Source organism: Erithacus rubecula (assembly GCF_903797595.1).
Source record: "Erithacus rubecula genome assembly, chromosome: 16".
NCBI lineage: Eukaryota > Metazoa > Chordata > Aves > Passeriformes > Muscicapidae > Erithacus > Erithacus rubecula.
Genome location: NC_136668.1, coordinates 8,246,973 through 8,368,868, shown reverse-complemented (window position 1 = coordinate 8,368,868; position 121,896 = coordinate 8,246,973). Strand labels below are relative to the sequence as shown.

The window sequence follows — 121,896 nt, the reverse complement described above, 5'->3', positions numbered from 1 at the left end:
ATACTGGAGCTGGCTCATCTTGATATTTGGAAATATTCAGCTGGGGTTGTCAGTGTTTTCTGTATCTTTAAAAATAACTGAGAAATGGAAATTAATCCCATGTCACATTGGGAGTTCTTGATATTCCCCCTCTTACAAGGCAATCTTTAGGTTTTGTGCTGTAAGTCATTGCAGCCTGACTGGTGTTTGAAGCATTATAAGCAAGTTTCCTATTTAATGAATATTCAAAATTAAAAACTGACATGGAAAACACTTAAAACCAACTTTACCTTGGATAAAATATTTCTGGAGCTGGATCAAAGGAAAAAAAAAAAAAAGCCTGGCTTACTTGTCAGATCATATCTGCACTGAACTTCAAGGTTTGATTTGTATTATTTACATAGAAAAGGTCCCAAGAAACCAATTTGGCACTAAATATCTTCATTACGTTTTTTCGCTTGTATGGGTGATTAAATCAATCTAGGGTTCCTGTTTTAATTTTTTTAGAAAGGTGCAGCCATCTGTGAATTGAGGAACTTTTCTGATTTCATCTTTCTGCTTCAGACATACTTTTGCCCCCTCCTTTTATTATTTTTTAATAAGGAAACTTCAAAATGAGCATGTTTGCTTTACTATTGGAGTTTCTAGCTGTCCTTCCAGTAACTGCTTAGAAAGAAAGGTATATTGTAACTTTTTAGAACATTTTAACTGTAACACCTGCAGGAACAGTAAACCAGATTAAAATGTAACCCAGTCTGTCTGTTAGTCTGCCTGTTCCTCATCCTGCATTTATCACCGTGTTCCCTGAATGCTGTGTGTGAAACTCAGCACATGCATTTTGTGCCATGCTATGCACAGCAACACTGTGTGGTTTTACACGTTGGAGTAAGCAAAGCCTCTCCTTTAAAGTCAATGTAAATGTTGCTGCTGACATCTCCTAGACTAGGGTTCCATCTTCTGTGCTTTAAAAGGGCCTTCTTTTTTTATTATTTAATTTAGGGGATTTTTTGTTTTGTTTTGATTCTGTTCATTTGAATTGATCAGTTTGCAGTAGCTCCATTTTGCTGTTTGGACACATTTTGTCCTCACCCACAAGTTCATTTAGTGTGGATAAGGGACACATCTACTCCTTTCATGTTAAACATCCTTCAGCAATATTTAATTGTATTTGCAGCAAACATGTTTCCCTGATATGCATGTACAAATCCAAAAATACTTTGATTTTAAACCCAGATTTATTTCAGCTATTTTTTAATTTTTTTGTTTTTGGCTATTAATCAGTTCTCCACTAACAGAAGAGCCTTCTAAATATTTACCATTCTTTTTGAGAAAAACATTTGCACTGCCATCCCTTAAGGATGGCTTGATTGATAGATTGGCAGTGCCAACATTTCAGATGAGAAGGATGGAAACTCCTGTGTGCGACTCCAGCTGGGAGCAGGAGCTCCTGGAGGACAGGCTGCTACCAGCTGAACTAATCCTGGCAAGTGACCAGCCTAAATCAGGCCACTGAAAGCTCTATTTTGCCCAAAGGGGTTTACACTGGTGTAATTACCTCAGCATAGTCATAGCAGGAACATTTCCTTAGTCTAGACAAGCTCTAATACATAAAATAGATCTATCGTTTGCAACTGAAACATCCCGACCCAGCTGGGCCAGGGACAAGCCTCGTGCTGCCCTTTCCTTACTGTGTGTGCCCAGTACAGCAGGATTTGGGGCTGCCTTGGAGCATCCTCCAGCTTGGTTGATCTGTGACAGAAAAAAGGGTCAAGCAGCAGCTCAGCCATTTCCTGACTGGATTCACTCTTAATCTTGAGGGATTTTTAGTGTTTATTTGACTTCTTGCATTGATCTAAATGCACTTAAAGGATTCCCTGACAGCTGCCAGAAGTTTGCTTTTAAACTACCAAGAGAAAATTCACTCCCTGACACTGACTGCAATATTTAGGTCACTTTTGAATATCTACAAGCTTTTCTGGAAATGCTTCCAGGTGTTAGGACCAAAAACTTCATTTTTCCCCTTTGGGAGTCAAGTAGCAAAGGTAGTGCAGACTGCTGACTGGGGCCAGCACCCTGCTTTCTCTAGGAAAAGAGGATAATCTCTCTCAAAAACTATCTCAGATGTCAAAAGCCATAGTGTGAAATCCATTTGGGAGCCTGTGATCTTTGGATCACTCCATGTGTGTTCAGCCCAACATGGCACTAGCCATCATCAACTCTCCCAATTTTTGTTTTTTTACCCTCTGTTCAGATTTTGTCGGATTGTAAAACCATCTCTTCTGGCAATTTTCACTTAACAAGACTTTTCTTTGTTCCTGATACTTGTAACACTTCAGATTATTAAAGTATTTTAAAAGTCTAATCTATTTTTCACCCTGTGTGTTTTGTTCACCTCTTGCTGTTGGAACTGGACCAAGCAACTGGCATTGCATTTAATATTTCTTATTACTCTCACTGTCAGGTTCTCAGGCTCTTGCCCAATGCTGAAAGATCTGAGTTTCAAACAGGAAGGAACATGTTTATTTGTTTACAAAAACACTTTTCCAGGGCTGCATCCTGTGGTCACACAATCATCCAAGGAGTCCCTACTTCAATGACTCATGCCTCTAAATTAAAAGGATCCATGAAGATGGATTTGCAGAATCACACTCATTTCTTCCACAACAATTTTTATGTAAACTACAGGGAAAAGTATGTTGATTTTCGGGTCTATAAAACTTGATTTTTTACCAAACCAAGGTACAGGGCTGCTTTTTTTCTCTTAAAGTGTCCTTTACATTTTAAGCAAATCCTTACAAGCCATTGGAAGTAGCCTCTTGCTGTGCATTTGCTACAATTCACACAAAGTACACTTTGTCCTGGGATTCCTGTTTGAACACTGGATGGGACAAAGTACAGGAGGAATCCAAATATTGTTCTTTTAGCTCAGGCTCTGCTCAGACATGCTGTCCAGCTGCAACTGAGCCTGGTTAAGAGGTGATGATCCAGACCATCTTCTAACTGCTTCCTCCTTTGTGTATCTCCCACCAAAGGTGTTCCATCAGACAGGGCAGTGTATTTTCCTACATAGGCACTTCCCAGCTTGCTCTTGGCTGATTGAGCTCATTTCTAAAGGGCAGCTCTGGTGTTAAAGGAGTTAGTGGATGGAAGTGGTGGAGTCACCATTCCTGGCATTTCCTGTTCAAAAACCAAGTTAATGTGACAGTTTGGAGTATGATTTAGTGTGCATGGAACTATCCAGTTGAAAGTTGTTCTTGATGATCTTGATGAAGTATTTTCCAACCTTAATGATCCCATGTTTCTATGATTCACTTTGAAATTTTAGGAATTATTTGGAAAAATCTGTGTTAGGTAGATCAGAATGAGAATCATTGCTGACAATGGGGCTGGATGGCAGCAATGAACTGCTGAAGTGAGTGGCAGACAGTGAAACTGGTTTTCGTTGTGGTGACCTGGGACATCTGAATGGAAAACTGCTCTCTCTGGATGCTTGAGAGGGCAGTGAAAGGAGCAAGATCCAAAACAGAGATTTGCTTCACCAAGAGGTATCTGCAGGGACTGGTGCTTCTGAGGAAAGGGGAAAGCTGGCTGCACTGTGATCCCCACATCAGCACATCAAACTTCTGCAGGATGGAGCTGGAGGCTTTGGCAGCTCCTGCCTGACACAAACACCCAACACCAGTTTGAGTCCCAGGGCTGGAAGCCCCCCCAGTCTTTGCAGTCTGACCAACTCCTCCCCAGTGCCAGAGCCATGCAGAAAGAAAGGGAGGGATGAAATGGAAGCAGCTGTTAGGAAATGAGAATAAAAGGAAATTGTCTGGATAATGGTGGTGGGATAGAGTGTCCAGATTAGAAATCAAAGGAAAATTATTCCAATGTCTAAAATCAACCCATGTGACATGGGGTGTATTGACCTCTTCTGATACATCCAGCATCACTCCAGACCCACACCAAAAGATGAGGGTTTTTTCTGCACTGTTTGTTTTGGTTTTGTTAATGATTGTTAGTGATTGTGACAAAGAATAAAATAATTGAACAGATGAAGGAGAAAATGAAGCAGGAGAAAGAATATGGAATTAGGGGGATGCTGAAATTATAAATGTTCACACCAAAATTATTGAAAGAAAAAGGAGGAAAGAACTGAAATCTGAAGTCATCAAAGCAGAGCTTTCTGTTAATGAATGCAGAACACTTAATTTCTGATTTGGAATATATTTTTATTTATTTTGCAGACATTATTTCTTTCAGATCTTTACTGATGACTTTCTCAAGACACACTGAAAATGAACCAGGGTGAACTTGTCAGCACTGTTGTTTTTTGTACTTGAGACTGAAAAATGAAAGGAAAATGAGGATGTGATAGAGGAAGAGAGGATTATATTCCTGTATCATTTATGACACCCCCTCTATCCTTGATATTTCCCTCTTGCCAACAGGTTCATCACTTCCTCCAGCTCAAGTGGATATGGAGGACCTTGAGCAAAGCACAGCAGGGCCTCTCCTACCAACTTCTCAGCACTTCCAAACAGTAAAGAAACCAGATTAAAGCAGCACTAAAAGCTGTGCTACAAATCCTACCATATTAAGCAAGACAATTCTAATAGCTGTTTTGGGCTAACTGAACAGAAGGGGTACCTTGGAGTTGAACTGCATGTTTCAACAGTATGTTGTTCTGAAAAGTGTTGTATATGTGCCGACATCCGCTGCTGGCATGTGTACAGACTGAGGCTTGCCAGCTCCTCCTAATCTGGAAAGGGGAGACATGCAGTGTTAAATACATGTGTCATCACTAGTCATTCCCTCCCTCCCCCCAAATTTTATCATTTGGTTGTGAAACACATTTGAACCAAGTCAGCCCATTTAGTTTGGATGAACTTATGCCAAGTAACTGTACTGGAGCTGACTTCAGAGACTTGAGAGGAACTGCTAGTGTAGCTCTACCATAAGTAAATGCAAACACTGTGTTATGTTCCTTATTCTACTCCTTAAACAAGGGCCTTTTGGTGGGGTTGCTGTTGGAAGGAGGGAGAGCCCCCTGAGAAAACAAACAAACTGCATCTCATTGCATCATACGACTTTTGACTCCCATCGTGTTAAACTTATATATAGGCAAAACAGGGTCAGGGCTAAGCAGTGCTTCCAAAGGGGACTCCAAGGAAACCCATGCTGCAAGGGGTGGTTTTGGTGACTCAGTAGGTGACATGGGCTCTTCTGAGTCAGGATTGAAGCAGTGTTCTCACATGACATTAGCACACCTGAGCTTGGGATACTTAGCCTGCTGCTCATGCCAGTAGGGGTCCTGGGAGACTTTTGCACTCATACTGAGGGTGATTTTAGTCTCCTGGTTGAAGTCCAGCTGTATGAATTATGTTTTCCCTCTGTATCTACTTTGTATGGTGTTAGTCATTGCCCCCTTTAGGGCTGGGATCATGGTCCCTCCAGGCCCTGAAATACATCTGAGCTGCATTTTTAGCTCATCAGGTGGAAGTGAACACCTGGCACCCACAGAATGAGCTGCACAGTATTTAGAAAGGGGTCTCAGGGCTGTCTCCCTTCCCTCTGGTGATGGCTATAGCACCAGGGGTGAGTGAATTCAGTGGTTTAAATTAGTTTGGGTGTTGTCCCCAGAGGCTGGACACACTCCCTGGGGCTCTTGAGGTGACTGGAGCTGTCTTGCATGGCCCTGAACTGCACCACCAGCACTTCACAGTCAATGGGGTGTGCTCAGGAGATACCCACAGGTCTCCTCTGTGTTTTTAAAATGGCTTTGGTGTTCTTTATATTGTCCAATACAGGAATACAGGGTGAATCTTGGTGGACTCTGGTCCAGACTTCAGCTCTTGAGACCTTCAATTTTAGACTGTATGTGAGTTTATTTCATTAATTCTGTGGTGAATCTGTTCTGATGCAGAATGATGCAGCAGCATCAGATGGTGCCTCTCTGAAGGCTATGGAGATGTGGAAGGTGTGCAGTTGCCATAGGCACTTTGCTAACAAAGAGAAGCTGTGAAAAGTTTTGGTGATTAGAGAAGAAAGCACAGAAGCAGAGACTTTAGAAAGACAAAAAGGAAAAGTATGTAAAAATGTGATCCCCCATTTTAATGGCTAAACATGAATTATGTAATGAGATGCTTTCATCTTAGTATAAGTTAGCATTCCCCAGCTTTTTATATTTGTATATAAATATTTTTCATGAAATAAAGTCAGCCTAATTGGAAGCAAGAGCCATTCTATGTAGTTTATTTTAATACTGTAATATATTTCCCCTAGTTAATCATTGCTATTTCTAAATATAAATTTCCTTTCCTTTTCTTTCAAGTCACTTAAAATGAAAGGGCCTGCATTACTCTTTGACCTTCTCTAACAAGCAGACCCTTGAAATGCAAAATTTCCAGAAAACAAGCTGTAGGAACAACAGATGGATTTAGTAAATTACAGCCTGCAGATGAATTGTATGAGGAGTCAGTTTGGGATGGAGGCTTAAAATACACAGAAATTTTCTGTGCTGCAGCTTGTTTCTTGCTGTCAAGCACTGCCTGGTAAATGTGTAACTTGTGTGATGTTGGCTTTCTGTGCTGATTGATTTGTAAAAGCTATTCCATCCCAAATTACCAGCTCTTTGGGTCTCAACCTACAACCCTACTCAGTCAGGAGACTCTGTCCTCTAGGTATGTTTCGGTATTTTGCATTTCTTTTATTTGCTAAAGCTATTCTGACAGACTTCTTACCCTGATCAGCAGATTCTAAAACCTGTTTGTGGTTTCACAGGGATTAAATAGACAAATTATTAGTGCATGTGTATTTGCAGGACAAGTGACTCCTAAATGATAAAAATGTAGTTTATAATCAAAGTACTTGTAACAATAATCTTGAGCTAGGCATTTGCTTATCTTCTAATGTGCTAATCCTTTTCAGGATTAACAACTCATTTTTCAACAGCGTGGTCTTGGTTCTGCAGGCCCTGTTGACATAACTAAATCTTTGTGAGTTCATGAGATGTAATTGTGTGCAAGGACTGCACAAATGGACAGTCACCCCAACAGCTTTCCTCAATGTGATTCAGCTCGTGCTCTGGGGTGTACAGCTCCATAATGTATGTGATGCAGAACAGAAGCAGTAAGTTGTCATTGTGATCAAACACAAAGCTTTTGTGGGGAAGAATAAATTATTTGCATGGGTGTGATGAATGCTTGAAGGGAATTTGATAAGCGGTGTTGAGCACTGGGAAAATTTCTGAATATCATCCACATTGCTCTTTGCACTGTCAGAAACTTAACATAGGCTGTCATCCCCAGCTCTGGTTATTGCACAGTTTTATTAAAGGCCTTACAAAATGAATCTAAGATAGAATGGCCATCAATATAAGATCAGATAGGCTTAGGGATTTTTGCATAAATAGGGATGTGTTTCTATCTACTCCTGTATTTGTAGGATGGTCAATAATTTTGCTTTTACAACAATTTCCTGTGATACGTTTGAGAGTGCAGTCCTTGAAATCACTTGCATTTAAATCAGTGTGTGACAGACTTCAGTGAGTCTCTGCATTGAGGTTTTTGCATGTAGATGATATTTTTCAGTATGGGACTCTCAGGAATCCTGTTTGCTTGAGCTAAGTGATGATTCCCTTTTGTAAGGAAAAGATGCATAAAATAATAACAAACTCATCAACCCTTGGGAAGCTCATGCAAAATACCCTCAGTGCTGCTTTCTGCTTGCCCTCTGAAAGCAGATAGTGGTACCAGTGGCTGCAGTTCAGCACTGCCCTGGCTCCACAACAAACCCACTGGGCACACCTCGGGGTGCAGCCCAGCTGCCATCCCCAGGCACGCCCTGACACCCTGGCAAAGGAAATCAGTGTGTGTGGGGTGGCTGTCCATACACATCCACATCCCTCCTGGAGTGGAGACAGGGCCAGACTGTGTACCCAGGGACACAGGAGGAAGGGAGCATCTGCCCAGCCATGTAGATCTGCCTCTAGGGAATCCTCCCTATAAGTGTGTCTGGAATTGTAAATGTTCTGCTTGCAGAGCAGGTCTCAGTGCTGCAGCACTTTAATGTGCTGCTAGCACAGCCAGGCTGCAAGTGCTGTGTTCACAGTTGGTAGTCGTGTTACAGGACTGCAAAATTTTCCCACAACTCACAGATCCAAGCAGGACTGCTTCCATGAGAAATAGTGACACCATGCAAACTAGAACAGTTCCAGTAGAGCAGCAACCCTCGCCTGTCTCTATGAGCTTCTTCCAAAGCAAGACACTGAGAGTGAAGATACAATATTTATTCTTTTCAGAGGTCTGTCCCACAAAAGTTATATGCACTGTAGGTTTCATGGTATTTGAGTGTCAAAGGGCTGCAGTGATGCACAGTAACCCAAATAACTTCTCTGTGGCATGACTGGCTACCACTCTAAGGTCTGCATCTCCATGATATAAGTTGTTGACACAGAATATTGTTGAGTTGCACAGTCCTTTTCTTGAGCCACTCACAGCAAGGCTATGTAATGGTTCAAGGGCTGAAATGTCCAGCTGGAACTCTACAGAGAACTGCTCAGGGAGACAGAATGCAATTATCTATGTTGGAGTCTGGCCAGGTTTCCAAGGTTAGCACCTTTCATTTGACATCAAATCTTTAATGAACATGAATTGTGGTAATGACATTTCTTCAACATCTCCTTTGGGAATGTGGCATTGTCACTGAGCTGCTGTTGTCTTGTATTGGTTCAGTATTGGCTTAAAGGAAAATTGCTCTCGAAATCCTTCATGGATAACCACACATTTCCTCTGGAAATTCCCATTTGAGTATAACCAGGACCTACTGGTCTGATTTTTCCTTCCTCTAAACTATCTAGTCCTCTGTCCTCCTTACAGGCTAATAGAGAGCACTGTAATTACCCTTATTTTCAGGCTGCCAAATAAAGTAATTAGAGAAATAGGCATTATGATTTTGGAAAGATATGTTAGAGAATGAAGGGGAGTGATGAGAGCATGTTCCCACAGAGCCAATTAAAACACTTCTGAGGAGATTCAGTGCTTCTTTCTGGCAATCCAAGCAGACAAAAGAGATTCACAGGGACTTACTCAAACAGAAGGATGGCAGAAAAACTCCTTTCTATGTCTAACCATATGACATATGGAAATCCAGCCAGGGAAATAACTTATGGAGTGATATTTTTGAGCAGTACCCACCATTTAGAAATGGTGGAATAATATGAAGCATCTTTCTTAAAGGTATTTATTGTGATATCTCAGATGGCCTAGCTGAAGCAAAGAATCTTGAGTTGCATTTTCTTATTAATTAGTCTTTTTTAGACTCTGTAAAAGACTTCTCTTTATGATCATTAAACACATTAAACTTTTAATGCTATCAATCTCTGTTTAACTGTAACTTTTGCTTAGAAAGAATTAAAAATATCTAGGTTAGGAGGGTTTGAGATGCATTGAACAGAAGTAAAAAAAGAATATGTGCATGGGGGTCAAGGGCACCTGGGACACCTCATATGAACCCAAACTCTATGCATGTTGTAATTTTTAATGGCTTTGGAGAAATGCTTCTTCCTCAGCAGGATTTTAATTGCTGAATAAACAACCAGATCCCATTTTTTACCCCTCTTATAAAAGAACTACATGATCTCCACATGCCAAGGTGGTTCATAAGGATTCAGTCTAAGTCTTGGGTTTTTTTCCCTTGATTGCAAATCCATGAAGCTCTTCATATCCACTGCTCTTAAGGTACTTTGCAGTGGAGTGTTTTCATTTCACATATTAGAAAAATTAAGCTTAGATGTTGCTTGTACAAAGCTAGAGAGAAACTAAACGTTTCTTAGCCTCTCTTTCAATTCTGATATTGGATCACACCACTGTAAAGCAAGGGAAAGTTGAGTTTATCCACTAATGCCACAGGATCTCCTGAGGTCAGTGTGAACCTTCCTGGGTTCTGTACAAGGTGTCCTGTCCCATTCCCCTGCATGTCTTGCCCTGCTGACCCACCCTTGCCCCTCTTCCCCTTAAGAACTGAGTGTTTGGGCATAAAATATCTGCTCTTTTCAGGCAACCTTTGTCTTAGTGGCTGAGAAGACTCCTGCCTGGGTTGGTTAAATGCCCAGAATCAAAGTGTTTCTCTCTGGTTTTGGTGCTGTGGGGCTGGCAGGACTGTGGGCCCTGGCTGAGGAGCCAGCTGTCCCTGCAGTGCTGCAGAGGAGGAGGCTCAGGGGCAGCCATTCCCCTCCGTCCTGCTGCAGGAGGAGGCTCAGGGGCAGCCATTCCCCTCCATCCTGCTGCAGGAGGAGGCTCAGGGGCAGCCATGCCCCTCCATCCTGCTGCAGGAGGAGCTGGGCCAGCCATTCCCCTCCATCCTGCTGCAGGAGGAGGCTCAGGGCCAGCCATTCCCCTCCATCCTGCTGCAGGAGGAGGCTCAGGGGCAGCCATGCCCCTCCATCCTGCTGCAGGAGGAGGCTCAGGGCCAGCCATTCCCCTCCATCCTGCTGCAGGAGGAGGCTCAGGGCCAGCCATGCCCCTCCATCCTGCTGCAGGAGCTGGGCCAGCCATTCCCCTCCATCCTGCTGCAGGAGGAGGCTCAGGGCCAGCCATTCCCCTCCATCCTCCTGCCCCTGCTGTGCTCATGTTGGCCTCTTTCTACATCCAGCCATTGAATCTCTGTGTGGCCATGCCCTGGCAGGTGCTGAGCCTTGCTCCCAGCAGCGTCTGCCCAGGCCTGCACTGCTCCAGCTTCCTAAATTTTATCCCTATCCATGTGAGAAGCTATTAAGTCCTAATTCCTCCAGTCCCAAGACTTGGCTTGCTCTTTATCTCATTAGAAAAAAATCATAGTAAAAATTCTGGTTTTCATTACTACAAAGAAAAGCTTGGAAAAAATATCCCTGTTGTCTGAACCAGTTAGGAAAAGAATGCCTGAACAGCTTTATCCATTTTGGGGCTCTTTTACCATCTCATGATTTTTTAAAATCAAATCTCTCTATTATTTCATTTTACGAGCAGTCTGACTAATGGCTTTCGTAAACTTGTGTTGGCAGGACTAACAACTGCCTAAATAAAATGAGTAATTGTTTTCATTCATCAGTTGCAACAGCAATAATAGTTTCAGTGTTCTGCCCCCAAATGGGGGCTGAATCCTCCAGTCATGGATTATTTATATTACCTGTTTCCCTATTTATGTTCTCCAGCCTACTGATGGCTCTGTTCAGCATCCAGACCCCTTGTAAAATCTGGTTGCTTCAGATTTGGGTAATCCAGGTAACTGCTTCTCCTTTTGATTTCAAGCATGAAATAAGTTACAATCAATATTTGTAGCTTGATTTGTTAATTTGGTGGTAAGTGGCTACTAAAATATTGAGCTGTTAAATGTTAAGAGGCCTTCACATAATTTTTGTCATGTAAGGTTCAAGGGAAAATTTTGTTGAATCACAGAATGGTTTGGGTCGGACTGGACTATCAAAGATCATTTTGTTCCAACTCCCAGCTATGGGCAGTGACACCACAGCAAACCTCAGGTTACCCTGAGCAGGCACAGCCAGTGAATGAACCAGAAATAGTTCAGTTTGAAAGGGTTAATGAAAAGGCTAATCTGTCACATGCCTACTGGACTGAGCTGGGAATGGAGCTGGTGATCCCTGGTACCCTGGGCAGGGCTGAGGGGTGAGTCTCATTGTCTGGGATTCTGTCACAGCTGTGTGGTTGGAAATCACACCAGAATGGAACAGCTAGCAGGGATTCAAGCCCTCTCTCCTCCAAAGGTCCACTTGTGGTCATGTACACAGCCTGGGGCACAGGGAGTGTTCAACCCACTGAGCAGTGGGAGAGATGTGTAGGAATGGAGTCATATTGCTGTAGGCACCTCCGGCCCTCAATCTTTATTGCTTTCTGTGTCACTTCACTGCAACAGGGAAAAGGCACAGAAATTATCTACTTAGGCTCTATCTTAGAGCTGAAATTGAGCCAAAAGCCCAAGAAAAGACAGCTTTACTGGATTCTGCAGTATTCTGGGCATGGATTGAAAGTTTGTAATGTTCCCTTGTCTTTCTAGTAGGAAAGAATTTAAAATCATTGAAGTCCGAATAGTGATTTTCTCATCTAATCCAAATTTCATAACATTCTTCTATATTTCTACTGCTGCAAACTCCATTTCTGTGGATGACACTTTGAAAGACACAGTGTTCATTCCTAACTCCCTGATCTGCTTCTTGTCCACAAAGCAGCTGGATTTGATGGCAAGTAATTCATGGAGAGAGGGGGGAAAAAGAAATCAAAGTGAAAGTGGTAATTTTAACATCTCCTTTGTACTTAGCAGATCTCAAAACACTTCCAGAAGTGAAGGTGCCTAATTTTGAATCCTTCACCCACCCAACATGCTTGTTAAGAGGAGGGAGAGGAAGCATTTGTTTGTGATAGAGCCATTAAATGTAGGATTTGTATCTTATGAAGTGGCAGTGTTGCTTTTGCAGGCTGATTAGAAATGGTGAATAGAGTTGGGTCCCATGGCCCTCAAAACGAATGCAGAACTCACTCCACTCCAACAGGAGATGCATAGGGAAAATTTTCCCTATTCCAGTGTTTTCCCCTGTGAGTGTCATAGTAATGTCTTGAATTGCACAAACATTGTAGGCATGTTTTGAATGTTCTGGAAACAATCTTTAATGCTAATGGGTAGCAAAGCGATACCAGAGGTATGAATCTCCAAGAATTTAATTTTAAACTGTGTATCTGAAAGCAATGCAATTCTATTACAACATCACACCTGCTTTGCATATATATATATATATATATATATATTTCTCTTTTTCAAGGCTCTCAATATGATTTATGAGCAGCAATTAACTCAACCTTTTAACAGCCTGGGACAGGTGTTGCTGGGCCCATTTGTGAACTAGGCAAGCTGAGGCACAGAGGTGTCAAGCGTAGTTTGGCAGCAATGGTATTGCAAAATGAAGACCAGAACCCAAGAATCCTGAATCACAACCCCTATTCTATGAGCTCTCCATTTATTGCTAGGAGAGAAGATCATTAAAATCCACTGGGCTTGTCTGGCAGACTTTATAAATGTATGCATGCTTTTAAATGCAGTGGGGGTTATAGTTATTAAATGATGAATGTAGGAGGATTTTTACATAATGCTGAAGAAACACATTAAATCATGATGGAATGAGAATCAATATAGGTCATTTAAAATAATCATTCTGCTGAAACGGATTTTGCCTGTCATTCAGCAATGTTTATGTACTGTGCTTGATTTATGCTGCTCTACCTATGTAACAGAAAGTTTTTTTTAAAAAATGTAAATGACAGGTGGCTTTTAGAATATTGTACCTTAGTGCTCACAGACCTTGGGTTTCCTTCCCCTGCTTTGCAGGACTGAGACTCTGTATCACAGCTGCAGCACGGGGAGAGGTGTGGACTCTGTATTTTATGCTTACAAGATAGTCTGGGGTTTCAAATCCCTCTTGGAATAGTGACCTTGGTGCTCTCATTGGCAACCTCATGGGATGGTATAGTAGCTCCTGACCAGGGGAAAGTGATGGCAAAAATGTGCTCCAGTTAAGACAAAATTTGTCCCTCCTTAGCTGAGACCACAGCAGTGCACAGTCCTTTGGGGATAGTATTCATTTTCAAATGCATCACCACTGAGGCAGAGCTGGAATTAGAGATGAATATCTGCTTCCAGCTGTGATCCTCAGAGGATCTGCAGAGTTCTAGATCAATAGAAGGGGGGCACTTCAGCTGAAATCTGGTTATAGCACATCTTGGAATAGAAAAAGGAGCCTCTACTTTTCAGCTCTATTAAGAAGAAGAAATTTATAATGTATTTTGTAGTTTCTACCTGCAAGTGCATTCATATTACTAATACGGTAAGAATTCCAGAAGTTCTACCTTGCTAACTGGGGAGGGATAGAAACATGTGAAAACTTGATAAATGCAGCTTGAGGATTTGCCATGTGTTTAACTATTGGAAAGGGAAATGCTTTATTCACACCTGAAACTAATAGCTAAGTAGTATTGGAAATAGGACTTTTTTTGTGTGGTACGGAGTTTTTTGCTGTATGGCAGATGATTTAGTAAGGGGATTTTTTAAATGGAAAAAAAAAAGGTAGAATACAGATGTGGATAATTGAATACAGAAGATCCTGTTTCTTGTCTTAGTGTAAATGCATTTATTATTTGTAAACCTGACTCATTGGTAAAGTCATACACCAAAAAATGGACACATATTCAGAATCGTCCAAGCCCTTTATGAGTGTGAGCAGTACTTCATAAGCTGGTGTCAAAATGTTCCCCAGTAATGGTCTGGGCCACCAATACATTTATTGCTGACTCTGAATAAATCTTCTATATGTTTATTTTAATAGGGAATGGCATTAAACTCTGGGCAGTATTTCACTCTTTGCAGGTAAGTACTAACAGACAACCAGGTAAGCAGTCAATATTGTCAGAAATAACCTCAAAAATATAAAACCTATTTTCAAAATCCAAGCTAAGGGCAGAACAAGTGGCCTTTTAAGATCCTGTAACCCAACACAAACTTCTCAGCCCATGGGACTGGCTGATCTGATGATCTTCATGTTGCTCTGGACACTTAATTCAGTTCCAAATCCTGCTAAATGATATGGCAATCCCTGCCTATTGTTTGTTTGGTGTGCTGGTTGTTTTTTTTTTTCCCTTTAGCTGAAGGTGCAAAGCAAAATAGTACTGTGGTCCTGCTCCCATTACAGACTGTGAGAGTTTGCTTACACTGAAGTCACTGACAAAACTCTCAATAGCTTTAATGGGGGCAAGAACAGGCTCACCGTGATTTAATCTAAAGTGTTCAGCTCAAGGCAAAAAGACAGGGGCTCTTTGAAAATGACAACTTGTGGGTTTTGGAGAGGTCATTAACATATTTGTCATGGGGGAAAGAGGGTAAATAAGGAACTTGAAAAGAAAGACAGATATTAATTACGCTTCAGACAACATTGTTGTGTGCTGATGACATGCTGCAGCTCTCCAGACGACTATAATTTGCAAGGGAACCCAACGAGTAGGAGACTTTACAACAAGCCAAGCAATTAGTTCTTCCTGAGTTGCAAGAGTGACATCATGTGTGCAAAACATGCCTTTGCCTTCAGCTAAAAACACATACTCATTTATTCTTCCTGTAGGGTCACTGTTGGCTGTGAAGGCCATTAAAATCTTTCCTCTGATGGATGCGTTAACTTTTAGAGCTGAGTGAATGAGAGTCCCTGAAGTGCAGATAAAGGAACACGTGTCCAAAGCACAAACTATCAACAAAAGCAACCCCAATACCTAATTTTATGTGCTTGTATTCTTTTAAATACCTTAAGTTATTCCCTACGGTCTTGAAAATTTGTCCCTGTTGTAGGGTCTGAGCTGATAAGTGAGGGGGTTTTCTTTGGTTTGTTTTGTTTGTTTGATTGGTTGGGGTTTTGTTGTTTGGGGTTTTTTGGTTTTTTGGTGGGGTTGTTTTCTTTCTGTGTGTGTGTCTGAAATTTGTCAAGACACTGTTGGGCAAGCTGAGGCTTGCTTTTATGAGCTCTGTATATAAAGTTCTGGGAAAGAACCAAGGATTTTATTTGACTAGGAAATTTAATAGAAATTAAATACTTAAACAGCAATGTTAATATACATCCTGGTATAGATTTCCAGTAGTGTGTGCTTGGTTTCCTAAGTTGGATCACTTAGTGCTTTGCACTGCATAAGTTTATTGAAGAGACTATAAAGATCTATCTGATACTCAATGAGGAGTAAATTATGGCATTGATCTGGAGAGACAATTACACTTATTCTTTAATCAGATACATAGTCCCACTGGAGCCACATGCTACTTACCCAGAGTAAATTAAGCTCCTGCTTAAGTGCTTTGTAGAATCAAAATGCAAAAACCTCTAACTTGTGAAGGTATTTCAGATCTTCTGTGTTAGAAGTGTGATGCAAATTGTCATGTAGGGCTTTTTCCTCTGGTATAATGAAAAAGAAGAATTGAGATGTGAACAAGCTGAACTTTGGAGATCCACTTCAGTGTGTGAAAAGCTGTTTTATCTTTTGAAGAAAGCTGTTACTACAATTGCAAAATGAACATTTTGCCACCATATTTTTTTTCTAAATGCAGCAGTGGGCACAAAACTTTGGCCAAGCAGATGCAGAACAGGGCCACAACCAGCTTGGCACAGAGAGCTGAGGAGCTTTGCATCAAATGAGAGCATGTTTCTCTCACTGTGATGAAGTTCTAGACAGGGCTGTGCACATCCTCATTGCCTTTCTCCAGTCTGATATCATTTGCCCAGTGCTGATGGCTTTCAGTACATCTTTACCTGTTCCAGATTTGCCTTTTCCCAATGAAGCAGAAGGGAAAGCTCCTCTTTTCAGCAGTAGTCCAGCCAGACCCAAAAAACCCTGTACTGCACTCTCCAATGGAAGCCCAGGGCAGTGATTTCAGTACAGCTGGATATTTGGATCTGATCACCCAACCCAAGCTTCCAGCAAACAATCTATATGGTTCTTTTGTTTGTTTCCAGCTCACATGTTTACATAGTCCCCATAAGCTTCTAAAATTAGAACCTGAGGAAAACAGAAACCTGTTCTCCAAAGCCAGCAGGATGTTTTAATAGGAACTATTATTGCTATTATTAAGAATAATAACAATCTTATGTTAATCAAAGGCAGGGATGAATCTTGCTGGACTGTGCCTGGATGTGTGCCATGTCTTTATATCCTTGGAAAGATGGGGCAAAAAACCATCCCAGAAAATGGTAAAGCTGATGATAGCTGTTCTGTAACAAGTAATCCAAAAGGGAACTGTGCAGCCTGAGATGCTGAAGTTTTCTTCTATTTGGGACAGTTCATCCAAACAGAGAGAGGCAGGTTGTGTACAGCACTCAATCTAGTTTTCTGCAATAAAGTCCCTGTTTTGGTCACAGCACTGTAGGCAGGCAGACCTCTGAGAAGGTGACAGTAGAAGTGCCAAGCAGAGCTGAAAGGGAGGAATAGAATTCTGACTTCTGTGAAAAGAGTCTGAACCCTGCTCCTCAGCCACAACGACAGGGACTTTCCTCCCAGCTGAGCCCTGAGGATCCCTTCATATGAGCCTGTTCAGTTACCTCCTTTATCTGCAGCTGCCACATGGCCACAGATGGGATAGGGGAAGCCACTGTTTTTGGTGGTGTGGTCAAAAGAAGAGTCAGGCATGTGTGCATGAACTTTTTTGGCTACAAGCTCTGCACAGCCTGAAGAACTGAACCTCCCACAGAGCCAGAGCCTGCCTGCTTTGTGGCCATTCTGATTGAATTATTCCTCTGGCAATGCACCCCCTGAGCTAAACTTAAATAATATGAAGCTGGTGACAGGCTGGTTTAGGTTTTAAGCGCATGTTTTTGATTAATTTGCTGTATTTCAAGAGAAAAAAATGCGTAAACTTGGTCTTTATTAAATACTACACTGCTTTTCACATGTTGTGGGTCTACAAAAATTATATGCCTTTTTTGCCTACCTAATGTACTTTTTCACATATGGGAGAGGCAGAGTTGGGACACTCCATATTTAAAAAATACTTAGCAAAAAGGTGATGTAGGGGAAACTGAGGTTCTGTAAGGATTAGGGTGAAGCTTTCAATGTAAAAAGAAAAAGAAGCACAAAATGCTGCTATTAAAACCTATACATTCTTGTGCACTATTCGCTTGGCCATACTGACACATGAGGTGAAATTCTCTCTTCAATACCCACATATTAATATATTCCTGTGTGCCTGTGCTGATATGCACCAAGCTCCCACATAACATTTAAGAGAGAACCTATTTAGTGGTTTTAATAAAACTACAGTTTCATAGCTCTAATAATCCACAGCTGGGAGAATACATGCTTTCTTCCTTCATCTTTAGACTTACTTGAGAGATTTTTGTTTTGTGGTTTTACTGGGTGACTTCTCCAATGAACTGATTTAAAATCATTTAATTTCTTCGAAGACCATAGTGGTTACCATAGAAATGCGTTAGCTGCAAAACAAGGAATAATTAGTTTATGTGTTCCTTTGTGTCCCCTAATTTCTTCCATTCAGGATTTTTAAGCATATAATTATAGGGATTATTCAGCTTCGTGATTTCCCCCCCTCCCCACTATAAATTCATTTAAAGACAAAACTCTGATGTCTGTAGAGCATAAATAATAATGATTATATGTGGTAATTAGTCCAACCTGTTTGTCCACATAGCAGAAACAATGTGCTTGCTGTCAGAGGCTGCAATGCTGAGTAGTGGCCACTCTGGGCTTCCAGCAGGAAAGCTCGAGTGGCCACTAGTGGAACTGGCACCTCCAGTTATCTGTCTCATCCCTTAGGGCTACTCAACCAGTGACCCTTAAAAGTTAGAAATGAGACTCTTGAGAGTGCTACAGGACACATCCTTGTGCTGTTCAAGATCTAGGACAGGCTAAATTTGACAAGGAAACCATCAGCAGGCTCCAGAAGTGTCTAAGGTTGGCTGACAATTGAGCAAGGACAGGAGTATTGCGACACTGGGGCTGTTATTTTACACCTCTGCCCTGGCTGGATTTGATGAGTAGGCAAAGTTCTGCCTCTGTGGAAGGGATGAAACTTGTAGGACTTCTCCACTCGTGACAGATCAGGCTTTCTGTAAAATGGCAGTATCCCCTGAACACTGGGAAGGGTGCTGGAGCCCATCAGAGTAGTTCAGAGATTAAATCCCTTTTCAACTATTGTCCCTTGGTAGAGATGTTCCTTCTCTAAAGCTCCAAGATGAAAAAACAGGAATAAGAGTCTTATGCTATACTTCTTCCCTTTCTCCAGTCTAATCTGTCTGGAAACACTCCATACAAGGGAAAAGCACCAGGAGCAGGATTTATGCACAGCCTTTTGCTGCTCATAGCTGCTGCTTGGGAGCCAGGATGATGCTTATGGAGGGGATAGCTGTGGCCCTATGCTCCTGGAATCCCAAACCATGTCCTAACTCTAAATTCCTTGGGAGAGAGAGGAATACTGCCTGTTTTAGTAAGTATATTCCAATGATTCTCCTGGATCAAGACTTTAAGTTAAATAATAATCAGTGCCATGTGGCTTTCATGGGCTCTGGTCCCAGCTAGGATAAAATAGTGGAGTAACTTGCATTGGATGGACCTTAAAGCCCATCTCATCCAGCCCCTTGCCATGGGCAGGGACACCTTCCAGGTGGCCAGGCTGGTCCAAGCCCTGTCCAGCCTGTGCTCGAGCGCCTTCAGTGATGGGGCGGCCGCAGTTTCTCTGGACAAGGCGGTGTTCCCGATGGTTCCATTGCTCCTGGTGGTTTGGTTCCATCTCTCCCGTTGGTTCTGTCTCATCTCTCCCGCCGGTTCTGTCCCATCTCTCCCAGCGGTTCTGTCCCATCTCTCCCGGCGGTTCTGTCCCATCTCTCCCGCCGGTTCTGTCCCATCTCTCCCAGCGGTTCTGTCCCATCTCTCCCGCCGGTTCTGTCCCATCTCTCCCGGCGGTTCTGTCCCATCTCTCCCGGCGGTTCTGTCCCATCTCTCCCGCCGGTTCTGTCCCATCTCTCCCAGCGGTTCTGTCCCATCTCTCCCGGCGGTTCTGTCCCATCTCTCCCGCCGGTTCTGTCCCATCTCTCCCAGCGGTTCTGTCCCATCTCTCCCGGCGGTTCTGTCCCATCTCTCCCGGCGGTTCGGTTCCGTCTCTCCCGGCGGTTCGGTTCCGTCCGTCCCTCCCAGCACCGCCCCCTGCCGGCCGCTCCGGGCGCTCCCGCCGCTCGGTCCGCTCGGGCAGTGCCGCTCCCGCCGCTCCCGCCGTTCCCGCGGGTCTCTCCCGCCGCTCCCGCCGCTCCCGCGGGTCTCTCCCGCCGCTCCCGCCGTTCCCGCGGGTCTCTCCCGCCGCTCCCGTCTCTCCCGCCGTTCCCGCGGGTCTCTCCCGCCGCTCCCGCCGCTCCCGCCGTTCCCGCGGGGCGCTCCCGCCGCTCCCGCCGCTCCCGCCGCTCCCGCGGGGCGCTCCCGCCGCCCGTCCCCGCACACTGTGCTTAGGGCAGAAGTGTCGCATTGCTGGGGGTGCTCGGGGCTCCAGCGGGTGCTCAGAGTGACCACTGGTCTAGGATAAGACTCTTATTCCTGTTTATTCATCTTGGACCGTTGAAGAAAGAACTCTCCCAAGAGACAATAATTGCAAAGTGATTTAACCTCTGAGCTAGGGAGCCATCCCTGCTCGAGGGACAATGCTCAAATCCTGGTTCTGTTGCTGGTTCTGTCCTTGTACAAACCTAATTCACACTTTGACGTAATCTCTGATATTCAGAACATAACTTCCAGGGTTTTTTAAAATAATATTTTTCATAGATAAACTGTCAGCTTTAGTTTATTAAAATATAAAATTAATTTCCTAATGCAAGGATGACTTTTGGTGATGAAATAGTATCCAGGAATGGATACTCAGGATAGAGCATTCCACTTAACGCAATTCTTGCACAATTAGGAGTTGCTTACCTTAAGAATTATTCTGAGGAGTAATAATAAAAAAAAAAAAGTAAGAAAATTCTAGTTAATAACCTGGGGAAAACAATTATCCTTCTAAGAGTCTTACTGAATCATGTATGCAAAGCAGAGGAGTTGTTCATAACAGATGTATTTAATTTTAATGCAATAATGGTTTTAACCCCAGAGTGTCTCACAATTCAGTCAGAGCTTAGACTAGTTCTAATGTGCTTGAATAGAGCCTCTGGGGTCACAAACAACACTCTACTATTGTGGAAGCCCCTCAAAGTCTTGTTATTTTCCAGCACTAACCATAGTAATGAATGCCTGGAAGATCATTTATATAATGGGCCAATGGTTAGTTTTCATAACTGCCTTCAACAGGCCTTTGGAAGCTATCCCAGTGTTTATTGAAATAAATGCTGGTGGAGACCATGGTGTTTGTGTTGTAGATGTAAACTCTGGATCAAGGAGAACAACCTCATGGCATGCCCTGCTCTGGAGTTTCACCCTTCCAGGGTGAGGGCAGCTCTCCCTGCTCTCTGCCATTCAGACTGACACTGCTCATACCTGGCTGCTGCTGGCCCTGGTGTCATAGAGCACAACAGCTCAGGTTCGTGGAGCTGCATCAAAATCAGCTCATGTGGAAACAGATATCAAGAAAAGGCTCTCCTGGAAGTGAGGGTGTTGAACTTTACCTCATTGCATCCCATGATGTGTTCAGGTTTAAATAGAGCACTGCATCTTACAGCTGGCAAAGAATTAGTGGGTCACCATGACAACTCCTGTCCTTCACAAAGGATTATTCTCCTTGCTGAATATTTGTTATAGTGCTTTACTGCACCAACTTTTGAATTCTCCAGCAAAGAAGTTTCTACAAATTACCAAAGTACTTAATATTCTAATTTCTTGTTTGATTTTCTTTCCTTATGTTGAGTCTAAATTTCTCTTTATTAAGTTTACTGTAATTGCTCCCAAATATCCATCCTATCCCACCTCACCTGTTCCCCCTACCATGTGAAGCAGGTAGCTGTCAAATGTTTCTGCACCATTTCCTTTGGTCAAAGACACACATATGTAATTCCTCTCATCTTCCCTCTACCACCTGTTTCCTCAGGCTCTTCATTATTTTCCTATCCCTGATCTGAACAGCTTCCCATTTATAAATATTATTTTATGATGGGCTCTAAATGGCTCATTCTGCCATCACTCTCTCCCATTCCCAAATCCACACAATGCATGCAGCTTGTGCTTTGGGTACACACCTGTCTGGTCCCACTCTTAGCTTAGGGAATTTTCACAACCAGAGAGTTCCTTGTCCCACCATGTAACCATATACTCTGCAAGGAGGAGTATGGCCCATCAGATGGGCCACACCTTCCTTTGGGGTACATCATCAGCAGAAGGTGTGGATTTGACAGGATTTGTGATTACAATGCCCAGCTTCTGCTTGAAGTGCAGGATGTTCTGTTGGATGTTTACCTTTGCCTTGGCCCATTCTGAGAAGAATAAGGGAAGGATGGGGGTGTAAGGCAGGAGCTCCTGGACAGCAGTTGTTTTCTTTAAGGAATGTCCAATTCTGCTGCTTGGTTGGCAATTGTTGCTACTGATTTTTCTACCACTTAATTTCTTCCTGTCTCCTAGTGCTTGGAAATGCTGATCTCAGAAATGACCTCTACAAGGGACAAACCCTTAATGTCCCTGTCAATGCTCAAATATTATATTGGTTGAGCAGCTCAGAAGGTGGTGGGAGAGGGTAAGGGACAGCCAGAAGGTTGGTGGGAATGGGAACAGGATGATGAAAGATCTGAGAGCTCTGCCAGTGCCTTTGCTCTTGTTGTTAGACAAAGACTGCAAAAGAAAATATGAGCCCAAGTGTGCCATGCAGGTCATCCTGTGGAGAAGTGCTCTATCCTTCTCACACAAGCCAAGCCTGTTCCTAGAGAACCCTTGAACTGGAAGTGAAAAACAATCAACGTGAATTCTTCCCTGTTCCCACCACAGATCTCTCTCAGCAGAGTGAAATTGAATCATCTCTGTGGACTTTCTGGGCAAGGTTGGCCACTAACTGTTGTTGAGGGTTTAAAAAATTTAGAAAATGGTATCATTACAACATCCATGGGTCTGAAGTGCTTTGTGCTTGGTTTAGTGTTCACTTTGATCTGGCTGGAGAATCTAACCATAGTTAGCTGTTTAATAAACAGGGAAAGGACTTCTCATGTCTTTTGGCCGATTCCCTGAACCACCACAGGAAAAGCTGCCTTCATCATTCAGGTGAAAAACTCTTTAATCTGCTCTAAATGACTTCCCATGTGGGAGCTTTGCAGCCTCTCCAGTCAGCTGATTCCATTGCTTTCTTCTCACTCAGAGGGTTTTCTTGATATCTAATGTGAATCTTTCTTGCCAGAATCTGAGTCCATCCTCCTCACTGAATTTTCTGTGGACATGCCCAATAAAATATTTTCTTGCTTGGAAGTCTTTCAGAGACTGTGGTCATGTCATTCCCTTGCCCATTCATTGAGCTCAGCAACCTGAATTTTCTTAGTCTTTTCTAATAGGCCATATATTTGGGTTGTCTGATAATTCTTCTCTTTAGTTTTGTATTCTTGCACTCTCTCCAAGTGTTCCAAATCTTTCTTAAAGTTGAATCCCCAAAATGGCTTGATGGTGGCACAGCTGAGGCCACAATGACACAGAACACAGCTGTTGCATTTTGTTGTGTATCCTATAGGAAATACTGCATATTCCTTTTTTTTTTTTTTTTTTTTTTTTTTTCTGAAACAAGCCACAATTAGTGACTCTTTCACGGGGTATATCTGCAGGGGTGTATTTGTGCATATTCATTTCATTTCTACCTGTCCATATTGGACTTCATCCATTTTTACTTATGTTGTAAAGATCATGTTGCTCTTCCTCTTGTTCTTTGTTGTGTTTGCAAAAGCTTCCACATCCACATTATCTGGAAATTGAATTTACTGAAGACCTTTGATGAACCAATATGATAATGAGGTGTTGATTCTCTAGCTATGTATGGATAGCCAGGTCCTGGGAATTGGGTGTAGCCACTTTGACACCCAGAAAATCACTTAGATTTTATAGGGCTAAAAGTGGCCAAGTACCCTCAACAGCTTTGTCTAAATATGACCAAATCTGAGGCTTTTTTTTTTTTTTTATGTTTTATTTTTTATTTTTTTTATGGACCGTTCAGATCAGGAGCTCCTGAACCCCTTGAGGGCTAAAACATGACCTTCTTTGGGAACTGGGAGCAGCCTGAGAGCCACTGCCACACAAGATTTCCAGCTTGCACCAAGTAGTTTCTGTGTGGGTAGGAAGCACTGCAGTAAAGGGACATGAAGATAAGAAGGGGCAGAAAACTTTCAAATAGAAAGTGTGAACCAAAGCTTGGTGAGGCCAATGGAAACTCTGGTAGCTTGTGGCCATGTGGAGGGCTGTTAAAGAGGGGCACAGAAAGAAAAACTATAGTGTTGAAGCAAAAAGTTTGTGAAGATAAGAGAGGAAAATACATTTTTGTAGTAACTCCAAGGGCTCTGGAAAGAGAGTCTTCCACACATTGATTGGAGATGCTTAGGGAAAGCCCTTTTGAGTTGAATAATAATGATAACACAGGACTTGAAAGAGAGAAAGAAGAGGTGGAACAGAATAAAACTAAAACAGAAATACAACAAATTTAGAAAAACTAAACCAAACTTCTGGCTTCCTGAAACCCCAGGTGGTGTGTGCTGCCCTGTACCCTTTTAGGGTTTCTGTTTTGAAAATTGAGTTTCTCCTGACTGTGTACAGAGTACATCATGGTTTCCTCACAGAAAACTGCCCGTTGTTTTCAGTGCAGGAGCAGCAGCTCTGTGGGCAGTGCAGATGGTGGAACCAGGAGCTCTGGGTGCCTTTGGGAGCCAGTGCCATGCAGATCCTTTCCCATTGTCCTCTTTCCTTGCACATTTTGCTGCCATTCAATTAAAGGTGCTGTGTGATGTGGATGGTTGAATGCAGCATTTTCCCCAGACAGATAATTACTCTGCCTTTTGCCTTGTCCTTCTAATCACTATTAAAAACGGTGCTGTTGGTGCCTTTTGTGAGCCTGCAAGTGTTGGTGTGTTTACATAAAGTCTGAGGGCAGAATTTGTCTGTGCAGTAACGTTTTATCAGCAGCAGGTAGCAATTGCAGGAGAACAAGTCCCTGTCTCCTGCTTGGTTTCCAGAGCTTGTAGACTGCTCGTTACAATAATGAGAAATGCAAGTAAGCAGCGTCACATCAGCACTTGCAGTCCCACTTTCTATTGCTGTCATCAAAGGGTTCAGGAAAGTTTGCATTCAGAGTAGTTTTTTTACTAATGCACATATACATGTGCACATTACTGTCTGGGAAATCTTGTGCTGTACACAGCATCTTATGGGTAAGGCATGATCTGGGTTTGGGCACTTGTTTCAGTGGCCAGGTGAGAACTGGGATTGAGAGCAGAAAGTCAATGTAACTCCAGGTTTCCCCAAAAAGAAATCTGTCTGGGAGAGGGATCATGACCAGAAAGCTAAAAAAGTGAAGTTGTACCACCCTGGAGCATGAAGGTGATGTGGATTTTAAGGAAAAAGCTGGAATCATCCTGACACTTACAAAGCACTTGGAGGAGGATTGTAGTATCCCACTTTGCAGATGACTCTTGTTAATTTATGTATTTTCTTTTGTTTTGTTTGGGGAAGTGGGAGCTTTGTCCTGGCACTTACAGGCTTGGAGTGTATTGAAGGGACAGAATTGCTACTCTTAGCCTGGATTTCCATCTGCTAAAGAGTCAGCGTGGAAATCTGGCAATAAATCCCATGGTGATTTCCCAGTGTTGAATTTCATGCAGTGATTTCAAGATTACCAGCCACACATAGACTGGATAAAATTGATGCTGGTAAAATTAGCAAAAATGTGTTACTATAGAGGATCCTGAAATGGCATCAAAAGGAGCCTCAGGAACACACCAAGGTGTTACATGCAGCCTCTGTTGTGGCCAAAAATAAAACATTTATACAACCCAGACCATGAAAGTGAAAAAAAAAAAATCACAGAAACATTTACTAGGAGTGATAAATTAATCAACTGAAAAATGGTATTTTTAACCTGAGAGTAACCTTTTTCTTTTAAAAGCAAAGGTTTTTTAAATTAATCATGGGGTTATTTTTCTGTTTCTTGCTTTATATTGTCCCTCCAGCTTGGAATAAAATAAAGTGAGGGGTTGCCACAAAATCTGTGCAGCTTTTACAGCTCCTGTGAAGTTTGAAGAAAGACATAAAATAGAAGATACCAAGCTGGCCTCATCTGAGTGCCAACTTCCATTCCTAGTGAACACTCAAAATTTGGATTTTGCACATGAAACACAACTATGTGTTATATTGAAGGATCTGACCTTTTTACTTATGTACCTGCCCATGTGTTAGATTTTCTTCTCAGAGGCTACTTTAGAAACACTGATGCTCCAGTGTGCTGCTTTAAACCCCCAAGAAGAGTCAAGGAAGGATAAAAATTTTTTTAACTTATGCTATATTTAATGATTTTACAGTATTTTAATTCACATGCCCTTTTTTGGTATTCTCCAAGTGTGCAATTTTTTTTTTTTCATTTCCAAACCTGCTGTTACAGAGTTCTTCCTGTTTTTGGGCACTGGGGAAAGTCTTACTGGAGAATGGAATGACAAATTCAGGAAAGCCTTCAGCCTATTACTTGATTTCTGGTTCACATTCTGGTTTTACAGACACATTTTACTATCAAAGTAAAAAATAGAAATACTTTTAAATTCTTTTTTGTTAAGACCAAGGAAGAAACTATCAGTTTACAACTGAACTCTATTAACCATGAGGAGAGCAGAAGGTTCTTGAAGCCACTGGATTTCTGTAAGAAAGCAAAGTAAGTCAGTTGTCATCTGGATTTTACTGGATTTGGATATTTCACTTAATTAATTTTTGAAGTTTGATTGCAAAGAAATGTATATCCTCTTTGGAATTGCTTAAGTATTGGGATGAATATTTAACATAGGATCCCCAGGGATGGGGTTTTGAAACACAATGTCATAGCTATTACAAAATAATACAGGGTCTCCTAAATATTTTTTTAAATACCATTTGCTTCCTTGCCAGTAAAAGGGAAAAGAAAGCTTAATAAAAAATAAGCAAATTATTTTTCTATTTGCTAGCAGCAGTTGATTTCTGTGGACACGTGAAAGGCTCTTCCAGCAGTGCTGGGGAACGAGCACATGGGTCTCATCAACTTCTGGATGAGTTCCTGTGGTCTGAACTGCATCTGTGTGAGTTGTTGTAGTTCTGCTGAACCCCCAGGGCCTTACTCATTCCCACTAGCTGATGATGGAGTCTCTTTTCCCCCCAAACATTTGTCCAGTTTTTTATATAAAAGCTGTGGATAAAGCATGAGGTGGGTCAGAGGAGCTCCCTGCAGGTTCAGCTGGGGCTCTGGGCTTTGGTACAGACCCCACCTGTCCCCTGGGCAGGCAAAGCCTTGGGGACAAGCAGTGACATGTGAAGTGTGAGTGGATTCTGCTCAGGATCTTCCACGTTGCAAATGCTTCACTCAGGGGTTCAGAAATTGTTTTTCTGCTAGAACGCCAAAGAAATATTTGAATTAAAGACAATTATTTCACTTTTTGATGTTTGGTTATGATTTGGTGCAGGTCAAAGCCAGGCTCAGAGCCCACAGCTGCTCTCCCAGCAATGCTGGATGCTTTGGGATTGGCTGTAATTCACATTAAAAAGCACAATCACAAAATTATTACTGAAGAGGTAAGAGAGAAGCACCGAGCTAAGCCCACTCAAACTACGAATTTTAAAAGTTTCCATTGTTTACTTATCTCATTAAGAATCTATCTCCATGCAGGCACACAAGTGGCAGGTACAAATATATCTTGATGTCTATCTTTGTTCCACTGTACATTTGCCTGCAGCTCTCTATAGATAGAAACATAAACTGTGTATATCCTGCTGCCTTTTGAAACGTGCAGAACATTACCAACAGTTTCTTTTCTCTAGTTTGCTCAAATGCTTGTGGTTAGATATTCTGAAAGTATAGAATTAAAAAAAAAAAAAAAAAAGACAAAAAGATTTTGGCACTTTGAAAATAAGTTGCTTTGTCAAAAATATGTTTTCAAACTTTTAGTTTATTTTTAATAAGCCAACAAAGTATTTCATTTCTCAGTGTCTACATGCTATATTTGATAACATAAAATCAGATAATATTGTTGATGAATGAATATTAATTCAGAGCTGGAGGCACATGCAGTGTGTGGCAGTTGAGAGCTGGAATTAGAGTGATATAGTGGGATTCTCAGAGCAGGACTGTATTGTGTGTTTGTTACCAGGGAAGTCTGGATATAAGAAATAAACCTTCTGCTCAGAGTATACAGAGTTCTTTTTGTACCTTATTAGCTCTCTCAGAATCCAAAATAAAAGGAGAAGTTGAAAAGAAGAAAGTTAAGTGAGATGAAGAGGACTTTTGTAGTTATTTTACTCATATAAGAAAACATTTGGTAACAGCATTTAAACATGAAGAGTTAAAAAAGGAAAATTCCTTGTTGAAATGGTACTGAAAGAATGTAATGAACAGAAATTATGGTTAACAGTTGAATTAAGATTATATCTTGTGTAAATTTGATTTTCTTCCTGATTTACTATTAATATTCAAAATATACAAAGATTATGAGCACACCTGGCCTGATTATTTGCTAAAACAAGACTGAGTAGATGGAAATAGCACTTTGTATGTAATAATTCACATCAGTCCTTGGAAAGTCAAAGGAACAAAGATCTTGTGTTATTTCAAAGATAATGTGTTATTTCAAAGTGTTTTACTTCAAAAGTTATTTAAAAATTGCCATAGATTAGTATTTAAGACAAACTCTTCACTCTTGTAAATTTATAATGCTAAAGTTCAGTAGATAAACTATCAAGGTTCCCATTTTTAAATATTTTTCATTGCCATCATGTAATGCTGAATTAATTCAATGTTGCTTCAAGTCGTGATTCTACAGATTTTTCCTATTCTTGATAGAGCAAGGTTTCATCTTATGTACTTTTAATTATATAAGTCCATTTAGAATGACACTGGTATGAATTACTTAAAAAAATTTAATGGCTAAATCCTGATATCATCAAATAAGTAGTAAATGGTCAATGATTTTGTTGCCAGGAGGATTTATAGTTGTGGTTCATGAAGCTCTTAACACAGGTATTGTTAACCAGGGTAATTTCAGTATGAGACCATTGGGAACATACTGCTAATATTGCATTTGTGTCCTCTGTGCCAGAACCAGCACTTAACACCCATCTGGCAAAATCCATCCAGGATCGTGGGAAAAAACTCCTACTACTCCACTAAGTTTACAAAATTAGCGTAGAAAATAATCAGTTTATATTTATCAGTTTATCAGGCTTCTAGCTCAGTATTTTAAATGGAAAATGATTTACTGAGTTTCTGATCCTCCAGTTGTGTACTCTGAGGGCTTGAGCTGTGCACCAGGTTTGTAAGAAACTTGTAGCTTTTTTCTGCTTCAAGCTTATTAGAAGTTACTACAGGTAGCTCAAGAAAGGCTTTTGCAAGCTAAATGGATTTATGGCTAGCCCAGATAAATCTTGTAATTGAGCCACAACTGGCTGGAGTTGTTCTGCAAAATTGTTCTGTTCCTTAGTTCAATGGTTTTAATTTTCAATCTACTGCCATGTGTATTGCAGCCTGCAAACTGAAAACCTGTTTTCCGAGGGCATTGACTGTAGTAGAAGCATCTCACACATGTGAGCTGGCAAAGTTGAAATAAAAATGAATCACAGAATCCCTGAATAGTTTAGGTTGAAAAGGACGTGGTGGTTTCCTGGTAATGGATCAAGGTGTTTGTGTTCTCCAAGGAGGATGCTCCTCCTGGAGAACCATGTTCCCTTCCTCAGAAGTGTTTGCAGAGTTGCCTCTAGTTTTGTTGGAAACTCCTTGTGTGGGTTCAGTTTGGGCTGCAAGAGCTCTGATGCCATCAATTTGTGATTCACAGTTTTGAGGGGAGCTGAAGCAGCTCTAAAATACTCATCAAGCTGACATGGAGCTGTGAATGAGCTGTGTTCCCTGATGTGACCTGGGCTTAGCAGGGCTCTTATAAATGGTACAATTCTCACCAGCCCCTCTCAGAGTTGGACTGGGTGCTGTCCAGTCCTGTCCTGTTGGCTCACCAAGGGCTCTGCCTGCTGCATCCCCATCCAGGTCTATTCACCTTCCTTTCTGCTGGAGAATATTCTGTACCACTCATACAGAATCTCCCCTGTCTGTCCTTGCTGCAGGTTTCCCCTTCAGAAACCACTTTGAGTAGTTCTGTTAGTGAAAATCATAACCAAGGAAAGTTTTTAATTTGAACAGTCAGACAGGCACACAACACACACACACAAAAAACCAAAGAATGATCTGGAAAAAAATCCCCCAAACTCCATTCGCCTGCCACACAGTGACAAATGGAAAGAAGGGCGGCCACTGCCTGTACTCGACAACACTGTGATGTGATATTTTTGGAGGTATCTCGGTAGCATCTACCACATTTACAGCATGTGAGGCATCTCATCTGGAGCCGTTTTGATCTCCTTTAACCTACTCACAAACGCACATGTTTCATAACAGGCCCTGTGCCCTGATAAGGATCTCTGAGTTTCTTCTGCGCGGTATCTGCAAACAATTCAAAGCTGTTCCACACAAACAAATGTGAGAACCCCCTGACCACAGACTGCCTTTAGAGCAGACCAAGATTTGATGTTACTCATATCTTCCAGTACCTGTCAGAGTTCAAACAGGAAACCTGGTTTTTCCTCTCATGTCAACAACTTTTTTTCTTCTTCTTTTTTTTTGTATCTGAAGAGGCACTCGGCAGCAGGCTCATGCTCGAGCGGTGGAAGTCCTGTATTTCTACAGGACAAACAAGTATGTGCTGTGGTACGTCATGGCTGACATTAACAAGAAATGAATATGTGGTTTTCGGTGATCCTGTGGGTGCTTCTGTAGAAACGGACACATTGGCTTTGAACAACCACACAAGAAAGGGATTCATTCATACAGGATATAGGTAATGCGCAGCCGAGGGCTCACTGCAAGCAGTGTTTGCTGGGGAAATGTCAGAAAGAACTGGCTGCTTTTTCTCCTGGTACCGCTGTATTTTGTGCTTACACAGTAACACTTTTTATCACTTCAGCCTGTTTGGCATTTATACAATATCCTGCTTGCCAGGGCTCTAGCTATGTCATGTGAAAAGCTTCAACCAAATAATTATTCATATTCAGTGATTAGGAAGTTTCATCTAACACCTGAACTAATTAATTATCTAATTAACACCTGGATAATTATTTATCATGTCTCCAGAAAATATGAAAAAAACCTCATGCCTAGATCAGTGATTTGGGTCACTCATGAATGTTTTGGCACGTTTAGGAATAGAAATCAGAAATTACAGATGACGTTCATTCCCCCTTACACAGCCTAATCTTTCATAATACAGATCAATAAATGTAGCAACTTTCACCAACTTTCAGAACTTTCCAGTCCAGTCTTGGAAATGCTTTAGTAACATTTAATTTATCTCTCCACGAATGTGGGAAGTGGAAGTTTAGAGTGGAGAACAATTCTTGACAAGACTAATATTTGTGACAGAAAACACCGATTCTGTCAAGGAATGGATGACTTCTCAGAATTGTTTTCTTTCCCCCCTTTGATTTATGCTTGACAGTTGCAAAGAACCAACTCAAATACAGCTGTGTTGAGAAAAGAACACACAGGCATTTCCATGACTTTCATCTTGCTTTGTATTTATGTCATGATGAAACATGCTTTTGTGGCTTGCATCATCAAGGGGTGGAACATCTGGAAAAGTCTTGTTACAGAAAAGTGTCCATATGTCCATACAGATAAATATAATTGTTCTCTCTTTTTTTGGTTTTTCTTTTAATAAAATTCTCAAAGCAAATAGCTGGATAACAGTATGACTAGTAGTAATACTCACTGTGAGTGACACACGCTGGAATGATGGTTATGGGCTCCCAAAGGAAGAGGCAAAGAGCTGTCATGGAATTTCTTGGTGGTGAGCCATGGTAGATGCAATTGTGGGTACCCCTGAGCTGCCCTGAGGAATACCAGGTTAAAAGGTAAAGCACCTTTTGGGAACCACCTGCCACCCTTGAAATTACACAGACCATTTTAGTAATTTGTATTATTTTCTCTTTCTCTCTTTGTTTCTATATTTCCAATAGGATTTCTGCCCAGATGACTGAGTTTGATTCCATGTATTTTTCCAGTAGTTGTTTCAGGAGCCAAAGCACTTCATATAAAATCTACAATCAAAAAGTGGCACTGTCTTGATATTTGTACAGCTCTGCATTGGTGCTCTGTGTGTTCCCACTGAGCAGCTGCAGGCCTGGAAACACTGTCACCTCCTGCTCTGTCCATCCATCTCTGCCTCAAATGCTTGTAAACCAGTGGCTAGAAGAAGGGAATAATTTGTGTTCAGTAAAGGAAACATTTGCTGTCTAACTTTCTTTCTAACTTTTAATATCTCAGTGAAAAAAATATTCTAGCTATGGGCTGCTGGTCTGATTCAGAGAGGAAATATGGATGTAGGCTACATGGCTAAGGTCATGGTGTAACCAACATCCTGCTGAATAATGGGCATCCACAGTTCAAATCAGCCGCTCTTATCAGAAATTAGTATTAACTTTTTACAAGCTTTTAATTATTTGCCTTCTGCTTTGAAAAATATCCTGACGTGTCCACTTGGCTGATGCCCCACATTATCCATGAGATCTGCACTCACTGCCTGCAGTTCCCTGGGGCTGATCCTGGCTCAGAGGATGCTGGTGATGAATTTGTTCTGCAGACATGCCTGGCTGGGTTTCCTTGCCTCAGGGTGGCAAAGAGGGGCTGACCCTGAGAGCCATCCAGTGTCATCAGAGTTACTGATGGAGTGGGTCAGTTCTTGGTGCTCACATTTCCCAAAGGCAGCTCGAAGCTCCATGTGCACCACCATGTTCATGAAAGTGCTGCTGATCCCTGCATAGAGGGGGTACAACGAGCTGAAATTGGGTAAATATAGGTAATTATAACCAATCAGTGTTCTAGGGCAAACTGGGCTTTACCCAGTAATTGTAGGTATGGCTGTTACCAGTCTGTGTACAGTGGGGTGTATTTTTATTTTATTAGCAATTGAATGACAGATCGTTGCTAATAGCCTGTGTATGTAGGAGAAAACAGATAAATACAGTTCTTTTTGAAGGGTTCTGTTACAAACAGGAGACCTGATCACTCTGTAACCTTTAGAAAACAAATGGTTCACATTGGTAGAGATGAGCACATGCATTAGGAGCTCATGTAACCCAGCATCCACTGCAGTTCTGGTGAACACGTTCATTGGTATTTATGTAGGGTTTTAAACTGATTGAATGGGCCTGTGGAGAATGTAACATCATGCCCCAAAGAGCAGTGCAGCTCCTGACTCCCTGCAATGTGCCAGTAGATTGGGCTTCTACCAACACTGCCAAGTTCTGGGATTTCAGCCATTGTAAAATCTGTTTGTTGTTATAGTTCATGTTTGTACCAGGGCCATTGCATGCTGCAGTTGCCTGCCTGGGTGGTGCTCTCCCAGGTGAGTCCTGTGGGGTCTGACATGAGTGTTACCTTTGCTCCCTTCCTCTAGTCTGGCCAGAATTACAGCAGGGCTAACCTTGCCTGATTATTTGTTTATCAGCTGTTAGATGGAAATTCTTTTGCACTCAGGGTTGGATTTTATCTGTTTGAAACTGGAAACTCTCTATCAATATCCTTTCATGTTTTTTTCCTATCATATTTTATAGTACAGAAGACAGAGGGAACAATGGGTTGAATTAAATGAAGTCTTTTAAAGTGTTTTCCCTGTAAAACAGATCTTTTGCTTGATTTCTTAGGCTATATAAGGTAACAATATTGATTTACTGGGGACACCTAAGCCTCCAACAGAGCTCAGGAGGGATCAGGACTTGCCTGTGATGCTCTGGTACCTGCCAGCTTTACACTGGGCAGCAGGGCAGGGAGAGACACGTGAGAAACTACAGCCTGTCCTGTGGTGGGTCAGCTGCCTTAGGATGCCCTTTTTAAGCCATGACTTGGGACATTTGGGAAGGTGCTTCATGTCTTCAAGGCCACAAATAACCTTTTTCTTCTCCCCATACCCTTTCCTCTGTGCAGCTCCAGCCACACCTGGCCAGGCTGTCTGCAATGTGTGAGGATTTCACCAGGGAAAAACAAGAATCCCTGGCTGCTTGTGCAGAATCCTGTTCTGGTTAATACCAGCACAGGAGTCACAAGCTCATCACTCAGGCCAGTGGCAATCTGCTGAAAACAAAGGGTTCCTTAATAGCCAAGATAAGCAGATAAGGCACTGCTGTGCTATTTAAAGCACAGTATTTATGCCTGAATAAAGTTACTCCAATTTTGGAGCAGAGTGTTTGCTGGGAAAGCTGTACTTACATTCCACCCCAGGGACTCAAGCGCCTTTGCACACTTTCATGTATCTCCTTTCTTCAAAGTCAGATGTTTCACCTACAGCTTAATTCCTGCCTACAATTACAGTAGGCAGCTCCCTTCAGTCCTTTTGTAGCTTTTTTTTTGATAAACAGTGGTGGTAGGCACAGAGGTGGCTACGAGCTATGTCTGCACCTCATTACCTCACTCAAAAGAAATGCTGTGTGCTTTGGGACAGCCCTGTGAGTTAGGAAAATGGTGTTTTACAGCTGGGGAAGCAGACAAAGAGCAGGTGAGCACCTTTTCCAGGATCCCACGGGACGCTGGCAGCACAGAGTTGTATTTCTGTCTAGTGCCCTAACCACTGATCCATCCTGTCTCCTGCTTTGGGGCGAGAGAGTCTGAAAATGCCATTGATTTGCACTTTCTAGTTCTGGGGAAGAAAGGTAGGGCTGACTAGACTATACAGGGAGACATGCAAAAATAAACAGAAGACAATAAACTGCATGATGTAAATTAGCTCTGTAGAACTCTAATAATATTAAGATGTTATTTAGAACACACAGGCAAGATGTCTGTTAAAAAAAAAAAAAGAAAGATATGATTTTAACCAGATAAAATCCCTTTAATTAGTCTGAAATTCTTGCCTATGTTTTATAGCAACACACTTCCATATGCATGCCAGAAAGTCGGGGAAACATGGAAATCATTGTCAATTTGCAGCATTCACTACTGGGATACAGCAGATTATTTCAATGAAGGCTAGATAAACTTTGTGTCTGTAGAAAACACTTGTTTGGTGGTCTCTTTGCTTTGTCATCTTCCACTGCACATCTGGTTTGGGAAGGAATGAAAGGGCTTATGCTCAAAAAGCAGGTTGCTTATATGATGCAATATTTAAATTATTTCTGTTTTCAGAAGTCTGGAAAAGTAATTGTCATCTTGGTCATACTGGTTACAACACTGAGCCTCACTTGTTGTTATGGATGACCTTGGACCAGGATGGAAAGCAGTATTCTCCAAACTGGAGATGTTTGCCCTCACTGATATGGGGACGAGGCTTCTCCTGCATCTGCTCAGCATCAAGGTGGTCCTGGAGGGAATTCTGGAGTGTACAATGACGTAGATGATGTGGATCAATGGTTGGAATAAAAGTCATGGAATCTCCTTGTTCATGGAGATGCACACAAAGGGACGATGGGGAGTGCTGGGACCCAAAGGTATGAAGCACAGGAGAAGCTCTGCACCAGCTGTGGAGCAGGCTCAGGGCAAGTGTGCACTGGGGAAAAGAAGTTTCTTGCATATTTTCCATTGCCCTAACCACAGGCAGTTTGTTTTCGAGCAGCTCCGCTGCTGCACCGTGGCAGGAATGGCAGCGTGTCCCTGCCATGGCTCTGCCTGTCCCCACCTGGCACCTGGGGCTGAGAGCACAGTGCTGGAAACCAGGACAGGGCTGCACATGCTGGCAGCACCTGCTTGCTCTTGCTGACACCCTGCCTTTAATCTTACAACACTGAAGGCATGTTCCCCAAATCTCTTGTTGCCTCCCTGAGGTGTTTGTTTGGCCCCAAACTTGGCTGCCAAAGGGGGGACACCAGTTCTTTCCCACCCCAGCTTCCCCAAGAAGGGTGGTGCAGCTTGACCTCATGCACCAACTAACCACCACTAATTAGTACTAATGCTGTTTTCCCACCAGGTTTTAAAGCCACTCTGATGTTTGCTGTATCAGTGGACAAGCTTGGGTGTCACCTCCAGCAATCAGATTTGTCAAGGTCATCTTTCTGCTGTGCAGAAGCAGCACAGTGAGAAAAAGGGGAATTCAGAGAAGCCCATGGTCTGGGATGCAATCTGGCTCTCAGCTCACAGCTCATGGTGCACAGTTGGCACACAGTGGGGAACACAAAGATCTATCATAGCAGGAAAACCCCTGCTGTCCCTGCCAATGTTCCATGTTTGGAACACAGGGAAAGCAGTTTCCTTTTCTATCTCAAGCTCTTTGTTGCCTTTGTTTCCAGATAGCTCCATATAGGAGTGGTCTTTTGGTCTCCAGTTTTCACGAAAATGCCTGTACAGGTAAGGAAAAAAATCAGAACACAGCTTTTCCAGGAGATATTTTTTATTTACACCTTCTAGCAGAATACTTTTTCATAGCCATACTCTCCACAGCTGAGTCTGTGTTTCCACCAGAGGAAGAGTTGGCAGCTGAGGACGCCTCCATCCTGGGGGACTCCCTACATCCCTGTGCAAGGACACAGCCATCTCAGGGGCCCCTTGGTGGCTGTTCCCTCGGGAGAGTTCAGGGCATCCCACCTCATTCCAGAGAGGGAACCCAGTGCTAAACTGGGGCATTGGCAATGTCTCCTGTCAGGGGTTATATGGCCTTGGAAAAGGAAAACCCCTGATTTTCCAGTCACTACCAGCCCGGGTAAGAGAAGAGCTGTGCAAGTAAATGCAGTGTTTAATAAAAGTGAAAATTGGGTATTTTGCACTCACTGTAAAATTGAAACCTGATTTTTTTTTTTTGTTAAAAAATTCACTGGCTTCTTTCTTTCTTTTTTTTTTCCATTTAGAAATGAGTGATTTTTGAATAAAGAGAGGAGACTGTTTAGAAATGAATAAAATTTGTGCTCTCATTAAGCAAAGAGGATTTGCAGTGGGAATATCTTGGTTTGTGTTGACGTGTGCATGCTCCCATGTGAGAGCTCAGCTTGACAGAACACACATTTAGGGCTAAGCACTAACTAATGTGTTTGAGCATCATTCATGAAGAGAAGATAAAAATCCTCTGCAGATGCACTTGAGAGCTGTTTGCCAAGTCAGAGAAGATATCTGTGCCTTTCTACATGCTCTTGAATTGTGGTTTTGTAAATGTTTTTTTAGTTGGGCAGTAGGGTCCCTCACTACAGGAAAGATGTTGTTGAATAGGAATTGTTAAGTTTGAAAAAGATCACATTTAAGATCACCAAATTCAACAATGAGGGGCTGGAGCAATGGGGCTGGGGAAGGGTCTGGAGCACAAGCCTGATGATGGAGCTGGAGGAGCTCAGCCTGGAGAAAAGGGGAACCTTCTCACTCTGCAGCTCCCTGATGGGAGGCTGGAGCCAGGCAGGGTCAATCACTAAGCAATAAGCAATAAGACGGGGAAATAACCTCAGATTGATCTAGGGGAAGGTTTAGATGGGATATCAAAGGAAATTTATTCACTGAAAGGGTGGCCAAGCAATGGCAGGGGCCACCCAGGGCAGTGGAGTCACCACCTGTGGAGGGGTTATAAAAGGTGTAATTGTGGCACTTGGGGACATGTTTAGTGGTGGGCTTGGCAGTGTTGGGTTTCTGATTGGATTTGATGATGTTAGAAAGCCTTTCCAACCTAAACAATTCTGTGATTCTAAGAATGTTCCATCTCTGCAGGAAGCTTTGCCATGGTTCCTTTGCATCCCACTCCCACACACCCCACGCATGCCATGAGCACAGAGTGTGGTTCATGGCACTGGTCTGAATGATGGGATTTGCTCTGGTTTGCACTGATCTGAGGCTCAGCACAGCTCACCTACATTCCCTCTTGTCTTCCTGAGTGCAGAGCCCTGGCCTGCAGGGCTCACATGGTCTGACTGATGGGGCTGCACTTGGGGAGAGAGGAAAACATTTTGCTGGATTAAGCAGGGGTTAAACCAAGCCCCAAGTCAGATATTAATTATGTATCAGTAACTCTCCTCTTTTTCAGAACTACCCACCGTTTGTTTTTGTCTTTCCATCTCTGAAAGAACATTATTTTTCTTGTACTTTTGGAAATATTATCATTGTTTCTCTAAGTTCTCTGTCCTTTCCAGACAGTTCCCTCTTCTCATCATGCCATGGATATATTAACAGAAGAAAACACAGAGGATTTGTTGTGTGCTCTGTGGTAATGATGGGATCACTTTAGCTTTGCTAAATGCTGCTCTGAAGCAAGTCAAGAGGAAGCACAAGTCTAATAAAGAGCAGGCCATGACATGCACATAGATTTTTTAAGAATCTGGGTATTGTAGGGTTTTTTCAAGTTGGGCTCCTTCTCAAGTTTTTGACGAGAGCTCTACAGTAACAAGACAACCAGATGCAAATGAGCTCTTGATTTCATTTTGAGATGAAAAAGATAATTAAATGCCAGGAAAAAGTTTCTCCTCTACTGCCATTTATTGAAAAATTTACATTTTCTTGAATGCATCCTTCAGGTGATTAATAAAAAATGAAAGACAAATCCAGTATCTGATGAGTATCTGATGATGTGTCACACTTTTAGGTGAAATAGGTAAGTGAATTCGTTCATTCTCCTACAACTCTGATTTCAGGAAAGTGGTAGAGAAGCCTTTTGCAGGATAAAACCCCCTCTTACAAGTATTTGCACAGAAAACAAAGCAAGGTAACCAGGTACAATCCAATTCCTGTTTAGCAGTGCCTATAGATTTTATGGATTATCTGTAACCACCCGTTTTTACTGAATTCAAGATTATTTAATGGACTGCCATAAAGCTGCTGAGGTGTTATTTGGAATGTGCTGTAAACCAAGAGCTTGGCTCCTGCTGTGCTGGCACAAGGGACAGAGAAACCAAAGTCACTCCATGGAAGATGATCAGCTCCATTTGGGAATGTCAGGGGCATCCCACAGCCTAGATTATACGTGCATGGGAGAGGGCATGGGGAAATGAAGATAAACAGAGTTTATGTACTTCTATTGATGATGCAGAAACAGCTCATTTCACACCCACACCAAGCAGGTGAAATAATTCACTTTTCTATTCATCAGTAGTGCTGCTCCTGCCCACAGCACCAACTACATTAGTTCTCATTCCTTACAAACAAGAAGCACTAACCATTTCTTTCCCGTGTTCAGTATTTTATGTTCCCAGTGCCCTGGAACAGGAGATGGGGAGCTCTCCTGGGAAGTTTGATTTCTGTGGGCACTGTCACCACCTAGTGGCATCTCCCTCTCGCTTTGCGGGGCAAAAGCAGTTGCATTAACCCCTGCGGGCTCTGCCCCGGGGTCATTCATTCATTTCTCCCCTTATCGCCGTGGCTTTGCCAATTGCCAGGCTAAAAGCTGGTTGAACCAGACTGAGCTGCTTCCAAGCAGGAGCAGAGGGAAAATCTGCTGGATAAAGATGCCACCCCACCTGAAAGCTTTTAACTGGAGGGTTGTGTTTAAAGGTATTGTGTTTAAAGGAAAAGAAACCCTTTTGTGGGAGACTTTTGTGCTCTTGAACACTCAGGCTGTTGCAGAGTGGAGATGTTGTGAGTTGTGACCATATAATACATCAATACAGCAATAATACATCAGGGGTGTGTGTGTATGTTAATCATACAACCATGATTATATTAGTTAGTGTTTTGATTCAGTTTACAAAGGAAACTGTGAAGACATGTCCTGCTCACTGCTCAGCTCTCTGTGCCACCCCCCAACGTGTGAAACATTTGCATGTCAGGATCAAAGCTGAGCTCTTGCTTTTCTGCCTAATGTCAAAAAAAATGGAGATGAGCAATATTGTGTGTTTATCTTGGATTTCCCTCCTTGCTGTGTCCTTGAAGCCCTCAGTGGGTTCTGTGATGTCCCAGCAGGGGCTGATGTGTTCAGAGCTGCTCCCAAGCAAGAGCTGGAGGGGGACACCACTTGTGTGATGATGCCTTGATTCTAGAGGGGTTGTTTCCAGGCAGAAAAACAAGCCTATTAATAAACAAGGACCCATTAATCAGAGCAGAAATTTCCCATTACTGAGGCTGAGAAGGCACAATAAGCAGGAAGAGGGTTGTGGCACTCTGCCTGGCATTGTGGGTTTCTTGGAAATAATTTTCAGCACTATAGACCCACTCACTATACATAATAATGTAACTTTAAAGCTTGTTTTTAACCCCATGTGCAGCTTTGGTTTGGGTTTTCCTTGGTTGTGAGTCACTGGTGGGCCACAGTGTGTGCATCACCAAGGAATCCATCCATGAGTTCCACTGTGAAAGCAAAGCCTGAGCTGGTGGATCCGTGTGTCTCTGCCATTCCCACAGGCACCACGCAAAGCCCTGGGGAGCTGAGCTGCTTGCAAGGCACTCTCATGCTTAAGAGAGGAAGGAGTCATAAAAACAGTGAGGAAAAAGGCTAGATTGGACTCTTTGGTGCAGTCTGGGCTATCTGGCAGCCTCAGAGAGGCTCCTGAAGGCTCCCCCTGCTCTGCAGCAGCCCTGAATGTACCTCTTGGGTGTGCAGCTCAGTGCAGGAGACACCTTCACAAAATGGAAAGGCACTTGGGTTTCACACTCTAATTTTTCCTACCACCAGCACTGGTGCAGCTGCAGGACTGGAAGGTCTTGGCTTTATGCAAGCAAAGCTGGAGTGAGTGGATCACCCTGGGGAGAGTCTCATCTCCCCATGAAATGCCATCAAAAGGCCTGTGTGCTGCCCTGGTTTTGCTTAGAACAGCCCTGAAACCTCAAATAATGCCACTGCTTGTGTCTCATCCATAGCACTGAACAAAACTTCATGTGGTTTTTCAGTTTCCTATCTTTTCATTTAAAAGATGCTTTTCCCTATCCCTTTCCCTCTCCAGTTCACAACTGCTCTGTGAGCAAGGGAGAGAGCAAATAAGGAGCTGGCCTAAGAAAAATGAAGGTAACCACATCTGAAAACACAGGAGCATAAACCTCACAGAGAACAGAAAATGAAAATGACTGCTTTTCAACCAATTAAGCTAACTGTTGGGTTTTTTTGTTGTTTTGCTCTTGGCTGGAGCTTGGAGATAATGAAGCACAGTGAAACAGCAGATAGCTTCCTTGGAGATAACCTACTGCTCCTTCTAAGATCATTTGATGCAAACTGCTGCAAGAATTGTGTGAGTTCTGGTCGAAGTTTGAATTAAGGTATAAGAGCTGGAATTTTATGAATTTATGTCTATATTGCGTATATGACATAAAGGGCAGATATTGCATAGTGTTACTGGTGTCTTCCTGGAGCCAGGGTTGGATATGCCATTGGAAGCTTATTCTAAGAGTGGCCCAAACCAGTAAATGCCAGTTCTTGTCTCCATAATATACATTAATTTCTCTTCAGCTGCAGTGGAATGTGTGCAAATATAGGAAGAGTTTAGGTGTTAACTAACTTTATATTGTGCTGTTAATGCTGAGGTTTTGCAGCATGTTAGGTGGAGCTACAACCTGGTGGAAATCTGTGGTAAAGCTGTTGGCTTCCCTGGGGCACCTCCTGTCTCCTGTCCTGCCCTGGGAAAGGCTCTGTGCATTTGTCTTGGGAAGGGATGAGACCTGTGCTTGGGGAAGGTCTCAAAAATGGCCTTTTTTATTATGTTGCCATGGTATTTGAGAGGAATGCTTAACAGCATTGATAGCACATTCATATTTATTCTCCTTGGAATCTCAGCTTCAAAGAACAACTTGCTGTTCATTTTCCCTTTATTGACACACTTTAGAAAAAGAAAGTGATTGTATTCAGGAAACCTACTTCTGGGGTATTGCCAATCAAAATATTTAGTGACCCCAGTTCTGATTAAAAGTCAGCAAATGGAGGCCAGTTTGTCTCCAGGAGTGATCCTGAGTGCTGTGCAGAAAAGAGCTTTTGCTCACTCAACAATCGAGGCACCTACACCCTCCATGGCAGCTCTGCTCCTGGAAAGGCCAAATCTACCCACAGGTTGCCTTAAGCACTGAATTTGCTGATAATCATCTAATGAATTCTGATCCCTGCCCTTGCACCATTCCTCACTGAAAGCCAAGTGCAGTGAGCTCTGGTGGGGCTCTCTGGACCCAACACCAGAGATTCCCTTGTTTGGCTCACATTGCAGTAGGTTAAAGCTTAAAGTCAAAATCTAACTAGCTATTGGTGTTTGACCAGGATCCTGTGGTCAACTCTTGTGAGAGGTCATGAGGTCTCCAGTGACCACAGGAACATAGTTTTGCATCCCATGACAGGTATGATAAACCCTGGGTTAATGTCTCTAAACGATGTTTGGGCTTTGATCTCTCCCTGCAGCCATCCTTTACACACTGTAATAAACCATGTGCACAGGGAAAGATCCACTGACTCCTTATGCTGACTTTGTCCAAAAGAGCCATTAGACACCTACTCTGATACTTGCTTCTAAGTTTGTGAGTCTTCCAACTGGTGCATTTTGAATTCATCTACAGAGAAACAAAGACTTAAATTTTGCCTTCACGCCCCATGAGAAAAGCAAAGCAGAAGGGGTATAATGTTTTACACAGGTGTTCTATAGAATCTGCTTTTGCATCTTTTGTGAAAGGAAGTTTGGGGCTTTGGCTTAGGTTCAGCTGAGCTGTTATTACCACAGAGCCAGGGTACATCTCAGGGAGAGCTGGAGCATGAAGGGCTCAGTCAGGACTTGCACAAATGGGTAATGGACCTCAACCATTACATGCAAGTTCTGACAGTGTGGGTCAAACTCATATGTGTCAGTCCTTGGATTATTCCTTTCTCATTCTCCTAATTGGGCTCATTTTCTGTTTAAAAATAATTGGCAGAACTTTATGATGTGAAAACAAAAATAAGGCAACTCCTGCTGAGATTTGTGAAGTCAAAATGTTTTCATGTGCTTTGGAGTTCACATAACAAACCTTTCTGTCAAAAGATGTGTTAAGAGATGCATTTTGCTGTGACATGCTTTCAGCTGGGTGTTTTAAGGGGCTGCTTTCTGGGACTGGCAAAAATAGGACTTTCAAGTTTGGATCACTGAAAACAGTGTGTGTAATGGTGCTTCGTATATCAGTCAGGACTGAGGAAAAAAGACCAAAACCTGATTAAAAAACTCCAAACCCAAAGAGGAAAACCACAATTAATTCTCCCCATTGGTCTCTAAATACTCAAAAATAAGGAAAATCAGGCAAAACTTTTTTCTTGCCATACTCTGGAGGATGAAATGCTGGACATGAATTTGCCTTTTAACCTGGAAAGCCTGTACCCTGGGTTGCATCCAAAGTTTGACCAGCAGGTTGAGGGAGGTGATTCTACCTCCCCACTCTGCCTGAGACCCAACCTGCAGTGCTGCTCCCATCTTTGGCACCCCCAGCACCAGAAGGATGTGTGGACCTGCTGGAATGAGACCAGAGAGGACACAAGGGTGCTCCAAAGGCTTGAGCATCTGTGCTCTGGATACAGGTTGGAAAAGCTGGGATTTCTCAGTCTGGAGAAGAGAAGGCTCCAGGGACATCTTAGAGCCCCATCAGTGCCTAAGAGGGATCCAAGAGAGCAGGAGAGGGACTTTGGACAAGGGCTTAGAGTGAGAGGAGAAACTGGAATGGCTTCAGGCTGACAGAGGGCAGAGTTAGATTGGGAAGAAATTCTTCCTCTTGAGGGTGGTGAGGCCCTGGCACAGGTTGTCCAAGGAAGCTGTGGATCTACAAGGTGAGGCTGGATGGGCCTTGGAGCAACCTGGAAGGTGTCCCTGCCTATGGAAGGGGGCTGAATGAGGTAATCTTCAAAGGTACCTTCCAAAACTATTCCATGATTTTAGAAACCTTTCTTGCCACAGTACTTGTGAAATGAAGGAGGAAAAAAAAAATTATCTCCCAATACTTGGTGATACTGACCAAATCCTGGTTTACCAATTAAATGGATAGGATTTCATACTGACCAAATCCTGGCTTACCAATTAAACAGCAGTCCAGCTTTTTTTGCCAATCGTTTGCTTAAAAATAACCTGCATGGAATGGATGTATTTTAGACTTCCCAGCAATTCACTGGGAAATTAAAACAGAGGAAGGAAGAAAGGCTGAACCCAGGTGGCTGCAAGGCTGGGCACAGACCTGTGGTGCTTGAGCCTTGTGCTGAGGCAGGGCTTGGGCATGTCTGTGCTCACACTGACAGCTGGCTGGAAATGGGCAGCTGCCTCCTGTCCCTGCTCCAGGGAGGGAGCAGCCTGTGCCACAGCTGTGGGTGGTCCAGCACGCCCTGTGTCAGGTGCCATGGCCAGGACATGTGTGCCCTGGCTGGCAGAGCCTCGTGTGCTCTCCTCTCCATCTCTACAAGAAGGCTCCTGCTGTGCTTAACTAAGGTCCTGGCAGTTATTTGCAGGGTATTCCATATTCCATACTGTTCCCTGAATCAGTTCTGTGGATGATTTATTTCTGAGCAATTCCTGTTGTTCCTCACTGGATGTATGTGTTGCACAATATGCTTCTGCTCCCTCTTTAGGAGCAGGTATTTCTAGGTTTCAGTGTCTGGTATAAAGTTTAACTTTATCAACTGGGGAAGGTGCATTTTGCTTTGATCCTGAAATGTAAAATTACAATTTGCTGTCTTGGTGACTATTCCCAGTGGTGGCTTTACACATTTAGGCTTGGCATTTAATTGGGTCTTAATATAGGAAACTCCCCATAATGAAAATATTCCTCTTACACATCTCTTCTAGAATGAGTACAAGGGATAAGGCTGAGTGGTTCCTTAAGGGTCCTCTAAAAACTCCAACAAAAATATATGGTCAAAACCAACATAAGTGGCTGTGTAACTGATGGAAATACATTAGATTAGCAATGGAAATATCAATTCACACTTTGGGAGATGATGGGAAAATATTTATCACTTGTTTCAGGGGCTAGTCTAGGTGCTATATTGTACATGCCTTAGCTGATGGTTTTACTTCTGTCAGAGTGAAATTTGCTTCTTTGCCAAAGTCACAGGAAATACCCTTTTCACAGTTTAAGGATAATTTAATTGAAATGCAGCCCTTGTGTTGACTGTCTGATGATGAGTTTCACTCCAAGTTAGCTCTTAGAGCTAAGGATTTATATCATGTGAATAAAAGCATCCAGAGATTTTAGCTACTCCTAACATATTCTGCAACCCCTGAGAGTCCCTCTGACATCCAAGTACTGGAGGGAATTGTGGAAAGTTACTAGGAGTATAAAGATTCTGCTGCCTTTATAACCATTGCAATAAGACTCATACAGAATTCTACAGGATGCATCAAGAGAGAATATAAACAAGACTCCATGGTTTTGCAACCCTTTATATATAACCTTGTATATGTTTTTATAGGTCTGAATTTCTTTCATCCCCATAGCATGAGAGTTTCCTACAACCAGTGCTTTGGCATGGGAGAGCTGAATAGCTGATGAGTTTATGGAGGTATTACCCCTCTGCCTGCATCCTGTTGGAATTGCCCATGAATTTGCACTCTCTTCTCAGATTTTGGATGCTGAAGGCACTGCTGTAGCTGCTACAATGAAATTTTAGCTGAGAAACGGGAGAAAAGGTTGTGGAATATTTTGTGAAGTCTAGATCCAGCCTCAAACTGCAAAAGCCTTGATGTTATCTTGGCACTGCTATTGCTCTCCACAGATATGTCAGCTGCCAGATTTGTTTTTATCATATGAGGAAACAAACTCTTTAATGAATAAAAACAGATGCATAAGATTGTGTTGAAAGTCACTTTGTGCAAGCACAAGCCAAAAACCTTGGAAAAGGCACCTAAAAATATTCATGGAATTTATTCTTGGCAATGAAAAGTAAATACACATTATGCAGATATTCTCTTTTAACAGCACTGTGCTCCTTCTTTGCATTTGCAGGACTTCATGTAGGACTCCAGCATGGTTCCTCATCACCCTGTGCAGCTCATCATGGTACACTGGCCATGGGAGTGGGTTAGAGGGTTCCCTGGATATTTTGTTCACAGAACAGAAAGATCCAGAAACACAATTAGTTGAGAACATCTGGTCCTCTGACAGGAAGTAGAGCAAATGCAAGTTAAATCTTGAAAAGAGCCAGGCCCATATAAAAGCTGGCACAAACAGCTGGTTTCAGTCTGGACAATTCCCACTGACCTGAGTGGTTTCTCCAACAGGACCTACATAAATTAGTCAGTTCAGACTGCCTGTCACCCAGAAGGTACCCAGAATATGTTGCAACCTGTTACTCCATGAAATAAGCTAGCTGAAGCTCTCTGAGAGCTACTGGCATGATCCTAAACCAAAAATAAAATGCCTTGTTAAAACTGGATTGATCCAAAAGATACCTTAGATCTTTACAGTCCAAATACTTTAAACTTATTTGATGCTCATTTTATTAATACAAAATCAGATGAGAACCCACTGTAACTTGGGTGAGAGACTCGTTTGGGGTTTTAAATCTCTGAAATTAATGATTAACTTTTCCCCAAGAGACTTATTTTCACCCTAATACAGTCAGGAACTGCTATTAGAATATGTTTCATTGACAGCCTTGACTGTTGGTCAAGGTGGTGGCACTAGCCCAGGTTTGCAAATGGACAGCAATGACATCTGGGATGGAATAGGGATGGGTGAACACAGCTGATGCTATTCCCAGGGGGGACCCAACACAATAATATGGGAGAGCCAGTTTTCCAGGTGAATCTGAATGAAATTAAACCATTTGTGTTTGTTTAATATAGGGATGTCTGATATTATCTGTCTGCAGCATTAGTCTGTGCTGCTGCCTTTGAAGCTAATAATTGGCATTAGGGTGGTGTGTTAGTTTCCATGTTAGGCATGAATTTGGAATGAATCTCAGTTATCCCAACAAATGGGCATTTTCATGGTATTACCCACTACCACATGATGTTACATATTCCTCATCAGTGGCTGTGCTCAGGTTTGGGCATCACTGGGGTTTGGAGCTTTTCCTTAGCTAATTAAGCACTGTGAGAAGGGCAGAAATATTTGGGGGTTGGAGAAGAAAGGTTAAACCAGCAAAATATGGCAAACTTAGCCAAGAGATGCTTAAGGTGGTCATGGCTTGTGGTGCTGGTGGGCCCTGGGGATGTCACCATTTATTAGTGCAGTGTGTGGAGAGGCAGTTAAGGGTGGAAAGAAGCAAAATACAGATGAAACATCAGGATGTACCCTTAAAACAAGATCTTTAAAGCCCAGGTTAATTTGTTGAGAACTCCATTACTATAAATCCCAGGGAGTTTTGGTAGAGAGCAATCCCAGTGGGAGAAAGGCAGACTGGAGGAGACCAGGAGCTATTCACAGGCTTTGGGACTTTGGTTTTGGGTGTAGCTGTTGACTGTTGCAATGGGCTTACATTAGGGATGAGTTGGATCTGTTTTGTGCAATGGTCTGAGTTTTTTGGATTGTGAGTTCTTAGATGATGCCCACAATGGAATTTTAATTAGGACAGTAAGAAAGGTTCTGCTGGGAGACGGGTAAACCACAATAATTATTGGCAGTGAGAAAGTCAGCAAAGAGCAGGTAATCAGGGGATTTATACAGGTCTTATTGAGGACTACCTAAATTCCAGTTTTAAGGATATCTTAAAAAATAATTTTTTCATAAGCAAAATGACTTAAAATGTTAGCAATTCCACTGCTCTGCTTTATCCACTGTTCAGCTGTACCTACAAGCTTTAATGAGTATATGGATGGGGATCAAACTTGCTGTGTGACCACTGAATGTGTGATCACCACAATGTCAGAATCCCTGGAAGAGCTTCCCAAGGGATGCTGATTCTATGCTAATGGCCATGGAAACTCCTATGCTATGGCAAGGTGATCAAGATGCACAAGGAAGTTTATCTGTTTTGCTGGGTAACAGAATCAGAATTCTATAATGAAACAGCAAATTGAGATGTATAAAGAGAATTCTGAAGAGTGTGTATGTCCAAGTGCATAACCTATTTTCAAAAAAAGACTATTGAAACATCAAAATAAAATGTCACTTTACATTTTTCTTTAAAAAACAGTTTGTAGTTTTTCTCTCCTGTCCAAGATTCTGAATACTGAGTAACCTGACAAGGAGTTCATGGCCAAACCAACATCCTTTGTACTGTGCTTGGAGTTCAAACTAACATGACCAATTTCACATGAGAATGTTCTTGGCATAGCAAAGTGCTTGCTTGGCTAAATCCAACCTCCTGCTTCCGTCTGCAGAAACAGCTGCAGAAACTCCCCTCTGTGTATGAGAGGAGGGTCCAAAAGTGCCACTCTGTGCTCCTGGAAAACTTTACCTTTTCTTCCTAGATGGTGAGTTGCTGGGATAGGCAGGACTGCCATGCACACAGCTGCAGGCTGCTATGGATGTGGGATACCTTTACTGGACAGGCAGTGACACCCACTGCTTGACCTAGAAGACATGTCTGGGCTGGGCAGTATCCACACCTACAATCTTCTCATGGGAATTGTTCTCCCATCGTGCTTAAGGCTCCCCATGGCTTTTGTGGTATCTGCTCTTTCAATCTTGTGGAAGTAGCTTGGGAGAAGCACCTAAAAAGATCATGCCCTTCTTGTTCTAAATCCCTTCTCTGTCCATGGCTGAGCTTTGAGTCACATTGTTTGAGCAGTGGAAATGGGTTGGACTTCTCAGGTGTGCTCAGATCAAATCTCATTTTCTTAGTCTCTGTGACCCTGCTCTGCCACCTGCTAAGGTCACCTCTCTGTGTATCAGCAAATGGGGCTGCTGCTGAGGTCACAGGAGGTGTGTATCTGCAATAAGAAACCCAGAATTTGCAGCAAATATCTTTCTGAAAGGATTCTGGCTCTGACCCTGGGACTGCACTGCCCCACGCAAACTGCCTGGGGACAGACTGCCAAGGTGTTCAGGTGTAGGCTGGACCTTCACCTCTTGATCTTGTACTCATAATGAAACAGGAAGGATAGCAGGAACTTGCTCTTTCTAATGTGGATTTTGCTAATTAGCTCAAATGCTTCTGTAGCACTTGGTGGCTCTTTAAGGCCATGCATGCCACTGGTGCAATCTGTTTCTTGTAATGGGGTGAGCAGCACTGGGAGGCCACGGTGTGAAACCAGCAGGCTCCTGCCTGGGAGTCTGACAGAAGCTGCTGCTTGTGCAGCATGTGGGAAGCAGGTTTTGCCATGGTGCAGCTGTGTGCTTGCTGATTGCAGTGGTTGGCAGAAGCAACATCCCATGCTGCTGCTTCTGCAGGGGTATCCATCCATTACCTGGAGCTGCAAAGCTCCTCCCTGGCTTGCTGGGTGTTTTTGGCATAGAGGGGAGAAGGGACAGCCCAGGAGCTGGTGGCAAATAGTGCCTGGTGCCACCCAGGTCCAAGGGAGAGACATGATGAAACATGTGTCCAGCTCTGCTTAAATATTTCTTGATCAAATCAAATTGAGACTGCTCGTTAGCTCCTGCAGCTTGCAGAGACCATTTAAGTTTCAATTAAGATCTCCAGTCTGACTAGTGCAGTATAAAAGGGCCTTAACAACCCATGAGCCACTCTAAAAGGAAAGGAGGATTTGCTTTATAAATAAGATGTGGCAGATGTCACAGGCTGAACACGACTGATCTATGAAGCTTTTCTCTGTATCATTAGAGTATGTATTACCGCTAAGCCCAGAAAAACAAATAACTCCTTTAAGTAGTTAATTTCAATATACAGAACCAAAAGGAAGAATAGGAGGAAGATGTAGGTCAAATGCTTCAGGAAGAAGCCAAGCAAATATTCAAAGAACCACAAGGTTGGTTTTTACCAGTGTCAGAAGTAGTTGCATGTAGTTTGGCTGTTGGTATGGAATTAATTTTGCTCCTATTAGAAGAAAAAAAAATTTAAATTTTTTTTTTAAAAGTAACATACGTGGTGCTGCTGGAAAATGTGGGGGCACTTTGCAGCCTGTTGGTGTCCCTGCTTTGGAAAGCCCCCTCATGGTGCTCATAGCCAGGTGTGCTGCTGTCAGTGTCCTCCTCTGGAACCCTCTCCATCCCTGCCCAGCTCAACCACTCACTGCTCCTGCTCGTAGGAGCATTAGTAGCTGAGGACAGCAAAGAGCTGTGGGTGGAAATTGCTGTCCTTTCTTTTTCAATACTGTGGAGGAGTAGGATTTTATGATTGATTTCCCTGATTTTAGAGGTTGTAGAGGATGTTTGGGAGTCAGTAGGAGATTGGGGAAATCAAGGAGACTGGGCAAAATCTGCCAATAAGTAATTTTTTACGAGATGCTAAACTAGAGGGCCTTTAAACCTTGTAGGACCATCAGACTAACCCAGAAAAAAATCCCAACTCTAACAGGAAGAGTACTGTCCAGCAGTGCTCCAGCTCCACTGTTTGAGCTCCCCTGGCCCTGCTGGCACAAATCTGCCTGCCTTGTCCCAGAGCAGGGGTTGGATCCAGGTCAGTCTCACCATGCCAGCCAGCTCATGTGGCTAGGGCTGGCAGGCTTAGCCCGAGGAAAACTTCAACAATGCAATAACATTATTTGGGGGCTGGAGAGACCTGACATTCATAAGTGATCTCTGCACAGAAACTGCTGCCTTTGATCAGGAAACCCACTAAACAGCCATTATTAAAACTAATTATTCCTTCTTAGTCTGATTTTAAAAAAGCAAACAAAAACCAGGCCTCCAAACACCCCAGCTCCTTTCCCTAAAGGATTTTAGCCTCTTTGTTTTCATGACTGTTTCTGAAAAATATTGTGAATGTGTTTTTGTACAGAAGGCTGCAAGAGCTGAGCGTTCCTTGCCACATAAAGAACATGTGATTCTTCTTTCATGAAGGGGAAAACTTTGTGTTATGTCTCCTGTGACCTACATGGGTGTGAGATCCTCTGTGCAGAGCAGTGCTCTGCACCTTGGCTTTTATGCTCTGCTGGTTGTATGGCTTGCAGGGGTTTTGGGGAATTTTTGTGTGGCTCTTGCCAGCCCTTCAGCTGCTCAGTCTCAGCCTCATGGAATAGGCTCTGATTAAACACTGCTGTGTGCTGGCTGAGTGTGAGCAGAGGAGTGAAGAGTGGAGATGTGGCAGAGCTCAAAAGCTTCCCCTGTACCTTGGATCTTTGAGCTGGACAGAAAGGGGAGTTGGGTGGGAGGAATAGGGCAACCTCTGAGTTGCTATGCTGCTCCAGACCAGCTTGTTTTATGACAAATGAACTAAAAGAAAGAGCAAAATACACCTAAGTTAGGTCAAACTTGGATTCAAAGGACCAAGTGTGTGATCTGTGCTGGATTCACAACCTGTTTCTATTTTGGGGTTCCAGGAACAAAGCACTGCATGTGATTATGGCCATGCTGCTGCCACAGAGCCTGTGAACAGGGTACATTCCAGGAAGGCTGGGACATGAGGGCTGATGTTGGTATCCATCTCCAAAACCATCATCAGAAAGTAAGATAGTAATAACAGAGTAAATGAAGGTTTTTCTTTTTTTCTGCCTTCTTCCCCTGCACACTGCAGGCTCAAAGAAGGAAGAGTTTGCAACCTGGGAAACACCATCCATGGTTTTGGAAGTAATGAATGGAAGTTTTACTCTTTGAGGAATTTCTAAATCGTAATCTCTCAATTGTGAGATTAAATTTAGAGAGCTATAGGGATATCCATCAAATGTGTGCTGCTGGCAGTACAAATCTTACTGGTCCTAAAATGAGAATGATTTAATTTCTTTAACTCTCATCTCTCTCTACTAGGAACTACTAAGAAGGAGAGTTATGCAACCAATCTCCCCAAGGAAGGCAGGAAAGCTAAAGCTGAGTGATGTCTTCTCCCTAGAGCATAAGAAGCTGGTAATTGGCAAGATACATGGTGCTGGCCATAACATCTGAGATCTTTGTTCATTTTTATGGCTGCTCTTAATCCCATTTCTGCACTTCAAAGTTCAAGATCTTGTTGCTGAAGTCCTGAAATTTATTTAAAAGGGGACAAGACCTGATGAAATCAGCTGGTAATCAAAGGTTTTTTTTTTTAAAGCCATTCCATTAATCCCTTTTACCCTCCAGCAAATATGTGATTTTGCCATATCCTTGTGACATATCCTAGGCTAGAGCATGTGGGGTGGTGGAAACATGGGAGAGGACAGATCTTAAGTCAAGCAGGGGAAAAAAAAGACCAGGCTCTGCTGAAACGAAATCTTTACAGAGATGTGGTCTGCAGCTTAAGGCACTCAAGTAATGCTGCTCTTGGTGGGTGTTTGTGGACATGGAGCCAGGCTGCAATGCATTTGGTGCTTTTCAAGCCTTGCAGTTAACTCAGAGTGATGTTGAACATCCCTGCAGCATAGCTGCTGGAGGAACACAAGCCACTGCTGGAGACCAGCAGCACCCTTTCATGGGAGTATGCAAAATGATCTCTGATTCTGCAGGTTGCCAAACCTCCGTGATCTTCTCCAGGAGATGAGATTTTTGAAAGTGAAGAAGAGAGGCTGGAGTCCATGTGAAGGAATATTCCTTGTTGCTGCACTGAAGGGACAACAGTAACAGGTGGAATAACCCATGATGGAAAGAGGAAAGGTGTGATCCCAGCTTGGGTGAAGGAACACAGCCTGGGCCAAGAGGATGCAGACAGGGAAAGACATCATTGCAGCAGAGATGAAGGAACTATCAAAATATGAATGCAAATGGGGTATTATTTATGGCTTTTAGGTTGGCATTTGATGAGCACCTTAATGTCTCGCCAGAAACAATGCTCTTAAGGTTAAAAGAAAAGCTGCAGGCCATGAAAAGTGATCAAGAAAAACTAGGGGCTTTCAGGGATAAACTCAAAGAAATATGGGAGTAGGTGTATAGGGAAATGAGAGATAAAATCAGTAGTTATTTCAGGGAAAGGACTTGGGGGTTGAAAGTGAGCTGAACCATTCATCCTACTAATGAAGAAGCAGGGGATCAAACAGCTTGGGAAGGATCTTGGGGTGTCTTTCATATTGCAGATCTGCACAATGCAGGACTTGAAACAGCAGAGGGAAAAGTCAGGTCACATGCCTGAGATTCAATATCCCTGAAAGGCCTTGGAGAGGCTGAAAAGAGTGTGAGAGAGCAGATTTCCAATGGGGGACTGCCTGCAGTGAAGGCAAACACCAATCCCTTCCTCTCCCTGCATCTCATGCTTTGAAAAGGCATTTCTTGGACTAGGAGGTGGCTACAACCATCCTGTGTGAGATATAATTACCTTGAAAAAGGTTGAAAATATTCTGCAATCAAGCAGGGTAAATAGCAGCATGAAAGACAGGGATGTTATTGGTAAATATGGAAAAGTTGGGCATGGAACACTCATGTCACAGCTTTACTGAGTGTTTGGGATCAGCAGAGCCTGGGCTGCCAGTGCCTGTGCCCTCAGTGTGTCACTGCTCTGACAGCCCCAGCCCAGCCATGCAGTCCCCAGGAGGCAGCTGCATTTGCAGCTTTGATCTCTCTCCATCCTGCCCTGCTCACCTCATTTTCCTTGCTGGAGCTGCTCTGGAGCTGCTCACCCCCAAGAGCTCTCCAGGAGGTTCTTCACCAGCACCAGCAGGACAGCCAAGGTTCTCCAGCCCTCACCAGGGTGACAAGAAATGTCACACTGTCAATGTCAAGCCCAGTGGCAGGAGGGGGGCTCTTGGCTGTGGAGCATCTCTGGGCCCATCTCCTCAGATGGGAAACTCCACACAACTTGTTCTTCATCCCAGTGACAAATGCAGCAGTAAGCATACTGGAAAAAGGCATCTCCATTTCTAATTGAATGGTTATTCCCACATCCTCCTTCAGTCAGTGCCCTTCAAACCCACTTCCAGTAATTAAAATGGTAAATGTCTGCCCTTCATTTGCTGCCTCTGGAACTTTGTCCTTGTAAATCCTACACAATGCCAGGGCTTTGATCTGCCCATTGCTCTGATCATGATCCCAGCACATCTTCAATTAACATGTTTTTTAAAATCTTGGTTTTTCCTCAGATTTAAGCACTGGTGCCTTCTACTGGTGCTATTCAGTTCCAAGTTATTAGTTAATCTGGTTATAGAGTAATTATTATTTCATTCTTGGCTATTTAGTTGCACTACTGTTACCAAGTATATTTTTTGTACACGTACACAAAAGAACATGTGGATTTGGACACAAGCCTTGCTACTGTATTTGGGAAATTTGGTTATTTTTGGCTCTAGGTTCATATCAATCCTAAGCCTGTGCATGGAGAGGCTGCACTGGCAGCCAGGGGCTGTCTGTACAGCTCTGCTGGTGGCCATCCTCCTGGCAGTGCACCCTCCAGTCCTGCTGAATGTCTTTGGTCCTGCCTGGAGAACTCCCAATAGATGAAACAGCAGCATCACTAGATGGCACATGTGAGCTGCTCTTGTCTGACTAGCAGAGGCTAAACCTAGCAGTGAGGTTTCTTCCCTCAATGTTTTATTTTTTTTATATTTCTGTGGCTGCTTCAGACAGCAGGATGCATCTAATGTATCCAAACCTGCCCTATATAACCCCACTAAATATCACTCTGTTATCCAGTGTGGTTCTGCCACCTCCCTTCTCCTGCCCTTACCATCCCAGGGATGCACTAGGATAGAGCCTTTGCTTTGCCACCTTTCATGAGAATGAAATATAAACCCAAGAAATATCATACAATAAATGAAACAAAATCATTATAAAGAGGTCTTAGCATATTTAATGAGGTCTGTCTTTCTATAAAGGATTGCTTTAAATAATATTTTATGAATTCTGTCCTTGTATACATAACTACTTGCAAAAATATTGACAATCAAAGCCTAAAACTGCAGAGTAACTGTGGTCTAATGGTTTTTGCTGGCAGGGAACAGGGTGGTGGCTGTCCCACTGTGTGGCCCTTCCCCTGAGATGTCTGTCCCCTTGCTGTCAGGGGTGACATGCATCTAATTTATAACCTGAAGCTGCTAAAACCAAGTGTCAAACATGCTCCTAAAGTGCCCTGGGCTTCTGTTAACATCTGCTGCCAAACAGGACCTTTGCCATAGGAATTATTGGAATGCCAAGTACTGATCTCATGGAGGAATTTCCTTCACTAAGGCTTTCAATCAAAGTATGGGACCAAAGATCAACAGGAGACTTTTGGACAGACAGAAATGAAACACTTTGATCAAAAGAGACCAGAAAATGGCACCACTAATTACAGTCAGTGGGATAGAGGCTGAGGTGTGTATGTGCACGTGTGTGTAGGGAGCTGAGGTTTATTGTCAACTTCTGCCTTGTTTTTCATAATCAAGGGTATTTCTGCATGGTGATTTGTGTATCTCAGGACTAAGAGAAAAATCACTTTTTCCTTCTCTAAGGTGGAACAGATCAAAGGGCAGAGCTTCTTCCAGAAGAGGAAATCCACATCCTTACATCACGCTCAGCAAGCTGCTGTTGCTGTCCTGCCCTCTGGACTTTATCCAGGCTGGATGCAGCAAGGAAAGCAAATATCTGCTGATCTCTCAAGGTCTGCATCCCCAGGAGGTGGGCTGCTCCCAGCTCAGCAGAAGTGCCAGACACTGGGTAATGCTTTGGCTATGTTTGGGAAACAGTCTTAGCTGCTCCAAACTCTGCTGGGATCCGTGGAAAGGCTGTGCTGAGCTCAGCTGAGTGCAGTGAGGCATCTAAACTATTGCTGACCTGTGTTTGACCAAGTAGGTGGAGAGTTTGTCCTGATCTTCCCTCTGAGCTGGAAGGGAAGCCCTCACCTCTCCCACATAGAATTAATTTGTAAGATCCTTTGCACCAATTTTACCCTGCACCTGCCCTTATTTTTGTATAAACACCAAACCAGAAGTTTTAAGGATTCTTAAGTCACCCTCTTCTCCTACCTGCAAGGCTCAGTAGGGTGACCTTAAGGCAACCAAAGCAATGCTTATCACCAGGTCTAGAAGATATTTCTTTAGGAATAAATCTCTTTTCAGGCATTTCTGTAAGCATAAAGCAGGTTGAAGGAGAGCTCCCAGGCAACACTTTCCACGAGATCCTTGGCTGGATAGTGTGAATTGTAAAGGTCATAAAGAGCCCCTTTCCAAGGAATCTGGTGACAGATGTTTGACAGATGTTCTCAGGGTTATGGGCCAGACTGGTCCCCCCAGCAGGACCTGTGCCCTCTGAGGAATACTCCTTCACAGATGAGCCATCTCCTTTTGCCTTCCAGTAAAAACAACCTCTCTTTCTAGAGCAGCCCCCAGCTTCTATCACAACCAGCAATTTGTCATGTGCTAATGCAGCTCTCCCATTCCTGCCAGGGATGGGATTACAAGTGCACTTGATACCCAACTTTAATCTGATGCCAGGACTTGCTTGAGGAGCTGTGAAAACCTTTTCTATTGCAGGCTCTCGACCGGGTTGTCCTTCCTCTCAAATTTCTGATGTTGTGTCTCTACTCTTCTTATCAGTCAGTCTTTGGCCAGTTCTGATATTCTGATTTTTTTTTTTTTTTAAGAGGAAAATCCAGGTATTTTAGAATGGAGATGAGAACTCTGGTTATTCCTGTATAATGTGAAGCAGGGTCTAAACCCTCAGTGAGATGGGAAGAAACCACTGGCCCCCTTTGTCCCTCTCCATGGGGGCTTTGCTTCTCTGGAGTAGTGAGGGGGAATGCAGCTCATTGGCAAGGGCTGTTCTTCCCTGAATCAGAGATTCCCCTTGCTCCATGGGAAGAAGAAGCTCTCAGAGAAAAGTTGTAGGGCTGTGTCTGTCCTATTGAGGATATCTATATATAGATATATATATATCTATATCTCAATAGGATATGTCTATCCTATTGAGGATATCCAAAGGTTTAATGGACCCTATTTATTATACCACATAAGTAGGAAAAATTATTCTGTTTTCCAAGTCCAGTGGTGATTTCCACTGTCTTCTTCAGTGCTAATTCCAGCTGTATCCATTCAGCAACAGCAGAAACAAGTTGTCACAATGCTTACAGCAATTCTCTGTACACTCAGTTAAACCTGGAGGAATTTAAAGAACTGTAGTCTAAACCCACATGCTCTGTTTCATTGGGACATGCTGCTACAGCTGCATTTCAGGCTGGGATGCTCACACATAACCCAACCACATTTAGATTTGATCTCATGCCTTCAGTTTAACTGCACAGAATAAGCACTGCAGCTGAAGAACAGATGTTCTTAGTTTTATTTTGAAAAAAACATCAGTGGTACACATCTGTATTTGCAGGATTATTTGATCAGGCAACCTACATATGACCTGATTAAATAATCATTTAAATAGAGCTGAACCATTCCTTTTTTTTTTTTTTTTTTTTTTTTTTTTTGGTGAATATCAGTCCAACAATCCAATGTGACTATTTTGCTCTCAAGTCTCTGTTTGTTTCTAGAAGTGTTCCAGTACTTAAACTCCACTTGTGAAGATGACAGAAACAAGCAAGTGCTCAGCTGCAGCAGCTCTTGTTTGCCAGGGTGAGTTTTCCTTGACCATTTTACATGGCCATGGATCTTCCTGCCACACTTATACTGTCAGTCAGCAATGAGCCCTGGCAACTTCTTGCTTTACTGAGTCCTCTTACCTATCAATGCATCTTTCACTGCTTGACCCTCACTCAAGGTTTTTTTTCCAGTGACTCAATGACTTTTTTTCCAATTCTATTCAGCAGTATGGTCCTGGACAAGTAAAAACTGTGTTAGACTATATAACAGCTAATTGTATCTGCAGCTCTGTAACCACAATGTAGAAACTTATCTGCCAGATTAATACCAATGCTTCCTGAATTTAAATAACCTATAAATAATGTCTTGCTTGGCATGCATTTATCACCTATTTATCTGACATACTGTATCTTCACTGCTTCACTAGTGTTGCTTGCAAGACAAGATAATTATGATATTTAATACTGTGGCCTGTGATAATTCTGGGTTTGTTTGATTTTTTTTCTCAGAAGTGAAGAGGGATGACACATTCTTCAATATACACAGAAGAATGTATGCTAGGAGGTCATGACTTCAGCTTCTTTCTTCTCTTTCTTCTTTTTCTCTCTGAAGAAGAATTCATGGAAGTGCTGGGTTAAGTGCAGTTGGACTTGATGATCTTAAGGGTCTTTTCCAACCTAAATGATTTTATGATTCTAAGATCTCTTCAATACCTGCAGGCACAGATCCTTGCAGTGATGCCTGTGTCACTCACCACTTCTCTGTGGTTACAGATGTCATAAAATTGTAGAATGGTTTGGATTGGAAGGACTCTTAAAGGCTTCACACTCCTGCAAAGGGCAGGGGCATCCTCCACTATCCCAGTTTGCTCCAAGCCCCATCCAGCCTGGCCTTGGACAAGCCCAGGGATGGGGCACACACAGCTCCTCTGGGCACCCAGTGCCAGGGTCTCACCACCCTCACAGGGAAGAATTACTTCCTAACATTTAACCTAACACTCTCCTCTTCTAGTTTAAAACTCTTCTCCCTCCCCATCACTATCTGCCTGTGCACATATTGCCCATGCTCTGGTTTCAAGGAGGCTTCTACTCCAGCCTTACCTGACATACCAAATTTCCACCTCCCCCCAAACAATTCAAGTGGTAAAAACCCTGACATCTGTTTTGTCAGGTCACACCCCACGAGGAGGGTGTGTACCATTTCCCTCTCCCCTGCCTGGGTGGGGCTTTTTTGCCCTTGCAGTGTGAAGATGAGGTTACTGAGACCATGGGAGTCGCTGCTCCTGCAAGCTGCTCTGTTTGAAGCAAACCACTGGACCAGGACAGGCGTGAGAGAAAGTGGTGCAGCCTTTGCAACTTTTGTCTGGAGTGAAAAGGAAAATATACAGAGATGGAGGGGCTCTTGGCTTTGATCATTACTGGTTCAGGGAAATAAAAACATAACCCAGAGGGAGAGAGCGAGGGCTGTAATAATGTCAGGTCAATCTGTTATTTTCCAAGATCAAAAGGAGCTGTAGGAGTTTAGCTTTTATTGCCTTCCCCTTTTCTTCTCTACTTTTCTGCTTTCTTCCTCAAAAATCAATACAGCCCTGTCTGTACCTCTCACACCCGTGTTCTCCCCATTCCCCCAGTCCCAAGCCCACTGCAGGCTGTGTGGCACAGTCCTGGTGTGGCACAGTCCTGGTGTGGCACAGTCCTGGCGTGGCGCAGTCCTGGCGTGGCACAGCCCTGGCAGGGCACAGTCCTGGCATGGCACAGTCCTGGCGTGGCACAGTCCTGGCATGGCACAGTCCTGGTGTGGCACAGCCCTGGCGTGGCACAGTCCTGGCAGGGCACAGTCCTGGCATGGCACAGTCCTGGTGTGGCACAGCCCTGGCAGGGCACAGTCCTGGTATGGCACAATCCTGGCAGGACACAGTCCTGGTGTGGCACAGTCCTGGCGTGGCACAGCCCTGGCAGGGCACAGTCCTGGTATGGCACAATCCTGGCGTGGCACACTCCTGGCATGGCACAGTCCTGGCATGGTACAGTCCTGGTGTGGCACAGTCCTGGTGGCACAGCCCTGGCGTGGCACAGTCCTGGTGTGGCACAGTCCTGGTGGCACAGTCCTGATTTGGCACAGTCCTGTTGTGGCACAGTCCTGGTGTGGCACAGTCCTGATTTGGCACAGTCCTGTTGTGGCACAGTCCTGGCATGGCACAGTCCTGGTGGCACAGTCCTGGCATGGCACAGTCCTGGCGTGGCACAGTCCTGGTGTGCACACTGGTCAGGGGTGCCCACCCCTGCTCAGCCTGCTGGGTGCTGCTTTAGAAGATGTATGGTGATAATCCTTTCTTCAGTGTTTTGAACCAGGCTTGCTCTCTGGGCAGAGCTCACTCCACTTGATGAAGGATGTCTGGGTGCAGCCAGGACAAAAGCCTGAGCAGGGCTCTCTCACCCAGGAATGTGCTGATCAGCATCCATGGACAGAATCCCATTTATAACCTCTTTTCCCTGCAGCACCATCTCCAGTGTTTTTTTCAGCATCATGAAGAACTGAGCCTGCTGTGCTGGGGAAAACCAGGCTCTGGACTAGTTTATCTGGCTAGTGCAGAACACAACCTTCTGTGGGGCCATAATATCTTGGTTAAGTAGCTGAACAATGCCTGGAAACTCTAGGCAGGTGGCAGAGTGGACAAATGGAAATAAGAATAACTAACAACCTTTCTGAGCAGAGTCCACATTCTGAACCAGCTCGTCCCTCCCCCTGTGTGAAGCTGTGGTACCTCAGCCTGCCCTGGCTACAGCTGGGCTAGATGTTGTGGGCCCAGATGTTATGGATCCTCAAGGATAACTTGCATGATTTAGTCAGTCCACTGTGTTTTGTGAAAATAATCAGTTAAAACTACCCAGTTATTTGAAAGAGTTTTTATTAAAGTTTTAATTAAATTTTTTATTTTATTTATTGTTGTCCCATTGAGAGAACGGGAAAGGAGGGAGCAGTGACATGGGTGGGTGTGAGAGGGCTGTGCTGCTGGTGGTAAATAGCTGCTAATGCTCATTTGTAGAGACCAGCAGCTGCCCACTTACACTGGCCCAGGTAAAAATTGTTTATTCTGACACAGAGATGCTCTCTGGAACATCTGTGTAAGCATCCCCAGTGTAGGGTTTTCTGCAGTGGAAACAAGCTGCCTCTGACATGGGCACAGCAGGCAGAGAGGGCTTGGCTCTGAGCAACACAGCCTGGGTTGAATTTATAAGTGTAAGAGGCACAAAGACATGTTTACATAGTGTCATACCCAGCAGCGAGGCATCCTTGCTTATTTTATGATTCCATCAGCATGTTCTTGACTGATTATGAATGGATTCCTTGCAAGTTAACAAGCTGAAAACAATTTTGTTATTAAAGAGAGCCAAATCAAACTTTATTGAACAAACATATTGGATCTTTGGTTAATGAGTTTTTCCACTGTTCAAACATGTGATATGAATGAAACTGCAGTTGAATTAGACTTAGCTGTTCATGTAGAATTCACAAGTTGCAATTTTCTTCTCACAGCTTTATTTTAGGCAGGTAAGTTATTTTTGAAGGAAATGACAGTTTTACACAATTTGGCTATGTAAAATTAATTAATAAAAATAGTATTTACCGGTCCCATTTTATGAAGAAATGGAATCAGAAGCATACTTTGAAATGCAGAAGGGCTGATCCCTCCATGCCTCACTTTGTGGTTTGCTTTGTAAGCTGCAAGCCCAGCTCCAGGACTGTCACCTGAGCTGAGTGAAACCCACATTTTGGTACCTGCAGTGACTCTACTGACTTTGATTTATTCCCAGCTAATTTGGTATGAATAGTATCAGATCCAGGGTCATGGCTATATCCATTAGCAATGCAGAACAGAGCTTAAAAATAATCCTCTGACTGACATGCAGATTTATATAATGAAAGATGGGGCAATTCCAGATTTCCCCAGCAAACTGGTGTTAAGCAAACTGCTCGAGATCTAAAGCCTGTGATGGAAAAGGAACATTTAGACAGAGCCTGTATGTAAACTATTTGTGGAATTACTGTTAGTCAAATCTATTATGATGCATTCCCTTATGTTCCATTTTCAGCTGTTAAAACAAATTAAGCTGTAGCATTACTAAAAACCAAGAACTGCCAAAATAAAAGTGGGCACTGACATTTAGAACATTTTGGAGATTTCTTATACTGTAAAAGAAATTTGTAAAATTTAAAACTGAAGTCACAAGCACAGATTTTCTCTGTTGAGAACATCCAGTGTAATCCTCCTATTCTTCTGGCACTCCCCAGAATAATCTAACGTGTAGGAAAAACAGAACCCAAGAGAGCAGATGACACTGGTACCCAACTCCATATGAGGAGATTTGCTGCCATCTTTTGGTAGATGCATGTTCCAGAAATTAATGAAAAATTACCTCTCACAGATACCAAACATTTTGTCCTTCTGCTCATTCTTAGCCCACCTGCAGCATCTGCCCCTTGGAGGGATTTTAAATTGTGTAAATGAGGCATTTGGGCACATGGTTAATGGTGGACTTGGCAGTGCTGGGTTAACAGTTGGACTTGATCTTCAAGGTCTTTTCCAATCTAAACAATTCTGTGCACTCAGCCTCTACTGCAGGGGCAGCCTGTGGAAATTAATCTCAGCCAACAATAAGGAGCTCCCAATAACCCTGTGGGTGCCTGTGGGGCTGGAAGGGATTAATGTGGGGCAGGGGCTGGGTGGGTTTCTTCATGGTCTGGCTGCTCAGAGAACATCTGTAGGGAACAGGCTGCAATCTCTGTGTGTCTGCAAGGAATAAAACACTTCTTTATGCCCAAGGTAATAAAATAATACATTTGATAATCTGGGGCAGCAGCAGGGTGATGCAAGGGGAGGGAGAAGGACTGAGAGACAGAGCTCCACAAATCACACTCGCTCCTGTCAGATTTACCTTTGCAGAGGGCAAAGAGCTGAGGCTGCACTTTGGGAGGGGCGGGTTGAGAAGCTGCTGCTCAGGGTGAAAGTGCACCCTTGTAAGTGAGCCAAATGGACGATGGGGAATGTCCTGTGCCCCTGCTCCACTCTGGGGTCCTGCTGCCTCTGCAGCAGCAGCCCCTCACCTCCCTTGCTCCTCTGACTCCTGGAGGAGCAGGTTCAATGCAGCCCGGCAGAAAGCTGCCCACTGGTGTTTGGCTGGGCTATGTTTTTTCATGGGACAGTGAGCAAAATCCAGGGTAGGCTTTGTCAAGCCCTAGGATGCAGGAAAAGAAGGAGCAGCTGCTGCCAGAGGGAGAACCGAGAGGGAGTTGAGAGCTGACACTTCCCATTGAAACTCTGTTACAACACCCACAGTCATAGCGGTGCCTGGATCAACAAAATTACTGTGGTTTGAAAAACTCTCCAAATTTGAAAGGGACCTCTTGTTTCCATGGGTTCCTACCAGGTGGAAGGCTGCACACTTTATTTTAACGTGGATTTGGTATCCAGCACAATTCCTTCAGCCTTTTGCTGCTTCAGCCGCCTTTCTAAGGGCGATATCTGGCTACGCGCAATCCTTTCCCCTCTACCACCTTGTCATGCCAAGAAATTCCTCAGATCCCACTGAATTCCACAAGCCACTTCATTTATACACTTGGGTTCAACATTAAGTTCCTTGCAGGGTTTATTTAGTTTGAACCCTGACCAAGGTTCCCAAGTGCTGTGTGTGTGCTCAGCTGGATGACTCCAGCCTTGCTCCCGGGCTGTGCTGGGGCAGGCAGCACTCACCTGCTTGGGCTGCAGCCCTGCCTCCCGTGGGAGTGGTGCCCTTCAGAGAAATGCTGTGGGCAAAGCAAAGGCAAGAGTCAGGTATGGGCACAAGCAAGGAACCTACCTCCTCTCACCATCCCTTCCCACTGTGCAAGGGAGAAGGAGCAGGAAAGGACTAATTAAAACAAAACAAAACAAACTAAATCAACGTTCCCGTGGGTGAGATGTAAACTCTCAGCAATTATTCTTTTTTTAACACAGACATTCCTTGTGTGGTGGGGGCAGAGGGGTGACCAGCCAGACCATCAGCAGTTTCCTGGCTGAGATGATTCCCCTCATGATCTTGTGGGTGATGTTCTGAGCGTCCCATGGACCTCCAGCAGTGTAGGACTGGGTTTATATGCCATCCTGAAAGTGGCCCAGCTCCACCTCGGTTCCCCTCCCATAGCAGAGCCCTCCCTGCATGACCTTTCGTCACCAGGAGAGTGTTGCCCTGGCCCCAGTCCAGTTTCCCTGTGAGCTGTGAGGGCTGATTCGTGTGTCTGAGGGAGAGTTAGGAAAGACCTTATCTCCCTAATTCATGAGAGCCTCTCCACGGCGCTCAGTCAGTCCCCGCGGGGGACTCTTGCTGACCCCGACGCTCTGACAGCTCCTTTGGACACTCACCAGGTATCACACAGCCTCACCTGCTCACAGATCCTCTTTCAAATTCTCCCTTCTTCCTTTCCCACCACTCTTGCCTCAACCAGGATATGGTTTAACAAAACAGGGAATTAGAATTAAATCCTAACAGAATTCTAGGCAATTCTAATTTAGCTAATTCAGACTAAATGGAGACTTTCATCGAATCAGTATAGTTTGGGTTGGAAGGACCCTTTAAAAGCCACTTCGTCTCGTTTCTCGCAGAGCTGGGGATTGTGGTACCCAGGTGGCTGCAGGTGTCCCGGGCCGTACCGGGGCTGGCACTGGTGCATCTGGCGGATGCCGCAGCCCTGTGCCGGTGCGGTGCCTTGTGCCGATGCGCTCCCGTGTGCCGGTGCAGTTCCCCCGTGCCGGTGCAGTTCCCGTGTGCCGGTGCGCTCCCGTGTGCCGTGCGCTCCCTTGTGCCGGTGCGCTCCCCCGTGCCGGCGCCGCTGTGGCTCGGGGGTGCCCGCGGAGCCCCCGGCGCCGTGCCCGGGGAGCGGCCCCGCAGCCCCGCCTGCCGCCCCGCCCCGCCCCGCGGTCCCCGCCCGCCGTCACGCAGCCGCCGCCGTCGCAGAGCCCGAGGAGGCACCGGGCAGGGGCAGCCGCCGCCGGAGGAGGCCGAGGCGGAGCGGAGCGCGCAGCTGCCGCCGCGGCGGGGGCAGGTAGGGCTGTCCCGGCGGGGGATCCCGGGCCGCCCCCTCCGAGCCGCGGCGCGGGGCGATGCGGGCGGCGGGACTCGCTCGCGGGTCACGCGTGGGAGCCCGCAGCGCCCGGGGCGGGTTTGCCCACCCGCGGCCCGTCGCAACGGAGATAAAACCGTGTCCTTACGTAATGCCGGGCATTGCGACACACGGGCCTGCTGGGGAGGCGCGGGTGGCCGGGGCATCGCGGGCTCCCGGCGCCGCATCCCGGGATGCCGGCGGCCGCGGCGGAGGCCGAGCTCGCTGCACCGGGCGCTGGCCCCGTGACGGGAGCGGAAAGGTCACTGGGCCACGGCGGGCGTGCGGCTCCCGACGAGCGCTTCGGCGAGCGGCATCGCTCTGCTGCTTTCCGGGAAGCAAAGGTCGAAGGTGGCTGTACCTGGCCGGGCTTAGCACCCTCTTGGCTCTGACATCCGCTTCACCCCGCTCCTCCGCACCCCCGGGATCCTTCTCGCGGGTTGCCAAATTCATTGTGATCTGCACCAAAACTCCCGAGCCTCAAGCCAAGCAGACAAACTGTTTTCTTCTTCCATTTTATTCTGTTTATTCTCAGAATGTAGCTTTTTTACTTGTGGGGGATAATGTCACTTTAAAAATCCCCATGTCTCTGCTCTCCCCTCGCATACCAAGCATTGTGGGGCCACAGCAGCAGCTGCCTCGATTCTGCCTTGTCACAGTCCTTGCTGCGAACAACTCTTGCTGGAGGGGGAAAAAGTCTTTGAGTCATTCAGTCTTTAGGTATTTACAAAAAAAAAAAAAAAAAAAAAAAAAAAGGTAACAGAATTTTCAGAAAATGGAGTGGAGCTGACTCATCATCAGTGACCAATGCAGGGTTGTGTCTCTGGGGAGTATTTATAGTGATACCAGTAGAAACAGATCCCAGCTTGTTTCTTAGATGGGTTAGTGAGAATAGAGATGTGTTGCAGTTTGTTTCGTTGGGTGCAGTGGGTGGTTGAATAATCACCTTTTTCATGGCATTTCACCTATTAATTTTTGTCAGAAATGGGCTTTTGCAGTATAGCAGTGACATTCCAGAATAGTGCCTCCCCCCAGCACTCTCCATCAAAGGTTTCACTGATCTGCCTTTTCTTCCTGCCCACATTTTGGGGTGTGTGTATGGGGGTGTGAAGGTGTGGGGGACACCACTGTTGGCCACTATAGCAGCAGGAGGATGTCCCCACCCCTGGCACAGTTGGGATGGAGGCAGGATGCACAGCCCAGGCCCTTGTGTGCTTGGCATCTGCTGCAGGTAGGGAAAAGCACATCCGCCAGCGTAGCAGATGCTCCTTTTCCGTGTGAGCTGTCACATCGTGCTGGAAGACAAAATGCCATTTTAATTACTCATCCCCATTGATCTGGTGCTGGGTGTTCCTGCAGTGGGGCTGGGATCAAGGGACATGTCCCTTCCTGAGTGCACTGCTGGGACATGTGCTGGCCTGGGCTGTGCCATGCTGGTGGCATGGGGTGGGACAGCAGCACTGCATTTCTCCTCCTCTGCAGGTATTTAACAGAAACAGTTTGATTTAACTTGTAGAGACTGTGGTTCTGTGTTTTTCCCTTGCAATTTAGTAACTACAGTAGCTACAACAAGCTGCGATATCCCCCAAGTTCATTTAATTGATACTTACGTTTGATAGTTTAATAAGGGCTTGCCATACAGCACTGCAGTTCTTAATGGATACCCATAGAATTAAGAGCAGGCTGTCTCTTTCTTTAATTCCATAATAAGTATAGCCTAAATAATAATATTTACATTTGCTTTTAAGGGGTTTATTTCCTTTATGCTCCTCTGTTTATTGGGCTGCATAAACCCTTCTTTAAATCTGCTCCATCATGCATGCAGTTCCAGAGCAAAGCTCCAGCAAGAGGGCTGGGGTCCTGCAAGTGTCACAGGGACACTGCATGGCTTTATAATGCCTGCAACAAAAGAAATTGTGGACTCCTAGTCTTCAATTCTGAGTCATAATGATGCATGGATTATATGATGTTGGCAAGTTGGGACAAAAAGTATTGTTAAATATTGTGTTTAATAATACTGAGTATTTACAAACCACGTGCTTTTACTGGCTTCTCAAAAGCCTTGTGAGTGTGCCCAGCTTGATGTTTGACCTCTGTGTGACTGTGCATATATTTACAGGTGTGTTCTTAAGTCTCTGCACAGTGAGGCTGCTGAACTTGATCTGAAGCAGACTGTGGGCATGACTTGAAGGGATTTGGGATCTGGACCATTAAACCCAAAGCCTGGAGCCAGCACCGAGTTCCCCTGAGACCCTGGGATGTTGGAGAGGGACACTGGTGCCTCCAGCCAGCCCTGGGATGGGGAGGGAGCTGGGCTGTGCTCTGTGTGAGAGCAAAGCCCCATCCTGTGTGGTGTATTGACACAACAGACACTGGCTGGGAAATGGCACTGCCCAGGCTGGGGGTCCAGAAACGTACCTAAAATCTGCTTCATTCCAAGGAAATATTTTTTCCTTTGATGAAGGAGATAAATGACAAATAAATTAGTATTCTTTGTAATCTTGAGGCAAAAGGCCCTCATGTGGGTTTTTCCCCATGCAGACAGACTGTACCTGGTCGCATAACCCAATGCTGTGTGTCCCTCCCAGCTATTCCCAGCAGCTGTAGTATGTCCACCATGCAATATGTCCACCAACATCTTTTCATGCTTGTGGAGACAGGGAGGTGGGATGTTCAGAACTACTATATTCAGAACTACTACTACTATCAAGAAATGGTACATGAGTTCAGATTTATTGGGAAAAAATGTGGCTACCTACCTAAGGATACATTTTTACTTTCTTAGCCTTTAATCTTCCTTTGATTGCAGACAATCCTTGTATTTGCCAGGGCACCCTGTGGGTTTGCTGCTTTTTGGACTGAATTTGATTTAATTGTCCAGAACTGCATCATGGAGTGAAAACTTTGCCATATGTGACACTGGAAAATATTCAAATTTGGCCTGCTGTAATGAAATCTTCACTGGGGCTTCCTCTTGGGACCTGCAGCTCCAAAGGGAGCTCCTGATTTTCTCCCTGTGGCACTTATAAATCAGGCATTCCTGGAGGTATGCTCACAGCAGCACTTGGAGTTTAATTCCTCCCCAATTCAGGTTTTCTTCAGTCATCACTTGTGCTATGGTGTTTCTTACTAAGAAAACCTGCATATTTTCCTGCTTAGAACACATTAGAGATACTCAGCTTGGCCTGCTGTGTGCAGGCGTTGAGGTCTGCAGTCACACTGAGCTATTTGCTCACTTGGACAAGGATAAAAGCAATGAATTCATTTCCGTCCCTACATAAGCTGAGTTAATGTGCAGGGATCCCACTGGTGAAAAGCAAGGGCACTTGGCCATGGCCATTCCTTGATCCTTTAAGAGTTTGAATCCCTGCTAAGCATGCTTGTCTTACAACCTGTACTCACACAGGATGTAATCAGTTTTGTTTTCCATCTGTTATTAGCCAGTGCAAACAGAAATAATTATTTTTGTTTTGTTCTTGCTGACAACAGCAAGGTTAACCACCAAGTACACAGCTCCTAGCATTTTCCACACTTAGCAATTTTAAACACCTTGCTCTGTGTGTGTTACATGATTTGCCTTAAAACCAGCAGGGATTTGGCTTTCAGTGCTGTCCCCTAATTACAGTAATTGTCTAAGTGGAGCTCTCATGTCTCCCACTGTTCTGGGCCCCGACTGCAGCAGTGGAGCAGCCTGGCACAGCTCAGGCACCTGATGAGCCTGGCCATAGCCACACGTGATACACAGGCATCAGGGAGCAAAACCTGGCTTCATGGGGTTTGGAGAAGGGAAAAACATGACTGAGAAAATCCACCCCAAAAGCATACTGCATTCATTTATGAAGAAAATATGTTGATTTTATGAAGTGACTCAAAGGTACGGTTGATAAAATAGATCTAACAGATTCCAAGATGCAGCTGGCAGACTGGTGCATTATCTTTCAAAGCAATACTTACTTGATTTTTCAAGTGTGGAGATTTGTAATATTTTAAATTTTTGATTATGCTAAATGGCAATATCCATCAGAGGTTTCTCATGGGGCTGGGCTGCTCTTGCAAGGTAGAAGCATTTCCTGTACTCAGGCAGCTCTTATGACTCCTGCCATCCCTCTCCTGAGTGTCACCTGACTTTGGGTGGTCATTTCCAAGCAGGGCATTGTATCTGCTTCTAGTGACTTCAGTGAGGAGGAGAGGAATTATGCAAATATAGGGGTTTATTCTGCTTTTGTTTTTTTCCCTTATTCTCCCCCCTTTTTAAGGCTGATTTTGTGTATAAACATTAATTCCCTGCTTTTATGTTTTCACAAAACAAACCCAAAGCAGAGAAATTTAGGTCCAATATAAGCAGCTAAAACTGTTTGGGAATATGAATTTAAAATAATAATAACTCTAGCTCATTGTGCATTTCGGGATGCATTTCAATACTGGATTATGACTGGAAAGAAATGAGATGCACCCAAGTAGTCTGAAACTGAAGCTACATCATAGTATATGTCCTTGTATCCTGCTTTATGTTCTGAAAAGACTGTTTGCTTTTGTTTAGCCACCAGATCTGTTTTGTTCCTCTAGGATAGGGATTCTTCCTTTATGCAATAGCAATATCCTGCTTTAACAGGCACCAGCTTGTTGTCTAGAGTGCTTGGGGCACTGAGTGACTGCTGAAAGTCCCTATCTGATCTTCATGGGGAGGTGAGCCTGCCTGAGAACTACATCCCAGTCTGCAGCCAGAGAGGTATTAAAGCACTGTTGTGTCCAGAGCAGATCTGTGTGGGATTTAAAGAATAGTTTTCTCCTGACATTGAATACTCTGGAGTAAGTATGTCAGGCAGATTTTTAAGCATTTGCATGTACATGTAGTAAACTGCTTAGTACTTTTTGAATAGTCAAAAAAGTTTGTGAATATGGAATTTCTGTGCAGCATTTAGTATTGAGAGGATTAGCTTTATAAGTATGATTTATCTCCTTTGCTGTGTAGAATTTGGAAATCTTGTCTACAAAGACAGAAGATGTACACTTTTTCAGATGGCTTGACTTTGTCTCCCCTAAAGAAGTGACTTTATTTGAATAGGGAGTAGAAATTATTGTACTTGGACAAGAAGGGAGATTCATGTGGTTTGTTCCTCTCAGGATCCTATTTTCTCCTCTGCATATGGTGAGAAAGTTTTCCCAGTGGCTGAGAAAATGGCATGTATTTATCTCTTTTGCATGAGGCTCTGAACTAAGTGTCAGGGCCTGCTGAAGATGGGAAAGTGAGGGCATCCATGGCAGAGGGGGCATCCTTAAGAAAAACAACCCAGTGGAGGAAGCTGCCCCTGCAGTGTCCCCACACTGGGCTGTGCCTTTGCAGGGAGCTCCAGTCTGCATTTTGCTGCTGAAGAGGGATTGTGGCTGCCCTCCTGATGGCATAAATGTTATCCATTTGCTGTTCTGAATTAGGGGAAGAGTTCCTGATGGTAGATGCTTGTTCTGGTTACATTTCCTTACTTAATGAGTTGTGGCCCTAATGCTTTACATCAGAATGCAGAGATCCATTAGGAGAAACATTTCCAAGAAATGGTTTGATAAAACCCTGAGTTCATTCATGTAGTTACACTGATAAGAAAACAACAGTTAACTCTTCAGAAAGGCATAGGAAGTTCCTTTAATTTTAATATATATTTGCTCTTCAGCCTGTCTCACATTCTCAGTGGCAAGTACATGGCCATTGCTGCTGCTGGCTCCCAAACAAAATGAAATCACTGTTTGTATAGCTGCTTTCTTCAAGCTGTATTTAAAGTGGTGGGTGGGGGATACAAAATGAAAGAGGCTGAAATGGGCTTAAGTTTCTTGTTGCTTAAAGGAATTAAGTAAATTTCCAAACACTGTAGTTTAGTTTTGTTATTTCTTAAATTTTCCTTTCCAGAAAATGGCTGTTCCACCTGCTTATGCTGACCTGGGCAAATCTGCCAGAGATATTTTCACCAAGGGATATGGTAAATAAAGCAAAATAAGTTTGGTCTTTTGCAGTCTACCTGATTCCTGAAACTGTTAGGATTTTATTACTTTCCCCTGAGAAATACTCCAATTATTTCTATTAGAATCCACAGAATCACAAATTCACATTGCCCTTGCTGTTTGGAAAGGGAGGTTAACTTACTTTTCTTTTGATAAAATTCTTCCTGTTCCCCATAGAACTGTTGTTGGTTTTGAGAGAAAATTCTGTGCTGTATTTTGGCTGTGCCCTTGTGTTGATGAACAGGATCACTGCTGGCAGTAGTTTGCTTTTGAACAGAATGCTGCTCACTGTGAATAAAAGTATTATTACATAATTTGGTCCCAATTGTATTGCTGAGGTCAATAGGATTCATCAGTCAAGTGCTATCTGAAGTGAGTACAAGCTGCTTCTTAGAAACACATGGTTTGATAACTGTGCCCTTGGTTTAACTGTTTAGTAGTTCACAGGTGATTTAGAAGAGAGTTTTAAGAAATAATTGAGAAATGCTTTTCAAATCAGCATATATATGATTCATTTTTTTTACTCACTGTCTAGGTTTTGGGTTAATAAAGCTTGATTTGAAAACAAGATCTGAAAATGGACTGGTGAGTTTGGAAGCACATTGAAATCAAAAACATTGTGGTGGTTTTGTGATTACTGTGTATTTCTTTTTAAAATAAATATATTTGTACTTATATGAACTAATATTTGACAAATTATAATTATTGATACATTCTACAAGTATAAGAATTTGCTGGATTGCATGTATGTAGGTATTGACAAATACATATATTACATGTATAAATTATTTTTTTCTTTTAGGAATTTACAAGCTCAGGTTCCGCAAACTCAGAAACAAACAAAGTCAGTGGTAGTTTGGAAACAAAATACAAATGGGTGGAATATGGATTGATGTTCACAGAAAAGTGGAACACTGACAACACACTAGGCACTGAGATTACTCTTGAAGATCAGGTAATTTTTGGCTCCAAAAAAGCAATTTGCAAATTCACTTATGCTGATCTCTAATTAGAAATCCAACCAGTGAATTTCTTTTCTGTTCAGCTTGCACGTGGCCTGAAGCTGACCTTTGACTCCACCTTCTCTCCTAACACTGGGTAAGAAGTGAGTAAGCTAAAGTGACAAAAGACACATTTTAATTTTTGTTTGTACTGAGATATGGAGACAGCTAATAATCAGCCTGTGTAGGATGAAATCATGTACATCTCACTTAAATCTTAGTGTTAATAATCCCTTTTTAATCCTTAACTACATCAAGCAAACACAATAGCTTGAAAATTGTAGTTAGAATTAGAGAGTGAAGAAAAAGTTGTGCTTTTGCTTTAGTGTGTATTTCTGGCCATTTCAGAGGACGAGCTGCTGCCTTAATAAAAGCACTAAACAAGTCAGCTGTAATGCAAAGCTTAACAAGCTCCTGGGGCCAGTTGGCCACAGCTCTGATAGGCTGACACAGAACTGGGCACTTGTCCCGAGCTGAATTTATCATCTCTGAATTCTTGCAGGCCACAGGGTGCCTTGGTGGTGGAGGGGAGTTCCTGTCAGTGATTGGATGCCATGTTTTATGTCGGCCAGAGGGATTAAGCAGCAGCTGTAGGTCTAGATGTTGGTTTATTTTTTTTTCCCCTGATTATCTTTGTGCTGCCAGTGAGTCAAAATACTCTGCATGTTAGCTTCCCAGAGCAGCAGACTGCACTGCAGGCTGTCAGGGAAATAGTCCCAGGGGAGCTTTCACCCTGTCTTTCAGATTTGGTGTTCTGCATTGTCAGCTGCCTTCAGTTCACTCCTTATTCTCGCTTAATGAGATATTATTGTTAATTAGAATAATCCCAAGTAGATTTTTATAATTATTTCTTAACTGGTAGGATTCTTAGAGAAATTAAAAGGAAAAACCTTGTTCAAGAATGATGTTACAGGTCTAGAACTGTTTCTTGGGCACTCCACAGACACTGTAGTTATGATTGCCTCGAGAGGACTGTTAAATGTGGGTAAATGGAGTGAGATTCAATCCTGCTGTGACCTGGCTTAGTTTGACAGTGATGCACCATGTCTGAATATGAGAGTTCATCTCCCCCTCCTTGTTAGTTACTGACTGTGATGAATCTTTCAGCAGGTGAAGTAATTTTTTGGAGCACTCAGTGTTCTTACTCTCTGTCCCTGTGACATTGGTGGGAAAGGTATCACTGACTTTTACAGAAGTTTCAAATGAGTGCTTTTGGCACTCCTGCTCTTTATTTCTGATTCTGCAAAACACAAGAAATTCCTGGGTCTGAGCTAATAGTAATAAAAAATCAGTCTCTGTGTGGGTCTGATACAGCACCAATACTGTTCTTGGAGGTTGTTTTTGTTAACTGACATGAAAAGTTGATGTGAAATTTTGAATTAGCCTGACTTTTCCAGAAAGATTTCAGTAAAGATTTGGTCAAAGACAGAAGACACTTGTAAAAAGAGATGGAAAAAAGTTGTGAGAGCAGCTGAATATACTAGACATAACTCTCTGGCCTTGTGAGGGTCTGCACCCTTGGTGTAAATCAACCTAAGGACACATGAGAAAATACTGTTCTGACCAATAGTATAAAAATAAACAAGTGACTCAGGAAAGTTTATTTCTGCCTTAACCTGGCAGCTTTCTGGTGGCTGTAAATGGCTGTAACCAATAAAGTTCACAAAGTACCATAAGGATGGTGGGGATGTCAAAGCCACTGAAGCAGCCTGTGTGCCAGCAGACACTTCCCTCAGGAAATTGCAAAGTGGTGATTTCCTAACGTCTGTCACAGTAAATAAAATTACCCAATTCACTAGGATTGTCTAAAAACTGTTTGCCTGGGACAGGCAAGCAAGTCCTACTTGCTTGTGGTGGTAGTAGTAGTAGTAGTAGTAGTCCTACTACTGTGGACTTCTACAGTTTCCATTCCTTCCCTGTATATACCAAATTTCCAAAACCATCCTATCAGTTGGAGATGAGGATATGGTTTTGTCACTTCCCATCTATGTGCAGCTGCTTTTCAGAAAACAGTCCAAAGTGCTTTGTGAGGTACCACACCACATTTTATTGCTCATTTGCAAAGAATTCACTGTAACTGATCTAGGATTTTGCAAAGGTGAACACTAAGAAGGTGACATGTGGCTCTCCAGGGATGTACACATTGTCTTCAGGAGCTATTACACTGAGTTAAAGTAAGTGAGATGCTGAAATTACTACCTACAGGTGTACCTTTGCAAAGATACGATCTCTTTCTTTTCTCTTTAGGAAAAAGAGTGCTAAAATTAAATCGGGGTACAAAAGGGAACACATCAACATTGGCTGCGACATGGATTTTGATATTGCGGGTCCTTCAATACGTGGAGCTCTGGTGCTTGGCTACGAGGGCTGGCTGGCTGGCTACCAAATGACTTTTGAGACAGCAAAGTCTAGAGTAACCCAGAGCAACTTCGCTGTGGGCTACAAGACTGATGAATTCCAGCTTCATACTAATGTGTAAGTACTGGCAGACAGGCACTAAAGAGGAATTTGGAAGGATTTTGCTGCTTACTAAACAAGTGAAAGGGTCAAAGGTTCAGCAATGGTGAACAAGGGAATGGTGAATTTGAAATTAATTCTTCATTAAAGATGTCAAACTGCATTTTTTCAGCTGCATTACCTTTTCTTTGAATTGTGTAGGTAAGGAACTGAAACTCACTGAGCATCCAAGAGTCTGGTGTCTGTCTAGCAAATAAGGACTATTAGAAGCCATTAGTGATTTAATAAAAAAATAGTTATAAAAATATTCTTTGTGAAAGCTGAAATAAAAGCAATGTTTTCCTTTTACACCTGTCAACATCAAACAAAACAGTAGTTTAATGTGCAGAGCAGAGTTAATCAGAGGAAGAACAAGGAAGTGACTGGACAAGACAGGAACTGGGTTTGTTTTATTTCTGGAAGGGATATGGTTTAAAAGTTTATTTGGTATTGCAACTTCTAATAATCTATTTGCACAAGTATTTGTCCTTTCTAAATGTATCAACAGTGGGAAACCAGGATCAAATTCCATGAAAACCTCAATTTCTTTCTGTTTCTCCTAAAAAGGCAATTTCTGTCTTTGGGGAAGACAGTTTTTTGAGATTAGGCAATCCCTAATCTGTTCTCCTGGTTCCCCCCTTTCTGTGGTCTTGGGTAATTGGGTATTTTGCAGGTAGCACAGCTATTCCAGGCTGTTTCCATCTGGGGGCTGAACAGCCCTTCTGCCTTCTAGAGCTACTTCTTCAAAGCCTTCTGTTCTGTTTCATGCTGTTTTGCACCAATCTGGTTTAGGAAGCTCCTGCTGCCTTACAGAACAATCGAACCCCCACAGCCCAGACAGTGTGTTTGAAGGATTGCCAAAGCACAAAATGTTGGCAGAAAACTTCCATCAAAACAATATGTGGGGTCCCCTTCCACTCAGGAGTTAGAAGTAACTCCTTCAACCACAATGACTTTCAACTCAGTTGTGCTGTCGCTGTTCAAAACATTGTGTTATTGGCTTTCACTATGAAATGCTGGTTCTTATTACTCTTAATTAAAGCAACAGCAGAAATTAAATAACAGCAGCAGGGGCTCAGATCTGTTTCTTGTATTCCCAAGGGTCTGTTTCTCAGGTTGCTGTTATTGTACAAAATCACAGATGTATGATATGAATAGAAATCTTCATATTATTCACAATAATTATTGTTAATAATAGATTAGATAGGTGATTGATGTATTTCAGCTTTGAAAATGTGTCAGAGATTTTATATAATCCCAGAAAGAGTTGTGTATGAAACTCCCCTCACTAGGTTGCTTGGTTTTGACCTCTGCACAGGTCAGTGTTTCATTGGGATGCTGTGGCAAAGCAGATAATGTAACTAGGTAGGGCTTGGGCATGTTTTTTTGTTCCTGGCAAACAGGAGCTGGGGACTCTAGCAAGTTACTTGCCTTAAGGGTGCCATAATATATTAATTTTCATAGTAGGTTAGTGGTTTTTTTTTAAAATCTACATAAAAAGTGCTTTTATCTGCATAAAGAAGTTCTATTATTATTAAAAAGAGGTTGATTTTATTATTATTCTTATTATTCTTTAATAATAAAAGCAAGGGAGGTAGGGCTGGATAATTTCTAGTTTTAAATATGACTTTCCTCATTTTTAAGCATAGCTCAGACCGCCCCCCCCTAATGTTGCAGGTCAAGACAGAGCTGTGTGGGAACCTTGCACAAAATCTGCCTGTATAACCAGCTCTCCTCAGTCCTTTTTAATCCCTCCTTTTCTTGAGAGCCAAGCACATGCAGTTAATGTGAGCTTCAGTCTTATCTGAAGTAAGTATTGTAGTGTTTTTCTGGAAGAATTGTTCTAACAATTTAAAAGGCTGTTGCTATTGCTTGAACTTTTAAATAGGCATATGCCTATTACTGCTCTTTGTGCAACTGTTACGAGCTAAAGAATATCAGACCGAAGGGGTAAAAGGGAACAGATCCTAAATCTACCCCTTTTTGTAATCACTAAAGGTCTGGTGTACTCTAACAATTGGAACCAGATTGTTTCACAGTTTAGAAAAAAACCCCAGATCTTCCTGGGATTTAAAGCCTGTTTTCTCCACAATGTTTGTATCCTCTCTTTAAGAAAATAAACAAAAATGGAATGATGCTCTCTGGTTTATGAGGAGTGCAAGGCCTTTAGGAGTCTTTTGGTCTTGTTTTTATGATCTGCATGCTCTTAACGTTTTGCCTTTTATTTGCCACACTTTATTCCTGTGACATTGGGGGCAGTAGTAGTTGAAAGTTGTGCTGCTCATCATTCAGCTATGGGCCAGTGCTCTCTGCAAAGCAAAATTAGTTCCATTTCTGTTTCTAGTCCATAGATCATAGTACAGATGTACCGTAAGGACTGTTGCAAATGGAATTCATTTGCAAAAGCCTTTAGACTTGCACATTAAATTGGCATCTTCACTTGTGATACAGTTTCTCTGTGTCTGGTAAAAGCATGCTGACATGGCAGTTTTGGGATGACTTGGGCTCTGTCACTGAAGTACAACCCTCTCAGGGCACAAGGAGACATTTGCCAGGGAAAATAATTATTTCAGAGACATGCAAGGAAAAATAAATTTCTCTACTACAAAGACTCCATCTACAGGAAAGGGAAAATTGGAAGCTGTCATTGTTGGTCTAATTTTTGGTAGTTTGCCATGGGTTTTTTTCAGTTTCAGAAGTTGTTGAAATACAATAATCTACAATGAATTGAAATTATCTAAAAATAACTTCATAACCAATCTGGCCTAATGTCTCTCTCTTAGCTATTACAGGGATATTTAATGAAGTGTAACTGAATGTTGTGCAAATAAAGCTCTTATTGGAAAAATAAAAGATGCATATTTTGAGGTGCTATTTAAAACTACACTAATGCATTCCTTCCAGGAATGATGGAACAGAATTTGGTGGCTCCATTTACCAGAAGGTGAATGATAAACTGGAAACTGCTGTGAATCTTGCTTGGACAGCTGGAAATAGCAACACTCGCTTTGGAATAGCAGCCAAGTATCAGATTGACCCAGATGCCTCTTTTTCTGTGAGTCCTGTGCATGTACATTGATATGCATTTGGAAATAAGTGCTTGTAATGGAAATGGAAAGCAGCCTTTCCATCAGCAGAGCGTGGCCTTGATGCAGTTCTGTGCTGTGTAGTTGGCACATGGATCTGTTTGTTTTGGTTTTTGCAGCCTGAGAGCACAGCTGCAGAAACTGCAGCAGTTTTGGATTTTCCAAAAGAGACACGGAATGTTCTGTTGTATTACTGGGCACTATTTTGAGACTGTTTTTGTGTCAGTCTGGAAAAAAATTAAAGTTATGTTAATAAAACCATTCTTTTCTACAGTTACTGTAGATTCTTTGAGATTTGAGATTTAAGTTATAGAAAAATTAACTCTAGATTTATTTGGGATTTAACACTTGAAATCCTTACATGCTTAAAACCTGTTGCATAATTCTAGGGTACAAAGGACTTTGAAGAAAGATACAAAATCATTTACTAAGTTTACTGTTTATTACTAAATAATGCTTTATTGTTTCTCTTTAAGGCTAAAGTGAACAACTCCAGTCTGATTGGGTTAGGATACACTCAGACTTTAAAGCCAGGTAAGCCTATGCAGAAAAAAAAAGTCAGAATCAATAAAGTGATACTTTTATCTTGAAATATCAGAAGTTTTTTGGTGATAAAGTATGATGGGTTTTCTAACATTGCTCTTGCTTGGCAAGCCAGTGATGAACTTTTCTAGGGACGGTTCTGTTAATTTTGGATATTTGTTGGAAGCAGGATTATTGGACCATTGTCCACTGACCAGTCAGATAGTCTTTCATGTTGATATTAAATATGTCTGTGATTATTTGTGTCATAGATAAGTAACTAAATTTTTAGTATTTCAGAGGCTTCCTATTGTTGAGTTTATTCTTCTTAAAAATGTGACTTTCTCAAGGTCCCCTGGCCCTGGAAGAGGACAATCTTACTGCTGCAAAATTTGTTTTAATGTAGTGTAATAAATCTGCTGCCAGAATACTGAGCAGATTGACATGAGATATTACAGCAGATGGGGCTTGGGCTTTTTCATACCCAGATTTTAAAGTGATTTAGAAAGGTGAGTATGTATCAAGGTCCCAGGTTTTTTGTAATTCTGGACTCTAGAATTAGATTAATCAGTAGACCAGCAGCAGTGAATTGGCTCAGAGCTTTAATTACTCAGAGTGATAAAAAGCAGAATCTATCATCATGGTTGATTATAAATTTCATAATGCAGAAAGATTTCTTATCTGCAAATTGTTTTAAAATTCCCAGTCCTTCCAAGGCCAGCTGCCAAATCCCATTAACTTGGCTACCCAATAAATTAAAGCAGTAACAGACATGGCACTTCTTGAACATAAAGCTCATTCCAAGTTTTAAGTTGACTTTTCTCTCCCTTTTCTCTATTTTGCAGGTATCAAACTGACGTTGTCAGCTTTGTTGGATGGCAAGAATGTCAATGCAGGGGGTCACAAACTTGGTCTAGGATTAGAATTTGAAGCATAAGGAGTGATTTCATAATTGCTAATCTGAAAATACAGCATAGCTACCTTCAGAAAATAGTGTACCTTTCAATGTTTTGTCTGGGGTGCAAGTGTTGCTACTATCTGTCCTGCTAGTCCTGGCTAAAGACAGCTAAGCTTTAAAAATTATGTTGTTAAAGAAGTGGAGACAAAATCATGAATAAAAAATCCTAGCTTTTTTTCTTTATGTAATTGCTCATCACATCTGTCAACTGCCATGAGATAAGAAGAAGGAAAGAGTTGATTACCTCTACTAATATATTGATGGCACAAGGAATGTGTTAGTGTGTTATAAAATCTGGGAATTGCATACCACTATATTGTACTGTTCACTGTGTAAGCAAAATGGTCTGATACCTGAGGTTTCAGTCAATGAGGGAATGTGCAAACTTGTCTGAAAAAGGGATTTTAAAATTTATTCTTTTAGATATGTGTTTCATCAATGCTTTGTCTTACTTGGTTATCCCACACCCACTGCTGTCTCCAGAATGCTTTAGGTTGTCCACCTTGTCGAAGTCCTTGTGGAGGAGGTTTGATGTGATTCAGCCAATACTGCCTGTCCTGTGTTGTGGTTCCTTCCCCTTGCACTGATGGAAAGAAAAGCTTTTAAAATGGACATAATCAGGGAAGAGTCTTGCAACTGCAATTGTATAGTTGCATCACTAATTCTAAACCAGTTTTCTTTTATTACCACTTTTTTTTAGCAACTAAATGGGTACATTTTTAGAGAGTCTTCCATTTTGTGTGGAACTAGACCCCAAAATGCTGTACTTGACACTACTAAAAATGGATAAAAACCCCAAACTTGACTTGAATAAAATATTGAAATGTCATCTCTTACTCTGTCTTTATATTAATTGTGAAAACAATTTCATCTACATTTGTGGCTCCAGCAGAAGACTGGCAACGTCGTGGCACATACTTTCTACCATATAAACCAAAAATACTTGGAATTAAATTCCAGACGTGGCACTGTTCTTAGTGCTAAGTTCTGATACCTGCACATTACACCTGTGTTTATGTCATGGATAAAACAAGACAACATGACTTATTTGCCTTTTATTACAGTGAATTACCTCTCTGTAAAAAAGCAAGCGTGGGCAATGAACATTTATGAGCTTGGATCAGTTTAGTGGCTGTTCGTTAGTATTTTTTCACAGCGGCCGTTGCGGTGGGAGGCTGCAGAGGCGAGAGCTGGGCGCGGGAGGATGTGCCCGAGGGGCCAGTGCCACTGCCACAGCCCGGGACTGCAGGGCCACCTCAGCCACAGCCGGGACTGCAGAGCCACAGCCGGGACTGCAGAGCCACAGCCCGGGACTGCAGAGCCACCTGAGGCACAGCCGGGACTGCAGAGCCACCTGAGCCACAGCCCGGGACTGCAGAGCCACAGTCCGGGACTGCAGAGCCACAGCCCGGGACTGCAGGGCCACAGCCGGGACTGCAGAGCCACAGCCGGGACTGCAGAGCCACAGCCGGGACTGCAGGGCCACAGCCGGGACTGCAGAGCCACCTGAGCCACAGCCCGGGACTGCAGAGCCACAGTCCGGGACTGCAGAGCCACAGCCCGGGACTGTAGAGCCACAGCCGGGACTGCAGAGCCACCTGAGCCACAGCCCGGGACTGCAGAGCCACCTCAGCCACAGCCCGGGACTGCAGAGCCACAGCCCGGGACTGCAGGGCCACCTCAGCCACAGCCCGGGACTACAGAGCCACCTGAGTCACAGCCCGGGACTGCAGAGCCACAGCCCGGGACTGCAGGGCCACCTCAGCCACAGCCCGGGACTGCAGAGCCACAGTCCGGGACTGCAGAGCCACAGCCGGGACTGCAGAGCCACCTGAGCCACAGCCCGGGACTGCAGGGCCACAGCCCGGGACTGCAGGGCCACCTGAGCCACAGCCCGGGACTGCAGAGCCACCTCAGCCACGGCCCCGGAGTCTGCTGCCAGGAGCGTGGCAGATGGAAGCAGTGAGAGCACCAGAACGCGGATAAAGCTGAGATGGGAGGAGTCAGATCAGATATTAATAAAAACCTTTTCACTGTCGGGGTGGTCCGGCTCTGCACCGACTGCTCAGGGAGTTGTTGGGGTCACCAGCCCTGGAGAGGTTTAAGAGGCGCCCGGATCCGGCGCTGGGTGATGCGGTTTAGGGGTTACAGTGGCGGTGCTGGTGGAGGGTTGGACTGGACGGACTAAGAAGTCTCCCAGCCTTATTGCCTCCATGACTGTAGGATTCGAGGATCCCGTGACTCCATTCCACAGCCCCCCAGTTCTGTGACACCGCCGCGCTCCCTCAGCCCTGCGCGCGCCCGGCGCCTTCCTGCCCGTGCGCGTGCGCGGCCGCCTCACCAGGGGCGGAGCCATCGCCACGTCCGTGGAGGGGCCAAGATGGCGGCGGCCGGCGGCGAGCGGCGGGGCTCGGCGGGCCGCGCCCTGTGCTTGCTGCTGCTCTGCGGCTGGGCCCTGGCGGCCCGCGGGCAGGATTCCCCCGGTGAGCGCCGCGGGGCCGGGCGGGGGGGCTGGCTGCGGGCTGCGGGCGCTGCGCGGCCGCCCCGCCGGTCTGCCCCACCGGTGTCTTCGGTTGGGCCTGGAGCGCCGTGCGGCCTCGGCCGGCGCGGGCCGTGCTGTGAGGTGACCGGGCCTGGCCCGGCCTCTCGGCTGTTGGCGGGTGGGCTGCGGGCAGTGCAGCGGGCGCGGGGCTGTGCGCAGGGGAAGGGCAGCGTCCGGGCGGGGCAGGGAGGCCGCCTGCCCGGTGTGCGCCGCTTTTGTTGCTGTGAAGGACAGTTTAGCTGGTTACTTCATTCATCAGGCTTGGGATTTTTATACTCTGTCTGTGTGCCTGGTTTTAATCTCCTCTCTCTTGGAAATTAAGCTTACGTTATTCTGCAAGTTGTCTCCTAGTTAAGTGTTTCCTTTCTTCCCCTTAAAACTACAGACGGCTGTAACCAAAGGCTGATAAGAAATGTGTGTTGCAGGGGCAGTGAGTTTCTCTTTGTTCTGGATGGAGTACAGGCTGGGCAGTGAAGAGAAAGGACTTAGTGAAGGAAAAAAAGTAACTATTTGATCCATCAAACAGTGCTTGTCAGTATTTCTACTCCAGTTCTATTTGTGTTGCCCCTCACCTGCTCTGATGGGTAGGCAGTAAAAATTTGGGACAAAAACCTGTAAGAAACGGAGAGTTTTTAACTTTAGGAGTCATGAAACAACTGGTTTTCTACAAGCAGTTTCCCTAGAAGTGAGTTGTAGCCATGATGTGTTTTTTATGTGCGGTGTTTGTGTTGCTAATTCTGTCACCATGATTGAACATTAGTTCATCTGTTTCTGAAGCTGAGGCATTTCTGGATTTTAAATCATCTGACAGTGTTGTGTAATTGTAAACAGTGCAACCACCGTTTACAGTGCCAAATAGTTTGGGGGAAATATCATAAATCAGTTTGTGGTTTAGCTGCTGAACTTCCAGCTGCTATTAAAACAAAAAAACCCCAAGCATATTTTAGGAATAATAGGAAATTTCTCTTTCTCAGTCTGAAGGTGCATCAATAGTTGCTGGGAGTCCCTTGCATTTAAGCATATATCCTTCTAAAACCTCAAGAATGATATGAAGTGTAAGGCCAGATGCAATATAGTTTTATAGGCAAAATATGCTTGTGTTTCAAACAGTTTAGCTCTTACTAATAGTTTTTATCTGTTTGGGGAGGGTAGCAGTAAGGCTGACCTCATGATGTGCCAGCTAGCTATAAATATAAAATTACCTTGCAACTGCCTTTCCTCATATTTATCTCTGCATGTGCAGCTAGCTGACTTAAACCTGAGGAGAGTTCAGAATTCCCTAAACTTGTCCTAGCTAGGAACTGAACAAGTTAATGCTGTTATGATAATTCACACAAGTAGTTTTTTCAGCATCAATAAGTGAGTTAAATATGAAATGTTTGACTTTGAACTTCAGCAGAGAGGCACCATGGTGTCTGCTTCATGTGGGATGAGTTGAGTCTTCTGTGTTTTAGGGTTGGTTAAAGAATAATTCATACTAAAAATGTGCCATGTAAACAAGAGCTCTGTTGTAACTGAACCTCAGCAAATATACAAGTTTCATGAATAACGTGATTCAGTGTCCCCTCTATAATATTTTACTTACAAGTAACCTGATACAAGCACTTGGTTGAATGCTTCATGTCTAGAGGCTGTAACTTTCCAGTGAGCCTTGAAAGTGTTTAATGAAAGTATTGTTGCTTTTGTAAAATGAAAAATTAGTTTGGCAGGACAAAATACAAGGCAAGTATGGTTTTCCAGTTTTGCATGCTGAAAGTCTAAAATTGATTCTACAGTTTTTAAGGTGCCTCTGGATTTGAATCTGGTAGTGATGTGCTGCAAACATGAACAGTTTGCTACTTTTTAGGTTTAAAACAATTGGCTGTTAAACTCTCTCTGCATCCTTTTTTTTACTGTCTTTTGGCTACAGGAAAGGGACAGTGGCCTCTGCATCTGGATTTAATGCTCACCTTGTTTTTTATGTAGTTCTGCAAAGCTCCTCCCAGCATTGGAGAGATGCTGAATTTGCCTGAGGGTGCATTGTTACAGCTCTTTCTGACTTACTTCATTACAATAACTGCTGCCAACAAAAGACTTTCCTCCAGGAACATGGGCAATGTTTCTTTTTAACCTGTGTTTCAGTAGTTTCATTTGAGTTAGTATAAGGTTGGAAATCTGTTTCAGTATCTACTAATTCAATAAAAATTAGTGCCTGGGAAGAGGTGCTGGGACCATGTGTACTGATGGAAGGGAAATTTGCAGCATCTTCTCTTTTTTTGTTGCTAAAACGTGCAATGGTGAAAGATGAAAAACTTAACTGCAGGAAAAGCTTTCCTGAGAACTTCCTCCTTTGTAGACCTCAGCTCATTCTATAGGAGGAAGAATTTGCTAATGGAGATAATGCTAATCATGTATGATTCTACAAGCCATCATGAATCCACAGAGGGAAGGATGACATCTCTTTGAAGTTCTTAGGCCTGGAAATCAGGTGTGCTAAGTTTTTCAGGGACACTTTTCCCCTCTAATCTGAAAGGCATATGCTTCCAACCCTTAGTTCCTGTCACACTCAAGACTTTACTTGGGAAGTTGCAAATTGCAGGAGCGTGTATTTCTGTATGTGAATCCTAAAAAGTTTGCAGTGTGACATATGCTGTGTTCTTCATATGATTTCTTGTCTATGAAGGAAATTTGTGGCAATAGTTTTCTGTCAGAGAAGTTGGTGCTTTGTGCATTGTGCTAATTGTTTCTCATCCTTTTCTCAGGTCCTGTGAAAGCAGATATGCTTACAAGAAATATTTCTTCTACAAGTGAGAATGAAACACTGAGTAGATCCCAAAATTTGACAGACAGCTTGCAGAGTTTAACCTCAGCAAGAAAGGAGACATTGCCAACAACAGCCCAAATCAGTTCAGTGATGGCAGGACAGCCACTTACACCCAATGGTGACTCTTTGTCACCTGTTGTCCCTGCTAGTCCAGTATCACAGGTGGATGTTGATGCTTCAGAAGATACTAAAATTGAGGAAGAAGATCTTCTAACAGATTTGAAAGACACACTGAGTAATTCCCCACCCATCATAAAAGAAGCAATGGAGTCAGATGGAGATGACTATGCGTACGAAATGACACCGAATTCCAGATATAACCCAGACCTTCTAGAGATGTCAGAAGATGACAACTCTGACACCATCAGTAATTACAATGAGGAGATCAAGACCCTTGATGAGAAGATAAAAGCTGTTTCCATCTCAGGGTTGGATGAAGAAGAAGACAGCCACTTTTTTTTTCATCTGGTTGTAGTTGCCTTCTTAGTAGCTGTTGTTTATATCACCTATCACAATAAGAGGAAGGTAGGTGTGCTCTGAAAGGCTGAGAGAAACAGCTGGAGTGTTTAAAATAAAGTTGCATTCCCTTGTACACATTTTTGAGAAGAGGAACTTAACTTTTTGAAGAATGAAATTTTTGACCATTTAGTCTTGTGGTGATACTAATATGCAGATCGTTAGTGTTATTTTTATCTGCACAATGAAAATGAACTTGAATCATACATTTATGATAAGAAAATGACTTAATTGGTAACATCAGTAATCAGTCAGTACAGTAATGGACACAGGCAGTGCACAACATGAGTTCTGTAAAGGAGACCTGAACCAAGTCAAGTGGGGGTGAAACTAATTTATTTCTGCACAGGAAAACAAATTAAGGGAGGCTTAATTGCAAATGGTGTGGGAATGTTCTTCTTATGATTGTGATAATCCTTCTAATAGTCACTTTAATATGGTCTTAATATCATAGACATTCTGAGACTGTAACTACAAACTTTTAGAAATAGAGAAGCTACTAAGTTAGTATTTTCAGGTAAATGTTTCTTCAGTACAAATTAATACTCTGTGTTTCACAAGTGGCCTGATTGGTTTTACTCCAAAATGTATTCCTTGCATTAAAACTTAACTTCAGCCCAACCGGACACAATAGAGGTGCATGCACAAGTTTGCATTAAACCATAGATTACTTTTCTCATATCTAAAAAGTATAATGTTTGCTTTGGGGAGAACACTCATATGGGTGAGGATTTTAGGACTCTGAAAAGAAAGCAGCTAAAAACCCAAAACCTTCTTTACTGTGCAGTAGCCTATTTGTAATGTGCATTGCCAGTTCTGTATAGGGGAAGATTTTGAAGACTGTTGCGTTTTGAAAATTTATCAGAGAGCAGTTCAAATAAGTGATTAAAAAATGCATTATCTTTGCCATAGTAATGCCCTTGCTAACATGGGGGGGGGGGTGAAACCAATGATGTCAGTACCACTGTGAAGCTATCTTATCAAACTCAAGAATGTTTCTGCACAGCATCTCTAAATTGTCCCATTTTTCTTCAGATCTTCCTACTGGTGCAGAGCCGAAGGTGGAGGGATGGCCTGTGCTCCAGGACAGTGGAATATCATCGCTTGGATCAAAACGTGAATGAGGCCATGCCTTCCCTGAAAATAACCAATGACTACGTGTTTTGAAAGCACTGTGATTTATCTTAGCACTCTTTGCCTGCCCACTCCTGTAATGATATTCAGGTATTCGAAATAAGCTGCTTGTATGGAAATGAGATGTACTCTTTTGGACCTGGATGTTTTGGAGATTAAATCTCATGGAAGATCAAAGGCGTGATCCATCTGTTTGCTACTTTGGTCAGGTTTTATATCAACTCTAAAGACAGAGAGTTTAATAAATTAGTGCTCTTTCCATTTGTTAAGCATCATTCCCTTCTGTCTGGAGCAGTCTCGATAGTCATACTACAAAAAAATAAGCATAAAATATTTTAGGTCTAATAAATTGATGACTTTGGCATCACTAAATCAAATTAATGATCTCTTTTCTAATCACTTACATGGCTCACAAATTCCACTATATTGCAAACTTAAAATACAATTACATTTTTCCATGCTTAAATTCTAATGCTGCAAGTCTTTAATCTCATTTTTTCTGATTGTTTTCTTGTTTCATAATTTGATCCTATTTTGGCAGAATAGGTAGAATGGCAATTTAATAATTTCTGTATGTGTTCATGCTATAAATAATTTAAAAATAACTATATATAATCCATTTTATTTCATAAGTTTTTTTACCATATATTTCCTAAAATGTTTAGGGTGTTTGTGAAGGTATGCAGCTTCTTGACTGTCCTTTTTTTTCTCAGATGCTATTTATGACTACTTCACTTTCTCTGTAATTAATGAGTGAAAAACAAGCCTTGTTGAATAATCTTACTAATATATAGATAGCTGACAGGCTTTTAATACATCAAAGCTTTCTGTTGAATTTTAAGACAGTTGGGAAATGGCTGTGTGATTTGTTATATTATAAATGGGAGAAACTGTTAGAATAACTTATTTGGTTGTTTTTCTGACCAGGTTACAGATGGGTGAAAGTAAAGGTGTGGGGGCTACCAGTCTGTGGACAGTGCACTCTCATTTTTGGCAAACATTAATGCATTAGTGTAAATCAAGTTTCTGCTACAATAGTCTTTTTTGGGTTTTGTTTGGTTGTTTCTTTTTTTTTTTTTTTAAATTTGTGTTTTGTATTTCCATTATTTATGTTTTCATGAGTTGTAAAATATAAAATTTTAGTTTTCTGTACATTCTGTTTGTGATTTAGTTTTGAGACAGATACATTTGTAAATAATGGTGAATCAGAACCCTGTAATTAATGACTTGGTATTCAAGTAGTTATGTAACATTTGGAAACAAATCAGCTTCGTGCCTGTTGGCATGAGGAGTCTGAAGGCACAATGCAGTCTTAGGAATGAAATGCTAAAAATTCTATATCCTACTGTTATATGCATTCTTTTTATAAGTACAGGAAGTAAAGCACAAACAAAACATCCCAAAACTCTTTTCTTGCAGTAATTTTTATTGTATTTGGACTTGTATCATTTTTGAATAAGGTTTTTAAAATAAATTACAATAATAAGTCTGTGTTTCTTATCTCAGCTATTTTACTGCTTTTGTAGAGTAACTGATGATAAAGAACTTGTCTTGCTTATGCTTGGAGTTGGAAACCATTTCAAAACCATCTTCTCTGTTGCCCATACTGGGTGTTTGAAGGTTTGTTATATGCATCTGTTAAATGGTGTATAGGATAGATAGCAAGACATAAATTCATGATTTTAAGTTATGAGAATTAATACATTCTTTAACATGATTTGTTTAGCTTAAGTTGTTTAGTCTATAATTCTTGTAGAAGATACTGGAAATTCTTACCTGAACATACCTACTTTGAAGTGTAACACTGGTGGGGTCAAGATCTGAAAGATAGGCTGTCTCTAGGGAGAGATATTTATTAATCTTTACAGGTTTTAAGCTGTTCCTTACAACAAACCCACTTAACTTCTGGAGGAGGAATGTGCACAGCTAATGGCATGATTGACAGCTTTCCCTAAGAAGCTCACAGAAGGCAAAGGTCTGGTTTAGCTCAGTAAACCTGGTTGTTTTGCAGTCAGCACATTTTAAAATGCTTGTGGGTTTAGCTGTGCAGTGACAATACTTGTCCCACAGATGTGCAGTGTTTATTCGGTAATGACTTGCAGCTCTCTTGGGCTGCACTGTAAGAGTTAAATCAGTGCTCTGCTGAATTGCCCATATAGCTGATCTCTGAAAATGCTCTTCATGAGGTTACCTTAGATGAGAAAATCACATTATGAGCCTTCTGCCTGTGAAGTCATACCAGGACTGAAACCTTTTGAGTTGGGTAAGTGACGTTTGAAATGATGGTTTGCACGTGTGTCTTCTACAGCTTTGCCTCATTCAAATACTTCAAGCATTTAAGATGAGCAGTTACTCTTTGCTTGCTCTACTGTGGTGCACATCCTCTGTCACAGAAGTAAGAACTTCTTAAAATTATGTTTTTCACTAATGATAATAAGAGCAGCTTACAAAAATAATTTTAAATTCAAAGGGCATTAATATGAATTTGAAATCCTTGAAGTTCTTTAAACAGTGGGTTTAGTTTGGGGAGTTACCCAAACAGATGTTTGGTAACTAATGGGATACTAATTTATTTTAAGGACTTGTGGTGAGTCTGTCACGTTGACAGTTACTGCAGCAAGTTGCCCGAGGAGATGGTTTGATCACAGCAAATGATAGTCACGATAATACCAGTATTCCTGAAAGCTGTGCACTGTTGATTCCCGGCATTCAGAGGCTGCAGTGCCAGTTAACAGCGGTGATCTGTGTCCTGGAGGAGACACCCTGCCATCCAGCTCCTGCTGCTGGCCGTGTGGAAGTGCAGCTGCGTTTGTAGCAGGTGATCCCGGACGCCAAGGTGGCAAACGGCGATCTCAGCTCCGCCCTGGCCCCGGGTGGTGCCGAGTTGTTTCTCCAGCTCACTTGTGTGTTCTCCCGTGGAGAAGGGACCTCGCCCTTGCGCAGTGAAAGGTTTGACATGCACGCAATGACTTTGACTTTTTTTTTTTTTTTTTCCAAGGATATTTTTTCATTCTCAATAGCCTTTGGACTATTGCCTGAGCAAGGGAAGTGCTTGCTGAATTGGCTTGGGCGGTCGATAGCCGTTGCCTAATAGCACCAATAAAGGGGGAAAGGTTCTTCCTGATCTGGTTTTACAAGGGCTCTAGCAGCACGAGGAGAGGGTGGCATGTGTCATCCACAGTGCAATAAAAGAGCCATTTGCTGATGGGGCAATCAGGGCTGAACTACTGGGCTTTAATTTCTTTAATTGAATTTGCTTGTGGAAAAATAAGAGCAGGCAGTCAAAAATTCATGAAATGCTGAGATCAAACAGGAAAAAGCAAGAGGATTTATTTCACATCTCACCAACAATAAATGTCTTGATGGATTTCTTTAGTGGAGAAGGGAAACTTTCTCACATTAAGGTGAATTATTACTTCCATCAATATTCTGATAAAAGGAATAAAATATTCCTGAAGACCTTTCTGATTAAACTTCCTGAGATGAAAGTTCAAGCTCTATTTATGCAAATTCTTGTTAGTGGCTGAGTTTTATGAAATGAGGAAAGAAATCATGAGTAGGATAGTTTAAACAAATGATACATTTCACTTTTACTATCCAGGAAATCAGGTATTTTAAAATATTAATGGTTTAATTTTCATTTAGCACCAGTGCATATTATTCAGCTCCAAGTCAACTGTCCTTGGCTGCTGCTCAGCTGTGTACAAGGTGAAGATAGAAGGGTTTATCTGAGCAGGGTGCTTTGAGTTATGGGAAATTAATTTGCAAGGTGGAGATGAAAAATGTCATATCTTAAATGAATTTCAATGCTATAAAAATAATAGATAGAGAAAAGAAAGAGAGTTCTGTGTCTCTCACACAGACTTCTATTAATAAAAACATTGCTCAGTGGTTTTCCAAGTTATGGTCAGTTTAGGAAACCTGCAATGAGCCACAGTGGGGGAGATTTTATTTGCTTTTATTGTTGGTGGAAACCTGTCATGCTGAGCAAAGAGAAAACTGGCTGGCAGCAGGTACTTGCTCAGGCTTCAATTTTCTGCCTAAATTTGGAGGCAGTGAAGTCTCCTGGGGTTGGGGGATAGGTGGGACGACTTATCTGGCAGGTGTTCCTGCTCTGGAAGGGAAGGAGCAGGGTCTCCCAGCAGAGCCCCTCAGCTGAGCTGCTGGCAGGGGGTGAAGGCTGCAGGTGCCTGGTGGAAGGTCCTGTGGGCAGCACTGGCCAGGACCTGGGTTATTGGGAGCCTGACAGCCCCAGGGGAGGCTCTTGCTGTCCCTGCCTTGCCATCCTGCCTGCTCTGGAAGGTAAGTGGGTTCCTAACCTAGGGAAACAATTCCTCTTCCTTTTTGAATCTTATTCCTGGGCTGATTATCAATCATTTTAGGGTGCTGAGCTGGTTGACTGTGCAGGCCAGTGCCAGAGGTGGCTCAAGGCAAGTGATGGAAGTGTTGAGAGCAGAGGTGGGGCTGATCCCTGTTCAGTAGCAGCAAACTCATTTTATTTTCTCTTTAGTTACATCATCATTACCATGAAGGTTTCTTGTAACCTTGTGTTGCCCCATGGCAGAAGAGGTTGGAACTAGATGATCTTTCAACCCTGTCAACCCAAACCATACTGAGATTCTGTGACTATAGAGCTATTTCTAAGTGGTCTCATAAAGCCAAGCCCAAATAAGAACATTTCACACTGTAGTAGAGACCAGGCTAGTGATGGTTGCTTGCTACAGCCTCAGCATTGGGATTTTTGTTGCTGAGAGGCCAAGTTGAGGATTTGGGGTCTCTTCTGGTTTGCACTGTTCCTTGTACACATTTTCTTGTGGTTGAATCTCTGAGCAGACTCTGGGGAAGCTGAGGGATGCTGCTGCCCCACAGCAGTTCTGGTGTGTGTGTGGTCTGCAATCCTCTGTGCTGTGCAGCTTCCCTGTCCTGTCCCAAATCCAAACTGAAGCTGCATTTTTTGTTCCTACAAGGCTGAGCAGCTTTATGGGAGTGCTAAATTCTCATGTAAGACTGATAGAGCAGTAGTCTTCAAGGCCACACAGCCCAGCCTCCACAAAGCAGTAAAACTAACAACATCATTTTTGAACCTTTTTTTTTTTTTTTTTTTTTCCATCAAGTGTCCTTTAAAGAGAAGTCCCCGTACTGGTTTTTGTCAAACTTTTCTGTTACAGACCATATTTATGTCCTTGTTGTAATAAAAAAAAGGTTAATACAAGAACTTCTCAGCTTCACTGTTTCCAATATATCTAACTAGAAAGGGAAGAATGACATCTATTCTATAATTGATCCTTAAGTCATTATCAAAATCATTTAGCAACCTTCCAAAATTTATTTTTAATTACAAGGTCTGTTGCCTTGTTATTAACACTGAAAATCACTAATCTATGCTATTTCCTATCTTGATTAAAAATAAAATATGTAGATTTTGTTAACCTTATTGAGGTGCACTCATTGAGGTTTTATTAACGATTAAGTGAAACAAGATTTAATCCTTTTGTACTATTCTGTAAACAATGTTGAAATGTTGGTATTTAAGGAAGCTGATGGGGTTAAGAACAAGAGTTGAGTTTCACAGGTGTACCCAGCTACTGAAATATTTAAAATTCAGGTTACATGAATTGGGGGATCCTTGTGTTTGTTGGTCACAAAGCTGACCCTCATTACCAGCTGGCTCTGTAAGGCAATAGGATTATGTTGTGTAGTTTTGTCAGCACCTCCAGCACCATCTTGCTGTGTCACATGGTGGCTTGTGAATACTGATGAAAGTGCTTTTTGTCCTTGGGGAAAATGTTTATGCTCTCCACATAACTGTTCCCCCCTCTGCAAGTTTGGGACAGTGAATTAAACCATCAAAAGTACCCAAACAGCATATTTTTTCCATTACAACAACCCCTAATGACTCCCCTTAAATATATCTTTTCAGGTTAACTAATGCTTTTTGTTAATAGTTAAATTTCCAAAGTAACAGGGTGAACACTCTTGAATTGCAGTCACTGGGGCAAGGAACAGCTAATTATCCTTTATAAAGGTGCAAAGCTTTTTCAAGCTCTGAAATTATGCTTTTAGTATTAGCTGACAAATTCTGCCAGTTAATCTGAACTAGTTTTTAATTTCTAATGCATGCTGACTGTGAATCCTAACAGCTGGAGTGCCAGATGTTCAGAAAAGGGGAATTATATTCCACATTGTTTGGGGAGGAAAAGAAGGTTGGAAAAAAGGGCATGATGGCATCATGCAGAAATTAAGCCAAAATCTTCCAAGTTGCAATGTCACATTTTCAGTCACACTCCTGGGGAAGATTCTCTGCATTGCAATAAGTGATTCCCAGAGAACAAAAGCTGTCTTTGATCCTGAGTACAGAGGGTTTGGGCAGGGTTGTACCACAAACTGACAAAAAGGCTCTGTGACATGATATCCTAGCAGTTTGGGGGAAATTTGACAGCCAACCTTCATTTGTGCAATTATAATTTTATAATTTTAGCTTAACATAAGGTGTGCAGTTTATCCAGGGAGCAGTTTAGGGACTGGGGAAGGAGGTGTCATTTGAAGTCCTTTGCTGTGGCTGAGTGGTTTGTGAGAAGGATGTCCTTTCACATCATCCTTGGTCTGCATGGAACTGATCTGCAGAAAGAGCTTGTTAAAGAGAACCAGGACAGCAAACTGGGCAGTTTCTTTATCTTCCAGCCTCTGTGATCACCCTTTCTTATTTCAGTGTGATTATTTTGGGTATCACAGCACAAGCAAGATGTATCTTGCTGCTGGTGGGCAGTGGCTGTGAGAACAGAAGGATCCTTCTGTCATCTCTGGCACTTTCCTGGAGTGCTGCCTGCTCCTGCCTGGGCAAGCAAGCATTAAAACTATTAAATAAAAGTTGTATTGCAAAAAGAACTCAATGCTGGGGCAGAGGATGGTATTTTATCTGAAAAACAAGCTTACCTTGCTGGAGCTGCAAAACCATAATTTCTGAGGACAACTTTTCTCCAAGTAATACCCAGAAGAAAAATAATAATCACTTTAGATATTAAAATAATTTATTTTTCCCAGCTTTCCCTGATACTGGCCAGTCCTTGGAGCAGCCAGCAGGGGGGAGTGTGGCTGCGCCATGGAAGGCACTTGGCAAAGGGCTGGAAAAGTGCAAAATAACTTCAAGAATGAGTGTTAGGAGAAATTCCTTTGGACAAAACTGACACTGAGACAGACAGCATGAGCCCATAGGGCAACCAAGATGTGGAAGGGTGTTAAGGGGTGTTTACTTACTTTTAAAAAACCTCGGTTTATTTTATTAAAAAAAATCTTCGAGGAACAAAGGTTGTTTACCTTAGAGTAATGAACCTCTATGATCTTACACTGTCTTTTTCAATATAAATAATTCTATCTTATTCTTACACTGCATTCCCAGGCCTTTATTTTTTAGTTTTGCCCTGATAAATGTGTGTCTCTAACATCAGAAGTTCTTATGTATGTATTAATCCGTCTCAGCTGTAATAAATTAATAAGAATAAAAACTGTCTTTACTAATCAGGGGCTCAGCAAAATATCCTCCAGCTTTGAAATCACACAGTTCTTCTCTAACTCAGGGAAAAATAAACCTGTTTCCTCAGTCTAACATATATTTCTAGTATTGTGCAAGAGGAAAACATTGGAAAACAAAGACACCAATCTCCCTAAATGTTACTGCGTGGGAGCAGAAATTATTAGAATGAAAAAATTGTTGCTATTTATAGGATTTTAATATTATGAATTTTACCTGACAGCACCTAACCTTTTCCAGAGCAATATACAAATGATTGCTACGTGCTTAAGCAAATACAGATTTAGAAATACATCACCAAAACAGCAGTTAATCGATAATTACATTAATACCTCATTCTTGTTGAACTCAGTGTCTGAAAAGCAGTTATTTTGTCTGTAGATAGTTTGCCTGCTTGATTACTGGCTCAGTTTCAATTACACACGTGCAATAGTCATATGGGAATAGCTAATGCTTGTGAAGCTGCAATGTTGGGCAAAGATGTCTTAGAAACTCAGGAGAGAAATTTCTTCATTTGGGAGAAACATAAAAATTCTCTGTTCTACAGCAGCTGCTGTATCTGGGGTAATCTCCAGTAAAGGCCTCCTTCCTTCCCCAGTACTGAAGGAAAAGTGCCCAGTGCTGGAAAAGGCTCCAGACCAACAAGCTATGCTGGGAATTGTGCATTATCTGCAGTATCCATCTGTCATCCTCCTTCTTGAACTCTTTACATACTCCAGTGGGCCAGGGGTCCTCCAATGGCTCTTGAGCCATCACCAAGGGCCACGAGAACCCTTCTGAGGGCTGTGGAAGATGCACAGATGAGCTATTCTGTGCCTAACAGCTGAGAGGAGGAGAGGGTCTCCCATCCCCATCCTCAGAAACCCCAATCCCAAAGTGACCTTAGTCAATCCTGTATTGCTGATTCATTTTCATGTTTACAGCAGCAATTAACTTCTGTTAAAATTGATTGTAACTCCCATCAGGGAGCACTCAGGACAGAGTTCTGCTAATGTTCAGAGGACTCTGATGTGCCCCTGTAGCCTGATAGTCCTTCATACTATTCCCCTTTATGTTCCAGTCAAGAAAAAAAAAAAAAAAGAAATATAGAAGTCAAAATAGTCACTAAAATTGGTGCAGCCATTAGCATGCCTCTTTAACCAACATGAAGGTGATAGATTTCCCACTAAGTATTAATCAGGATTGCAAAAAGTAAAAGAAACTGTTGTGGGGTGGCACCCACCAAGCCTTCAGGTTAACTCCCTGCTTTATTTTCTCTGTAACATGCCAATCCTAGAACATAAAACATGATCCAGAGGTGGAAACATCATCAGCAAAGGTAATGATAAAAAATTTCTATGTATTTCTGTCCTGTTTCTTGTTGCTTTGAGTGCTGTTTAATTCCCTCCCTACAATGAATTGCAAACAGATGCTTAGGTAATTGATGGCTGAGGCTTTAGAGATGATGGTGCAGGCTCTGATGCTGTTTCTCAGGTTGGATTACACTTACTTCAAAAGCAATCCCACCAGCTTTGGTACAACAAGCAAAACAATATTGAAGGGGAAAAAAAGCCTAAACTAAACTGAGCACTGTGTGCAGAACTGTAAAGGAAAGCTGTTCCTAATGAAATGCCTCTGACAGCTTGTGCTGACATTGCAGGAAGAACAAAGTGGTCTCTTAACAGGTTTGCTTCTTTTTGCCAGATGGTCTCAATCTTGTTTGGGTTTACAGAGCTCTTCCCCCCTCTGTCTGAATTGCTTCTGAGATTAATGTTGGTGGTTTCTGCAGGAGGCTCCTCTGAGGGTGAGGAGCAGAGGGGCAAAATTCTGTCTGAATGAAGAAAGTAAAGAAAAGCAAATGCAGAAAATCATGGGAAGTTTTGGCTACTTGTCCTTGGGTTGAGGGCAGGGGGAATGTGATTTATTGCCCCCTCCCTGCTGACACCTTGGATGCCCTGCTGGGGGTATGGGTGGGAGCTGCCAGCTGTGAAAGGAGAAAAATATGCCACTTCTCTAAAAGGAAACAATTCCTTTTCCTCCATTCATGGCACTGGCTGCAAACCATGTCTCAAAGTGCCTTGCTGATTGAGGGAAGGGGCACCTACATTCCCTGTCGAATTAGAGAAGTCTTCTTGCAAAGGGGGAGCCACATTAGTGTTCAGGGCTGGAATGGGCAGGTAGATCTTGCATGAACACTCAGTCTTTGGGTCTGAGGGTTTCTCTGCTGTACCAGCAAACCTCCCCACACTGCTCTCGACTCCCTCAGCCTGGTTATGTTCTCCCCAGTCCCTGGAATGCACAGCTTGACCAGCTTGGTCTTGCTGAGCCTTAGTTTGCTGTGAGGAACCCAGCAGAGATGAGGGCATTCAAACCAAGCAGCCACTTTTCTATTTCAGGACAGATTGTCTTGAAATATTTACTATAGACGGGCTGATGGAACCAGAATTTTCATGTCAAAATGTCTGACTGACATGTTGGTTTTCAAATAGCCCTTTGCCCTTGAGATACTTAAAAGCTTTTCCAAACACATTCTTCTGTCTCTGGGGACATAATCAGCTCGTTGCATTTCTGGTCTGCTAAAGATTGTCTTTTTGCTTCAGGTGAAAATATTTGAATGTCACAATTCCTTCTACTTCCTAAGTGGGGCATTTACAGATTTTTATACCAGCAATTTTGTTGTGGAAATTGCTGGTTGGATAAAGGTCTTCACTACAGAAATTATTTACATAATGCATCTCCTATTACCATCAATCCTCAAAAAGAAGAAAAAAAAAAAAAGGGAAGGAAAAAGACAAACCCTCAAATATTTTCTGCTTTTGAAAATACTAAAAGTCTGTTGCTTCCAGCACTTCTACCAGAGCCTCCTCATCCTCTTCTGCATCACTGAAGTTTAGACCATGGTTTAGACTTCATGTGCAGAGTGTAATTGCCCCAAACTCAGAATTTCAGGAATTCTTGATATATGAAAGTTGCAAAATTATGTAGCTGAATCCCTTCCTCTCCACTTAGTTTTCACGATTTCACTACATTTTAGGGCTTATATTTAAAATTTTGCCTTTTCCTTTTCTTTTAGATAGATTACCACTTTATAAATAAAGATATGAGAATTATGAAAACTCTAGAGAAAGATGGGTTTTGTGGTGATAAATTATGCAGCAGCCCTGTCAGTGATGTGTGTTCATTAACAGCCTGATGCTACATGTATTTTATTTGATGTCAAGCTGGAAGATAAGCCCTGGCTGTGCAGCTGATCCACCCATCCTCACTGAGCAGCAGGATCAAACCTTGCACGTGCTGTAGCCTGGTGTGATCCCTGGGAGAGTCAGGGGCTGGAGCACAGCTCCATCCTGGCACTGCTGCTGCTCTGCCACCTTCAGGGCTTGTTTCTGATTCCTGTGCCCCAGCTGGGCTCAGGTATGCTGTCATGTACCTACATCTCCTTGCAATAACACAGCAATAAAACTGCAAGATGCCTACAATCTGTTTGTAATCTCCAGAATATCACCACCTGCATCCTGTGACTAAAGGATGTAAATACTTCCTTCTGTGCAGGGTGGCTAAAACATTCCTGAAGCTCAATTGCCAAGTGAGCAGTTTTAGTTTTGCAGAGGTTGTAAATCCTTTTTTCCCCAACAGTGTAGCTTTTGTCCCTTCTTTTGTTTTACTTGTTTTTCCCTTTTGCTCACTTCTCTTTCTAGGGAGCCTGTTGTTCAAAGCCCAGCCCAAGTATTTGCAGAGCCCTGGGCTACTCCAGGTTATGACTATCCTGGGGGCTCTAGATGAGATGCTTTGCACCAAAATTGTGAGCAGCACCTGACTTGTTCTGTATTACAGAGGGAGAGAGGCTGTTGAATTAAGTATGTGTTTTCCAGTCCACCCAGGTGTCTTTTCCAGCTGCACCACTCTCTCCATTTGAGGTAGGAAGCTGATACGAGCTCTTAATACATTTATTACTGAACAGTGGCAATGGGATATGTAGAATGTGCAGGCAATAAAAACATGGACACTTTCCAACTGTTCGTGGTGAAATGCTTGATTTGGTTGAGATTTATCATAACAGATCATCTCTGCTGGAGGTGGGTTTTCAAATACTCAGGTATGTGAGAAGGTATACAAAGGTGTTTGTTGCAGAAGAGCAGCAGTCACAGCAGTGGGGCTGAAGCTGTGATAAACTCAAGAGCTCATCCTGTCTGACACCTGCAAAGTGACCACGTGCCTTGCCTTTGCTGTTCTAGAATTAACTACAAATAATATTATTCCATTGCTGTCCAAAGGTCCAAACCCCACTCAGAGCTGTGATGAACTGAACATGCTGTTACACTGCAAAAAAACAAAGTTAAACTGCTCTTAGCCCACCCATGTGATGCATCTCACGAGTGTTCCAAGCCTATCCATGTCGTGCAAAGTATTCATCACTGTGCTCTCCTGCTTTTGACTATGATTTTGCATAGCAATTGGTATTTTGGGGAGGCTGCAGCATCTGATTTATACCCAGGCAGCTTGCTACTCAAAGGGAATTAACACTTCAGTGGCAGCATCATTTGCAAGGAATAGCACACTGCTTGCCTAGAAGATCATCCTTGCTGTAACTAATTAACCCAGAATGCTTAAGTGCTTTGTGCAATTGAGGGTGGAGTTCCATTTAGCTCCAGTTAGGCAGAGGGAGCCTGGTGAGCCCCCCACTGTAGAGAGGGAGAGCAGTTCCACTGTTCAGCAGCATCATCCCAGGGCTCTGCCAGAGCTTTTGGTAACAGCAGAGCTGCCACAGGGAGCCTGGCAACTAAAATTATTTCCATTTTAAAAATCTCACATGACTGAGTATTCAGAATACTTAATTAGCTGAAAACCATGATATCTGTCAATCATGTGTTGCCTCACATTTTGAGTTTAAAGGGCAGAGTTATTACTGAATAGTTGTTATTAAAGGAAATTACTGGTACAGTTGGCTCAGATCTCACTAAGAAACAAGATTATAGATGGGTAATGTTACTGTGGAAAGCCAAGCATTTTAATCACAACCCAGCATGTAGTAATAAAGTTTCAAAAGCCACGCTGCCAGAAAACTTAACAAAACCCAGGTGCTAGACAGGGCCTTGAATATTAGTGAGCACCCAAGGGAACTTTTAAAGGATTGAATTCATCCTGGGGCTTTGGTCCTGTAGCAGTGAGTCCTCACTTCTGTCTTGCTTGTGTTTGACATGCATGTAAATAGATGCACAGCATTACAGAGCAATGGAGAATTAAATCCTGGGGGGTGTAAACCCCCAAAATACCAGATGTCCAAACATTAGGAATCTCAGGAATATGTGTCCACAGAGGCTGCTCTGCTGGCTGCTGGTCCAGTGCACAGATGCAGTATGTTTTACTGGTTTGGTGCTCTTCCTGGAAGAGCAGGACTCAAGTGTGTACTCATGAGAGATTAGGAAACTAAAGGGAGGGCCCTGGAATGTAAGAGAGTTGGTTTGTTGTGGGTACATTAAATAAATAATAATAATAATAATAATAATAATAGAAGTAGTAGTAGTAACAACAATAACAATAACAACAGCAATAATAGTAATAATAATACTACTAATAATAAATAGTAATAATCATAATCATAATATTCTGCCTGTTTCCATATATTTCCTGTGATCTCATAATGTTAATAAGATCATAATGAAATTCTCAACAAAGTTGGTCTCAGTCATGAAACCAGAAGGGGATGCTCTGGTCTTCTTCAGAATGTCACAGGAAAGTGGCTCTCTATGCTGCTGATTAATCATAGTTTCTTCTCATGTAAAGAGAAGTTATGAATATGTGGAGGCATATTCTCTTAGGCAGGATTTAGTGCCTAAACTGTGATCAGTGTCAGTAATGAGATAATACCATTCTTTACCCTTCTCCTGTCTGTGCATAAAGAAGAGGTATTATCAAATACAGAAGAGGTGAGTTTGCTGCCAGCCAAGAGAACTTTTTGATTGTATTCCTGTGAAGGAAACCTAATATTTAGACCTAATGTATGTGTGCTAGTGATTTCCATGGTGGAAAAAGATACTAATCTTCTATTTGGGAAGACATTTTAGGTCCATTTGATTTGGCTTAGCTTGTTTCCTGAGCTGTAATTTCTGAACCTCATGAATCTGGGAGACAAAATGACAGCTGTTGCAAATGGATCAGTGCAGAGGCTGATTTAAAGAAAATATGGACAAGTTCCTTTCAAAGAGTCTGTGTGGTCTGTGAAATTGGATTCACAGCCCAACAATGTGAGAGGATGCATGAAGAGGCCATGCCTAATCCCAAATACTCTCAGCGTGGGGGAGCAGCCACTCACGGATTTCAGGCTTTGCAGTCTGACAGTTTCAGACTCACCAATGCTCATTAATGGTCCTACCCACTCATATTCTCATTCTCTGTGGAGTAATCCCCTTTAGGCTAGAGCATAACTCCTCAGCTTTTCCTTGCACCTTTAGCTCCCACGTTGGGAGGGATGCCTTCATGCTTACTGCTCTCCTCCAGGACAGGATTGTTCCCTCCTCCATGGCATGTGCCTGTCTGGACCACACTATCACCCTTCTTCTTTTCCCTCTGCACTTCCTACCTCTGAGTCATTGAACTATGGAATATTTGTTAGGCAAACCATGGGTCCCTTCATCTAAAAGCTTTCAAGCCCTTTGCTTCAGTTTGTTGGTTAAACAAACAGGTACAGAAAGGGCATCATGTCCCATATTGTGAGCAGTGAACTGCTGTTGTTAATAAGTAAATGAAGTAGGTAAGTTTTCTTTTTGATCCCCGAAGATGAGATTAAATAATATCTCATTTCTTAATTGGACACACGTCTGGTTTTAGTGATTTATTATTCTTGAGACATGACAGAGGAAAAGAAAATGTGTAACTGGGGAATACCCAAGAAAAAAAGCAAAGAAAAAGGTTGTCCTTCTTGGATATAGCTTTTGAGTTTTAATTAGCTAATATGTACTATAATGTTATCTCAAGAAAATAAATAAATATATATATATTTGCTAATTAGTTAATTCCTGTCTGGTGCTAACAGAAAACTGTGTTTCAGGGTGGTTTGTTGTTGCACAGCTGAGTAGTAAGGCAATTAGTAGTAACATATACAAAAGCTGAGTCTCTAAACTTACACAAAATGTTTAACGAGACAACTGGGATACATATGATTGGGAGCCAAATGTGTTGCAAGCTGCTTGCTGTTATTAAACCAAAAACATGTAGTTTGGAGCATCTCCCTTATAACTGCCCTGTTCCTCCCACTTGGCAGGGTCCAGCCTCCCAGGAGTAGCTGCTGGAATCGGGGTGCTGTGGGCTGAGCTCCCTGTCCAGATGTTTTACAGAGCTGTTGAGTGCTTTCTCCTGCTGCCAGATCTCCAGCAAAGTGAACAGCTTTGTTGTAGGCTCTGGATTGCAATGTCAATAATTAATTATTTCAAGTCCTACTGAGATCTTGGCAATCAAATTGCTGGTAGAATGGAAAATCTCAGCAGTGAAGTAGAATACCTTTTGTCCTGGAACCTGTATTTTCTGAAGTTGTATGTTTAATTGATGTGGCTATTATTTCACCAGAAAGAAGGTTTATTATCAAATAAACACACTTAAGTCAGGAGCCTTATGAATTCCTGTAACTCCAGTCTTAAAAAAAATAAAAAACCCCATGGACTGTGTGGATCTTGACTTAGAGCCATCATTCATTGAGCTGAGCCCCAAACCCACATTTGAGGGCTGTTTTCTCTGCAGACCAGCTACCTGCCTGTGTGCAGGCTTTGGGTGGAGAAGAGCCAAGTTGGGCAGTGCTGTTGGGCACTGCTGGCTTGGGCTGGGTTTTAGGTGCAGCTACTTCAAACCTGAGTTTCTTCTGGTTCTGGAGGGAGGTTGTTCCCAAAGTACTTGTGGTAGAGGGGAGAACTGGGTTTCCATCTGCTTATGGGAGTGATGTGTAATTCAGGTCCATCAGCCTCACAGGGGATGGGGATCATTTTTCCTGGACCATTATGGGCCATGTTTTTATAGTTCATCCAATGGTGTCTTGGATGTGAGTCCAGCTCTTTATCTCCTTGGTGATAGGATAAGGCTCCAGTGCCTGGTACAGTGGAGACCTATAGGTTTTCATTTTATTTTGTGCAAGCTGGACAGGACTCAGAGGCCCAATGTGCTCTGTGTCCAGTGCAGCTCATGAGCAGGTGCTCAGCAAAATTAAAGCATTGGTATTTTGGATGTCTCACTGACTTATACCTATGAGGTCAGGATTGAGCCCTAGTTTCCAGCTGCTTGTCTCAAAACTTACTTGAAAGTTTTCCATTCTGATTTCATAGAGTCACTGAATGAGTAGGAAGGGACATTGAAGCTCGTGTAGTTCCAATCCTCTACCATGGGCAGGGACCTTCCACTAGACCAGGTTGTTCTAAGCCCCATCCAACCTGGCCTTGAACTCTTCTAGGGATGAGGCATCCACAACTTCTCTGGGCAATAATTTCTCTCTGATATGCAACTTTCACAGTGGAGTTATCTCTTTTTATTTTTTTTATAGAGCTGCTGTTAAGAAACAAAGCTGCCCTTAACAGCCAGTGTGATGTTGCTGCCCCACTTGCACCATCTCTCCCAGCTGCCCTCCAGCAGCATTAGTCTAAAACTCAAACAACTGATTTCCTTCAAATAACAGTCTAGAATGAACTCCCAGTGTGTCTGTCTGGAAAATGATCAGCTCCCTAGCAGTAAATGGCAGTGTAGTAAATTAGAAAGGCATTTCATAACTTCAAAATTGATAATTAAAAAAAAAAAAGTTAATATATTCAAAGGAAATTCTGTGATCCAACAGTGCCAGCAATGCAAGCATTAAAGCCAAGAGTCAATCAAGACATAATTTTGTGATCATATAATTCAGAATGGCTATGTATTCTCTCTAACTCTTTTTTTTTTCTTCCCTGCAACTCTATTATGGATAGCTGTAAAATTCTGTTTATGCCTATTTGTTCCTTTTCTTGGCCCTTATTTAAAATACAATTTTTATGATTAATTTTAAGCTGACAACATGTCAAGCTCTGCAGGTAATAAGTGTTTTAATAGGAATACACTCTTTAACCACAGGCTTTCTCAATGCATTACACATCAGTTGCTAATTGGAATTGGAGAAATTGCTAAAGTATCTTTTGAAAGTTGGGTCTGATCCAGTGAAGCATTCTTCTGGATCTGTGTCAGTTCAATCAATTTTCTGACATCTGGTCGTTTTCCAGTTCCTTACACCCAGAATAGCTTCCACATAGTTTGGATCTGCAGAGTGCAGAATTAAAAACTGGCTGAAAGTGACAAAAGTGATCCAGGTCACAGAAAGCACCAATTTAGTTTCTTAGCTTGGTTTCCTAAAGAAGCAACACTTGTGGTATCAGGCTTGCAGAGTCCATACTTGTGTGAGGGTGGATAATTTCTTCTTGCCACTTTTGAACCTCTTAGCACATTTTAACCCTATTTTCTGATAGTAGAGGCTTTGAAGTGATGATATTCCTGCAAATTTAGTGAAAACAGGCAGCAGTGAAAATCCTTTTCATAGATTTAGGCTAAGGAAAGGCTGAAGTATTACCTCAGGTCCTTGCTGAGCAGTGAGGAATCAGTAAAGGAGAGGGATCTTCTCACAGGGGTGCTGCAGGTGAGCAGAAATCTTCCCCAAAGCTCAGGCTTTTAAACACAAGCAGGACCTGCACTGCCTCTTGCAGAACTGCTTTTTTAGATCAATAGGATTTTCCAAGTGAGTCACAAGCCCTGTTATTTTTCTTAACTGCTACAAGACATCTTCCATACCCCTATTTTATCTTTGGATTCTTTATCTTGGAGTCAATCCAGAAATAAAACAATCAGAAAGCTTTGCTGTGTGTACATCTTAATATTACTGGTCTGATGTGCAAGGCTGTATTTCTGGCTGCTGTAGTGTGTTGGTACATCTAATTCTTTTCATCAATCCATTTAAGCAGCTGCTTACAGGGGCTGTGCCAGGCAGTACTTGCCTTCCTGTTCCTCTGTTGGGTTTATTGTTACTTATAATACACTCACAAGTCTGCTGCTTGCTTTCATCTTGCCTTTTTATTGCCTTGCTTATTTTTTTCTTCCTCCCACAGTTCTCTAAAGAGGTCTTTATGAAACAGTGTCTGTCTGCTATGCACATCTCTTTTATTAATAATTCATTAATCAGTTTAGACCAAAGGGAAAAGAAAAGGCACCAAAATCAACAGCTTAAAGTCATCATAGCTCAGGAACAATGCTGTGCATATTTTGCACCTCAGGCTGCATAATTTGCTAATGCTACCTGCAATACTCCTGCCAGAGAGCACTGGAGCTCTGTCTTTGTAGATCTGCTTAAAAAACCCCAAAAAGTTCTTTCTTGCTACATGGAAATATGCTCCCTGGGAAATCAAGTAATATTGAGCAAAAATGTCATGGTGTTTCTGGAGGTGGTGTTTGATTTTTGTAGGGATGCAGACATTTGTGTGTGCTTACCCATGTCTGCTGGGCAAAGCAGTTAGGGGTTCATCAAGAATTAAAATTCACTAGTGGCTGAACACTCATTTCACTGAAGCTTCTGGTAATGAAGTCAAAATTGTTTCTGTGACATGCAGGAATTAATGCCTAATTCTGATTAGGCAGTTTGCTTTTAAGCCTGTATGATTTACCAGTTACTTTTAATACATGTTGGAGAGAGAACAGGCTTCCTTGCTCCACCTCATTCTGAAGAATCACAGAATGGTGTGGGTTGGAAGGAATCTTAAAGATCATCCAGTTGTGACTCCCTGCCATGGGCAGGCACACCTTCCACAGACCAGGTTGGTCTAACACCCATCCAACCCAGTCTTGAACACCGCCAGTGATGGGACATTTATAGCTTCTCAAGATGTCCTATGTCCCAAGTTACAATGTAAAGATGTGCCTAAAAGTCTGTATTCTGTCACCACTGCTGAAACTACGTGGGGCAGTGACTCTTATCTGTGTGGGAGATATCCTCTGCTAATGGGCCAGCTGTTAAAAACCAGATGGGACAATGTTCTTTCTCTTTCTCACATCCCACCCTTCTTTCAGGAGATATCTCCTGTTAATGGGCCATTGAGTCCCAGTGCATGACTGATAAAATTGTATCATCCCATTTTGGAGACACCCCACCCAGGGGGAGGAGCCAGACATTTCTACCTAGATAAAATCTGAGATTTGAAACACCAAAGGAGCTCTTAGCCACTGGTTTCCAGAGGACAAGAGCTACCAGACCTTTCTACAGGATCACTACTTCACCAAGACCACTTGTTCTGGACTGCTACCACCACCCTGAGGGGTGTCAGGTTGTATTCTGACTCTGTCAGTGGTTTTCTTTTGTACTATTGCATGCATTTTAATTTTCTCTTTTTTTTTCTATTAAATTGTATTTCTAACCTGGAGTCTCTCACTGGTTTTGCTTTCAAAACCATTACACTCTACCTGATGGCAGGGCAGACCAGGGCACTGCTCTGTGGAACACCCAAAGAAAGCAAGATGGCAGCTGGACAAGGGTGTGAGACCACTGCTGTTTCGTTCATATCTAATTACTCCCAAATAAGTTCTGTCTAAGCACCAATGCTGTCTCCAGTGCTTGTCTGGCAGCTCATGCAGGGCAGTTTGATCATGCTTCTTCTCCCCAGTTTCAGTTGTGCATAACTCCTTCACCATGGTGCACACCACTGAATTGTTTTGGCTATTTTATCGTAACCAACTTTGCTCAACATGCCTCATGTGAAGATTTCCCTTTACTTCTGTCCTCCAGACAGAAAACATTTGCTCGTTTTTCCTATAACCTTCAGCATGTTTCATGCTAATCCTGCAGTGTTAAGGCAGTTTAATGCTCCATTAACTATTTTGGAGATGGTCTGGGAGCTGCACATGGTAATGGCTGCCTACTCATTCAGTGGGAAGGAAGTTCTCAGCCCAATGTGTCTGGTTGTCAAGGAGAGACTTTTCCCTCTAAGGAAAGTTAAAGGGTTTCCTTAGTCTGCTTCTGACCCAGAGCTTGCCCCCTCTAATCCTCCTTTCAGTAAGCACAAAGCATCACATTATTAATGGAGCTTGAGCAATCTCCAGAGGCAGATGAATCCCCAAATACATAAGATGTTAAAAAAGTTCCCATACTTCATCCAAGCTTCTGCCACTAAGTCACAGGAAGGGATAACATTGTGAGTTTGTAATTTATTTTCATATTCCTTAATCATATTTCAGTAGGTGTTTGGTTTATGACCTTTAAAACCACCTTAGATTTAGATTGATAAATGGGTAGCAAATAAATTTAGCAAAATAAGCAATTTCAGACTATGGAAGGTCAGCAGAGGGCTGTACAATCACACCTTCCATTAATATGTTATATTTCAGTCAAAAACTTTTAAATGCTGAAGGTTTGCACAGGGAAAAACTATAGCTGTGATGAATGGATTTCTTCTAATAGCTGAATGGGAAATGAAAATCAAAGCTGGGGGAAAATCACTTTGTTTCTGCAGCACAGAAGTTGGACAGTGGATTTCCTCTGGCACAGGGGCAAGACAGTTGAGTGAGTAACAAGCAAATTACATTTCAGCACAAAGACCATTTGAATAGTCTTGTAAATCAGTTATTTGACAGCGATTATTCATAATAACTATTATTATTATTGATATGGGGCTAGAGCTGAGAAGAAGAACACAGGGCAGGTAAACTATTAGGCATCTCTAGTAGCAGAGGCGTGGGGGGAGAGAGCTCAATGATATCAGCTCTTCATTTACCACTGGCAGCTCTTCCTAGCAGCTTCAGTGAAAGGCTGACTGGGCAAGGGACTGCACCTCTTTGAAAAGGAAAAGTTGGTTAAGTTTATTGCTATCTAGATATCAACTCATCTGTGTTCATAACCATGTGTAGGGCTCTCCTTTTTGCTGGGGTACAAAAAGTCAGATTAAAGGAGAAAGCAATCCAAAATCTTCTTGTGAGACCAAGATGATTTTTTCTTTATGTTTAAAGCTATGGAGCTTTGGATGGGAGTCTGAGAAATTTGATCTAGTGAGTGGCATTCCTGTCCATGGCAGGTGGGTTGGAACTGGGTGATCTCTAATCAAATCCAATCCTTCAAATCCAAATAATTCTATGATTTTATATGGTCTGTATCCTATATGATCTATATTCTGTGTGTTCTATATGATACAATATGATCTGTCAAAAGCAGCATTGAGGGAGAATCATTAAAGGAGAGATCCATGAGGTGCACAAAAGCCGCACATTAAAAGGTGAGTTTCCACTTCTCACAAAAGAGTACTTTCATAACAAGTGAATAAAAAAATTAATTATAAATTTTTTTTGTGTGTTTAAGGGAAAAAAAAAAAAAAGAAATAAAGTCAGTTTCTAAGAGCTGTGGGTCAGAACAGCCTGGATAAAAATCTCTTGGATGATTCCCACAAGGCAAAGTTGCCTTACAGTGATGTGACCTGGTCTAATGGAAAGTGTCCCTGCCCATGGCAGGGTGGTTGGAACTGGATAAGCTTTGAAGTGACAATCCAAACCATTCTGTGATTCAATGACTTGTGGGACTGGGATTTGCACAGGACAGGGAGTTGGGGTGGCTGTGTCCCCATGTGAGAAGTTACTGGGGCAGGCTGTGGTTTGCTTCTACCAGATGAGTGCCTGGGGTCACCTCAGCCTGCTCTGCCCTGGGACTGACAGGAGAATGCCTTGCAGCCTCCAGCTGCTGGGAAGAGTAATCAGGCTTGTGTCATTGCCCCATTTCCCTGGTCCCACAGGAGGCACAGCCCAGCTGCAGCCTTCTCCTGGCACCTGAAATTAAAATGCATGACCTCTGAGGGAAAGACCCATCTGTGGGATCAATGTGCACAGCAACAGCAGTGTGGGGACAGGCTGGCAGGAGCAGAGTGGGGGCTGGCTTTGTGGGAGGCTGTGAGGGTTATGTTGGCAGAGGACCTGTTGTCTTTGGAGCAGGGAACTGGTTATTAATGCTTGAATTGCCAGTGATGTTTGTGTCTGATTTAGTATCACTTAAGTAAGTGATATATGATTTCAATTAGGAAGCAAAGATGCTTACTGCATCTCCATGATATGTTTGGATGGAGAAAAGTGCTTTGCACAGTCTTTCTGTTTCAGGAGAGGTAAATGGAGCACGGGGTGTCTGTGGGTTGCTTACTGCAAAGTTATTTCAATGTCAGCTGGGAAAGCAAACTGTTGCTTTCCAATTTGTTGTTCCAATTGCCAAAGCCACTGCAGAGTCACTGGGGTGGGCTCAGAGCTCTGCCTGGCATCAGAGCCAGGCTGGTGAGTACCATCAGGGGATGCTTTCTTTTGGGTTTAGTGCTCTCTGCCAGTTGGAAGAGGAGTAGCTCTGCTGTGTGGCCCTGCACTGCTGACACTCAGCAGATCTTTCAGGGTTGTAAGATCCCCTGGTCTTGTAGAAAAATGAAAAGTTTATCCTTGTCACTAATGTGAAGTTCATCAATGCCTGCATTTCACATTCTGCAGCAATCTGAGGAGCCTCTGTATTTATTAAAGTGCAAAAGCTTTGTCCTGAAATGAGGGGCCAAAACAAAATGCAGGAGCAGGCAGTGAAATGAGGGAAGGCAGTATCAAGTGACTTTTACCAAGACCAACCCTGTAATGCTTGAGTCATTAATATCTGAAAGGGCTTTGTGTAGCAGGTTACACACATATTTCTGCCTGGAATTAGCACATTGCACACAAGGAGAGATATATTGATGTCTGTCAAGGAGGCAACACCTCCTGCTCCTCCAGCTGTACCCTTGTGCCCTGATCCTACTCCAAGCCTCAAACAGGTATCAGTGCCACCATGTGCCACCCAGTGCCACCAGCACCTCAAAAATATCCTCAGACCCTGAGTCTGAGCTGCTGGTGTTTGCCTACATCTCCTGTTGTGTGTTTTAGCAGGAAGCAGCTGGAGAGCCCGGCAGCTGCAAGGGAATGTCTTCAGGCTAACAGAGGGCAGGGTTAGACTGGATGTTAGGAATATCTCCAGTGTGCCTGAAGCTGTTGACACAGGTTGCCCAGAGAAGCTGTGGCTGCTCTATCCCTGGAAGTTCAAGGGCAGGCTGGATGGGGCTTGAAGTGACCTGGACTAGTGGAAGGTGGTCCTGCTCATGGCAGAGGTTTGAAATGAGATGCTCTTTAAGGTCCCTTTTTACCCAAACAATTCTATGATTTTGTGTTCCCATGATTCTGAGATCACTGACGGAGCAAAGAGAGGGGTAAAAATGAGATTGTTTTTAGAAATAGAATAAGTATTAAAACTGCAGGTAAGAAAATACACAGTGCCAAGAACAGCCAAAGCCAGGATCTGTAACTGGGTGTTTTCCACACTGCCCAGCATTCCTGCTTGGATCAGCTGGAGCACAGCACTTTGCAGGTAGTTGGGCTTCAGTTGTAAAATACACAGAGCACAGAATGTGTGTAGGTGTGGGTTTGGGTACAGAGCTATGCTGGATTTGGTGGGAAAGTGAGAGTTATTGACTGTCTCCTCACACTCTCCATGTGAATGTTGCAGTAGCACTGTGGTTTTAAGCAGATTAACTGATACCAGTACTATTATACATAGAAAATAAATGCCAGTGGTGATTTAAAATGCTGTTTTCAGAACTTGGTTGCTGCTATCTCTCCTGGTGAGAGATGTTCCCATGTTTCAGCCAAATGAACTTTCAGACTGCTGAGCTAAACAAGAGAGAGATAATTTTCCTTTAAAATAACATGGTGAAGTGCTTAAAAATGAATGAGAGTTACCCTGTACTGATGAGAGGAGTAGTTGGGAAGCCTCTGTAATGCAGTAAGAGATGACTTGTTTGCTCAGTGTGATGCATTGCCAATTGTGGCAGTGCTGCTTTTCTACCAGATCCCATCTGATCTGGAAGCAGAGCAGATTTCCTGGAAGAGGCAAATCCCAACCTTAGTGTTTCCCTTCCTCAGTGAGAAGATAAAAGAAATCTTTTATGGGAACTGGGGTCACTGGAGAAGCTGGGCGAAGCTGCTCTTCTGAATACTTGTCCTCTTGATGGTCTTTTCCCATCTTAATGATTTTATGATTCCATGATCTTCTAAAAACCACCATTCTTCTCTCCTGCCACCTCCTATCTTGTCCATGACCATTCCTGCTTTACCTGCACAGTGCAACACTTTCCTGTGTCACTATAACATGCTCACTCCAGGAAGGGTTTCCCCATTAATAAAATTAATTTTATTTACATTGTGCTGAACTTCAAAGGACTTGAGAGCCTAGCCCCCTCCCAACAGCCAGGATCAGCTCCTGAGCATGTTTTCTGTCCTCAGCCAAGGCATCCTTCAGGTCTGGGTTCCCACAAGCAACATTTTCAAGCTGAAGGTGAGGATGACAGCAAAACTCTTCAGATTCATGCACTATTCATGCAGCCCTCTGGGCTCCAGTGAAGCCCTTATAAGATAATAAGAAATTAATGAAACGTGGCAGTCTACAACTCCACTCCAGTTTTCATCCAGGGATCTCTGCATTTCACTAATATTTATTAACTGGGTCTTGCTGTAGTCTGGTGAGGTCTGAGATTAATTTTAGATCTCGGGGGCTCTTGTTGTGTAGTGAGTCTGTGCCAGGGTAGGGGCAAAACTTCAGCTCCTGTTTCTGCCTACTAATTGCTGTGTGAGGACACAGGCACCCTCTGTTGGACTTCTCACCCTCATTTCTCTCCTTAGGGTGTTATGGATTTTGCTGACAGAGTTCCTAGCACCACTGGGTGCCTCCAGCACTGGGGGAATGAAAGGAAAGCTTTGCATCCAGTACCTAAGAAGAAGGAAGCAATATTAAACAGAATTGTGAGTAGAGATTGGTACAAAGTGGAAGGATAAAAGGGGAGCTGAAATGGAGGACAAGGTCAAACATTGTGCCCTATTTCTCAGCTCTCCTGGGCAGATGGAACTGAAGTATCTTGGGACAGAAAGTTATGGATGAGAAAAGACAAGAGATTAAGCAGGAAAGTTTAGGGAAGGACAGACCTGAGTAAGAAGGGAATGGCAAAAACAGGACCTGGAAAAATGAGGGTTATCAGAAGGGATTAGAATGCACCTGTGGGCAGTGGTGTCCTGCTCTGTCTGCAGGGTGATTGTGGCCCAGTCAGTCCCTGAACATTTCCTATTTTTAGGGAGGTGTAGATGTTTTTCCAGCCCAGATTAAGTGTGGTGGTGACTCTGTCTGAGATCACCCAACACCAGGACTGTTGTCTCTTGCTTTGGCATTTGCAGCTCCAGCCAAGCCAACAGGGTGACCCTGTCAATGCCTGTGCTGAGCAGCAGGTCCCTCTCTGTGCTCCTGGAAAGATGTGCTAAAGAACATTGCTGCCATGATTGATGTGCCTGCATTTCTGCAGCCTATTATGTGCAACGATGAATGGAAGCAAGAGCTCCATAATATTTCAGGTTATTGAATCTGTCTGTGTAGCTCACAGATATGAGGAAGCCAACATTCTGTTTGCTTCAGAAATGGGAATAATCCAAACCCACAGGCTAATTCCCTTTCATAGAGATTTCATATGTTTTGTTGCCTTTTTTTTAATATAAATTGGACAATTAGATTGAAAAGGACCTTTTTATTCTCTGTGCTTCCTGAGCAATATTTGGAAGTAAGCTCCTTTTGTACTTGTATGAATTTAATTTAAAACTGTTTGTTTAGATCAGTGATATTAAGAAATGAAATACTTTCCCCACATAGGTGGTAGCATCCTTGCAGAGGCAAGGATGTTAAAAAAATGCCTGAGTGATTCCACTCCAGACCATGTTGACTCACTTTCATGCTGGTGGATATCAGATGCTGGAAGAGTCTCACTGTAGGCAAATCTTAGATAATTTACCTCTACCTCTCAATACCTGATCCTGACCCCTAACAGACAGTGGGTGTCTTAGTCCCAAAACCCCAAAGTGTGATATTCTTTGTAATGTTTCCTCCTGTTTTAATTATAAATCTCAGTCAGTTCTGTTGATTTTCTGCACCTTCATCTAAAATCCTTAGAAAAATCCTCATCCCAGCAATTTAAACTAAGAGTGGTGTAATTTCATTTCTCTGCCTACTAAAATGAGATTCCCTCTATATTATGTACAGTTGTTTACCATCATCCTGCTGCAATAAATAGAACACCTTTGTGGCTTTTCTGCAGAAATCAGTTGCTAGCTTGTCGTGGCAGCCCCTCACAGGACTGTGGCAGCACCGGGTGCTCCTTGCGCAGCGTGTTCAAAGTCAAGAATGATTTACATCTGTGAAATGCCACTTGCTGGCCAGGTTACTTTTATGGAAATCAGTGCTTATAACACCTACTGAGGCTGGGTTTTTTGCAGTGTCTCATCCTCTTCTGTTGGTTTCTGTGGGAGGCTAAGCCTCAGAGGAGTTTGGGGTCACATAGAGATATTCCTCTTCTCTAGAGCAAAGTGAATCCCCATTATCAAAGCAAGTGGTGATGGTGACAGATACTGCCTGGCTGAATCTCTTCTTTTGTAGTCCCAGGGCTCTGGCATTGGTACACCTTGTTTCTCAAAGGCAGGGGAGAAAGAAAGACTTTCAAAGCACTGAATGGCATCCTGCAATGCAAAGCATGAGGGATGATGTATGCCTGAAATCTTGAGTTGCTGTGAAATCATTCTTTGAAAGGAGTGAGCAAGTGAGGGAAGAGGGTGTTTGGCTTCAGTACATGAAATAAGATGTCTGAGTGAAAGCCAAGAGGTCTTGAGGGACAGGACTAAGCAAAGACTCTCCATTTTGGGTTGTGTTCATCATTCAATTCTGGAAATCTGTGCCACTGAGATCTCATGGCTGAGACCTCCCATCTGAAGTGTACCTGCGACCCAGGGCTAGTGACCAGGGCTGGCTCCCCTGTTCCCTGCTGCAGAGCAGAGAGGGGCTCTCTGGGGGACACTTCCACATGGGTTTGAGTCACCCAGTACTGTACATGTCACCAAAAATGCTGAGGGGTGTATCTCACTTGCCAAGGTGCTCTGCCTCTTGCACCTCCACGTGTGAGAAAAGGACAATTTATTTAAATTTATGATTTTAGCTAATGGGCTTATCTAACTACAGTTAAAATAACTTGATGAATTACTCGTGTGATATTTGGAATCATGACTGTGAGAACAAATTAGCTGACTGAAAACTGGAGACTGATGCTGCTCATTAATAATGCATGGAGGGAGGCTGGTGCTGGGTGAGAAGGTGGGCTGGCTCCAAAGCATATAAATGGGGTGTTTCCATGCTGGAAATTTTCTCCCTGTGCAGAGATTGTGTGAAAGTTACAGGTCTGAGTGGTCAGCTGTGATTGCAGAGTCAGGAGTCTGTGTTCCATTGATCAGGTGTTGTGTTCCTGGTGCTCAGAGTATGGAGAGCTCACCTGGAAGAGCTGAGGACCATGTCCCAGGATGTGCATGCCCATCCCATGGGTAATTCGGGAAGCTGAGGACCAAGAAGAGCAGGGGGCTGAGGAGCTGGAAGATTGTCTCCCAGGCAAGTGTATGACCATCCCACAGAGAAATTTTGCTTTTAAATTGTCTCCAAAAACATTTGACTGTTATCACCTTCATTTGTGCAAGTAATTCCAGCAAGGATATTTGATTTTAGAGTTTCATTTTGAAGATTAAGTGGTAGCCTGGGCCTCTTGCTTTTAGCAGAGTGATGCTTTCCTTCTTTTAGGTCTTGTTTAACAGGTCAGCTAAAATGGTGGATGTATAAAGAAAGCCTCTCATCACCTGGATGTCATCTAGTAGTCATTGCTCTAGAAATCAGTTCTTGCAGCACAAAAGAACAGGAAAATTTTTAATTACTCAGGATTGCATTAGCCCTGAGGACTTGCAGATGGCTTGGTGTGCCATCAGAGAAGGATGATACAATACAAACAGGGCACAACTTGGATAATTGGGGGCTATAAGTGAAGTGACATGATTGCTTGATTAAGATAATAGTTGAAGCATGTGGAGAAGGAAATTATATTTATATATTGCTGATTGTCAGGTTTATTTTAAGGACATAATTTGAAGATTGTCAAAATCAGAGAGGTCCTAAGCATAAGAAAGTCATGAAAGAAAAAAGAAATTTCTACCAAAAAATAAATATCCGAGGACAATAAAAAGGTGGGAAGCAAAGGCTGGAGAACTTTTGGTAGCAAAGGTGGGAGCTCCTGTCCTAGAAATGGACAGAACCAGGAGCCAAACACCTGTTGTGGTCAGGAAGGGCACTGGATGTGTCTCATCCTTCAGGGGTGGGTTCTTGAGCTCAGAGGGATGCAGAGACTCTCCTGTCCTTGCCCTTCCAGCTGCCCACACCCCTGTGCTGGGGTCACAGTGCATGGTCTGAGCCAGCCTGTCCCTTTGCATGGCTGGAGCCACCTGCACACTGCCACCATCTTCAGCTGGGGCAGCTGTGAGAAAGATGGATTGCTGAAGCTGGGGGAGATTATGGTGTTTCCAGACTGGGCCAGTACATGCTGAGTGAGTGTACCTGGGACCAGCCTTTGGTGTCAGGGTGAGGACTTGGTGCTGGTGGAACACTGCTGGGCAATGGGAGACTGGAGTGGGGCCAGCAGGGTCACCATGATGCTGGCATGGCCCACAGACATCTGCAGTGACATTCAGGCCTCCCTGTGTCCCCCGTGTCAGGGGCATTTGAGGACTTTCCTCAAGGCAGCCAGATTTCTGCCTGCATTGCTGATTTGTTCATCTGCAGTGTCTTTAATGTGATTAATGTAGAGGGGTTTGCAAACTGATCAAGACAGACCTGGTCTGCCTGTAATTTCAGTTAAATTACAGTGATGTTCAATTTCAAGCATACCTTTGATATGGTAATAGAAAAAGCTAATTTAGCATATTGCACAGCCTCTGGGTAAAGCAGAGGTGATACTGAATATTGATCAGATCCATACACAGGTAGCAGTATTGGGGAATAGTGATAGATATTTCTGTAGAGTGTGAGTAGATTTATCTTGTTATCCTTCTGCAAGCTTGTACCTTTACTCCTAATACCTTTAACTAAAGCTGTTGGAGGCAGGCTTTCAGCTAGCTTGCATTGTGTTCCCATTATGAATCAAAAGTTTATTTGCCTCTCCAGTTGATATGTGGGAAATAATGATATGGCATATGAGCTCCCACCTAGCACAGCCACCATCAAAATGCCAGGGTGAGTGAAACTACCCATGCATTATGACCTTGATGCACAATTTAAATAGATGATTTTTCAAGCCAAATAAAACCTATCACATTAGGCAGTAGATGAGCCACCAGTATATGCTACAAATACTGCTCCCCCCTCTCCTAATTAATAATACAAAATAGTGGTGAATAGATTTATGCTTGTCAGCAGAGTAGTTAACTGTCATGCTGCTGATGAGCCAATGGCTTGTTGTATCATAAGTGCCATAATACCCAGATCTGGGCTGGGCACTAAGATGTGATATGGCAATTTAGTTTTCACACATCATTTAGGTATGCTTTTATTTCAGATTATCTCTGTTTTTTCTCCTTTTAACTTCAGTTCTAATGCACTAGGCTCAAAAGTGACCTGGGTCACATTATGAGAACTTGCTGTCATAGGCTGAACTTGAGCTGGGACTGTCCCTGCAGGTTTTGGAGAGGAGGATGCCTGGCAGAGCCAGGGAAACAACCAGCTCATAAGGAGCACCAGCACCTGCTGTAACTAAGAACCAAACTTGGGGGGTCACAGGGATCTAAAAGCAATAGGGGCATGCCACACAGGTAACTGAGGCTGCATTTGCCTTTCCACAGCAGCATCCAGTTCAAGAATTCAAATGGATTGCAAAAGGAAAAGGTGTCCTGTTCCCACCCATGTATTCTTGGGAGGGAGGGTAGTGTGAGGGCTTTTAGGCTGCACCACTGGAGAGCTGTTGCTGCTTCGTGTGGGATTTAAAATGAAATTTAATATGAATTTAGGGAGTGAAGGGAGAGCCTGGGTTAGAACTTGGAGAACCTAATCCTGAAAGGCAGAGTAAGATCTCCCATGCACTTGGGAGAGTGGAGGGGTCTGTCCAACAGCTCTTCTCTGTATTTTACCTCTCCTGGTGGTACAATAGAGGATTCACAATGAGACTTTATTTCTGCTGTCCTAAATATCCTTTTTTTTTTTTAAGATTCCATCTGAATCTCCTTTGTATTTGTGATCTACACAAAGGAAAAATTCAGTCCATCTGGAGTAAGGGCTGGAAATTTATAGAAACATGCAACAAATCTTTTAGAACTAACTGCAGAGTGTTCAGATGGAGGGGGATGATGGAAAAACTAGTATTGAATGAGGAAATATTGTGTGTGTACAGGTAGCTGTAACACTGTGACACATATTGTGCTCCTCTGAAACATGAATGATTAATTCTATGTACCATGGCAGCAGATGGTAGCAGGGACTGTTCTGACCATTTCTTTATCTTGGTGCTGGAGCAAGAAATCTGTTTGGGGCAGATGTTCTGACTGCCATACTCAGCTCTCACAGGGGGACCTGCAGTCTCAGCAGCAACAAGGAAATTTTAATATTTTTCCACCTCATACTCCTGTCAGGCAGTGTCAGCTCTGGAATGTGGAGCCCCCAGGAAAGGAGAGAGCTGCACAGCTGAAAGAGGGTAGACTTAAATTGGATCTGAGGAAGAAATTCTTCCCTGTGAGGGTGGTGAGGCCCTGGCACAGGCTGCCCAGAGAAGCTGTGGCTGTGCCAATCCTGAAAGTGTTCAAGGCCAGGCTGGATGGGGCTTGGATGGTCCAGTGGAAGGTGTCCTGCCCTTGGGGGAGGAGGGAATGGGACAAGCTGGTCTAAGGTCCCTTCCAACTCAATCCATTCTGTGATGATTTGAATGTCCTTGTTCACTGAGACACAGCAAAAAGCATGGAGGTGTCTGAAAAGTATCCATAAATTGGTAAGGTAAGGAAAATCCTGCTTTAAGTATCAGGTTGTCCTTCCCTTGGCCACTGTGCTAACTTGTCATGTAACCAATACACATCATGCTGAGTCTGCTTCACCTGAGTCAGGGAAACTGAGCTTGCCTAGCCTGTCCCAGCTAGGTCTGGTTTATATTCCCACTACCTATCACATATTCTTTGTTCATGTACATAAGATTATAAGGCTGAAAGATGAAAATGGGTATGCTGATAGAGAATACATAAAAAGAGCAGATGATGCTAAGTAACGACCATTAAACTACATAATAAATTCTTGGTGATAGTGCAAAACCTGCATCTGCTCACAAGGTAGAATTATTTCACTGTTTGCAGGCCTCGTGCATGGAGATATGTCAGTGCATCAATATCTTCAGGGACACATCCATAATAAAGATAATACTAATTTTCATAGCAATGTTTTTTCCTGACAGGCAAAGGTAATTAATTGGTTAAAGAAGAACTCAGTTTGCTACCTAATGTGAAAAATAACTCATGCATTTTATGTCTCCTACTCTTCCAACCAGTGTCAGGCCACATTGGTTTTGCATTTATGGTAACAACCTTTCAGAAGATATGAGACAGAGCATGCTAAGTGTGGGGTTTCTAATCACTTCTTCTTTGTGTCTGATGTCTTGGCTATCCACAGACTTTGAATATGATCTGATCATGGCTCTGAACTAAACAGATTTAATGGGAAAATAAAAGAATATATCCAAAATGAGGTGGAACTAAGAAATGAAAATAATAAGGAAATTAAATGTCAGTAATTGAAAAGGTACCTAATATCTTAGATCCAGTACAGTAACTCTCCTTTATGATTTATCCAACCTAGACACCAGTTACTTGCTTTTGGAAAGTTTTGTAAAGATATATAGATTGATATAAGTGCTGTGTTTTCTACACTTACTCTACCTAGACTAATTGAAAAGCTGTTGCATAGTAGAAATTGGGTTGGTGTTGGGAGTTTGTGATTGTGCTCTGATCTCCAGGAAGCTGTGGAAAATCTCCAGAAAATTAATTGTTTAGACTTGAAAGTGCTCCATTAAGCTGAGGTAATAGGCAGATTCAGCATTCCTCAGCAGTGGTTTCAGGTTTCTTCAAAATCTTACTACACTAATCATTATTTCTGCACCATTCAGTCCTGTATTTTCTAAGTTTGCATAGCATAAATTGCCAAATTACCTGCAGTTGACAAGGCATCATGGCAGAGGCAGGTACATTTTAAATTATAGTAAGTTTTGCATTTACTGGTTTAAAATAAATCACCATTTCAGGACAGTGGAGTTCCTACCCCCAGCACTAGAAAGGGTGTTAAAAATCCCAGCAAGAATAAACACACGTTGAAACTTCATTTTTAATGTTGTTCATGTTTGTGTGTATGAAAAGTAAGCTTGTTTTGGGGCTAGACCCCTGTGAAATCCAGCCCTTAGAGGACTGAGAGGATTGACTGACAGACTCCATTTATGCCAGCAAAGAAAAGCCAGTTTATTACACAGTTTACCAATATTTATGGGTCACTATGCTCATACAGAACTTTCCACTCAGACCCCTTTGTTGCAGTCCCCTTTAGAAACACAATCTTCTGATTATTCTTCTTATGCTATGTCCTTGTTACCTCTTTTGTCAGAATGGTCATCAGAGGGTCAGAGTGACCAGACATGATGTCTTCATGGACAGTCTCAAGCTGAGCCAGGGAAGATACAGGCTGGATATTTAAAGTATTTCACAGAAAGAGTGATGAAGCACTGGAATGGTCTGCCCAGGGTGGTGGTGGAGTCACCATCCCTGGATGTGTTTAAAAAAGGACTGGATGTGGCACTTGGTGCCATGGTCTAGTTAAAGTGTTCGGGCATGGGTTGGACATGATGATCTTGAAGGTCTCTTCCAACCCAGTGATTCTGTGAATTATGTGAATTCACTTTTGGGCTTGAGTCTATCTCTCCCTTGGCTTTCTCTGTACCAGGGCCAAAAGATCAGCAGCACCACCCAGTTCAGCCTCTGTATCTGTCTGATCTCTGACAGAAGCCCTCCTGTGCTGCAGGAGCAGTCCCTGTGCTGCCAGACCCTCTCAGCTCTGAATCACTGGTGTCCTGCCATCATGGAACCATCACAGAATGGTTTGGGTTGGAGGAGGGCTTAGAGATCATCTCATCCAGTTCCACCTCTCTGCCTAGGACAGGGACACCTTCCACTAGACCAGGCTGCTCAGACCTCCATCCAACCTGGCCTTCCAGGGATGGGCCATCCACAGCTTCTCTGGATATCCTGTGCCAGGGCCTCACAGAGAACAATTTCTTACTAACACCCAGTCTGATCCTGGCCTCTGTCAGTGTGAGGCCATTGTCCCTTGCCCTGTCACTCCAGACCCTTGTGCAAAGTCCCTCTCCATCTTTTTTGGAACCTGTTTAGGTAGTGGAAGGGGCTCTCAGGTCTCTCTGGAGCCTTCTCTTCTGCAGCCTGAACAGCCCCAGCTCTCTCAGCCTGTTCTGTGGTTTCATATCCCTTCTGACTTGCAGTGCCTTCTAAGTGCAGGAAATTATTTTCTTTCCTTTTTATGCTTTTCCTTTTAACGGTGTATTAGTGGCAGAAAAGCCCCTGAAATAAAAGCTTTCCACAAAAAGGCTGCAACAAAATATTGATACCTGTGAGAGATAAACGAGACCTTGAAATTACAGCCTGCAATATATGGCTCAGTCCTGATCACTGGTACTAAAGGCATTAATTTCTGAATACTGTCTGCTTTGGTAAGTAATTTTTGTGAAATGCCTGGAGCAGCTGTTGCATTTTCCCATATATTATAATGAAGTATGGCAGGTTTTAGAGAGATGAAGGACTTTGCAAAGGTGCAGCAGCCTGACATAAGGATTCATTTTGAGCATGAGTTAGTTCCTATTTTATCTAAGCCTGATTCCGTCATCCTTGGAAAGGAGGTTGCTTGCTTTTTGATGGTGAATCTTGCTGTAAGTACTTACTTGGCATGCCAGTGAATAAGAAAAGCTATCATGATTTGACATATGAAATGTGAAGTCTCAATTACTTTTATGTTGTTTTTCTTTATGTAGATAGGGAGTGAAAAATATATTTTAATTAAAAAGTGAAATATGATGTCCAGATCCCAGCATGCCTCATGGAGAACAAACTGAATTTTGGAGTTCTTCCTAAGTCTTGGAGCAGAGCTTATGCTGCACTTCACAGGCACGAGCAGCAGCTGTGGCTGATAAAACTGACCAATTTATTTGGCCATTATCTGACAGTTTCTTTACTCACTTCAAGGGAAAAAGAGGCTGCAGAGACATCCTGCATATTCAGATAGTTGTTATTGTAATCATCCTTTGAGAATTTTATATTGTGAATCCTTTTCCCTTGCAGGCCTATTTTTTTAATGCAAATCAGAGTTATGAGAGTGTGTTTTGTTCCTTCCTGCATCACCTCCTGCCCAAGTCCTTTTGAATCCATTGACCAACCTCACCTGAATTTGATCACAAGCTGAAGGCTCAGAGATATTATATCCCTGAAAGTGCTGCACCAATGAGAAGTGAAGGAAAATTTGGCTCAGGTAAAATCAGGGTGAATATGGTTATTCTGCATTTTTGCTGATTTATAGATTTTTGGCTAGCATCTAAGAGGGACTGGCTGCAGCAAATGCAGCAAACCAAAACAAAACCAAAAGCCATTGAAAATGCAAGGGCATTGTGATGCTGAGGTTGTGTTGGGAGAGTGGTTGCCCTGGCATTAAGGAGTTGAGCCACTATCCCCCCTGCCACTAAAACCTGGCATTAGATTATTTTGCTGACCAGAAATAAAGCCAAATTAGCTCTGTTGCTCAAATGAATGCCTAAGTTAAAATAAAAGGGGTTAATTTTGGCATGTAGGGCATAAACATCTCCCAATGGATTTTGAAGAACTGTGTCTGAAAATGGAATGTGTTTTCCTTGCTTGTGTTTCTTTGTGGTCATTAAAGGCATCTCACTCTTAATAAACAGAAACACATTTCTTGAAGCACTCTATTTCAGATAAAGACCTTGGCTCCTACTCCATTAGGGTAAGTGAACTCAAGCTAAAGCTTTTAAAGGAACTCCCTCTAATTTCCAGATGTAGTGCATGACTCCAGCAATAGAACGGACCCCTTTTTTTAAATAGATAATTCTATTTACCCAACACTTTGCTAAGCTAAGGCTGTTGAAAGTAAACCATCTCTATTAGCCAGCCCATAATGATGCTTCTGCTTTCCTTTGAAAGCTCCAGCTGCTCAGGGCTGATATCACCCTGTACTGACAGGTTCTTCAGCTGGTGCTTCCTCAAAGCAGCCTCACTGAGTGAGCCTAAATTTAGTCCATGTCTTGTTGAATAACATTAGAATTGTAAGATCCTATGCCGTGGATTGGCAATCACTATGCTTGGTTGTGTGTGGTTTAAGCAGTGCTCTGTGTACTTAAAATAAACAGCTTGAAAAGTATGGCAAAAATATAGATGGTTAATTTGCAATATTTTAATAGAATAATTTTTAAAAATCTATTATCTGCATATCTTGCTCTCTTAAAAAAAGTAAACCAGAAAACGAAAAATTTTAAAAATGTGACTTCTTTTAAATTGGAATATGCTGCAGACTTTTCTGTGCTTTGGTCCAGAAATTGCCCAGAGAAAGTTCATAGCATAACGACACAAAATCTCAGTGCCTGTAACACCACAGTAGGTGGGAAGCTCAGGAGCAAGAAGAGGGAGTGGGATCCCCTTCCCAGCCTCTCTGCATCCCTTGGCAGAAGGTTGTGTTGGTATATCAGCAACATTCCCACAACAGTGCTAGGGTTTGCCCTCTCCCTGCCAGTGCCAGAATTGGTGGAAGATGTGGTGTATGTGGCTGAAGACTTCTCCCATCCCTTGCTAAGGGAATTTGTCCCCATCTCCATGCATGTGTGAATGGTGAAGACTCACAGAGATCTGAGGGTGTTGGTTTAAGCTTTTCAGTAGGGGCTGCTATGCAGATTTAATGTGTGTAGAACACACTTTTAATTGGATTAAGGGGTCCATAGGTGAATAAACAGGTATTCCATGACACTCAAAGTCAGGATAGAGATCATAATAATTGTTTATTTAATATTTAATTTATGTTACAAATCATCCTTACTTGCAAGGAATTGATTATATGTAAGCCCTGGGAAGCCAGTGAGTATTTTACTACCAATTCCATTAAGGCCAGCATTTTATTCCTTGCCATCTAAATCTCCATGTTTGAGTAGGAGAGCTCATTCCTTTAAATGTGAGAGCAATGAGTGAACCTTTCCAATCACACCATCTATTATTATATTTATTACTGGGGTAGCTGCAATGCTAGAAGGATTCTTCAAATAAACAGTCACAAGGTATGACAGTGACAATGGAATGTGCACTGTGAAATTATCTAATTACTGACACTTCGAGCTTGTATCAACAATTTGTTTTGAAATAGAATATAATTAAATTATATTGCTCCAAGTACATCCGGAAAAGCAATAAACTTTTAGACTTTCACAACAAAGAGGGAACAAAATTTGCCATGTAAGGATGATTTTGAACATTTGGAGGATAATATTCTTGCAGAAAATGTTTGTCATGGCTACCATTCTTGGACCTGTTTCCTGGGCTCTATTAAAACCTGTTGATGGTTATGGAAATGAAAAGGAGGTTCCCAAAGGAAAGGGAGAAGATGAGAACAGAAACAGATGCTAGATGCTACAGCACCCCAGAATGCTTTACTGTTGGTTATGGAAGGTATCCAGAGTCTGATTTGAACAGTAATTGCTTTGTTTGGTCACAGCTTTGAAAAGTAATATAGCAACATGAACAGATGCATCTAATCTGTTATTTGGAATAAGAATGATTATAGATGCTTTTCAGGGTGGAAGGGCATCACTGCAATTTGTTGGTACAGATTGTGAAACAGAAATACAAGTTGGAGTGAGAAATAATAATCAGAGTTAATTGATGTCTTAGTCTTGGCTGGGATTGAAGTAATTTTCCTCCAGCTGAAACTGGGACAACTGGACACTTGGAAAGATGTTTGATCCCACTCTGTTAGTTTTCCACAAACCTAAGTGTGTGAGTGCTGCAGGGGGCAGGCTGTATTTCACAGAGTTGGAAGCCCTGGAGCCAGCATGTGCTGCTGGTGATGGAGAGCAAAGGGAAAGCAGCAATGGGGCTGGAAGCCCATCACTTGTGCCATGGGTGCTGCTGCTCTGCTCATGGGAGTCCCAGGTTACAATGTAAAGATGTGCCTAAAAGTCTGTATTCTGTCACCACTGCTGAAACCAGGTGGGGCAGTGACTCTTATCTGTGTGGGAGATATCCTC

The 121,896-nt window shown here is 42.8% G+C and overlaps 2 protein-coding genes across 4 annotated transcripts; both read left to right on the top strand.

Annotated features, from left to right (window-relative positions):
- The first annotated feature begins 6,610 nt into the window (after nt 1-6,610).
- On the top strand, nt 6,611-78,983 carry VDAC1 (voltage dependent anion channel 1). Of its 3 annotated transcripts, XM_079319412.1 has the most exons (10): nt 6,611-6,647; nt 30,327-30,399; nt 70,000-70,069; nt 70,627-70,676; nt 70,894-71,046; nt 71,137-71,189; nt 73,340-73,567; nt 76,493-76,643; nt 77,151-77,208; nt 78,042-78,983. In XM_079319412.1, the coding sequence occupies exons 3-10, from the start codon at nt 70,003-70,005 to the stop codon at nt 78,131-78,133; spliced, it is 852 nt and encodes a 283-aa protein (XP_079175538.1). In that variant the 5' UTR covers nt 6,611-6,647; nt 30,327-30,399; nt 70,000-70,002; the 3' UTR covers nt 78,134-78,983. The 3 variants fall into 3 exon arrangements, with proteins under 3 accessions (XP_079175538.1, XP_079175539.1, XP_079175537.1); XM_079319413.1 differs by lacking the exon at nt 30,327-30,399 and having other exon boundaries at nt 6,622-6,647; XM_079319411.1 differs by lacking the exons at nt 6,611-6,647; nt 30,327-30,399 and adding an exon at nt 63,894-64,043.
- Nucleotides 78,984-80,480: 1,497 nt separating this feature from the next.
- LOC306809069 (keratinocyte-associated transmembrane protein 2) lies at nt 80,481-86,642 on the top strand. Its single transcript, XM_079320179.1, has 3 exons — nt 80,481-80,637; nt 83,438-84,024; nt 85,051-86,642. The coding sequence occupies exons 1-3, from the start codon at nt 80,535-80,537 to the stop codon at nt 85,180-85,182; spliced, it is 822 nt and encodes a 273-aa protein (XP_079176305.1). The 5' UTR covers nt 80,481-80,534; the 3' UTR covers nt 85,183-86,642.
- Nucleotides 86,643-121,896: the final 35,254 nt, after the last annotated feature.

Coding starts and splice junctions, on each gene's coding strand:
- VDAC1 (XM_079319412.1), top strand. CDS start 70,003: ATGGCTGTTCCACCTGCTTATGCTGACCTGGGCAAATCTGCCAGAGAT. Junction 76,644..77,150: donor ACCCAGATGCCTCTTTTTCT/GTGAGTCCTGTG, acceptor TTTCTCTTTAAG/GCTAAAGTGAACAACTCCAG. Junction 77,209..78,041: donor CACTCAGACTTTAAAGCCAG/GTAAGCCTATGC, acceptor TCTATTTTGCAG/GTATCAAACTGACGTTGTCA.
- LOC306809069 (XM_079320179.1), top strand. CDS start 80,535: ATGGCGGCGGCCGGCGGCGAGCGGCGGGGCTCGGCGGGCCGCGCCCTG. Junction 80,638..83,437: donor CCGCGGGCAGGATTCCCCCG/GTGAGCGCCGCG, acceptor TCCTTTTCTCAG/GTCCTGTGAAAGCAGATATG. Junction 84,025..85,050: donor CCTATCACAATAAGAGGAAG/GTAGGTGTGCTC, acceptor ATTTTTCTTCAG/ATCTTCCTACTGGTGCAGAG.